The sequence below is a fragment of the Oryctolagus cuniculus genome, chromosome 3, assembly GCF_051225735.1.
Source record: "Oryctolagus cuniculus isolate XC-2025 breed Fujian yellow rabbit chromosome 3, ASM5122573v1, whole genome shotgun sequence".
NCBI classification, from domain to species: domain Eukaryota; kingdom Metazoa; phylum Chordata; class Mammalia; order Lagomorpha; family Leporidae; genus Oryctolagus; species Oryctolagus cuniculus.
Genome location: NC_142869.1, coordinates 126,750,389 through 126,894,567, shown reverse-complemented (window position 1 = coordinate 126,894,567; position 144,179 = coordinate 126,750,389). Strand labels below are relative to the sequence as shown.

The 144,179-nt window shown below is 39.4% G+C and overlaps 1 long non-coding RNA gene across 4 annotated transcripts; it reads left to right on the top strand.

Annotated features, from left to right (window-relative positions):
- Positions 1–43,134: 43,134 nt before the first annotated feature.
- Positions 43,135–93,243, top strand: LOC149127499 (uncharacterized). Of its 4 annotated transcripts, none has more exons than XR_016231260.1 (3): positions 43,135–43,900; positions 65,849–65,944; positions 93,037–93,243. It is a non-coding gene; the product is annotated as an uncharacterized LOC149127499 (long non-coding RNA). The 4 variants fall into 4 exon arrangements; XR_016231259.1 differs by lacking the exon at positions 93,037–93,243 and adding an exon at positions 78,566–78,859; XR_016231261.1 differs by lacking the exon at positions 93,037–93,243 and adding an exon at positions 78,465–78,859.
- Positions 93,244–144,179: the final 50,936 nt, after the last annotated feature.

Here is a 144,179-nt window from a genome sequence, read left to right as displayed (position 1 = left end):
AGAGGGCTGGATCAGAAGAGGGGCATATAGGACATGAATTGGCACCCATATGGGATGCTGCCGCTGCTTCAGGTAAAGGCTTAGCTTACTATGCCACACAGCTGCCTCCCCCCAAAAATTTTGTATAATCCTAATTTTTAAATTATTTTTTAGTATTCAAACGTCTTTTTTTGTTTCATAAAAAGTTTTTGACTCAACATCTATCTTACCTGATGTTAATATGAGCTTGTATATGTAGATGCATGTCTTTCATCAAGTTTGGGAATAAGCCATATTCTGAGTCTTAAATAAAACTGCAACAAACTTTCAAGAATGATGTTCTGGTGCTCACTATCTCTAATTACACTTAGTACATCAAAAGGACTATAAAAAATACCAAGACCAATAGAATGGCAGATATCCTAAACAGCACTCTGGCCTCAAAATCAGCCCTTAAGGCACGCGGATCTGGCTGAAAAGCCCATGAGAGTATTACAGGCATGGAAAGCCAAGACACTCTGGCAAAAAAAAAAAAAAAAAAAAAAAAAAAAAAACCTACATGAAAGATCTCTGCAAGTGAGATCCCAGTGAAAAGAACAGGTCATCAAAGAAGGAGGTACCTTTCTCTGAAGGGAGGAGAGAACTTCCACTTTGACTATGACCTTGTCTAAATATGATCAGAGTCGGTGAACTCAAAAGGCTTCCATACCCTTGGCGACTCATGACAAGAGCCTAGGGGCCATTCTCTAGAAAGGTCCAACATGGGAAGTGAGATACACAGCAGACCCATAGAATGGAAAATGTCCTAACAGCACTCTGGCCTCATAATCAGCCCTTAGGCATGCGGATCCAGCTGAAATGCCCATGAGAGTATTTCAGGCATGGAAAGCCAAGACACTCTGGGGGAAAAAAAAAACCTAAATGAAAGATCTCCACGAGTGAGATCCCAGTGGAAAGAATGGGTCATCAAAGAAGGAGGTACCTTTCTCTGAAGGGAGGAGAGAACTTCCACTTGGACCATGGCCTTGTCTAAAAATGATCAGAGTCAGTGAACCCAGGGGGCTTCCATAGCCTTGACAGCTCATGACAAGAGCCTAGGGTGATTACTGATGCCATAAACAAGAGTGTCAATTTGTTAAGTCAACAACAGGAGTCACTGTGCACTTACTCCTCATGTAGGATCTTTGTCCTTAGTGTGCTGTACATTGTGATTTAATGCTATAACTAGTACTCAAACAGTATTTTTCACTTTATGTTTCTGTGTGGGAGCAAACTGTTGAAATCTTTACTTAATGTATGCTTAACTGATCTTCTAAATATAAAGAGAATCGAAAATGAATCTTGACATGAATGGAAGGGGAGAGGGAGTGGATAAGGGGAGGGTTGCGGGTGGGAGGGAAGTTATGGTGGGGGAAGCCATTGTAATCCATAAGCTGTACTTTGGAAATTTATATTCATTAAATAAAAGTTAAAAAAAAAAAAGAGTCTAGGGGGATTACTGATGCCATAAACAAGAGTGTCAATTTGTTAAGTCAACAACAGCAGTCACTGTACACTTACTCCTCATGTAGGATCTCTGTCCTTAATGTGCTGTACATTGTGATTTAATGCTATAACTAGTACTCAAACAGTATTTTTCACTTTGTGTTTCTATGTGGGTGCAAACTGTTGAAATCTTTACTTAATACATGCTAAACTGATCCTCTGTACATAAAGAGAATTGAAAATGAATCTTGATGTGAATGGAAGGGGGGAGGGAGTGGATAAGGGGAGGGTTGCGGGTGGGAGGGAAGTTATGGTGGGCGAAGCCATTGTAATGCATATGCTGTACTTTGGAAATTTATATTCATTAAATAAAAGTTAAAAAAATACCAACACTAATTCTACCAATGTAAGTTGAACATCTTAGATGAAATGGAGCAAATCTTCCAAAATTATGAGCTACCCCAATGCATCCAATATGAAATGGCTAATTTTAATAGCAGTACAATTATAGAATCAACTGAATTTGTAGTGAAGAAATTTTAAATTCCTACTTGAGAGAGTTCAACATTGAAAACTTGATCACTACTAATCACCACATTAATAAACTACTATAAAACCAAAAATCATATGGCATAATTAATCAGTCTACAAAATATTTGGATACCAGTACAATTTTTTTCAATCTCAGAAATAGGAATTAGGGAGGAAACATTCTCAATTTTTCATAAGGAGCTTCTAAAAATCCTTCAGCTAACATTATACTGTGCAGTGTAAGATTGACTGCCTCTTCGGGAAAGATAGCAAAGATGTTAAATGGTGAGGACTCTTTTACAGCAAAATGTTAAGAAGCCCTTGGTAGAACAGTAAAATTAAGAAAACAGGGCAAAAATAAATACACAAAATTGTCTCTCATGGCACATGATATTACTGTCTATATAGAAAACTCCACTATATTTACAAAACAACCTCTAGAACTAATCTATAAGTTCAGCAAGGTTGCAGAATACAAGATAAATATACAAAAATAAGCACTATTTCTATATATTGACAATGAACATTTGTATGTAGAGCAGTCACTAAAAAGAAGAAAATATATGGGTACAAATCTATCTAGTTAATTACAACGCACTGATGACAGAAATGAAATATTATATTAATAAATGGAGAAACATATTTATAGATGGGACATTCCAGTACAGTCAATATTTTTTCTGAAGTACACACAATTAAATTTCCATTGAAATATCAACAAATATTTGATAGAAATAGGCAATATTTTATAAGGTTTACACTAAGTATTAAAATAATTAGAATATCTAAAACATATTTTTGATAGAAGAGTAAAGAGTTAAGGTATACATTACATGACTTACTGCACAGTTATAGCAACCAAGATGTTGTCTGGGTGCAGGGAGAGACACATAGATCACTGAAAGAAACAGGGAGCTTAAAATACATTCTTACAAATATGACAATTTTTGTTTGGCAATACCTCAAAACCAATTCATTTGCAGAAGGATACACTTTTCAATAAAGGTTGCTGGAACTGTTAGACATTCTGTTAGACTGTTAGACATAGAAAAAATTGTTTGACCTATATTTGTAACCATCAAAAATTAGCTGGGGCCGGCGCTGTGGTGCAGTGGGTTAACACCCTGGCCCGAAGTGCCAGCATCCCATATGGACGCCGGTTCAAGACCCGGCTGCTCCACTTCCTGTCCAGCTCTCTGCCATGACCCGGGATAGCAGAAGAAGATGGCCCAAGTCTTTGGGCCCCTGCACCCACATGGGAGACTTGGAAGAAGTTCCTGGCTCCTGGCTTCAGATCGGCGCAGCTCCAGCTGTTGTGGCCATCTGGGGAGTGAACCATTGGATGGAAGACCTCTCTCTCTCTCTCTCTCTCTCTCTCTGCCTCTCCTCTCTGTGTAACTCTGACTTTCAAATAAATAAATAAATAACAAATAAAAAATTAGCTGAAAATGAATCATGCACTAAAACATAAAGTGAACATATGTACAAATTTTAGGAAAAATAATAAAATATTGGAATTTACAACTAGGAATAACTCTTAAATTTGGTGTCCACTTATTAAAGGAAACTATGATAATATAGACCCCATCAAAATTAAAAATTAAAAAAAATTGTTCTGTGCAAGACCATGTTAAGAAAAGACAAGCTTCAGACTGGGAAAAAATATTGGCAAAGCACATATTCAACAAAGGACTAACAAACTCCTTAAAAATCAGCAGTATACAAATAAAAAACCCAATCAATGTTGGGAAATTCATCAGTAGACATTTTATCAAGAATATATATATATATATATATATATATGGTAAATAAGCACATATGAAGATGTCCAACATCATTCTCCATTATGGGAATACAAACTTAACACTTTGGGATAAGACTAACACCAATAAATATAGGTAAAATAGAAAATACTAGTGGTATCCAATGCTGTTGAAGGTGCAGTTAAGCTGGATCACATATACCTCAATGGATAGAACATAAAGTGCTTATTTACACTGGAGAAGCATTTCCTGATGCCTTGAAAAGCCAAAGATGTCATTATTATACAATTCTGCAGCTGTGTTAGATGAATTAAAACTTACATTCACAGAAAAACTGGAACACTAAATAGAGCTTTATGTATTATAGCTCAAACCTAGCAACAACTCAAATGCCTTTCCATGAATGAGTGGTTAAGCAGAGTGTGGCATACACATCCCATGGGATAAGACTCACAATAAAAGGGAACACAGTCTTGGTATATGAAGCTACCTTGATGAATCTCCAGAGAATTATGTCAAACTGAAAAAAGCCCACCCTGACATTGTGGCACATCAGGTTAAGCTGCATCCCACATCAGAGCAACAGTTCAAGTCATGGCTGCTCTGCTTCTGATACAGCTCTCTGCTACTGTGCCTAGGAAAGCTGCAGAAATGGCCCAAGTGCTTCAGCCCCTGCCACCCAAGTGGGAGACCAGGATGCTCCTGGCTTTAGCTTGCCCCAGACATTGCTGTTGGGGCCATTCGAGGAGTGAACCAGCAGGTGATGATTCAGTCTCTCTCTCCGTCTCTCTCTCTCTCTCTCTCTCCCGCCCCCCATCTGTCTTTCTTTCTCTGGTTTTCCCTCTCCTGTTGTTCTGTCTTCTAAATAAATAAATCTTTAAAAAAGGGCTTATCTCAAAAGCATATTTAAAGAATGATTTAATTTATATAACATTCTTGAAATGACAAAATTATTCAAAAATGACCAAATTACTAATATGGACAACAGATTGATGAGACAAAGGAGGAGGTAGGAGCAACATGGAGAGGGAGTGGTTATAAAAAGGTTACGTGAGTCATGGTTGTGGTGATGAAAATACTCCCTCCCTTTAGCGTGTGAATATTGATAGCCTGATTATGCAATACTGTGTTATAATTTTCTAAGAATTTTCCATAACAGGAACTCACCAATGGAAAAAGTATCAGGGCTCTCTGCACTGTTTCTTACAATTAATATGAATTTATAATTATCTCAACATTTGAAATACTTAATTTAAAAAAAATGACATATATTTGGAAAAGAATTCTTTCTAAGCTTAAAACTCATAAGCAACAATAAGAAATTGCTAGCAATTTATAGTAGAATAAACAGCATACTTTGAAAAACTGCAAAACAGCTTACCCCAATGACCAATAGATATGTGAGGAAAATATTCCACTTCATTTTTTAACCAAAGGAATTTAAAATAAAACAACCATGCTATCCTTGTTCACACTTTTTAGAAAAAGCAAAATAAAATAGACTCATAGTACCAAGTGTTTAAGTAGTGCGAGCAGGCCTCTCATAAATTGCTTGTAGAGTACAATGAATGAAACAACTGTTCACAGTCTCTACTAAAGCAGAATATACACACACAAAATAGCTCAGCAATTCCATTCCTAAGAATTTATCAAATAGAAATGCATACATATTTTCAATCTGCACAATAGTGTGTTTATAATAACATTAGGCAATAGCTCCTAATAACAACTATGCCAATTCATATCAACAGTGCAGTAAATAAATTATTAGACATTGGGCAGAACAGATCCAACTTTGAGAATATAGGATCTACAGTTATAGGGAACAATCTGCATGCATCACACAAATATGGCCACCAGGAAAGGAAGGCAAAACAAAAGGTGGTGTATTATAGACTAAATTGTGTCTATGGTAAAGTCTAAATTCCTGGTACCTCATAGTGTGATTATACCTTGAGAAAGCATCGTTGTAATGTTATAATGAGGTCTTTAGGAGAACATTACTGCAACTTGGTGTCCTTACGAGAGGAGAGCATTGGGACACAAGCAGAAGACCTTGGGAAGATTAGGAAAAAGGAGGTCATGCACAGCCAATCAGAGCAGTCTCAGATACAACCCTACCAACTCCTTGGCTGTGGACTTCTAGCCTTGGACTTATGAAAAAATGAATTTACGTTATTTATTGTTTTAGAACTATGCTCTTATTTGAGAGAGAGCGAGAGAGAGAAACTTCCATCTACTGGCTCACTTCCCACTTCCCAAATTCCTGCAACAGCCAGGGCTGAACCAAGAGCCAGGAACTCTATCCAAGTCCCCTAAAGAGATGGCAGGGACCCAGGTATTTGTACTAACTTCTGGTGCCTCCTCAGGCGCATTAGGAAGCATTATTAGAAGTTCCGTATACAAGACTTGAACTGGCACTCCATTGCAAGTGGTGATTTAAGCTACTGTATGATTGTGCTGGCCCCATTATTTCTTTATTATAAGACCCCTAGAAAACTAATATAATCATGCACATATCTATGCTTATAAAGGCTAATTAAACTACATTAGGTTGCTATTGTTCAAAATAGCAATTGCTCTTGGAGAATAATTAAGGAAGGGATATGCTGGCCGTCTTCTGGGATGTGGCTAGCTTTCTGCTTCTTGACCTGGGTGCTACCTAAGCAAAGCTGATGAAAGTTTCTTAACCTGTGTACTTAGAGTATGCACATTATTCAACACACACACACACACACATATATACATGTCAATACAATCTATGTGTATACATAAATGTGCAATATACATGTATATGTATATATAGATGTAATTTCAGGAATTTTTTAAAAAATTAAATTTATTATAGATACAGGATTATTGGAACGAATTATCCAAGTGACTTTGGAAACAAGCGATGTTATCCACAGTACTTGAATTTGAGAATACTGGTTTTACATCATCAGTTCTTAATAGAGATGTGACTGCGTATTATCTTTCAGAGAACTTGTGTGGTGATGACAGCTGATCTCTTCATACTTGACTGACATCTATAGTTGGATGTATGGAAAAAAGTGTGTGTGACGGTGGAGGGAGATGGAGGATGTGTAAATGTTGCTTGCTGGCTGCAGAGCCTGTCTCATTCTCCCTTCCCTGTGAAGTCCTTGAAGACAGCCCAGCTCTCTGGTTGGCAAAGCTCCAGAGTTGATCATTCTCTCTGCCTTCTGCTTGTAGTCCTGACTCCTGTAACTTAGCCTTTCTTCCACCACTTCTTCTCCTCCTCCTCCTCCTCTCCCTCAGAATTTCCAATGGTGTTATCAAGGGTGTATATATTGTTAGAGTCAAGTAACTTAGCAGCAATGTGTCTCGGGTCATAGCTGGCCTTGGCTTGATCCACAGGGAACTCCCATGCAGTTCACTGCTTTCTTTTAAATGGTAACTTGTAAACAGCTCCATCATTCTGTGCTGGCTCTTCCTCTTTAGCACTGTGTATACCCCACAGTGCCTTCCATGTCATCTAATAAAACAAAACCACAGGGAGTTTTTGAGCAGAGTGGGCATCAGAGGAAGCTTTGAACATGGCAAGATAGGCAAAGTGTCATGTTGAATATGAGCTACCATTGTTCCTAGAGTTTTTAGAGACTGTTTCAGTTTTCTTGAATAGCCATTTCTCCTTTCCTCTTTGTTCACCACCTTCAATCTATCTGCCATCAACATCTGTTATTTTTGAAGCATCATAACTCAGATATTTTCCTCTTCTTTTTTTGCTATGTTCAGTATGTCAAGAATCCAGCTTGGTTTTTAGTTCTCTAAGAAGACAGTTTTTCTTCCATAACAGGGAAGGAAGCTATAAAAATATTCAAACAATGTTTGATATCACCACTACTGGCCTGATTTCTAGATTGTCTTAATTTATTTGCCATTGGAATTGAGTAGCCAAAACTTAACAATGCTAATGTCTTAATAGAAAGATGTTTATTCTACATGGACATTTTTAAAAAAAAAAGATTTATATTTTTATTTATTTGAAAGGAAGAGTTACAGAAAGAGAGAGGGATGGATGATGAGAGAGCTAGATTGGAAGTGGAGCAGTCAGGGCTCGAACTGGCACTTATATGGGATGCCAGTGTTGCAGGTGGCAGCTTTATCTGCTACATAATAATGCTTGCCCCTTTAGTTGGACCTTTAATGAACTGTTGAGTTGTTGTGCCACAACACTTTCTCCAAAATCAGAGGTCTAGAACTAAGGTAGCTTGAAGCATCTTACAAGAAGGAATTAATGGAATAAAAAGGAAAGTGAGGTGTCTAACATCTACTGAGAGCTTACTGAAAATCGCATGATAGGTCCTGTCCTCATTTACATATATGTATAATTTTAAAAATATTTTAATGATATTAAGATTTTAACATTTTGTTTTTTTACACTTAGCTTTAATCACCACTTTTTCTATACTTGAGAATTTTCCAACTTCCCACCTTAAACAGCACCATAGTACCTGCTGACTTTACCTTTTTTGTATAATAGCCTCCAAGGCTCAATGCCCTATCTGGCGTGGTTCCATCAGAAGGATCATCCCTTACATCAGAGAGCCTCCTTGTGAGAAAAAGGGAATCTTTAATGTTTTTCCTTATCCGCTTTCTCTCATTTAGTGAAGTTGCACATCAACACTCCTAGCTGCTTGACCTTCCTTTCTCTTCTGAAATTTTAGCTCCTCTTCACTGTTTCATTGACTATTAAAAGAGTTTAAACCTCAGTTGACACTAATATAAGGGGATGATATACTTTATATCCAGTTTTTCTAGGAGAAAACTTCCCCTTCTGTTAGTTTTATGTGCATCAAGTTGTCTTTAGTAGTATAATAGTGTTCTACTTTAAAATTTGTTTACTATTTTATTTTATCCTCTTATTCTGGAAGGTTTTGGTGTATTTATTTATTTACATAGCTTGTTGAGCTATATAAGCCAATAATCAATTCAGAAAAAGGTATGTAAACAATAATGTTTTTAAGTACTTGCCCTACAAACATGCTGTTTGTTCTACGTTACGAATTATGTTTTGGCTCAGTTTAGAATGCTAAGCTGAATGCAGTTTCTTGCAGAAATTCACAGACAGCATTTCATTAGTTTTCACATTGACTATCTCAGCGAGTTTTGACACTTCATCTACACATGCATCATTTTTGGCTCACAAAATTGGGTCCCTGACACCCATGTGGGATATCTGGATTGAGTTACTGGCTCTGGCTTCTGCCTGGTCCAGATCCAGCTGTTGCAGGCATTTGGGGAATGATTTGGAAAGTCTCTCTCTCTCTCTCTCTCTCTCTCTTTCTCTCTTTTTTCTCTCTTTTTTTCTCCCTCTCTCTCTTTCTCTCTTTTTTTCTCTCTCTCCCTCTTTCTCATTTTTGCCTTTCAGAGAAGTTAAAATGAATATCAATAAAATGTTAAAAATAAAATGTTCAATTTTTACTCAATATGCTCTATACATATTGGGAATTTTCCATAAAAGGACCTTTTACTATTTTTTAAATGGTGGATAGTAGTGTCCTTCTACTTCCTTGCCTTTTTCCTTCTCTTCTGTTACAGAGACCACTAGCTAGTGAGATTCACCCACTGGCCATCCTACCCATGAGGTATGGCTGGAGGTAAAAGTTGTCCCTAAAAGAATGACTACAAAGAAACCTTGCATCCCTGTTAACCAGAGCCACACATGCCACAGAAAATTCACCTAAGAAATAACCTGACTGAGGGCCAGCATTGTGGCACAGCAAGTTAAGCTGTCACCCATGATGCTGGCATCCCATATTGGAGCAACAGTTAGACTTCCACCAGCTGCTCTTCTTCTGATCCTGCCCCCTGCTAATATCCCTGGGAAAGCAGAGGACAATGAGCATGGTGTATGGGCTCTACCACCCATGTGGGAGACTAGGATGGACCAGGGACTTAACCAGTGAATGGAAATCTCTCTCTCTCTCTCTCTCTCTCTCTCTGTTGGTCTGCTTTTCAAATAAATGCATAAAAAAAGAATACTTCCGTTCCACAGGAGTAACTATAAACAAGGACTAAAAACAGCAATCATATCACAAGATGTCCTTTTCATTCTTATACATTTTTGTATCCTATATTAGCTGCACATATCAAAGAAAATACGCTATTTGTCTTTTGGGTATTGGCTGATTTCACCAGTTGCATCAATTTTCAATCTTTTTTGTGGCTGAGTAGCATTCCAGAGCGTGGTCTTTCTGCTTTTATTTATTTATTATCATGGTTAGTGGCGCATTAAGATTGTGATCATAGAGTGTATTGAAATGTTTTTGAAAAATTTAGTGAAAGAAAGGAAGGAAGGAAGAAAGGGATTGAGGAAAGGAGAAATGGAGGGAGGGAAATAGGTTTACCTTAGAATTGTACCTACACAATATATGAAATCTGTTTTCTTTAAATAAAGAAAAAAATTAGGAAAGAAACACCTGTTTCAGTCAACCACTGAAATGCTGAAATATATTTATTTCCACATTCTAGTGTAACCCCAAAATATACCTTCTAGTGTTATATGTGTCAAATAAATTACAGACTTCCTAGCACTGTCCTTTTTGTCTCCTTGTACATTTTTCATGTTTTACTTCTGTAATATCTTATACAGCTCCTCCTGATAGGTACTTGAGTCAATCTATTTGCTTAGTATTTTTTTTTTTGACAGGCAGAGTGGACAGTGAGAGAGAGAGACAGAGAGAGAAAGGTCTTCCTTTGCCGTTGGTTCACCCTCCAATGGCCGCCGCTGCAGCCGGCGCACCGCGCTGATCCGATGGCAGGAGCCAGGAGCCAGGTGCTTTTCCTGGTCTCCCATGGGGTGCAGGGCCCAAGCACCTGGGCCATCCTCCACTGCACTCCCTGGCCATAGCAGAGAGCTGGCCTGGAAGAGGGGCAACCGGGACAGAATCCGGCGCCCCAACCGGGACTAGAACCCGGTGTGCCGGCGCCGCAAGGTGGAGGATTAGCCTATTGAGCCACGGCGCCTGCCTTTGCTTAGTATTTTTCAGTCTGCCCATTCCCCTTCTTGTCTTCAATAGCAATATGTTTTTTTTTTTTTTTATTTCCAAGAGTTTTAAATCATTTTGTCAAACACTGTATTCATTTCTAGAACACAATATCTTTTTACTCGGGAGAAATTAATTGTATATTGTGAAGTCTTCTTCCTTAATATAAGCCATTTACACATTTTTCAAACTGACTTGTTTCATTTTTTTATTGGCTCTTCCTTTAATATGTGGTGATTTTTGGTTATGTTTATCTTTGTGCAGACAATCCTTTTTAGACTGCCTGTGCTCACATCTTCTGTGTACTCAAAGGTAACTTCTATGGACTCTTCTGGAAGAAAATGTCTGGGTTACCCATAAACAGTCATGTTCACAGTGTGTTACATGTTTAGGCATTTTTCCTTGTGTGGGGTGTTTCCAATCCTTCCTTGGAACAGTAAGCTGCTATTGGGTCTCAAGTACCTCTACACAGGTTCTAGCATAATAGTAAACTAACAAAGGCAGTGTAATAAGGACCAGTCTTCAATGAAGGTATGATTCCTACAAAGTAGATGTTACATCATCATTCAGAAGACATTGCCAGGTTTAGGAAAGTAGTTTCCCTATCATTCACACAGATGCACCCAGAGTACCAAGTCCTATGTGAACCTTTATTCTCGTGGATGTATGATAGAGATCCACTTAACAGTGATGGGTAACTAATGCTGGCAGATTTCAGAAGTCTCCTAGGAATACACTGAGCTCTGTGAGTTTATACCAGAGGATTTCAGTGATAGTGATAATCACTAATATAGCTTCAGTTAACTATCAACACATCTCTCTGTGTTAGCTACATACAAGCACAACACACACACACACACACACACATATATGTATGAAGTACTTAGCATAGAATCAAATACGTAAGGGTTAAAATACTAGTGATTATCATTACCACCCAAAGTCTCTGGTATAAACTCACAAAGCTCAGTGTCTGTCTGTCTCTATCTATCAATCTATTATCTATCTATATATATCTATCCATCCATATAAACCTTTTTTAAAGATTTATTTTATTATTTGAAAGACAGAGTTACAGAGAGAGGTAGAGACATCTGCTGGTTCACTCCCCAGATGGCTGCAATGGCCAGAGCTGTGCTGATCCGAAGTCAGGAGCCAGGAGCTTCTTATGGGTCAGCCATGCAGGTGCAGGGGCCCAAGGACTTGGGCCATCTTCTACTGCTTTTCCAGGCCATTGCAGAGAGCTGGATCAGAAGAGGAGCAGCCGGGACTAGAACAGGCACCCATAAGGGATGCCAGCACTTCATGCCAGGGCCTTAACACGCTGTGCCACAGTGCTGGCCCCCATCCATATATATCTTAATTTGATTATCAACATATATCTCTGTGTTAGCTACTTATATTTTTTTACAAATGAGCATCCTTATGTAAGGTCATATAAGCCAGTGAAAAATTTAAACTCACATCTACCTGACTTCAAAGTGAATGATTTTGATCACTATGCTATTTGCCCCATTGCTTTGTTCTCTAAAACATGTCATATTGTCATGTTGTTCCTCAATAATCCTCCCACTGTTTTGAGAACGCTAATACATGTTCTTTCATTTCAATGGCCATAAATTGCATTATGGATTGTTTCAGTCTGAGGCGAAAGAACAGACCAGCATAGTACAAGGGAAAGAATGAGATGACAACCTACATATTTAAAACACTCAGCAGAGGACTTCTCAGAAAATGCAGAATAGTTATTGTGCAATAGCAACTCTTTCATGTTCTTTGCAAAAGGCTCACTTCCCAGCTATTGACACAACAGAAGTTCATGCTCAACACCTAGCTGAGGCACACTTAGAGCAAAAGGACAGCTTTCCAATCCTGAAAAGTACAATCTTTTTATTTTATTTGACAGACAGAGTTAGACAGTGAGAGACAGAGACAGAGAGAAAGGTCTTCCTTTCACTGGTTCACCCTCCAATGGCCGCTGCAGCCGGCGCACCACACTGATCCGAATCCAGGAGCCAGGTGCTTCTCCTGGTCTCCCATGCAGGTGCAGGGCCCAAGCACTTGGGTCATCCTCCACTGCCTTCCCAGGCCTCAGCAGAGAGCTGGACTGGAAGAGGAGCAACCGGGACTAGAACCCGGTGCCCATATGGGACGCTGGCACCGCAGGCGGAGGATTAACCTAGTGAGCCATAGCACTGGCCAGAAAAGTATAATCATTAGGAGCAATTTTTTTTCTGTATTTTTGACTTCACTATTTCCAACACAAAGAAATGACAACTTTGATTTTGACCTTATTAAAATAGGCTCAAAATTTGTCTATATTCTTACATTCTTGATCAGTTTATATTATCATGGTCTGCATAGAACAGAATACAAATATTTTAGCGTGCCTTTAAGTGAATATGCTGTGTGTGTTTATTTTAATTGTTTTACATTCCTTCAGGTACATTTTTCAGAAGCCATGGCTACCCAGGGAAAAGTTGGGAGAGATAATAATCAAATTCATGCAATATGTTTTAGTTATGCAGTCTTTGGAGACCTACTCATGTGCTTCTTTGATGACTCAGCAGCTCTTCTGCTACCCTTCCTTTTGCCTAAATTCCGGGTTGCCTGGAGAATGAAAGAGCACAGGAGACTGACTGCAGGTTTAGATCATAAACTGATTATCACCTGCAGCATCCTCTAATTTCCTTAAATGCAAGGAAAAGATATTTAAGTCATGTATTCCAATCTTATGTGGTATCCTTCGCATTTCTATGTGTGTATATTGCAATCCTCTACTGCTTGCCATTTGTTCCTAAAATTGAAATGTAAATACAATTGTTGGCCAACGTGGGATTATCACTCTTGCTATGCTGGCTATTTGTATGTCTGTATTGCATATATAAACAGCTATTTGGGGCTTAAATCCTGCTGTCAGGACTAATATTGATGGACAGGTAAACTTAGAGATAGGATAGAAACAAGTCAAATGCATGGATTAACCCAGGGTCTTAAAATTCTGCTTGTGATATAAGAAGAACGTATTTCATGCAGTACCTTATTTGATGTCAGAGAGTCTTTAATAGAATGATTTCTAGTGGAGTACAAATTAGAAAACATTCCCCTAATGTCACCATGTTTACGAAACATGCCACCCTAAAGGATGGTGATTTTCCTTGAGTAAACTCCAAGGCCTGGGTTAGGCAACAGTGGGGTGATTATTGTTAGTAATAAGATTATCTATTAATGGTATATTCCAATTTTTTCTCAAAAATCCACTGCAATTATATTAACAAAGAAAATTTAGCTGTTCTAAAAGTTTTTCTTCCACATTTGTCTCTGTGCAAGGTCATCTTCTTAAAATATTTATGTTTATTCATCCATTTATTTATTTGAAAGAGAGAGTGACAGAGAGAGAGATGGGGAAGACAGAGAGATGAAGTTCTCCCACTGCTGTTTCACTCACTAAATGCCTCAACAACCTGGCTGGACCAGGCCAAAGTCAGAAGCCAGGGACGCCATCCGCATCTCCCGTGAGAATGGCAGGGATCCAGGTGCTTGTACTTGAACCATGCTTTGCTTCCTCCCTGGTGCATTAGGTGGAAGTTGGATCAGAACGCCTAGCCTAAGTCACGATTTCTGAAGCTTAAACAATGAGGAAAAAAGAATATTCACGATCTGATGAAATATTAATGGGTCCCTTGCTCTGTGCATCTCAGCTAATTAGTTTGTTTACTGTTTGCTGGCTTATTTGGAGTCCTGGTCTGCTCCTTGATTTATTTTGGGTTTTTGACCTGTTTTTGAAAAAAAAATAAGAAAGCTACAACTTTCTCAAAATGAAATGCAAAACGAAGGGGAAAAGGCAGAAAATCTCAACTTCATTTGTATTATTCTCCTGCCCAAGAAGAGCCCTTTCGTGTAGCAGTGTTCACAGCAGAGCAGCCGCAGCTTGACAAAGTCACTGGCTGCAAATAGTTTTTCCAGAGAATGTTGAATCCTTTGGAACGGGGAGGGAAGAATGACTCCAACAGCCATAGAAGATACTGAACACGGATGCTCTGAGGTTCACAGAGCTAAAATCTCTAGCTAATCCCAAAAGCTTGGTGAAGACCTTAGCTGGGTCCACACCATCGATGACTGTGTCTGGTAGATAGCATAGTGCTCAGGACTTAGGTGCTGTTTCTGTGAGGCTTCATGGGATGCGCAGCCATGGAGCCCCCACGTCAAGGTCGGTCTGATAGCTGTTGCTGTGTCTTTATCACAAGGCGGATGTTGCTAGTTTCGGTTAGGGCAATGCTTCCCACGGTCGGGACTTTCCAGAGGAGTTGAGAATGTTGTAAACAACAAGATGGCGCCGAGGACCGCACGGTGAGCCTACCTGCTGTGTGACACCTCATCTGATTGGCCCGAGGACGCGTGCACACTGCGTGAACAGACAGCGGATTGGAGTGTTCCGTGCATGGACTTGAGCCCGCTTGCAATTGGCCGGATTTTGTATATAAGCTGTGTGCTGAGGAAGGAGGGGGCTTTTCTTTCCACTCTCCTCCCTTCATTCTTTCTCTGTCGCTGTTATTTGCTTATTAAAAGTCTACTGAAGACCGATAAGCTGCGAACAGTGTCGTTCCTTTGCTGGCAAGGGAGCGACAGTTTCTCGAATGAGTGTAAATTGAACAACTGGGTGTCTAGATCCTGAACTTGAGGCAGCATCTTCCCAATTTCCTCCTCTCCACCACAGCCCACAGCTTGCCATCTGCACCAGCCACACAGGTGGGAAGACACCTTCCCCTTTCTTTCCTGAGGCATTCACTTTTGACTTTTACTGTCCTATAATCTTATTGCAGAGCTCCCCGCAGATCTTCATGATGGAGAATATAAAAGAACTTACTAGATAATAGTTTATAATCATGATCTTTTGCTTCTAGATTTAAATGCTGACTCTAATTATAACCAATGTCATTATAATGAATATTTCTTAACATTTATGCTGTGCTTCATAGTTTTAAAGCACTTCAGAGTTATTTAGTGAATGACTTAACATTACCATGAATGATGGTGTTATTAGTATCTGCAGGTTCTGGAAATGAGGCTCCTAATAAAAGGGAAAAAGAAAAAAGAAAAACTTGCCTAAGGCAGTTGGCACATTGGTGGGGGCAAACGACTTGTCCAAACCTGTGGCTAGAGAGCAGCGTCCTGCTGAAATGCAGAGTACTCAGGACCATGTGAAGAAATTCTCCCTTCTTGTCCACTGCGACCAGGCATAGTGCTCATTCCTCACGTCCGCTCTCATTTTCAATCATGCCTTCCTTTTAAATCCATTTTTGCTTGTTTCCCTATGGCCCTCTGCAAAGTACCCACTGACCTGCTCGTGAGGTTGTAGGAAGTTAGGGTTGTGCAATGATGAGTTGTTTCAGGGCTACCTCATGTCAGGTGCTCTCCAAGGGCCAGCTCCTCTGTCCTTTCACTGCAGGTGGCTGCTTGAGGAGTGAGTTGAACAGGTCTTTGTTTCATGTGGCTGAGGGAGCGTCCAATGCCAAGAAGAGCGAGAAGGCTCGCCAAGGTCTGGCTGACTGCAGCCCCTCCCGGTTGCACTGATCCCAGGCTGGAATCACGCAGCCCTGCTTTCAGAGTCATCCTACTACTGGGCATTCTGTGTGACTGCAGGTGCTTCCCTTCCACAACAGGAGACGCTCACCTGGAGAAAATATTTCACTTGCTTTCTCACTGACACTTAACACGATACACGTTTATTAAAAGTCTTTTTGGGGCCGGTGCTGGGGTGCAGCTGGTTAAAGCCCAGGCCTGCAGTGCCGGTATCCCAAATGGGCACTGGTGTGAGTCCCGGCTTCTCCATTTCTGATCCAGCTCCCTGCTAATGTACCTGGGAAAGCAGCAGAGGTTGGCCCAAGTCCTTGAGCCCCTGCACCTACTTGGGAGACCCAGAAGAAACTCCTGGATCCTGGATTCCGATCAGTTCAGCTCCAGCCATTACGGCCACTTAGGGAGTGAACTAGCGGATGGAAGACCTCTCTCTCTGTATCTCTCTCTCTCTCTGTCTCTTCCTCTGCCTCTCTCTGTAACGCTTTCAGATAAATAAAATAAATTATCAAAAAAGTCTTTTTTATGAATTCTGTTTATTTATTTATTTAAAGGGAACAGATTTCATGTATTTCAAATATACAGTTTTAAGAACATAAGGATGCTTCTGACCCTACAGGGCAGCACACTAGGGCAGGCCTGATGAATGAGATACTTATGGCCCCACTGGTGAACCCAACCTACTCATTGACCGAGCATTTTAGAAATTAAAAATATGAAATTTAGGAAAGTGAAAAATAATGTACTCCTAAGATAAATGTAAGTGCTGTCTATCATTTATGAGAAAGAATCTCTGTAGAATTTCAATGCCATGAAAACATGTTCTTGTCAAAAATTCCCAATTATCCATTGAGTCTTGGAGACTCATTATTTTTATTGAAAAATGATGAAACAACTTTTTTTAAACAATTTGAATAAAGGTAGCAGGCCTATTTTTGCCACATTTCTAAGAGACTGGTTTTCCATTTTGCAAGTGATCTAGCTTCAGTCTTCCTGTGGCTATGGATTATTATATAAACACAGTATATACAGTGGTTAGGACCGTTGTGTTGTTCACTGACTGTTGTGCTTTTGATGCTCCCCATACATTTCAGTAATTAAGACAAACATTCACTTATGTTTTATGTTGATCCCACGTTATTTGAAGCATTACTTGGGCAGCGTTGAAAACCTAGTCATAGACAATGAGAGTTACGGAGCAGTGTAGAGAATAAAGTTGAGGACAATGGATTCAAATGGCCGAGGTCCATTTCTAGGTCTCCAGCCTAATAAATGTATGGTGTTGGGCTAGTTTCTTAATGTCCAGTGCCTCAGCTTTCCCTCTTCTACTGTGGATAATGTACCCACCTGATAGATTGCTAAGCATTCAGTTAAGGCTGCGTATAATGTGAGCACTCAATACATGGTATTATTAATAAAGAAATAATTCACACAGGAAGAGATGTGTGGTCAGAGAATGCAGCATGAAATCCTAAGAGTCTTTGATACAAAATAGTGCACTTCAGGAGCCAGCATTGTAGTGCTGCAGATACGGACATCCCATATCAGGGCCCTGGTGTGAGTCACAGCTGCTCTGCTTCTGGTCCAGCTTTATGCTAATTTGCCTAGAAAGAATGAGAAGATGATCCAAGTACTGGGGAACCTACCAGCCACATGGGAGACCTGGATGGGACCCTGAAATATTGGTTTCAGCCTGTCCTAGTCCCAATCATTGAGGCCTTTTCAGGGGTGATCCTGGTGAGAATTCTCTCTGTGTTTCCTTTTCTCTCACTCTGCCTTTCAAATAATTAAATAAAACTTTTAAAAAAAAGCTACACTCTAGACTGTTTTATACAGTTACTAAAATAGTAGAACAGTGTGATGTTTTTAAAAATATTTAAATGTCTGATATAACAGCATATCATGATTTCTTTAATTATTGTCCTTTTTTGGTGTTGTTTACTATTTTCAGTTATTATATATGCTCTTGTTAAAAGCAGTTCCACAGAGTTGCCTTTATAAATGAATTTCTTTGGAATAACTTTCTAGGGGCATAATTAGAGTATCCAAAGTTATTAACATAAAAGATACTGAAAGAAATTTTCAAAATAAACTGAAAGCTGGTTTTTCAAGTTTAATCCAGTATTATCAAACACTTGATTTAGCAAAAGTGTCCTTAAATTCATCACATTAAGGATAAAACTTAAACACATAAGAAAAACAGATAAGGAAGTTTCAAAAATCTGCAGAAACATGAAACTAAAATGTAAATTTATTTCAGTGCAAAAATTCACTTTTGAAATGCATGCCCATGAAGTATCATCAAAAATTAATGAAAGATAAATATTATGAATCTTGAAATTTGTTTGCACCAAAATAAAATACACTTGAATTCAATTTTCCATGAATTTTTGGAATTATCCTCAAAACATGACTGTAATGATTTTAAAAATGCATGGTGCTTCCCATAGGACCCAGCAGTCATGCCCCATGCTATGGCACCACGGAGTTGAAGACATTTCCACACAAAAGTCTGTACACAGATGCTTATGGCAGCCCCAATCTGGAAGGAACAAAGATGTAGGTGAATGGATAAAGACACTATAGAATATTATTTATAACTAAAAATGAGCTTTTAAACCATGAAAAAATATATGAGGACATACAAATGCATTTTTACTAAATGAGAGAAAGCTGCATGCTGTGTGATTCCATCTGTGTGCAATGGCAAGTTAATGAGATGGTAAAGGATCAATGGTTCACAACCATCCAGAGGGAGGAAACAATGAAAGGAAACCAGAGGAACTCTAGGACTATGAAGTGACTCTGAATGATACTGTCATGCTAGACATATGGCCTGACACATATATCAACTCACAGAGTGTGTAACTATGAGTTCAGACATAGGGTGACAGTGCTGTCGACAGTGTAGGTACATCAGTTGTAATAAGTGTACCACTGTGGTACGGATGTTTATATTTAGGAGGAAACTGTACATGTAAGGTCAGGAGGTTTATGAAAAATTCTTTCTCCCACTCAGTTCAGCTATGACTCTAGAACTACTCAGAAAAAATTATGCAAAAATAATACTTGATGGTTCAATGGTTATCAGCCACATAACCTACATGAATGATAAGGATTGATTGTTCAGACCTGGGGGAATGGTGCCATGGAGTGTTGGTTAAGCCTCTGCCTGCAGTGCTGGCTTGCCATATAGTCTATGGTTTGTGTCCTGGCTGCTCCCCTTCCCATCCAGCACCTTGCTAATGTGCCTGGGAAATAAGATGGCCCAAGTTCTTGGGCCCCTGCACCCATGTGGGAGACCTGGAAGAAACTCCTGGCACCTGGCTTAGGGTAGGCCCATCACCAGCCATTGTGGCCATTTGGGAAATGAGTCAGCAGATGGAGGACCTCTCTCTCTGCCTCATTCTCTCTGTCTGTCTGTCTCTCTCTCTCTGTAACTCACTTCTCAAATAAATGAATTTTAAAAAATAAATAAAATATTTTTGAATGTTCTTTCAAGTTTGTTAATATTAAGCAAAAGAGGGGCCAGCACTGTGGCAAGGTAGGTTAATCCTGTGGTGCCAGCATCCCATATGGGCACCCATTCTAGTCTCAGCTGCCCCTCTTCCAGCCCAGCTCTCTGCTATGGACTGGGAAAGCAGGAGAAGGTGGCCCAAGTCCTTGGGCCCCTGCACCCACCTGGGAGACCAGGAAGAAGCACCTGGCTCCTGGCTTCAGATTGGCACAGCTCCAGCCGTTGCGGCCATCTGGGGAGTGAACCAACTGAAGGAAGACCTTTCTCTCTGTCTCTCTCTCACTGTCTGTAACTCTAACTCTCAAATAAAATAAATAAAATCTTTAAAAAATAATAATCAAAAGCGAGTAGGCTTATTAAATATTTCACTTGTAAATCATTACCATTAGACACTCACTGTGAAATTACTCATACACGTGCACATACATAGACATACATGGAAGCATCCTTCAAAATGTTCATGGAAGAGTATGAAGAAGTAACTGTTTTGGGGAGAAAATTTTGAAATAGTTGATTACTTTTTCATAAAACTCATTTTTCATGAGTATTTGAAGACTCCACGTGTATTATGCATATATATGTATATGTGTATATATATGTGTGTATATATATATATATATATAATACACATATGGTTTCTAAAAGTTTTTTAGAGGCTGGTGCTGTGGCATAGTAGGTTAAGCTTCCACCTGTGGCACTGGCATCCCACAGAGTGCTGATTCAACTCTTGGCTGCTCCTCTTCCGATCCAGCTCTCTGCTATGGCCTGGGAAAGCAGCAGAAGATGGACCAAGTGCTTGGGCCCTCACACCTGTGTAGGAGGCCCAGAGGAAGTTCCTGGCTTTGGATCGGCCCTTGGATCAGCCCAGTTCTGGCTGTTGCAGCTATTTGGGGAGTGAACCTGAAGATAAAAGACATTTCTCTCTGTCTCTCTCTCTGTCTGTAACTCTACCTCTCAAATAAACAAATAAATAAACAAACACATAAATCTTTCAAAAAGTTTTTTTTATTGTTCTAAAGAAAGAACAGGTAGTAGGGATATAAACAGATGTATTGATTATGTGCGAAATGTATAAGACTCTACGCTAGGAATTGGGATAGAAAAAATAATGGGTTCATTCTCAGGAAGCTCGAAATTTGATGGTGGAAACCTTATAATGTAGAAGATTTATAATCTACTGTCGAATGGATTTCAACAGTATTAGACAAGGTGAAGTATCCCAGAGACAGCAGTTCAAAGATTTTGGCAAAGATGCTGTTCATATGATTAAAATGATGCATTTTAGCAATTCTTTCCTCTGTCTAGGAATGCATCTCTCCTACAGAGTGATACAATCTTATTTAGATCATGTTTTCTATAGCACTTGCCATTTCATTATCATATTACTTAGAGTGTATCAGCCGTTTTGTTCCTGCTACACTTGTGCCTCATTTGTAAATGACATTGTCGAGGCTATTATTGCGGCTGTTTGCAGAATGTCAGAAAGCTGTCAAACCCAGCAGAGTCAAACTGTTTTCAGCAAACAGCAAATGAAACGTACTCATAAATGATTAAAGGTGCTTCATAAGTGATCCACACCAAGAAATGCAAATGATGTCAGGCGGAGTCCTCGTCTGTCTTCTGCAGCTGGGATCAAGGCAAAGACAGTTGCTGCTAATAAAAAAACAGAGGAATGCTTGCCTCTCAAAAGGAAATGGGGAGGCTCTGTGGAAGACTTTTTTTTTTTTTTTTTGCTTTGATATTCACCTTATATTTCAAGTGACTTTTGGAACTCAATATCTATGGAAACTGCTTTGGAACTAAGAATATTTTAAACTACAGGCATCTCAATCTATGACCAAGAATTGAAGCTTAGCCTATTGGTTGACATAAATTGATTAAGAAAAAAAAAAAAAGACTTTTCTTGTTTCAAACTTAATAAAATTCCCACAAGATAAAGTCTAGGAAGGAGAAAGTCATTGGGTAAAGTAAACTTGACACTGCTGAGGTTCTCTTTTTTTCTTTTTTGATCATGTGTACAGTATACATTTTTAAATTTTGAATTAGCTTGTAACATTTGCACATCTTTAAGGGCACAATGCAATGTTTTAACATATATACAAAGCGTAAACTGACCATACCAGGATATTAATCTTTCCATTTCTATATCTTTTCTTTGTGTCTGGAGTCTACCAGCTCATCTATTCCCATTATTTATATAAACAAAATATGTCATCATGAGTCCAAGTCACCCTCATGGCACTGCAAAACAATAGAACCCACTATTCTGTTTTGATACAAGTTATCTTGTCTTCCCTATTCCTCATTATTCTCCCTCCCTAGTCCGTCTGTCTGTCTCTTACTCCTTTTTAATTTCATTTAAGGTATACAAATTTCTTGCATTGGAAGACTTCCAATTGAAACACAGTACTGTTCTACCAGGTGGGGTTACTGCTTTGCATTTCATACATTATTTTTGTGAGTCTTCATTTTATTTGAGAGGCACACACACACACACACACATCTTGAGATCATCCATCTGCTGGTTCACTCCTAGATGCCAGCCAAAGGTGGGGCTACCAGGAGCCAGAACTCAGTCGAGGTCTCCCACATGTGTGGCAGAGACCCAAATACTTGAACCATCATCTGCTTCCTACTAGGCTAAACACCAGCAGAAAGATGGGTCAGAAGTGGATTAACTGGGACTCGAACGAGGCACTCCTGCATGGGATGTAGGTATTCCAAATGGCGATTTGATTGCTGTGCTAAATCCAGAAATTTTATTTTATTCATTTTGATGACATCCATTAGAGGATATTAATGATCTGAACATTAACATGAAATAAGGAAACAACCAAAAACAATCCCCAAAAACACAGCTCTCCCAACTCAGCAACATTTACTGGGGAGGAACTCTTTTTCTTGGTCATATCTTCTTTTTTTATGATTTATTTATTTTTTACTTGAGAGTCAGAGTTACACAGAGAGAGGAGAGCCATAGAGGAGAGAGAGAAAGAGGTCTTCCATCTGATGGTTCACTCCCCAGTTGGCCGCAACGGCCAGAGCTGTGCCGATCCGAAGCCAGGAGCTTCTTCCCGGTCTCCCAGGTGGGTGCAGGGGCCCAAGGACTTGGACCATCTTCTACTGCTTTCCCAGGCCATAGCAGAAAGCTGGATTGGAAGTGGAGCAGCCGGGACTAGAACCGGCGCCCATATGGGATGCCAGTGCTTCAGGCCAGGGCGTTAACCTACTGCACCATAGCATTGGCCCCTGGCCATATCTTCTTTTATTGACATTGTAGCCAACTCCAAGGAGGAGAACCTTGGGTGTGCTTAGTATGCATTCCCCTCCATACAAGCGTGAACAGCAAAAAGTCAAAATCCCAAACAATACTCAGATCTGCTTTTTAGTGTTACAGTTAGGAGAAATCAAGGGCCTCAGGACAAGTGAGCTTCTCAGTAGCACATCTAATTTAATACATTTGATAGGGCAATTGGCAGCATACTGGCTACCCCTAAAGTAAGATTATGATGTAAACTTCACTATGTAAGATCAAAATGAGAAAAGAAATTCTTAGAAGATGTACCGACTGCTGGCTCAAGGAGGTGGATCCAGACCCTACATGCTTTTCTTGTTCAGGTCTGACATGTGATGCAACTCATCAATTTGAAAAGCACAGTTCAGATGTTTCAACAAATACATGTCACCAGAATTACAATATAAAATGCTTTCCTAAGTCGGAAACTGTCCATTTCCATTTGCCTAAATCCCTTCCCCTACACCCTGGCCAATGATAACCACACACTTATTTCTCTCACTGTAAATTTGCCCTCTCCTAAAATTCCTTCTAAATGGCTTTCGTCCTGACTTTTTTTACTCAATGTCATTCTTATATTTTGTTAGATGTATCCTCAACATTAATGTTCAAACTCGTTTACTGAGGGGCTCACAGTATAATTGAGACTATCTTTTGGAGGGGACATACGAGGCCATGGGCACGGGTTACTCCTGACATTATCTCATAAAATCCTTGTAACAACTCTACAAAGTGGAGTTTGTTGATGAAATAGTAAGCTCATCAGATGTTAAGGAAGGAAAACTTTGTGTCTCATTTACTGCAGCTTACTTACTCACTGCAAGTAGTTACTCCTAACCAAGGCAAACATCTGCATAGATGTTAGAAGGAAATTTAACCTCAGATGGAAAGTGGGCAAACTGAGATCCAGATCTAATAAGGACATAGGGAGTGGGGAGAAAGTAGTGTGTTTCAGTGGAAAACTGAGCAGTGTCTAGAGCGCAGATTGCAATGTATCTGATAGAAGGGTTTCTTTTTAATTTTCTTTAGTTATATTTGTTTTCCCAGCACTGACAGTTGTAGATAAAGGAGAGGAATGCTAATCTCACTTGTCCGTAGACAGGCAGATTCCATCTGGTGGACACTTAGCTGACTTCCTCACTCAGTAGGAGACTGAAAATTTGCCTGAAATTTGCACATTCAATGCATCATTACTTATCTATAAACCTGTCTATTCTGGGGATTCTCATCTGAACTGGATGTCATATCTTACTAATTCTCTCATTTGTGAGTGAAATAAAGTAGATAGCACATGTTCATTTTTATACTTGTATGAGGATCGTCATTTTACCTGCTTCTAAAAAAGTATCTTTTTGCAAAAAAATTAAATTCAGGATTTCTGCTCATAATTTATGTTTGTTTTCCATTGTACAATGATTAGTTCATGTATTTCCTTGAAACTTCTGTCATCAATTTCCTTAATCCATCAAAAAAGTGTTTACATTTTGAAATCTCCTTTATAAATAGTGTAACAATCTCCCAGCATAGACATCTTTTCTACAACAAGCCAGTGCTCTGAATGACATACTTTTTTTTTTTTTTGGATAGGCAGAGTGGACAGTGAGAGAGAGAGACAGAGAGACAGAGAGAAAGGCAGAGTGGACAGTGAGAGAGAGAGACAGAGAGACAGAGAGAAAGGTCTTCCTTTTGCCGTTGGTTCAACTTCCAATGGCCGCCGCAGCCAGCGCACCGCGCTGATCCGAAGCCAGGAGCCAGGTGCTTCTCCTGGTCTCCCATGGGGTACAGGGCCCAAGCACTTGGGCCATCCTCCACTGCACTCCCTGGCCACAGCAGAGAGCTGGTCTGGAAGAGGGGCAACAGGGAAGGAATCCGGCGCCCCGACTGGGACTAGAACCCAGTGTGCTGGCGCCACAAGGCAGAGGATTAGCCTACTGCGCCGCGGCGCCAGCCATGACATATTGTTTTTAAGACTTTATTTTATTTTATTTGAGAGACAGAGGCAGAGAGAAGGAGAGATCTTCCATCTGCTGGTTAACTCCCCAGATTGCCACAATGGCTGGAGCTGCCCTGATATGAAACCAGGAGCCAGGAGCTTCTTCCAGGTCTCCTGTATGGGTGCAGGGGCCCAAGGACTTGCGCCATCCTCTACTGCTATTCCAGGCCAGAGCAGAGAGCTAGATCAGAAACTGAGCAACCAGAATTTAACTGGCGCCCATATGGGATGCCAGCACTTCAGGCCATGGCTTTATCTGCGAAACCACAGTGCCAGTCCCAGTATATGGGTTTTAAGAGGACTATGCAGCTCTGTTTTGAAAGGCCAGGCTCCTCAAGTTGTAGCTTTAGCAGGAAGCCTGTGATCTGGCAGATAAGGTCCTGTCACACCATCTCCTGAATGCATGAATCTGAGACATTTCTAGGCTGTGACTTCTCAAGCTGCCAACATTTTAGAGAGCATATTAATGGGGATAGTTACTGCAGAAGCAATCAGAGAAAAAGGATATGCCACTTTGTTTTTCCTGCTCTATTGTCCATATGGATGAAATCTTTCTTTATTGCTCACAGATAACACCTGCCTAGACTAGAGAAAATGTTTAAGTTTTATTATATCTTAACATCATGCACAAAATCCAGGTGTCCTAGGGGAACTTGTTGTATCTGGACCACTCTTCACCAGGTGCTGCAGCTCCTCTACAATACCTTGCAAGTGACTGCTCCAGCTTTGGCAAGGACATCCAGTGAAAGGAGGTCTCTATCATCCTAGAAACTCAATGAGTGTTCAGGAGCTCTGATTGCCAGGGTGTCCCGGAGCCTAAAGTGCAATTTTAGCCATAAATTGAGGATGTGTAGCATTTACTAAGGATTTACTTTGAGCAAGGTGCTATACTAAATACCCAAGCACTCTCCTTAAAAGTATGTATGTATGTATGTATTTAAAAGGCAGTTTATGAGAGACAGAGAGAAAGAGGAGATGGGGGTGAGGGCTGAGAGAGAGAGAGAGAGAGAGAGAGAGAGAGATCTTGCATTGGCTGCTTCACTCCACAGATAGCCATAACAGCCAGTTCTGGGCCAAGCCAAGCCAGGAGCCAGGAATTGCATCTGAGTCTCAGGTGGGTGGCAGCAGCCCACGTACTTGGTCCATCTCCCACTGCCTTTCATGGACCGTTAGCAGGAAGATGGATAGGAGTGGGGCAGCCAGGACTCTAGTGGGTACTCTGATACAGGCTGCCAGCATCCTAACAGGAACACAGTGTGCTGTGCCACAAATGGTGACCCTGAAGCTTTTCCATTCTTGTTGTTTGAAAGATTGATTTACTTATTTGGAAGGCAGAGCTACAGAGAGAAAGACAGTGAAAGAGATCTTTTGTAAGCTGGTTCACTCTCCAAATGGCTGCAACTGTCTGAAGCTGGGCCAGTCTGATGCCTGGAGTCAGGGGCTTCTTCCCGGTCTCCCACATCTTCTATGGCTCTTTTCTTTGTGAATATCAGCATTTCATGGTTACAACAATGTTTTTAACTGATAACAATTTAATCCCAATCAAATACATAAAGTATTTTTACATCCCCCATATATCACATACTATTGCATGTTATCATTTTCAAATGTATATCATTATATATCATTCTATGTTATATTTTTATCTATTGATATCATTCTATTGTTATAATTAATTTATGCTTTTTTATTTTTGTTGTACAACAGAATGAAAAATGGTTTGCATAACACCTTTACAGGATTATAAGATTATGTGTGTATCTACATGAGGAAGCTTCAAAAAGTTAATGGAATATGAAATTCTAAGTTTAGTTTATATTGGTCAAAAATTTTGGGAAACTACGCATGTTTTTTCATAGTATGTGTTTTCTATGAATATTTGAAGACTCTGTACATTTAACTGAAAGAATTTTTTTTTTATTAGAGAGAAAGAGAGGGAAAGAGAGAAAGAGAGACTGACTGTTACTCTCCAAATTCCTACAGTGGTCAGAACAGGGTTAGGTTGAAGCTGGGAGCTGGGATCTCTGTATAAGATTCCCATGTGGGTGGTAGGAATACAATTACTTGAATTGTGACTACTCCCTCTCAGGGTCTACAACAGCAGGAAGCTGAAGTCAGGAGCCAGAGTCTGATGTTGCTATGTAACTTGGGTGCATGGCTGCTTTAACGGACATCTTAACTGACATAACGTTACCAGAGAGTTTTATATTTTGGCATGTTTTCTTACTGTTGTTGAGTCCCCTGTAATTTTTACCAGGATTTCCTTTAGTATTTCTTGTAAGGCAAGTCTAGCGGTGGTGAATTCTCATAGTGTTTATTTATCTGGGACAATCTTTATTTCTCCCATATTTTGGAACAATAATACCACTGAAGTTCTTTTGCACATGAGAAGTCACTTCTCTCAATCTGCCTCCAAGATTATCTTTTTTTTCTTTGACTTTTGTCAGTGATTATAGTGTTCCACAGTGTAGGTCTCTTTATTTCATTCTAGCTGGAATCTTAAGAGTTTCTTGACTTTGGCTATCTATTTTCTCTTCAGATTTGGGAACTGGGGACCATTATTTCTTTAGATGAACTGACCGACCCTTTCTTTCTTTTTCCTTCTGGGGCTTCCATAAAGTGTAAATGTAGCTTGATGGTTTCTTGTATGGCTTTTTTTTTTTTAATTTTATTTATTTATTTGACAGGTAGAGTTACAGACAGTGAGAGACAGAGAGACAGAGGGAAAGGTCTTCCTTCCATTGGTTCACCCCCAAGATGGCCGCAACGGCTGGAGCTATGCCGATCCGAAGCCAGGAACCAGGTGCTTCTTCCTGGTCTCCCAGGTGGGTGCAGTGGCCAAAGGACTTGGGCCATCTTCTACTGCTTTCCCAGCCCACAGCCAAGAGCTGGACTGGAAGAGGATCAACTGGGACTAGAACCGACGCCCATATGGGATGCAGACACCGCAGGTGGAGGATTAACCTAGTGTGCCTCAGCACCAGCCCATCTGGTATGGCTTTGATGTGGGCTGTCACCAAATCCCCATGTGTTCAAAGTTTGATCTTCAAGGAAGCAGTGCTGGGAGACAGTGGAAGCTTCAGGAGATGCAGCCTAGTGGGATGGTCCTTAAACTGAGGGCAGAGTTTTCTTTAGAAAGTACTTTTCATGAGCAGATTGTTTCAAAAGCCTGTGTTTCTCCCATCCTCTCTGTGTTTTTCCCAGCTCACCATGTGATTGTTCCTCTTTATGGGCTCTGCCATCCTCCGGGAGGCCTCTGCCAGAGCCTGCAAATAACCCTTTCCTCTTCTAAAGTTAGTGCAACAGGTATTGCATTATAGTTAGTGGCTCATCAATTCCTTAGAGTTTCTTCATTTTTCTTCATTCTTCTTTTGCTCCTCTGACTCAGTGATTTAAAATGATTGGTCTTCCTTTCTGCTGATCCTTTCATTGGCTTGAACGAATCTTTCATTCATTCCCCCATAATGAAGTTTAAATTAAGTCATTTTAGTCTTTACTCAAGAACTTGATTTGAATCTCGTTTATCATTTTATCTCACAGTTCCATTTCTCATTTATTTCATGCCTCAATTTCCAATTTTGTTCAGTTGTCTGTGCTCCTTTGGAGCTCCCTCAGTTCATTTAAGGTGATTATCTTGAATTCCTTGTCAGATAAGTTATAGATATTCGTTTCTTTAGGGTCAGTTTCTGAAAATGCATTTTGGTCCTGTGATTAGGCCATTAATCCCTATTTCTTCATAGATTTTCTTCATGTTTTAAAGACTTATTTATTTTTAAGACAGAGTGACAGAAATAGAGGGAAGATGCAGAGACGTAAGTGAGAGGGAGGGGAAGATCTTCCACCTGATGGCTCAACTCCTAAATGCCACCACCAGCCAGAGCTGTGCCAGACTGAAGTCAGGAGCCAAGGACTCTACCCAGGTCTCCCACATTGGGCCACCATGTGTGCCTTCCAGGTGCCTTAGCAGGAAGCTGGATTAGAAGTGTGGAGTGGCTAGGACACAAACCAACACTTTTAAAATTGGATGTGGGAGTGCCAGGGGCTTAACCTGCTGTCACACAATGCCCACCCCTGTTTTCTTAATAGTTATTGAGATTTGGGGCACTTGAAGAAACAGCCACTTCTCCAAGTCTAGCTTTGTCTAAGGAAACACGTACATTAATCTTCTCAGTTAGTGATTCTGGGGATCTTCCATGCCTTCCTGGGGATGCATGTGCTGTGTGTGTGTGTGGCAACTCAGGTTCACCAGTTTCTTTTTAGGAGCTCATATCTCTGGCTGCTTGTTTTGTGTGTCTGTGACACTGATTATTTTCCATGTGCTCTGAGGCCTCCAGCCAGCCAAAATATGTCAGTTCCCCATTAGTGCTCAAGTAAGATGAGACACAAACTAGCCCCTTAGGTATTCCTTCAAAGGCCCAGAAAATTGAATGTGCCTTTCACTTTTTGCTCTTTTTCACAAAGAACTGCAAGATGGGAGAGCTATTGAGGGTGAATTGCATTAGATTTTATTGCTGATGCTAATGTAACTTTTCTTGGCTTTGCACTTATCTGGGATACTGTTACTTCTTATCTGGTTCCTGGAGCTTTTACAAAGTGATTTTGACCAGATCTTGTTAATTTGTATCTTTGTGGGGTGCCTGTTAGCATGGCTTCGTTCATCACCATCATCACCATTACTGTGTTATCTTGGTCCATTTGGATTGTTGTAACAAAGTACCATAAATTGAGTGGCTTATTCTAGTCAATATAAATTTATTTCTTACAGTTCAAGAAGCTGGGGAGTCAGACATCCAGGTAGTGGCAAATATAAAGTCTGCTGAGGGCCTATTTCCTGACAGAAGAGAACGTCTGGTTATGTCCTCATACAGGGGAAAGGCAGAGCAGGAACCCTGAGTCTCTGTTACAAGAAAATGAATCCCATTCATGAGGGCATCACACCCATTATCTAATTATCCCACAAAAGTCCCATCTGTTGATATTATCTTGGGTGTTAGTGTTTTCACACATGGATTTTGGGGAGACAAAAAGATTCAGGCCATTGTGATTGTTATTATCATAGTCCATCTTTATCATGTGTTGAACATAAATTATGCCCAGTCCATTGCAGTGGTTACATGACACACAATTCAAATCTTCTCAATCAAATCTTGAATATAAATTCAAATTTAGTACCATAAAGTAAATTTGATTTTCAGATAGATTTAATGGGTCTGGAAGGAGACAATAATTAGGAGACTTTGGAATTTTTCAATGACAAGATGATTACATTAGGATGTAATTTTGGCTGTTTAGGGAAACTGGAAACTGTTGCTATAGTTAAAATATTATTTCTGCTTAAATATTTTGCTTTAGTCATCTGATTTTCTAAGTAGAAATATTTTGAAAATATTTTAAATTTTTCCTACTACTAAATTTGGTTTAATATCACCTTTCTCATTATTATCATTTTCCAAAACTCCCAAGTGGTCCCAGGTGTTCAAAACTTACCAATTAAGGCCCAACACTGAATTCTTAGTGCATCTTTTGTAATTTGTTTTCTATGATACCTGAATGTATTTTTCTTTTGTCTTCAGTTTTTCTCCCAGGTGCTTATTTTTTCCCCACAAATAAAAGAAGCCAGAAATAGATTTCAGCCTTCTCAACTGGGAGCAGTTTGGGGAAAAGGCTCAAAACACAGCGTCCATGTAAGAATTGTATTTTCAACATTGAGCCACAGCTGTTCACAGACACCTGGGAGATACCTGGAGAAGAATCTTGCCTGGACCAAGGTCCCAGAGGTTCTGGGTATTTAAAAGATAATCATCACTCTTTACTGAGATATAAAGCAGATGCTGAAAACCCACAAAATCCATAAGTCTTATGGAAAAGAACTTGCCAATATAGGATGCCAGTTTTGCATGTTGTGATTTAACTTGCTATGTCACAACACTGGCTCCCAATCTCACAAATTTTTAAAAGATGTATAATACTATGCAATATTTTATTGCTACATAAATATATGTTCATGGAAAATACACATTTATTTTGGTGCAAAAAAGTCAATGTCCATGCAAATGAATAGTTTTCCCACAATATGCACAATAAACTTGACTCTTTATTTTTGTGTGAATTTGTTGAAATACTCGTGTGTATGAAAAGAATTCAGAAATAATGGTTTATGTTGAAGTTATTTACATGCTCATTTGTCTAATTCTGAACTTCCCTTTTAGCAATAAGCTTAGTAAGGCAGGTATCACTGATGTTTGGTCATCTGTATGTAATTACAAGGATATTTCAACAGTAATTGAAGTTTCTACTAGAACAAAAACAAATGGAATACATATATGCAAGAGCAATTCAACATTCAAACATTTAATGTGACCCATCACATCAAAAGATTTAAAAAATTACAATAAATCAACTGATGTAGAAAAAAGCATATGACAAAATCTCACACACATCTGTGATAAAATTTCCCAGTAAACTAGGAATACTTGGGAATACCATCAGATTCATAATGGATATCTGCAAGAAGCCTACAATGATGAGAAAAAGGCGCTTCCCCAATCAGGAATATTTCAAGGATGTACATTTTCATGATTTTTTTTAGTGTCATACTGGAAATACTAGCAAATGCAATATTACGAGAAAATGAAACCAATGTATGCAGAGCTGGAAGGAAGAAACAAAACTGTCTTTGTCCACAAATGACATATCATCTACAAAGAAAGCCTGATAGAATTGATCGAAAAAGCTGGAACTAATAAGTGAATATATAGACATTGTAAAATACAAAGTTAATATATTTTGTATGTCATTTCTTTATATCAGGAACACTCATTCACTCCTGATGAGAACGGAAGACATGATTTCTTACAAAACAAAACACATGTAGAAATTGAATTTGAAAACACAATATCATTTACAGTAGCACTTTCTAATAAAATAAATATAAATGTAAAAACATGTGTAAGATATATATGTGAAAAACTGAAAAATTCTTTTATATGAAATTCAAAAAGAACTAAATAAATGAAGAGATATATTCATGGCCTGGACAGATCAGTATTGTCAGGAGGTTGGTTCTTTCATACTTGAACTACAGATTCAATGCAATCCAGGTGATAACACTATTAAGTCATTTTGAGAATCTCAACAAACTAATTAATTCTAAAGTTTATATTGAAAGGCAAAAGTTCCAAAACAGCAAACATAATATTGAAGGAAAAGAAAATTGGAGAACTGACACTACCTAACTCATCACATTCTATAAACTGCAGGGATCATGGTAATGTGATACTGGTGAAAGATATGGTAATAGGACAGAATTGAGAGTGCAGGAATAGATCCACATAAATATCAAATGATCATTGAAAAAAGAATAAAGACAATAAAATGGAGAAGAGCAGTTTTTTAAATACCAAGTGGACATTCACATGCAAAAACAACAAATACACGCACAGACTTTACAAAAATCAACTAAAAATCTTTTTAGACTGAAATGTAAAACTACAAAACACCCAGAGACAGCATAAGTAAAACTTAAATGATTTTGGATATGGTAATGCTTTAGATGTATCACCAGTGGCAGGATTCATGAACAAATTAATTGATAGGTTGTATTTCATTAACATTAAGCATTTCTGCTCTGCAGAAAGCAATGTTAATAAAGTTAGGAAAGCCATAGACTGTAAGAAAATATTTGTGAAAAACACATCTGGTAAGGAACTGTTATCCAAAATATTCACAGAATTCTTAAAACTCAATCACAAGAAATCAAACAATCTAGCTGGAAAATGGACCAAAGACCTTAAGAGGCACTTCACCAAATAAAATGTGCAAATATCAAATAAGCAAATGAAAGACATTCCACATCACCTGTCACCAGGAAAGTGTGAATTAAAACAACTATGAGTAACTACCATAAATTATTGGAATGCCAAGAATCCAGAACATCCTCAAAATCAAGTGATGAAGTGTGTGGAGCAACAGGAACTCTCATCACTCCTCATGAGAACGGAAGACATGATTTCTTACAAAACAAAACACAGTCTTTTCTCATAGGATCCGCAATCACACAGAACGAGTTGAAAACGCATGTCTTTATAAAATCCTGCACAAAGATCCTTATAGTAATCTTAATGATATAAAAATTTGAAATAAAGATGTTATTTATCAGATTGATCAGTAAACATAAAAAGACAATTATTTATTGCTGAAAATCAATGAGCTATCAGGCCATCAAGAGATGGAGGAACTTTAAATGCATTTTATTATGTGGAGGAAGCCAATCTGCACAGGCCATCTGTTATATGATTTCAACTTTATGACATTTTGAAATTTAAAAACTATGGAGACTAAAAAGATCAGTTGTTTTCAGAGGTTGGGAAGAGAGAAAGTGAATAGGTTGAAAGCAGAGGATTTTAGGACAGTGAAACTACTAATATATAATACTACATTGGTGGATACATGCAATTATATATTTACCCAAAGCCATAGAGTGAGAAACCTTAAGAGTGAACTTTGAGTGATTATGATGTGTCAATGTAAGTCCATCAGTTGTTAACAGGTGGACTACCCTGGTGGAGAATGCTAATGATGACAACAGCTATGCATATATGCAATTATATATTTACCCAAAGCCATAGAGTGAGAAACCTTAAGAGGAACTTTGAGTGATTATGATGTGTCAATGTAAGTCCATCAGTTGTTAACAAATGGACTACCCTGGTGGAGAATGCTAATGATGACAACAGCTATGTATAAATGGGGTTGGGAAATATATGGGAATCTTTTTGCTTTTCTCTGTGAATCTAATTTTTTTCTAAAAGTTGACTTCAAGAAAAAATAATAAACCTAGTTTCCAAATAATATACAACTATTTTGCAAAAGAAATGCTCTAGGCAATGTAGCGCCTTTCCCCTATTACTTATAAAGGTCTTTTTTATGTTTATGAGATACAATTACTTCATACCACATACAATATACATTCATTAAAACACTAAGTAGCACACAATAACATTATCATTTATTTTATTTTTGAATTTTTGATTTTACAATAGGTCAATATGTTTGGACTTCTTCAGATTAAGTATGTTCTTCTGTTTTAGACAAGTACATATGTATGTATATTTATTTAATGCTGATTTATTTAATAAATGAACCTATACTGCATAAATATTCAACTCTAATATATTTTATTCTTTCAATAAGTGTAAGATTTAGTAGAAAAATGCCCAAATATTACATCATGTACCTTTCTCTGTTCCTTAGGTTCTAAACTGTATCCTCCCTCTGCATTCTTTCCTTTAATTTTTAAAATTAACATTAAGAAAACAGATTGCAAGTAGTTCATAGATAGAACTCTATGAATGTAGTGGTACTTCCCTCACCCCTCTTTCCTTTTTTTTAACTTTTGTAATAACATTTTTAATTATCTTTATAATCAGGATTATTGTTCCACTAAATAAAGAAATCAAAAAATTAAAAGCAGAAGAATCACTGTTTTTGCATTGATTCTCTGTTCTCCACGTACTCAGGACACACCTTCTCTCAAACAACTTTTCTTTCTTCAAAACATTCTTCTTGCTTACTGTATTACCTAAACAATCTATCCTTTCTGGTCTCCATTTGTTGCCTCCTTGAGACTCATCAAAGTCCTCAAGGCAAGCTGTCTGTTTCCAGTGTTGAAGTGTTTACAGGCACAACGGAAAAACACCCAACAGTTCTAAGATGGTTACCTCAATTTTGTTCCTTGGGAAGCGTTTCAACAACTGACAGTTAGCTCCAGGACTTTCACAGAAGAAACGACGGCCCTGAGGCAGCAGGGGCTCTGTCTGGCTGAGGAAAAGGTCTCGGCATCCCTGGCTTCCCTAATGCAGCAGCTGGGTGTGTGCTGCCTGCCAAGGAGCTGTGCACCTGCATGCAGTGTGGGACGGCTGCCTTAGCTCTGGGTGTCCCACGACGCCCCACAGCCATCTGGAGAGCTAAGTGTGTGCCAGAGAAACAGCACATTTGGACACAAACCAAGTCAAGCAACTTACTTAAAAGAAAGAACTTTCTCAATGTTTCTTCTTTAGAACGTGATGGAAAAATTACAAATTTGGAGTCAAACAAAGCTAGCTCACAATTATCTTTTTGCTTCTTAGACCCTTGTGACTACCTTTAATTAACTTTTTAAAGAATTAATTACTGTCTTTACCCATGAAATATGAGGGAACAGACAGTCCTCAATTTACTATGATTTGATTTATGATTTTTGCATTATGATGATGCAAAATGAATCTTCCTGGATTAGCACTGTGGTCTCATGATGCCAGGCACTGGCAGGGAGTAGCAGCTACCAGTCAGCCATGCATCCATACAAGGAAGCCATTGATATTATTATGCGTATTGTGTTCAATACATTGCATAAGTATTCAACATTGTATGACCCAATAGGTCTCTGGTAAGATAATTTTGCCCAACAGGAAGCTAATATAAATGTTCTGACCACATTGAAGGTAGGTAAGATAAATTCTAATGTTTAGTAGGTTAGGTGAGTTAAGTGTTCTAGGATGCTTTCCTTGTACTATGGGTTTATCAGGATATAATCCATTTATAATTCAATGTGTATGTAAAGCTCTCTGGTTTATATACAGTGTGTCTAATGTTTTATTTCTTTCATATTTACAAACTGGAGATACACATCAAGGTAGTCCTTGGAAAAATAGCTACTTCTCTTTATAGAAAATACATATATTAGGGGCCATCCTTGTAGTGTGGCAGGTAAGCTGCCACCTGCAATGCCAGCTTCCCTTATGAGTGCCAGTTCAAGATCCTGCTGCTCCATTTCAGATCCAGCTCCCTATTAATAGCCAAGGAAAAGCAAAGGAAGAGGGTCCAAATAGTTGGGCCCCTGCCACCCATGTGGGAGACCCTGAAGAAGCTCCTGGTTCCTGGCTTTGGTTGTCCAGCCCTGGTCATTGTGGCCTTTGGGGAGTGAACCAGCAGATGGAAGATGTCTCTCGCTCTGTGTCATTTTCTCTCTCTCTCTCTCTCTCGCTCTCTCTCCCTCCATGTCCATTTCAAATAAATAAAATAAGTTTTTAAAATGTATTTTAAAGATTTAAATTTTATTATAATTATTTGAGGTAAGAGAGAGGGAGAGAGGGGGAGAGAGAGAGAGAGAGAGAGAGGAACTCCATTTGCTAGTTCACTCCCCAAATCATCTGCTTATTCCCTCCCCCAAATGCCTACAACAGTTCCTTGCAGAGGCTGAGGTCACGACTGAGGAACACAATCTTGTTCTCCCACTTGGGTGGCAGGAACCCTGCCTCCCAATATCCACATTAGCTGGAAGCTGGATCTGTAGTGAAGCCAAGTACTGAATGCAGGTGCTCCAACATGGGATGTAGGTGTCTTAACCACTAAGCCCAACACCTGCTTCTGTGCATATAACTTATGTAAATCCTCTCTCATCAATAAGTGGGCCACCACATGTCCTCTATTATATTAGGGCAGTATTTAGTGACTCCCTTCTGTGGACAATACAAAAAGTCTATGTAGGGGGACCGTGAGGTTTCCACAAAGAATCCTGGAGAACACTCTCTCAAATTACCGTCAAGTCATCCTCAAAGAGAGTTCCTCTAACATAATGTTTTAAAAAATGGCACTTCCCTCTGTGGTTTTACTTTGCCATCCATCACTTCTAATAACCATGAGAGAAGCATCCAGCAGACCCAAACTGAGCAACATTTTAATATATAAGTGTTAAGTTTTAATATATGTTTTATATATATATATATATATATATATATATGGCATGAACTAGAGGATGGGAGCTTTCTCTTTCTCTCTCCCTCTCTCTATCCTTCCTGTTACATTAAGTTTTCACTTTCACATTCATAGTAAATATTAGTGCATTGGAGACAATTAGAAAAATATTCTTCACATCTTGCTCTAAATTCCTGTGGCTAGAATTTAGTTGGCTTGATGAACTTTTTTACTTACATTATTCAGTTAACACACACATTTGTATAAGTGTCAAATATAAGTGTCAAAGTCAGTCAAAAACATGGCAAGTAACTGCTTTCATCCAGAGTAACCTATGCTTGATATACTAGATGCACTCATGGCACAGAACAAGGAAGTGCAAATACAGGATGAGGAAGAACTTTGGTCAATCATAACATGTCCATGTGAGTCACTAGTTGTTAGGGGAACTTGGTGTGATACAGACTGAAACATTCTGTATGCCGTTTATAACTTCCTAAATTTCTATAAATTTATTATTTTGGTTTTAAAATTTAGCAGTTTTTAACATTCCACCACATGCACTTCATATGTAGATATTTTATAAGCATAGCTGCATTTTTTCTTGAAACCTGGGATATCAATATCATGAAATGAGTTCATGACATGTGGAAAGAAGGGTATATTGTCATGTACATGTTATAGATCTGAAACTGCTGTGAAATCACAAGGTTATTTCAAAAGTCAAATGCATAAGAGTTCACAGTGAGAGAAATTTGGACACAGTTTGCCTACTTTCCTTTATTACCATGACTATCCCTTGTCAAACATTAGATCAGAAATTATATTCTTTGAAATTCATTATACACAAGCATCAATTTTGTCTAATACCCCAATACAAGTTTTTAATAAAAATATTGAACCATTTTAAAAACATGTTAATTACTAAAAGTTATTTTTAGTTGAAATTGATTTTGTATAGATATCATCTACATCTCGGTTCAGGGAAATAAAATCTAGGAATAATTTGTGTGTATTCTGAATTGAATCTCAGTTTTATATCATGCAAAATTCAGTGAGCATCTTAGATGAAGGGATAATGGGAGTTATAAAATTATGACAGGTAATTTATACTTGATGGATTTATCCTTTTGAAATATTTTAATACCAAAAAATTAAAACAAGGCAAAGTCTGCAAAAAACAAATGTGTGTGTTAACTGAATAATGTAAGTAAAAAAGTTCATCAAGCCAACTAAATTCTAGCCACAGGAATTTAGAGCAAGATGTGAAGATTTTTCTAATTGTTTCCCGTGCACTAATATTTACTATGAATGTGAAAGAGAAAACTTAATGTAACGGGAAAGATAGAGAGAGGGAGAGAGAAAGAGAAAGCTCCCATCCTCTAGTTCATGCCATAAATGCCCAATATGGTCAGGACTGGTACAGTTCCAAAGCTAGGAGCTGGGAACACCATCCATGTCTCCATGGTGGGTGACAGGGATCTAACCACTTGACCCATAACTCACTGTCTCCCCGGGTGTACATTAGCAGGAAACTGTAATCTGGTGTGAAGCTTGGACATGAGCCTAAACACTCACATATGAGAAGCAAGTGTTTCAATCAGTGGCTTAATCACTATAGCAAATGCCCCCCAAGTTTACTTGTCTTGCATTTTTGCTTTCCATACAATTTCCTCCTCATTTCCCAAGAGAGAGACAGACAGACAGAAAATAAGAGAGAGAGAGAGAGGGAGAGAGAGAGAGAGAGATTCATTGCTTGTCCAGTTACCTCACACACAGTTTTCTACTTTTTAATTATTTTGCCCAGAGTTCCCATGACGAGAATATTTTCCACAACATGAGGATTATTTGAATTATTGTGGGTATGGTAGTTTCTCTCTTCCTCAACCCCAGGAAAGTTAAGTCTTCATTATACGGAAAAACCAATGCCATCTGGGGGTATGGGTCACCAACCCAGGTGGAATGCCCACCAGGATATAAGATGAAGAGGGCCTGGAAGAAGGTGGCTGCCAGGATCAGGTAGAGCTGAAGACACAGTCAGGAGGTTGGGATTACTCAAGGTCTTGGGCCATCTGCAAAGAGCACACAATGACGTCTGTAAGCATGGATGAGATCCAATCCAGTGCCAATTAGCAGCCATCACTGTGGAATGCCAGCCCTGTCCGTACACTAAGTATCTCCCCATGTATTTGTGCCCATGTAAGCCTGCAGGTGGAAGGTGCTCAGGTCACTGTACACAGGGGCCAGGCAGAGTACCAGGAGCAGGGCTTGTACCCTCGATCATCACCACCACACCAGTGCTCTGCTCATACACAGGCTCAGCACCACAGAAGAGAAGCTGTTCTGCATGGCCAGGGGCATCCCAGCCGCAGCACATAGTGAGGAAGGCCATCCTGTAGATACACAGAGGTCAGGGGCATTGAGGCCTTTCTGTGGAAACAAAGACCTCAAGTACTACACTGCAATTCGCATTTCTGCTGTCTGTAGGGGAAGACTGGCAGACCTAGCTTCTTGGCTACATGAGCTGTGTCCACAGCAAAATATAAATACATATTTGAGCTTCTTCACAGATACAATGCCAGGCAGCTCCTTGTTCTTCCCATGGCTGTTTTGCCCCCAAGCAAGTGGTTGACATTGAAGGTCACATGGACTCCTGAGGCTGGGCATATCATGGGCTGGATGGAATAACCACTACTTGTGCATTTGTGATATTCAAGAGGGGAGTGGGATCCCAAGAGTCCAGGCTTCCTAGTCCAAGTGATGAGCCATGGCCATGATGCTGGGTCTCCTCTAGCATCTGCTATGTGGCCTCCTATGTATTCATATGAGTAAGGCACCTGCTTCATTCCCTGGGCACCAACTGGGGTTACCTGGCAACCTTACAGGCCCCAGCACTGGCCCGTTGCAGCCATAATGTCTTTAGAAACTGTCTCTCTTAAACCTAGTCCAAAATATTATTTTGTATTCAGACTTACAGGGCCAGTTGTCACACGGAACAATTGCCACACGGAACAGCATGAAAGTACATGCTAATATGGGGATACATGAGAGAGGATTGTATAAATATTTGCAGTTTTTAATGAATCTGGCAAACTTGACTTGCATTATCATTCTGTCTCACTCAATTTCAATGTTTTGAATGCAGAGAAGTGACAGACCTAAAAAAGTATCTAATGTGATCTCATTAAACACTATCCCTTTATGCTATCCTCTTCTAATGCACACAATAACTGATTTATTTAGAGAAAAATGAACTCCTTTTAATTTAGTATGACAGCCAAAATGCTGTGTAGGTATCTTCATCGCCTTTACATCACTGAGTTTACTCTCTTATCTCCTGCTTCTCAAAATTTCCTGTACAGTCTTCCAGGGGCCCAAACAAGATACATTTCAGCATTTCAACATGACTTCCAAGGCCTGCCATCATCTGCTTTTCCCTTCACTGTCACCTGCCACTTACCCATTTGCAGTTTCTGCTCTACCATGAAGAATTCTAAGGCTGTCTCCAGATGTTTTTGTGCTGGTTCATGGTTCTATCCATTGCCTTATCTTGTTCTGTCTATAGTGAATCCTGTCTCTTGTTTAATGAACACTTACAACTTTTGTTCAGTTTATAGGTCCTTTTCTTCGTAAAACCTTAAGCCTCAATGTCTGGATCAATATACATTCTTTATCTTTTGCTACAGAATATTCTTTCTTTATGCTAGGATAGCCCATAAATTATCTGCTAGATTATCATTTCACTGTCTGTCTCAACTAATTATTAATTGAGGACACAGATTGTGTCCTTTTCATCCTTTTATTTGCCATACTAGTAATACACTTTCCCATTTAGTACATGATCAATATTTTTCCCCATTGGACAATTTGCCACCCTTCTCAATACTGGAGTTAATTATCCATAATAGATGTTACCTCATTTAATTAATTACCACAATGATCCTGAAATGATCGTTATTCTCACGTTATAGAAAAGGGAAGACGAGGCTCCGGGAAGTTAATTACGTTGCACAGTTATTCAACTTCAAAACCTGTGCACTTGCCAAGACCTGTCTTAACAGGTAGTCTGTCTGTCCATTATTGAAGTGGCAATGCAATTTGTCTGTTTCTCAGGAATTTCTCTGCTTAGTGTAATAATGCAATTTTCAGCTGCTTGTAAACAGAGGAAAGAATTCTTCATAGGGCCAGAGATCGACAAAGGCAATTTCATAAAGGAAAAGAGAACTTGAAGAAGGTCCTGCTGGAGGACTTTGGGGGAAGACGGAGATGCCAGGGGGTTTCTTGCCTCAGGTAAGGACAGATGAGGTTCGTGTTTCCTGATTTGGGGAATTAGTTTTTTTATCAGGAGAGGATAAAGTAAGAAGGCTCTAAGGATGAAGTAATCATGCACATCTTAAAAGAAAATCATCTGGATTCATAAGAAAGTGGTCAAATAGGAAATTTTTAAATGTTTTTAGAATAGTTATGATTGAGAATACAGAGAGCATCCACATATATCATTCTGAATGTCCGATGTTATTAACATCTTGCTTTACTGGCACATTTGTTACAATTAACAAACTGACACTGAATAATATTTTTAACTGAGTTTCATGTTTTTGGTGTTGTCGTTTGTGTTTTATTTGTTTTTTGGGGGGTGGGGAATTTAGTTTTTAACCAAAGTCCTTAAATTCATTCAGGATCTCATCTAGCATAGTATGTGTCACTTGTTGGCATCTGTCACACTCCTTATTTTTGGTGACCTTGAGGGTTTTCTGGAATAATGTTGGGAAATTTCATAGGATGCAAGCCATTACATTTGAACATATAAAAATGACTGCTGTCAAACTACTATCTGGTAAAAATATTACAATTTATCAAAATGTGCTTGGGGGGCCAGTGTTGTGGCACAGTGAGCTAAGCTTCTACCTGCAACACTGGCATCCCAGACCGGAGAACCATTATGAATCAGAGCTACTCTGCTTTTCACCCTGCTCCATGCTAACACACCTGGAAGATCAGTGCATGATGGTCCAAGGACCTGGACTCCTACCACCCACAAGGGAAACCCAGATGGCTGTCCTGGCCCCCAGATTCAACCTGGACCAGCCTTAGCCATTGTGGCCATTTGGGGAATAAACTACTGGATGGGAGATCTCTCTTTGTATCTCTCTCCTCCTTCAGATAAAAAATATTTTAAAAACATTTTTAGAATAATGGTGGGTTATAATCATAGATTGAGAGATTAGTTTACATTATATTATAAACCTTATACTAAGGAAAGTAAGAAGCACTGTCAGTTGTAGGTTATGGAGTAGCCAAAAGCTGACTCCTTACATGTTATCATGACAACCTGTTGATAACAACAAACTCAGTTTGTTGTTTACCTAAGTAAAGGAGAACAGAGTCTTGCTAAGCTTTAGTAATGGCACGACAGCAAGAAAGGTGAGTTATTTAATGTAATGAGAGTCTTAGTTAAGATCAAGTTAAGGGGGGATACAACAGCCAGGACTAGTGGATCCCTCTAGGGAAGGACTTCGAGATTAGGGCCTCAGAGAATCTCAGGCCACAAACTGTTGACAATTTCTGCTGAAAAATTGGTGGGCCCTCTCAAAACATTCCCGTAGTGAACAATTCAATCATTGACCTGGGCAGGAGACTGAACATCATGATACTAAAAACTGCAGACTAAGAAACTTCGTGATGAAAACAGGGAAATAGCAAAACGTCACGCCACTTTAGATATCTGCTGGTTTCCACTCTCCATGTGCTGGCTGAAGGCAGGCGGCAGATGGTTTCAGACGTTAGGGCAAGGTTCTGTGTGGTGCGTGAGAAGAGGAAAGCGAGATCACGGCCTCATGGTATCCTCCACTAGCTATACGAGGAGACATGTGTGGTAAAGCACTCCTCTTCATCTGTTTCAATCTTGATTTCAGTGTTTCAGGTGAAGGGGTGAAGGTTTTAATTCCACTTTTCTCAAATCAGGAATGAGAAACAGAAACCTAGGTCCATGTTTAATGCATCTAGGAGATGTCTGTAAACCTTAAGAAGAAGTCAGATGTTGTGGAAATTAAACAAGGAGACACATGCAGAAAACAGTTGTTCTGTAGATGAGAACAATTACTGAAGCCACACTCAAAACACTTTGTTGGAGCGAGAGGGAATAAAAACAGTATCCTAATAGGAGTTCACTTGGTTTTTATTTGAGTAATTAGGAAATCAATCAACTAATTAAGAAAACATGTATGTTTCTTTATAAGAAAACTATCCATCAGTGAAGCAGAGCGGTAGGGAGGAAGGAGATTCTAACTTGTGAGCAGTTTTGGGCAGCTGGTTTCTTCGAACCCATTTATTCATACAATGCTCTTCTTAGGAGTTTCACTGTGAACTGTGGAAAATTGTTACAGAAAATGTTCTGCACAGGAAATTTTCTGTCTCCTTCCCCAAGAGGAATCATTTCCAAAAAGTGATTTAAGAAGCTGCGTAACACGAAGAAGGTGAGTAGTACTGAAAAACAAGTCAATTCAAGATGACACAATGACGCCAGCTTAGTAAACACAAGAAACAAATAAAAACAAATATTTTACATTCACCATAAAATGACTGTGTTGTGCCCAGTTCAATTGTCCCCAAAGACTACCAAGGAGCCGACACTGCTGTAAAGTGCACAAGAGTTTTATTGCAGGTCCGGGCCTGGACTCTCAATCAACACTGACACAGCGGGTCTGAGTTGAGAGCCCCGACCCTTCAGTTAACAGGGTTTTTATAGGGTTTTCAGAGACATTCTATACATCGTGGTACCATTTAGCAAATCATCTCATCCCGCGGGAAATTCAAAGGACATCTCAGAACTGATTAGTGCATCCAGTGGCAGGAATGGACCTAGTAAAGGTGGTTGGATGGCTTTGGGGTTGATGCCTTTTAAATTGATTGGCCAACACATAGGATCCGAGCTGCTGGGATGTACGAGCCGAACTACAGGGTCTGGAATAGCTATCAGTCGCCTTATCTGCCCTGAGAAGACACCAGGAACTCCAGGTATTTCTCTGTTATCTGCTAATCGGCTGTTGCTAGGAGAGTTTATCGCAAGGGGAGTTCATTTATTTACTTTTAGGAGCTTCTGGCTCAGGGTTAAGGGCCTGGTCAGGCCCAGGTTACAAGATGGAGGCCTAATTTAAAATAGTTACACCTGATCCAGGCTCAGGTCTCACAGCTGCTAACAAAATGATAAGAACTGGGATGACTATTTTTACGTAAAAGGAGGAAGTTTAACAAGACAAGACTTTTCCAAAGATCCTGAAGTCAGGAAACAAGAGCTCAGGCAGAGCATATGAAGCAAGTAAAAGCAGCAAAATTTCAAAGCAGATACTCAGAACCGCATCCAGGTCTGCCATGTGGTGGCAAGGACTCAAGTGCTTGCGCTGCCTTCCCAGGTGTGAATGATTCAGGAAACTATTGGAAGGAGGCAGATTAGCTGGGGCAAGAACTTGCACTTCCGTAAGAGATGTGGAAGTCCATCACTTAACTCTAACTTATTGACTGTATGCGCTTGAACAAATTAGCAAACCTTTCTAAGTATAGTTCCTTGTCTTAACATGAAAACAATGAGTAGCTGCCTTAGAGAGATGCTAATGTCAATGGGATGCTGACAATGATGTTGTCCAGGGCCACTTTTCAGGGTGGGATAGATGGGGGTGTGTGGGTGTGTGGGCAGGCTTAAAGCACTGGAGCGGGTAAGACCAAGAAGCTCAAGACAAATTCATTTATTAATGTTTAGTATAATTCTTACATATTACTTTTTCCAAATTCTAATAACCAGACATATTTAAAAATAGAGTAAATTAAAAAAAGTTATAAACAAAAGAGTCTATCTTATAATTTGTCAGATACCTCATTAGGATTAAGTTTTTTTTTTTCCTTTTCACTGATAAAGTACCTTGTAACAGTGCTGTTCTTAAGTTTGTTAAGTCATATTATTTCCTTAAAAGAATGAATCAAGAAACACCAGAGGGCCTAATTAATACAATTTAGATGAATAAATTTTGACTTATTTGTATTTCCTTTGCATTTAATACTGAAGCCCCAACATAGGAAGCTTTGTACTTCCTCATTTGCATGGGCTCTTCATAGGACCCACTTGTGCACTGGAGGACCAGAGTGCTGCCCCAACCTGGCCATACGGCCTCTGCCTTCAGTGACCATGGTCCCTGATGGAATAGGGCAAGTAAATGAAAATTGTTTGTCCCAAGGTGAAGACTGAACTAAATGCTGGCACAGGATATTCCTCCCAACCAGCAGTGTGGGTCACCTGTGATGGGGGGAGAAAAGGACTTACCTCACTCTGCTGTGGCAGAGGCCTTCTGCTGTCCCTCAAGGGAGATCAGGGTCCTACAGGCCACTGTGCTCCTAGCTTTAGCTCAGAAGCTTCTGAAGACCAGGCACTGCCCATGCGAGATAGCGTGGCCCTATCAGATATGAGAGGCAAAGCTGCAGGGAACTAATAAATCCTCAAGTAATAGTAAGAGTTAAATCAACCACACTAGAGGGAGGACTAAGTCTGCTTTACACAGTTTTATAGAAAACATTGCCAAATTATTGTCATATGAAGAGACATTTAAATAATAAGTAACCAGAAATTTCTTCTCCCTGGAACATGGACAGGGAGAATTTCTCTGGTATAAACTAAAACAACCAAACAATATGTTCATTAAACAAGAAAAATACAGCACAAGAAAACCCTGGAAGGTGGAGAGGAGATGGTAGACTGCCCTTAAATCCAAGATATGAGACAGTGGTGAGACCCCTGGGGTTTCTCCTTGTCCCATACTCCCCTGTGTTGGAGGTAAAGAATCTAACAACCCAATAATGTCATTGGGTGAAGAGAATATTCCAAAAACAATTCTTCTGTCTTTAAACAAACAAATAAACAAAAAAAAATCATCTCTAGATGAGAGATGCAGCCTTGGAAGACAGGAATGGTTTATAGTAAGCACTATACCTCCACTAAACACTATAGAAGGAAATAGAAAGGCTCATCTTTACCTACGTCAGCAATGCTGAGGGAAGAGCCTGAGTTTCCTTCCTTGTCAGGCTGTAAGGCAGGGGCCACACTCCCAGAAGAAGGGGTGTCAGAGAAGGAACCCAGAATTCTGACTCTCAACATCAGTGACAATTAGCCCTCTTTCCCCTCAACCGTTTCCCTGGAGACAATGGAGACCAGGCAGGTAACAATGGTGAGGGGCACTCTATCCTGTCACCCAGGGAAGTCTCAATGGAAGGCTGGAGAAGAACTGGGTCTTTTATCCCTGACCAGCAGTAAGAGTGTCCAACTCCAGTTCTCCAGTGTGGACTTGTACTCCCACCTGCCAATATCAAGGTGTTTCCAGAACCCTGTATCCAGTGAAAATGGAATATAAGAGGTGACATAAGACTTTAGGAACTTATTACAAGCAGAACTATTCTCAATTCATGACTAAAGAAATTTCTCTACTCAGAAAGAAATTGACAGAAAACATGGGACATCAGGAAAGAAAAAGAATACAGTAAGAACAAACAAAAGTATGGGTCAAACAATATATATTCCTATACATTCCTATTGTTCTGGGGGATTTTTAAGAAACATCATAAAAATCTCTAATTTTCTAAGTTAATATGGAGGAAATATTTAAGACAATATTAAAAAATGGGGGATGAGGAAATAAAATTATATAAAAGAAATATTTTAATAGTTCATTTAAAATTTTAAGTCAAAACAAAATAGTGATAGGTTATATATATAATATATATAACATACAGCAAATACTAAAATATAGAAAGAAATAGGCTCAAATAGTCTATTGATAAATAAAAGTAAAATTCTAAAAATGCTTCTGTAGCCCATAGGAAAAATAAAATAATAATTTTTTTAAAAAAGCAGAGAATAGACAAGGTGATAAATAAAATGACATGATAATGCCCTAAAATGCTGATAATTATATTTATAAATCACCTAAATATACCAGTTCTGCTGCAGATGTTCGGGGAATAGATTACAACACATAAGTCACAACATAGATTGCCTAAAAGAAGTTCACTTTGAATATAACAACATAGATAGTTTGAAAGAAGAGCATAGAAAAAAGTTACATTACAAGGATGTTAACCAAAAGAAAGCAAGAGTGACTACATAATATCAGATAAAGTGAACTTCAGGACAGAGAAATTTGTCAGAGAAATAGAAATTACATAGTGATTAAGGGTCATTCTATCAAAAAGCTATAGCTGCCTTAAATATGTACATAGCAAACAACAAAACTACAAAATATGTGTAAGAAAAAGTAGCAGAAATAAAATGGGAATCTTCAAATGCATGTTAAGAATAGAGTCTTAAACACTCTTCTGTTAATGAATATTAAAACAAGGCAGAAAATCTGTGGGTGATCCCCTGCCTGTCTGGGAGACTGTGAGCCTAGCCCATGCAGGAGGTTAAGAGTCCATGGCACACCATGCCTCCCAGGAAAGACCCTGGCCAGGGGCTCAGCACTCTGGGACCCACACATGGCCTGAGTGCTGGCAGGTGGCAGAGGCCTCAGGCATATTTCTCCCACCCCCCTCTTCCTATTGAAGGGTCTTGTAATTTCTGCTTAGTCCTGCTAAGCCATAATGTGGAGGAGAGCAAGGAGGCCGTGGCTTTTCCTCCACAAAGACACCCAGGACAGGCTTCTGTGAACATGTCCACATTTATTCACAAGCACGTATACTATAAAGGGCAGGTAAAAGGGGCGCAGCCAATTCTGGGAAACGCTAACCATAGGGCAGAACAGACACTGGGAACAATATGCCTATCCAATCAGCCTGAAGGTCACATAGCTTCCCAGGTGAGCTTAATGAGCCTGGGCGGAATCCAGGAGTTGTTTAATTGATTGGTAGAAGGCAGGGGTGGAGAGAATTGTGCTTGGGCTCAGGTAACTGCTGAGATCACCCACAACTGTCAAAGAGGTAAACAGCTTCCGGGTGTGGTCCAGACCCATAAAGACCACTTGAAAGGCTACATAGGCTACGTGACTTTCAAGCTGATTGGAGAAATGTAGAGGTGCCAGTATCTGCTTTATCCTATAGAATTAGTGTTGCTATCCTGAACCAGCTGCTCCTCTTTGCCTGTCCTTTAAAAGCTTGTGCCTGATTGTTAATAAATGGACATGTTCACCAGAACTATTCTCTGGTACTTCTTGTCGAAGAACAGGATGGCTGTCACCCCACCATCCTGACTGTGTGGGCCTTGAAGGAAGAGCCCAGCAAAATCAGCAGGAGTGTAGATTGATGGGGTATAATGTATTCATACAGAAAAGTCTGCCAAACAACAAGAGAAAGCATATTTTCAAGTTCCCATGACACATAAACAAAGATAAATTGTAAACTGGGTAGTAAGACCACACTCCAAAAAAAGTAAAAGAACTGAAATCCTAGAGAGTGTGTTGTCCAGCCACAATGGAATAACAGTGGAAATCAATAATAAAGATAATAGAAAAAAATTATAAACACTTAGAGAAAAATCATGCTTGTAAATACTCCATTAGTTTAAAGCATCAAACAAAATAATACATTGAATTTTAAAAGATATAAAAATTCATCAACATTTATTATATGACATAGCTAAAGCAATACTGACTTGGCAATTCACAGAAATATCCACTTTAAGAATCTGGAAAATAGATTGCAAAGAAATCAATAAATAGAAAGTAAGAGAGAGAGAGGAATGGAGGAAGGAAAAAAGGAAGGAAGGAGGTGCTGGCACCCATAGGCACCCTGCTTCAAGTCCCTGCTCTTCACTTCTGATCCAGCTCCCTGCTAATTTGCCTGGTAAAGTAGCTAAAGATGGCCCAAGTCCTTGGGCCTCTGAACCCATGAGGGAGACCTGGAGGAAACTCCTGGCTCCTGGCTTCAGATCAGCTAAGCTGTTGCAGCCATTTGGGAGTGAACAGGTAGATGGAATACCTTTCTCTCCTTCTCTCTCTTTCTCTCTCTCTCTCTCTCTCTCTCTCTATATATATATATATATATATATATATTATTTATTTGAAAGAGTTACAGAGTTATATATATATATTATATATATATTATTTATTTGAAAGATAGAGAGTTATATATATATATATAAATCTTTGAAAAAAAGGAAGGAAAGAAGGAAGGAAAGAAAGAGGGAAGGATTTGAACCAGTTTTGTGGTGTACTGGGTTAAGCCACCACTATGCCACTGGCATTCTTCTTGTGGCTGCTCCACTTAATATCCAGATCCCTGCTAATTTGCCTGGGAAAGCAGCAGAGAATGCTCAAATGCTTGGGCCCCTGCAACTTTGTGGGAGTCTTGGAAGAAGTTGCTGGTTCCTGGCTTTGGCCTTGGCCATCCTGGCAGCTGTGACCATTTGGTGAGTGAACCAGTGGATGGAAGATCCTTTTTTCTCAGTCTAAATTTTGCCTTTCAAGTAAACAAATAATTATTTTTAACTTTTATTTAGTAAATATAAATTTCCAAAGTACAGTTTATAGATTACAATGGTTCCCCCCCATAACTTCCCTCCCACTTGCACCCCTCCCATCTGCCGCTCCCTCTCCCATTCCATTCACATCGATTCATTTTCAATTATCTTTATATACAGAAGATTGATTTAGTATATATTAAGTAAAGATTTCATCAGTTTGCACCCACACAGAAACACGAAGTGTAAAATACTGTTTCAGTACTAGTTATAGCATTACTTCACAGTGGACAACACATTAAGTACAGATCCCACATGAGGAGTAAGTACACAGTGACTCCTGTTGTTGACTTAACAATTTGACATTCTTGTTTATGTTCTTTTTCTTTTTTTCCAGAGTGTCTTGGCATTCCATGCCTAAAATACTCTCATGGGCTCTTCAGCCATATCCGAATGCCTTAAGGGCTGATTCTGAGGCCAGAGTGCTATTTAGGACATTTGCCATTCTATGAGTCTGCTGTGTATCCCGCTTCCCATGCTGGATCATTCTCTCCCTTTTTGATTCTATCAGTTAGTATTAGCAGACACTTGTCTTGTTTGTGTGATCCCTTTGACTCTTAGACCTATCAGTGTGATCAATTGTGAACTGAAATTGATCACTTGGACTAGTGAGATGGCATTGGTACATGCAACTTTGATGGGATTGTATTGGAATCCCCTGGCACGTTTCTAACTCCACCATTTGGGGCAAGTCAGCTTGAGCATGTCCCAATTTGTACATCTCCCTCTGTTATTCCCACTCTTATATTTAACAGGGATCACTTTTCAGTTAAATTTAAACACCTAAGAATAATTGTGTGTTAATTACAGAGTTCAACCAATAGTACTATAACAAAAAAAAAAATACTAAAAGGGATAAAGTATTACATTGTACATCAACCATCAGGAAAAAGGCTGATCAAGTCACTGTTTCTCATAGTGTCCATTTCACTTCAACAGGTTTTCCCTTTGGTGCTCAGTTAGTTGTCATTGATCAGGGAGAACATATGATATTTGTCCCTTTGGGACTGGCTTAATTCACTCAGCATAATGTTTTCCAGATTCCTCCATTTTGTTGCAAATGACCAGATTTCATTCTTTTTGACTGCTGTATAGTATTCTATAGAGTACATGTCCCATAATTTCTTTATCCAGTCTACTGTTGATGGGCATTTGGGTTGGTTCCAGGTCTTAGCTATTGTGAATTGAGCTGCAATAAACATTAATGTGCAGACAGCTTGTTTGTTTGCCAATTTCATTTCCTTTGGGTAAATTCCAAGGAGTGGTATGGCTAGGTTGTATGGTAGAGTTATATTCAGGTTTCTTAAAAAATAAAATGAATGCTAAAGTAGAGAATGTATATAATAAAGATAAGAGTATTTCTGAGTCAAAGTGAAAACAGGAAAACAACAGGGAAAATTAATGATAGGGTTTTGTGTGAAAAATTAATAATACTGACAAATTAACAATCAGGAAACAGAAGATACAATTTCCAATATGAGTAATGAAACTCCAAGCCTATCAACTTTCACAGAATAATACATTAATAGTATGAACAACTTCACACATGTTTTTTGACAATTTAGATAAAATGGTTTCTATGTTTAAAAATATTTATTTATTTGAAAGAGAGAGAAACAGGGAGGGGTTGGGAGAAGAGAGAGAGATTCCATTTGATGGCTCACACCTCAAATGGCTAGATGGTTGCAACAACCAAGTTTGGGTTGTGCCAAAGCTAGGACCCAGGAACTGCATCTTGTTCTCCCAAATAGGTGGCAAGGTATGAAATACTTGGACCATCTTCTGTTAAATTCCCAGGCATAGTAGCAAGAAGCTAGATCAAAAGAAGAGCAGCCAGGACTTGAACCAGTACATTGATATGGGATGCTGGTGTTGCAATCAGTGACTTAACCAACTGTGCCACAATGTCAATCCCAAAGTGGACGAATTGTTGAAAAACATAAATTACCACAATTCATTAAAAACAGAATGGATCCTTTTAAAAGTTGTCTACCTATTAAGGGAATTGAGTGAGTACATGGATTAAATTTTTTAAAAAAGAAAGAGCCAAGAAATCTCCATGTACACATATTTTAATTAAATAAATCTACCAAATGCTTAAGAAAGAATTTATATCAATTCTCCACAATCTGTTCCAAAAAATATAAGAATGGAACACTTTAAACTTCATTAAATGAACTTAGTATTGTCATAATTGCAAAGTCAATAAATACAAAATGAAAACTGTGAGCTAATATCTCTCATGAATACTAAATGCTAAAATCCTTGCCAAAAGGATTGAACGATACTTTAAAAGTTACCAGTAATGAACACATAGACTCATTTCAGAGATAGAAGCAGAACTGGTTAAGTGTTTGAAAATCAGTCAAACTAATCCGCAATACTAGCATATTAAAGAGGAAAACACTTATATGATTCTTTCAGTAACTTCAGAAAAGTCTTTGGCAGTAGATAGCCCCATTTGTGATAAAGATTCTCAGAAAAATATGAATAATGATAATTTCCTCAAATTGATATGAACATGTTTTAAAAATCCTTGAACTAACATTAATTTTATTTGTGAAGGAATGGATATTTTTCCTTAAGATGATATGATGGTTATTGTAGGCTTTTAAAATATTCTTTTATTTATAATAAATCCAGGGTTATGTGGGTAGGGCTATGGGGGAGAGAGAGAGAGAGAGGGAGAGATCTTACAACTGCTGGTTTATTCATCAGAAAGCCTCAAAAGCCAAGGCTGGGCCAGGCCAAAGCCGGGAGCCATGAGCTTCATCTGGGTCTTCAACATGGGTGGCAGGAGCCCAAGCAAGTAGGCCACCTTCTACTGGTTTCTCAGGCCATTAACAGGCAGCTGGATTGGAAGTGGAGCAGCAGGGACCATATAGGCATGGACCAATGCCTATATGAAATGGCAGTGTCACAGGAGGTGGCCTTTCCTACTATGCCACAATACTGGCCCCTTGATGGTTAACTTTCTACTTCAGCTTGTGTGGGCTAAGGGACACTCAGATAACTAGTAAGACATTACATGTGAGTTTGTCAATGAGGTGTCTCTGAAAGAGATAGCCATTTGAATTCATAGGCTGCTTAAAGAATTTCACCCCAACAGTGAGGGAGTCACCAGTTGTTTGAGTATAACATCCCATGTGGTGCTGGATAGTGATGAGCCACATGCTCCAATGAAGTAACCTAACCTTGAGGATAAGCATTCAATATTCTACAGTTGCTAAGCTGTGATATTTGGTAGCTTGGATGTCTTAATGCATGCTCAACTCCTGATACTTTCAAGTTACAAGGGATTTATCAATGTAATTCTATCATCAGTAGAGGAACAGTTTACATAAAAATGTTTCAAAAAGTTTGCAGAAAAATTCAATTTAAAGTATACATTTATTTGGAACCAAAATTTTTTGGCGTTCAAAATTATTCCTAATACATAGATATAAGCATTACATATTCTATATATTATGAAAAAAGAAAACTATGCACTAATTTTAAAAAGTATTTTAGCACAACAAAATAATTTGAATTGTTTTCATTTTTTTACCCAGAGACTTTTATTTAAGATATACAAACATCATGCATTTCATAAATACAAATCTAGGGACATAGAGATTCTTCCCACTCACACTCCCACACTTCTTCCTGCACCCTCTCCTATTCCTATTCTTATTTTTAAAATTCTGTTTTCAATTCATTTTATACACATAAAATTAACTCTACACTCAGTAAACAGCTCAACAAACAGCATGAAAAAAAGAAGTTCCTCAGATATTGAGATAAGGACTCTTCAAAATCATTACATCTCAAAGTATCAATTTCATCCTATTAATTACCACAGATCAGGGAGAACATATGGAATTTGTCCTTTTGGAACTGGCTTATTTCACTAAGTATAATGTTTTCCAATTACATCCATTTTGTTTCAAACAACAGGGTTGTATTTTTTCTTTACCTCTGTGTAGTATTCCGTGGTGTACATATCCCTTAATTCATTTATACAGTCTTCAGATAAAGGACATTTGGGTTGACTCCATATCTTAGCTATTGTGATTTGAGTTGCAATAAACATGCGGGTACAGATAACTTTCATAGACTGATTTAATATCCATTGGGTAAATTCCCAGAAGTGGGATGGCTGGGTCATATGGTAAGTCTACATATTCAAATTTCTGAGGTATCTCCATACCGTCTTTTACAGTGGCTGCACCAGTTTACATTCCCACCAAGAGTGGATTAGGACATCCTCATCAGCATTTGTTGTTAGTTGATTTCTGTATGAAAGACATTCTAATGGGGGTTGAGGTGAAAACTCAGTGTGGTTTTGATTTGTATTTCCCTGATGGCTAGTGATCCTGAACCTTTTTCAATGTCTGTTGACCATTTGGATTTCCTCTTTTGAAAAATGCCATTGTAAGTCCTTTGCCTGTTTTTTGGCTGGAGTGTTTGTTTTGTTGTTGTCGACTTTCTTGAGCACTTTATGTATTCTAGGTTTTAATCATTTATTAGTTAAATAGTGTGCAAATACTTTCTCCCATTCTGTCAGTTGCCTCTTTACCTTGGTGTGTGTTTCTCTGCAATGCACAGGCTTCTCTTTTTGATGTAATCACAATTGTCAATTTTGGCTTGATGGCCTATGCCTCTGGGGTCTTTTCCAGGAGCTCTTTGCCTATGCCAATGTCTTTCAGGGTTTGCCCAATATTCGGTAATGAGTTGATGGTATCAGTTCATAGATTTAGGTCTGTGATCCATTTTGGGTGGATTTTTGTGTAAGGTGTAAGGTAGGAGTCTTGCTTCATAATTCTGCATACAGAGATCTAGTTTTCCCAGCATCATTTGTTGATGAGACTGTCCTTGCTCCAGGGATTGATTTCAGCTCCTTTGTCAAAGATAAGTTGGTTGTAGATGCCTGGATTGATTTCTTGAGTTTCTATTCTATTCCTTTGGTCTATCCATCTGTTTTGTGCCAGTACTAGGCTGTTTTCATTATAACTACTCTGCAGTATGTGTTGAAATCTGGTATTGTGATGCCTCCAGTTTTATTTTTGTTGTTTAAGACTGCTTTAGCTATTTGGGTTTTCTCTGTCTCCATATGAATTTCAGCATCATTTTTCAATATCTGAGAAGAATGTCTTTTATATTTTGGTTGGTATCACATTGAATCTGTAAATTGCTTTTGGTAGTATGGACATTTGATGATATTGATTCTTCCAGTTCATGAACATATAAGATTTTCCATTCTTTATGTCTTCTTCAATTTCTTTCTTTAATGTTTTGTAATTTCCATCATAGAGGTCTTTGAAAACCTTAATTAAATTTATTCCAAGGTATTTAATTTTTTGTAGCTGTTGTGAATGGGATTGATCTTAAAATTTCTTTCTCAGCTCTAGCATTATCTGTCTATATAAAGGATATTGATTTTTGTGTGTTAATTTTATATCCTGCCACTTTACCAAATGCTTTTATGAGTTCCAATAGTCTCTTAGTGAATTCTTTTGTATCCCATATATAGAATCATGTTATATGCAAATAAGTATAGTTTGACTTCTTCCTTCCCAATTTGTATCCCTTTATTTTCTTTTCTTACCTAATGGCTCTGGCTAAAGCTTTCAGAGCTATATTGGATAGAAATGGTGCTAGTGGGCATCCTTATATCATTCCAGATCTTAGTGGGAATCCTTCCAACATTTCCCCATTCAGTAGGATGCTGTCCATGTGTTTGTCATAAATTTCCTTGATTGTGTTGAGGAATGTTCCTTCTATACCCAATTTGTTTAGACTTTTCATCATGAAAGGGCATTGTATTTTATCAAATGCTTTTTTTGCATCTATTGAGATAATCATATAGTTTTTGTTCTTCAGGTTGTTAATGTGATGTGTCACATTTATTGATTTGTGAAATTTTTTAACTTATACTTAATAAATATAAATTTCAAAGTACAGCTTATGGATTACAATGGCTTTTCCCCCAATAACTTCCCTCCTACCCACAACCCTCCCATCTCCCGATCCCTCTCCCATTCCATTCGCATCAAGATTCATTTTCAATTATCTTTATATACAGAAGATCAATTTAGTGTATATTAAGTAAAGATTATAGTTCTCTTTCTCTGTTGTATCTTTTTCAGTCGTAGGAATTTAGATGATACTGACTTCATAGAAGTAGTTTGGGTGTATTCTGTCCTTTTTAACTGTTTTGAATAACTTGAGAAAAATTGGAATTAGTTCTTTAAAATTTCTGGTAGAAATTATCAGTGAAGCCATCTGGTCCTGGATTTTTCTTTGTTGGGAGGGTCTTTATTAATGATTCAGTTTCCATCATGGTTATTGGTCTGTTTAGGTTCTATATGTCTTCATGGCTTGATTTAGGTAGGTTGTATGTGACCAGGAATTCAGTCTGAGAGGCTGAGAGGTAACGAGACAGACAAGCAGGACAGAAGTTTGAAAGGAGAGCTCCCACCCACTGTTTCACTCTTTAAACGATAGCAACTGCCAGGTCCGAGCTGGGACTGAAGCTCAGAGTTTAAAATGAACTCCAGGTTTCCTACATGGGTGGCAGGTACACATTACTTGAGCCATCTCCAAGACCTCTCAGGGTCCACAGTGGTAGGAAGATGGCCTTAAGAGCTCCAGCTAAGAATTTAACTCAGGAACTCAGTTGTTGTACACAGGCATCCAAATAGAATCCCAACAGGTGCATATATATATATATATATATATATATATAAAATCAGTCCTCTTCTTCTGGAGATCCTCCATCAATAATATAAGGAACAAGACAGCCATGAAGACTTCACCAGTCTTATTCAACATGGATCTAGATAGTCTAGCCATGAAATGAGGCATGAGTGTGGTTCATCTCATGTGGTTGTAGGGTTGTAGCTAATTTTTTGTGAGTTTTAAGCATTTTATTTAGTGAGAGAAATGCATAGGAGAGTGAGGGTCCTGTCTAAGAAAGAAAGGGAAATCTGGATTCATATTGAGTACCAGGAGCCAGCCATGTACAGGAGCATGCAGTCTGAGAAGCATGGAGTGGGTGGCCTGAAGGCCATGCACCCAAATGCACGGGGCAGCAAGGATCTGAAATGGCACAGAGGCAAAAGGGAAAAAGGGCTGGGCCACCATGTTCCAGGCCTATAAATCACTTCCAAAGGGGAGTGGTTAATTAGCCTGATTGGCAGGTGGATACACAGGTGTTGTCAGGTAGGAGTACGAGGTCACAGAGGGGCGTGGTAAAAGCATGGTCTTCCAGCTCATAAACCTAGTCAATTTTATCCTATATGCTTGCCTACAACATTACCCACTCAGAGACTCCATTCCTCTAATCCTAAGGGATGTTGAAGGGCGTACAATCATCATATCTTCTATAACTGTTTCATGTTTATGAGGAGTGTAGTGCAGGACCTGCATGTCCAGATCTGGATGTCTCTGTCTATCTCATTTAATGAATTTGCTTTGTGAGCTGGAGCAGTCTCGGTCACCACTGATGTCTGTGTTCCCTGTATGGTCAGTTACTGCCAGAGGTTGAGTTCTAAACATATAAGTTTATTGATTAGCATAAACAAACCTGGAACAAGACCAGTTGTGAATAGAGTGCCCCATAGGATGGAAAGAACATATCTTACACACTCCCAGATAGAGGGTGATGATTGATTATAAACCCATTTAGCTTGAGCATAGAGAATTATAATAGAAGAACACATTAGTTTTATTGTCAATAACAGTTTCTAAAAAGAATCAAGAGAGGCAGGTACAACATGTCTGTCTTAGGGGCAGCAGTCTTGAAGTGACAAATCTGAAAGCTTATCCTTTTTGCTTTGAAGAGATAATTGAGGTCTTTGATTGGCTTACAGGAATAATCAGGCATATCTTTTGAGTTCACCTGTGAAGACTTAAGGGGTAGAATGTTAATCCTAATTTCACTGAGGTTGTTTTGATCAGCAGCACCTGGTAAGATCCCTTTCATTTAAGCTTTAACTGATCTGAAGAGGATCGTTCTATGAATGGCTTACTCTGGAATTCCTAATGTTGGAGTTTTTGTCAAAAGCTTCTTAATTCTTAGGAACACTTTCTGTAGCTCCCCTGTTCAGCACAGTGTGTCTGTATCAGGGGCTTTTAACCCAAATGCAAAGGCTTAGAATCCAAATCCTGGAATCCATATTCCACAGAATCCTGTCATCAGCAATTCCCAATGTTGGAATTTCTATCATAAGCTCCTTAATTTCTGGAACAACTCTTGTAGCTACCCTATCCAGCAAAGTGGCTGCATCAGAGCATTCTTAAAGCATACACAAAAGCTTGGAATCCAAATTCCACAGAATCTTACACTTCTAGGAATCTCCTTAGCTTCTTTTCACATAGAATAGCTTTCTCCTCCCTTCTTTTGACTGGAAGAGCACACTTTCCTGGAGTTAAAATATATCCCAGGTAATGGATCTCTAGTTTAGAAACCTGACCTTTGTTTGGGATGTTCTGTGTCCTCACTATCCCAGATTTGGGGTTTATAGTGGGATGCAGAAGAAATCATCCCTTAGGCAAAGGTGTAGCACACAATAAGATGCATCGCAACAACTGCCTCAGTAGTTCTGAGGCTTTTAACCGTTCTGTATTCTGTATTCTGTATTTGAGCTTAAAACATAAGAGATAGGAATTTCACAGAGAGACATGGATCTAAGAGTTCACCTTTGAGACACTTATACTTTAAAGAAATGCCTAAGAAAACAGATATTGGAGTCTGATATTTAGACATAACTAGAACTTATGATACATAAGAATATAACACACTAGAACAAGGTAAATCTTTGTGATCAAGTTTTGCAATTAATGCTAATATTGTAGCTCTTTGACGACAGAGGCCTTGCATGCGTAGTACACAATGACTCCTGTTGTTAATTTAACAATTAACACACTTATGCATGATGTCAGTGATCACCCGAGGATCTTGACATGAGCTGCCTAGGCTATAGAAGCCTTTTGAATCCACGAACACTGTCAGTGTTTAGACAAGGCCATAAGCAAAGTGGAAGTTTTCTCCACTCTTCAGAGATAAGTGCATCTTTCTTTAATGACTTCTTTCCACAGAGGTTCACCCAGGGAGGTCTTCCATGTAGGGACATTTTTTACATGAGTGTCCTGGCTTTCCATGCCTGAAATGCTCTCATGGGCTTTTCAGCCAGACCAGAATGCCTTTAGGGCTGACTCTGAGGTCACTTGAGTGTTACATATAAAAATTCCCATTCTACGAGTCTTCTGTATGGACTCCTTCCCATGCTGGAGTTTTACTCCTCTTTAATTCTATTTATTATTAGCAGTAAACACTTAATCCTATTGATATGATCACTTTAACAATCAATCCCACCTATATAATCACTTTAAAGCAAGCCTATCTATATATGATCATTTTAAACCTTAAGATGTTACTTTCACCATCCAGCCCAAGGGGGTTTGGGATCCTATGGCAAGCTTTTAATCGTATGCTTAGAAGTAAGTCCATAGGAATGCATGTAAACTCTACAGCCTTATAGTTTTTCTGTAGAATCTGAGAAGATAAAAACAGACACAGCTTTCCACGAGCTTAATTATCTTTAAGTATTTGACAGGGATACATTGCATTAGTTATAATTCCTTAAGCATGTGACTAAGCAATTTCTGTTGTGTAAAACAACTCAAGATTGAGAGAGTAATTATCCATTCCTTAGTCATCCCTAATATTAAATATACCTCGTAAGGGAGTCTCCAAGGCAGTAAATGTAGAGCTACCCATAGTTAAATCACCTTGTAACCTGGGAGACAAAAGGTAATAGGGTTAATCTTGGGCCCAGTTATCTCTGTACATGTGCCTTAACAAGCAATTGACATCCCAGAATTACTATACCATATATATATATATATATATATACACTATACCTAATATATATATAAGTTTAATATATATCATACACATATTTTTGTATACTATATTAGTTACATGTAGTATACATATTATATACATGTACCACATATATTACATGTAACACATATGTGTCATATACACATACACTGTATATATATATGTATGGTGCACACACACATATATATACATATATATTTAAGAAGAATGTGTAGCAAGCATATGGCTATTTAAATGACCTGAGCTGAATTGTAAAAATAAAAACGAAAAATTTAAAAGGGGGTGGAACAAGCATGAGGCTATTTAAAATAACAAAGGAGAGAAACATCCGGGTGGAGCTGCAAAAATAATAAAAATAAAAAAATATATATCTGCCTGGGCACAGCTGAAAAATAAAAAACTTCCAGTTGTGAAGGGGTTACTTAAAATAATAAACTAGGGCAGAATCATCTTAAAAAAAAAAAAAAAAAAAAAAAAAACAGAATAAAGTCGTTCAGCTAACCAGGAATGCATCATGCATCTGGCCATGGGGGCCGCCATCTTGGGGTGGAGCGTGTTGCCCATCTTCCAGTGAGGGCGCAAGTCCCCAAAGGGTATCACCATCTTGGAAGGGAAGTCCCACCCTCTGTGGTGAGAAGTGAAACATCCACCATGTTTATGGCTCCTCCTCCCTGATGCTAACAGGGAGTTCAGTTCTCCAACTGAAAATTAGCAATTGAAAGCCTGCTTGGTAAATCCAAGAACAAAGTGAAATTCTCAGAAACCTTTTTATCCATCTGTAAGAGATAAAAAAGTTTTATCCTTAGAAAACACATAAATTGTCTTTTAAACACATTACAACCAATTTAGAACACTTAGAAGCTAGCCCACTGTGAAAATCTTTTCATCTCTCTGTTCAAACTCTAACACCCATGTCCTTAGAGCTGGAGACCAGAGACTGTGAAAGGGAACAAATCCATGCTTTTTCTGAAAGCTATCATTGGAAAAAAAAAAAAAATCCTGCCTTTTGTCTGTTTTAAATGAAGCCTACACACCACCGCAGAAGCAGTTGCATGCAGCTATTTCTCCAGCAGGGCGGGGCTGGTTCCAGGTCAAGCCATGAATTTCCACCAGGGCGGGGCTCTCCCTCTCTCAGGACTGGGAGCCACTGGAGCACACTCTGTGGCCACTGCCACCATCGCCATTGTTGGATTCTGGGGATGGTGCATGGGGGTGAGTGCATTTTAGCCCCACATTCTCCTTCCCACGTGCAACTGGGCGCGTAGGGAAAGAGCTAACCCAGATAGAGGAGGGATGGGGTGCAGTCAGAAAAATAGAGTTAGAAGCCACAGGAATCCAGTTTTTGTTATGCTGCCGACCTTTTTCCTTTTAATAAATTTTGGGGAATTCCCCTGTTATTGAAAGTTCCTTAAAGGTCTCTCAAAGGTCCCATGAGAATTGCCAAATAATATTATTAACAAGTCTCTTAAAGGTCCCATCTGTGTTGCCATTTATGTTGCCATTTTGCTTGTCAATAATTTTGGAATATTAATAAGCTGTGTGGGCTCTTGCATCATATTCAGAGAAGAATTCTAAGTACTAGCATAAATGAACGAAGCCACATGATAAGTTTTAAACTTTTTATTTAGTGAGAGAAATGCATAGGAGAGTGAGGGTCCTATCTAAGAAAGAAAGGGAAATCTGGATGCATACCGAGTGCCAGGAGCCAGCCATGTGGAGGAGCATGCAGGCCAGAAAGCATGGGGCTGGTGGCCCGAAGGTCACGTGCCTGAAGGCCGGCGTAGCAAGGGTCTGCAATGTTGAAAGAGGGAAAAGAGAAAAAAATGTGGTTGTAACTATTTTTGAGTTTCAACTCTGATACTGATTCCAGCTTCCTGCTAATAATCACTCCAGGGGGTGATGACCTGAGTAGGTGGCTCCCTGGTATCCATGTGGGACATCTGTACTGAGTTTCCATCTTGGCTTTGGCCTGGCCATACCTCAGCTGTTGTGGGTTGTTCCTTTGCCTTCCAAATAAATATAACTAAGCAAATAATATTTTTAAATGCAGCATGGAATGGAAATAAAAGGCTTCCAGATAAGAACAAATATAATTATCCATATTTGTAGAATGCAAAAATGTTTTTGTGGGAAAACAGATGGAATTTGCAAGAAGTGAAAAATTCTGGAAGATACAGGTTGCTTTATTAAAGCTTGATAGATAAAAAATGAACACACAAAGTCATTTATATTTTTATATACCAGTAGTGAATTTGTAGACACCAAAATTAAACCCTTTTATGTATATTTTTAAGTATAACCCTTTTATGATAAAATGTCTTACAAATTGAAAATATCTGTTAGAGACAATATTACTTAAAGTCCAGTAATAATTATTTTATGAAAAAGTATTTATTATTTTATATTTACAGTATAAAAATTATACCAATCTGTTATACTTATTATTTTATAATTTTTCATCACTCAGTGAATTTACAGAAAATTCTTGGAGTTAGAGGAGTTTTGGTGAACGTATGAATAATAATTGGGGTTTTTGTCATCTGGTATTAATTCTTCCATTTCCAAAGCATGTGACCTCAGGTGAATGCTTTCTTTTCTCTGGTCCTTCACTGAAAATAGCCAACAGGTCTATAGATTTAAATCTATCTCGTGACCTTGGAAAAGTTACGTAGCCTGTCTGGGCCTCAGTTTCCTCCTCTGTAATAAGGTGTTAATCATTGTATCTCAATAATCCTGTAGCTGTCATGACTAAAGTGCTCTTTATATGTAAGGTACTTGGAATTGAGCCCTATGTAATCATTCATTTATGGCATTTTTCTTTTACTATTATCATTATAGGGCTGAAGTCTATGATCTAAATATTACTTGTTACATTTAGGACAAAACAAGGATAAATATGAGAGCTTTTACTTCTCTGATGCTTGAAATTTCTGTTAAAGGTTAAACTGTATGTTGTACAAATATGTCAGTGTCACCACAGAGGTTGATAACGAATAAAGGCACTGTAACAATTGTATGCTTTCATTCTACAATACCTCCTGTATACCTTCTATTCTCCATAAATTTTGCTAGGCTTTGTAACTAATAAATAAATAAATAAATACATAACATAGAAGGTAATTAATGATAGTATTGTGAAGGAAATTGTCTTGGAACAAGTGTATTATCAGGAAAATTATTTCAGTAGGCATGAAGCAGCAAAGGTTGCAGATCAAATTAAAATCCTCAAATTATGCAGCTTATCAACTGAATGTAAAACACTGAGTGAGAAGCAAGGGAAAAGAGATGGTGAACTTCAAGATACGTGGAGCAAGTTGCAGTGAAGTCAGAGGACTTCAAATCCTGAACTTGGGCTATTCAAGGCTCAGACATCTTTTTTTTTTTTTTTTTTTTTTTTTTTTTTTGACAGGCAGAGTGGACAGTGAGAGAGAGAGACAGAGGGAAAGGTCTTCCTTTGCCGTTGGTTCACCCTCCAATGGCCGCCGTGGCCCGCGCACCGCGCTGATCCGATGGCAGGAGCCAGGTACTTATCCTGGTCTCCCATGGGGGCAGGGCCCAAGCACTTGGGCCATCCTCCACTGCACTCCCTGGCCACAGCAGAGAGCTGGCCTGGGAGAGGGGCAACCGGGACAGAATCCGGCACCCCGACCGGGACTAGAACCCGGTGTGCCGGCGCCGCAAGGTGGAGGATTAGCCTAGTGAGCCGCAGCGCCGGCTTGGACATCTTAACACTCAGTCTGATGCATTGGCCTTCCTGCTGATGCTGTACACTCAAGGACAGAGTTAAGGTTCAAACAAAGGAGCCCATACATGGGCCAATAACATACTCTCTTTATTGGAGGAACACAGAACAAGTAGGTTGGCATAGTTGTAATTTGACAAATTGCTAAATGAACAGCTATAAGGTTAATTCTTTTTTTTTTTTTTTTTAAGATTTACTTATTTATTTGAAAGTCAGAGTTACAGATAAATACAGAGGGAAAGAGTGAGATCTTCTGTCAGCTGCTTCACTCCCCAAATGGCCACAGCAGCTGGAGCTGGGCTGATCTGAAGCCAGGACCCAGGAACTTCCTCCAGGTCTCCCATGTAGGTTCAGGGGCCCTAGGACTTGGGACATCTTTCTCTGCTTTCCAAGGAGCATTAGCAAGGAGTTGGATCAGAATTGGAGCAGCTAGGTCTCGAACTGGTGCCCATATGTGAGGTTGGTGTTGCAGACGGTGGCTTTATCATCTAGGTCACAGTGCCAACCTCTATAAGATTAATTATGTTTCCTGAAAAGAGGCCTATGGAGGCATAAAGGGTGTCACTAGCGGGTTAAACCTTATGAAAATTAAATACCCATGCCTGCTGTGTGTAAACTGAACTTTTGAAGATTCCCTGGCTTGATGTCAAATCCTGTAACTAGAAACAGAATTCAATTATCTTACATGGGTGGCAAAGACCTAGCTACGTGGGCCATCACCTCTGGCCTTCCAGGGTACTCATTATCAGGAAGCTAGAATCAGAACTCCAGTGGAGCCTGGACATAGGATCTGGGCATCTTAACAGGTGCCTTAAGTGCTAGGCCAAATACCTGCCCTCCATACTTTTTAAGCCAACACCCAATCCTACAGGTCTTAGAGAACACTGAATAACATTGCTTATCTCAAACCATTATTAACTTACTAATTCAATCAAAAATGTTCTTCAAGGACACACTAAGTAATGTAACTAAGTGGTGTACATTTTTCTATGTGATGAAAATAGATGTAAAATAGACATAAAACAGAAAAAGTCTTGGGTAGTTTTTTTCTGGTGGGAATAGATAATATAAATAAGTGAGTAGCAGATATGGCATGTGCAGGGGTGATAGTTACTATGGGACAAAGTAAAAGAGAATGGCATATGTTGTGAAGAAAAGCAGGGGCTGTTTTAGTGCGGTAAAGGGCAGACTTTAGGGTTCAGTGGCCGTTGAATAGATGCTTGGTAGAAGTCAGGAAGCGGCCACGATGCAGGAACTTTTGCAGAGGGTATAGGTGAGTGATAGTAAGAATACAAGGAAACCAGGGCTGAGGGCTGAAAGCTGTCCAGAGCAAGTGTTGACAAAAGAAGATGACAAGTGAACTCTTGCAAAAGACTTTGGGATTTGTGCTGCTGGTAATTATTCTCTGCTTTATCACTACACACTTTCCTGTATGACCTTCTCCACTTGCCATTTTACTTTCCACTTCTTGTAGCTGCTGACACTCTAACTAAGGCGTTACAACTGCAATAAAGGCAGCTTATTTCCAGGAGTCTTTGTGACGAAACTGCCCACACAGCTACAGAAGCATGGCCACCCTGGCCTTGAAGACACATTCCCGACCCAGGAGAGCACGTGACCCACTCACTCACTGGCACCTGTTTCTTCTAGCACTTTGCTCACTTTCAGCTGTTTCTCTGAGTCTACTTCTGTGAGGCCAGAGCCACGCCGTGACAGGCTTCTCACAAGACAAAAAACTGGCTAGGCCCAGGATGCTGGGCCTGGTGTGAGAAGATGAAACCTGACACCGGGCAGTCCTTGGTCTGGTCCACAGGACCAGGTGCAGGCAATCAATAAGGTGGGCCGTCCTTGGTCTTGCAGGGCCAGGAGAAGGAAGGAATGCTTGTTTGCCTGGGAACTATAAAAACCCCAAGAAGTCTTTCTCTTGAAGGGGGTCTTGGTCTCCCAGCACTGCTTTGCGAGGGAGGCTGGGGCCCCAGCATGCCTTTGTTCTTCGCATTTCAGTGAATCTCGCTGGGCAATGACCTATCTGGGCAATCCGGAACACAATGCTTCTGTGTTTCAGTGAGCCAAATAAACAGCAAATTATGACAGCATACACAATAGTTTGTCAGAAATTATATCACCTATCTATTTTGGTTATATTCTTTAAGCATTGGTGTGGGCGTCTTCAGGGAAAATACGGATAATTTTGTATTTTAGGTTGTTTTGTGATTTCCTGGACTAAGTGTCACAAATGGTGGAAATATCTATTTTCTGAGAAAAGAGTCAATAGGTAATTTTGCCATATTGGAAACATATTGTGTACTTAGATAGACTAAGATGGCTACAACATCACCAGATGATACAATCTTGTTTAAAGTCCTTTATTTATCAAAAGGTTTTTGTGTGGTGCATGTATGCATTGTTTTATTTTGAATGCATATGTAGCATTGTCTAAATATTCCAATCCTTGATTCTTAAAACCTTAATTGAAACTTATTCTGATGTGGTCAGAATATTGTTTTCTTCATTTCTCCTCATTAAAAGGAAAAATATTCTATCCTATTCTAAACAATTACAGTCACTCTTGTGTCCAAAGAAAAAGAATTTAACTGATTTGTTGAGCTTGATATTTATTCTCAAATGTTCTAACATAGTTTGAATAATTTGTCCCTAAACTCAGCAGTTTAGTGGTACCAACTAAACTTAAGCCAGTTATAGTGTTTGGGAGTAGGTCTTTGGGCAGTGATGAGAGTGGGTTATACCATTAGAGTGAAGTCTCCATGATTGATTCTGGTGGCTTTATGAGAGAAACAGACATAGACATGTGAGTGTGCTCCCCGTTTCTTGTCATTTGAGATTCTGCAGCAGCCTGGGACTCTGCCAGCAAGAACGCCATCACGAGAGGCTGGACCAATGGGGCCGCCTGACCTTGAATTGTGCACCTCCAGAATGGTGAGTCAAAATCATTCCTTCCCTTTACAGAGTTGGCCTGCAACAGGCATATAGTCAGAATAATGAACAATTGTCTAATGCAGTCTCCTGAGCACAGTGCGTCCTGTATCCTGAGGGAGACTCCACCCCCCTGAATACTGGTGGATAGTACTACTCAGTTGATTATCAAACTGAAGGGATTTTTATACCTTTCATCCTACTACTACAAAGCACAATGTTATGGATAACAAGCCATGAGCACCATCTTTTCGTAAGTATTCTTTTCTGCAGGTTATACACAGGGAGCGTATGATTCACTAAGTAATTGGCAGGAAGTGGTCAGTGGAAGGATGAAGCTTAAAATCCAGGCTCCCCAAAACAGAGTCCTCCATACCAAACTACATCCCAAATCTCAAGCCATTGCATCATCTGTCTCAAATTACGTGCAAATTGAAAGCCACCATACCCAAGAACACGTGGCTCTCATACTATTCTAGAATATATAGTATTCCAGAATATTCTGAGACAGCAGAATATGATCTGATACATCCAACAGGGACTACAGGGTGTCATTCTCAGGCCGACTGCTATATTCTAACAATGGATTTTGATGCTCAGAATACACCTCTTGGAGCCTATATCCTAGTGGAAAATGAAAATGAATCTTGATGAAGAATGGCATGGGAGAGGCAGTGGGAGATGTGATGGTTGTGGGTGGGAAGGAGGTTATGGGGGGAAAAGCCACAACAATGCAAAAGTTGTACTGTGTAAATTTATATTTATTAAATAAAAAAAAAAGAATCCTAAGGCATATAGCTAAAAAAAAAAAAAAAAAAATGAACATACCAGAAGAGAATGCATTCATGCCCTTGGGCTAGGCTTTTCCAGGCTCTTCCTCCGACCCTCGGGCATTAAAACCTCCCACACATAAGAGGGGTCCTGGTGACTGGTGTAGATTTTACCAGCATCTCCTGCCTTTCTTGAGTGACCAAAGCTGGTTTTCACTGCTCCACCCACACCTCAGCTGCTCCAGATGAGCCTCTAATTGGCCTTTATCCACTTGCGGTTCAGCTGCAATGCTGCTGCTATTACTAACAATGGGCACCGCACTCTGGCTTCTTTCTGTGCTGGCTGCTTTTCTATTATTTATTCAATTTGGTTCTATCAATGATCTCACACGAAGGCATTATAATTTCCATTTAATGAGCAGAGACACAGAAACGGGGAAGCATATGCAAAGAATCAGGAGCAGGCTTGGCTCTTGCATTCTGGTCTGTTAGACCCAAAAGTATACTTTTATCATACTAGACTTACTATGAAACATTACCATTCTGAGACAAAGAAAAAAAAATCCTTAATGCCATTAAAGAGTACATGACTCTTTAAAAAAAGATTTATTTATTTATTTATTTGAAAATCAGAGTTACAGAGAGACAGAGAGAGGGCTACGGTCAGGAGTAAGCCAGGCTAAAGCCAGGAGGAGTGAGGAGCTTCATCCAGGTCTCCCATGTGAGTGGTAGGGGCCCAAGCACTTGGGCCATCTTCCATTGCTTTTCCTAGGCCATAATAAGGGAGCTGGATTGGAAGTGTAGCAGCCAGGACACAAATTGGTGTCCATATGCGATGCTGGTGTTGCAGGCGGGGGCTTTACCTGCTACTCTACAACACAAGCCCCAGAGAGTATATTATTCTTAAATAGATTTGTATTTTTTAAAATTTCTTTTTAAGTTTATTTAGTTACTTAAAAGGTAGAGTGACAGAGAGAGAAAGAGAAGGGATGGGAGAGAGAGAAAGAGAGAGAAAGTGAGACAGAGTCTCTTCCATCATCAGGTTCAAATCCCAAATGTCTGCAACAGTCAAGGCTGGTAAGACTGAAACAAAGAGTCATGAACTTCATCCAGGTTTCCCACATGGGTGGGAGGAACAGCAGCTTGAGACACCTGTAGCTTCCCCTGGTGTGTATTAGCAGGAACTGGATGGGAAGCTGAGGTGGGACTCAACTGATATGGGATGCGAATGTTGGCTTAACCCACTCTGTCACAACTTAAATCCTTAAGAGAATATTTTCTTATTTTTTTAAAATATGCTATTTATTTATTTGTAAGTCGGAGTCACAGAGAGAGAGAGAAGGAGAGGCAGAGAGGCAGAGAGAGAGAGAGAGAAAGAGAGAGAGAGAGAGAGGTCTTCCATCTGTTGGTTCACTCCCCAGGTGGCCACATTGGCCAGAACTGTGCCAATCCAAAGCCAGGAGCCAGGAGCTTTCTCCGGTCTCCCATGTGGGTGTAGGGGCCCAAGGACCTGGGCCATCTTCCATTGCTTTCCCAGGCTGTAGCAGAGAGCTGGATCAGAAGAGGAGCAGCTGGGTCTCAAACCGGCACCCATATGAGATGCGAGCACTGCAGGCTACAGCTTTACCCACTATGCCACAGCCCTGGCCCCGAAAATATTTTTCAAAACATATTTTTATTGTTGTACTCTATATATGAAAATGAATGTAGATGACAAACTTCTACCAAATGAATACCACCCACCACTATAACTAACATGCAGATGACACAAAATGATTTTTAGAACCTTAGAATCCCCTAGCATGGTTCTGTCTTATCCCCTTCCTTGGGTAACCACTGTCCCCAGAAAGAGTGCTAAAGTAAAATTACTATTATAAACTGAGGCAAACCAGTATCAAGCAGGGTTTTAATTCAACAGGCTTTCCACAGATTGCATATTAACAGACATGGTAGGAATCTCCCTCGAGAGCAGTCCTGAGCTAAGCAGCTGGCATGAGAACCATTGCACACCCCACAGAGCACAGAGGTGCAGGGTTGTTCCAGGATAAACTTTGAAGATTGTACAAGCTGCACAGTGACCCAGTCAAAAAGAGCCTTGCTGTAGGGCCACAAGTCAAATTGTAATGTGTTCCCTGTCCTCTCTCACAACAGCCAAATATCCCAAGGTGCCATCCAGGACTGGCCTCCCACAAGAATGTGGATAACTGATTTTACACCACAGAATAGCATGTATTATTCTAAGAAGCATTTAGCTTGTGCAGAGCCAGAAGTCATGTGGGGATAGATAAATGTTTCTAGGACAAAAGCAAAATGATGAGCACTAAAGAGGTCAGAGACACTGGAGAGAAACTTTCAGGAAACCACAGAGTATTCTCATCAGGGAATTGGTTGATGCAGCTTTCTTAGTTTTAGCTTTCTTTCCTTTTTTCTGTTTGTCAGTCTGCACTCCATTTATAAGTGTTGATTCAATTAGGTCTGACAAGATTGATGTCTTACAGAGAATGCTGGTTGTGACCATATGCTGCTATAGGGGCATCTGAATAAAGATTGCTGATAAAAAGTATAGGACTTGGAGGCAAGTGTCCTTCACATCACTGCTTCTGGGTTAGGTTGATTTTGTTTATATGATTTGGTGGTGGTTTTCACAGTGCTAGCACGAGAAAACGGATGGGAGGGAGGAAAGGGAGGGAAAGAAAGAGATAGAGAGGGAGAGAGAATGAACTTACACAAAGACAGAGGGCTGGTATGGAACCAAGTTTAATAAATCTTTATAGTATGCATACTGTAGTCTAGGCCACATACCATAACCTGTAATAAAAAAGATCCTTTCTAATTAATGGTACAGGAAACAGAAGGATACATATATTTTCTATGTAATATATTTTCTATTATGAGAAGTTATGGTAGATGGTATGTACCAAAACATTCTGTGGGCCCAGGCTTATGCTAAAAGAGAAAACACCCAAATAAAATATTTTAGGTGAGGAAGAAGTGAATGTCATTCTAGACTTGTGGCCTAGAGCTTTCAAAAAATCATGATCTGAGAACTGAAAAATAATAAAAAACAAGTCAATACACACATACAATGTGTACAAAAAATGCAAGTCAAGTAGTGAGTGTAGCAGATGGCCGGCAAGCTTACCCTCACAAAAACCCTGAGAGTTCCCCATTCCAGGCCAAGAGACTCAAGTTTTATCCAGAGCAGTGTGGACCCCTTGTGGGCCACATAGTGAGGCTGGGGACTTGTGTTTTACTAAAGTATCTCCAGCTAGAATAGATGGGGTCAAGACGAGAGGCAGAGGGGCCAGTGTTATGGCGTAGCAGGTTAAAAAAAGCTGCCGGCTGCAGCACCAACATCCCAGATTAGCATACGTTGATGTCCCAGCTGCTCTACTTCTGCTCTAGCTCCCTGCTAATGCACTTAGGAAAGCAGTGGAAGATGGCCCAAGTCCTTGGGCCTCTGCACCCATGTGGGAGACCTGGAAAAGCTCTTAGCTCCTGGCTTTGGCTTAGTCCAGCACTGGACACTGTGGCCATTTAGGGAGTGAGCCAGCAGATGGAAGATCTCTCTCTCTCTAGCTCTGTGTCTTTCCCTCTTTTTTTTCTGTAAATCTGCCTCTCCAATAAATAAAATAAATATTTAAAAAAAGATGTGAGACAGAGGTCGAAGAATGACAGCGTGGTGTAGGCTGAGGAAGTCAATTGGCTTGAGGAAGTTTAACAGTTGTAAACATTTAAAAGCAGAAATTTTAATTTTTATCAGGACACTGCATCTCACCCAGTATCTCATTCAAACATATTTGACCAAAGAAACTTATGTGTATGACTGCACATATTTGCGTGTTTTTCAAGTAGCACATATTAGTACAATGCTTCAGGAAAAACTTAGGACATATTAAGGACCTGGGGCTAAGCTCACGGAATGGCATGGTTTCTGTGCAGAGGGGAGCTCACTTGGCATCAGAAACATGGTTCATCTGCCCATGCTAGAGGATGGCAGTGTAGCAAGCACTAGGAAGCTGAGTGTCCGCCTAGATGACAGTGATACAGGGCTGAATATGTCTGGTGTGCCCGAACTGGAACTCTGGAAAATACGGAAGTTATTCAATGTTCACAGGATGGTTTAAGGAGAAATGGAGGTTGATTTTCATCACTTTCAGCTTTTAGCATCCACTCATCTTCCAGCCTGTCCAGCATGTAACAAGGTCTGTGCTGTGGTCACTGGTGACTGCCTCTGACCACAGAGGTGCAAGCAGCCAGGCAGTTGTCACTGTCGCACCTCATCCCTTGTTGCAGCACTTTTTCTTTTGATGGAAGTGAGTGATCTCTCACCTTCCTTTTCCCCCTTTGAGGAGCCAGGCATCAAAGACTAGAATATTCCAAAGGAACTACATAAACAATGGCATTCGAAAGTGGCTGAGCATGTACAGGAAAAAGCCAGGCTCAGAAAGGGTCTAAGACCCTTAGTTTACACATCAGCATGACCCTTGGCACAGGAGCAAGGCACAACAATCAAAACCCAAGACCCATGAAAGGGGGAGAATCTGATTTTCAGAGCAGCCATGTTATTAGATGGAATTGTCTGCTTTTTAACAAAAAACATGAAAAGCATGGCCCATATAAAGGTAAAAAAGTCCCTGAATGAAAACTGATGGTAGGTCTACTATATAAAAACTGTACTCTTTCTCTCTAATACCAGATTTATCTACAATTAGTCGTGTGTTATAAATTCATACATGCAGCTTGATAGTAATGAGAGTTAAAATACATTTAACAAAAAATATGAATACTCAAAGAAACACTTATGTAGGTTTACAAATCCAAATTCTCTGCAAAATATAAACATCCAAGAATGCTCATTAGAAACACAAAACTAAACACTGACATCCATTTGTAGTTGGACAACCTTCAGTTTGTTCCATCTTAGGAACTCTTTCAGGGTTTCCTGGGAGATATTATATGAGTAGTCATTTTTCTCAACTTAGATAAACAACTGGTGATACAGGCAGATAAATGACTATCTTAAAAATGCTCAAACATCTGAAGGAAAATGTGGAGAAAATAATATATTAAAAAATTGAAAATAAATAAATAGAAACAAAAAATGAGTTTCTAGAAGAAAAGTACAGAAGCCAGAAATTGAATATTTACCAGAAGGAGTCAAGGACGGATCTGAGCAGGCAGATGAAAGAATTAGTGAACTTGGGACTGGTGTTGTGGTGGAGTGAATTAAGCTGCCACCTGAAATACTATCATCCCATATCAGGGCACCAGTTCAAGTCCTGGCTGCTACACTTCCAATCCAACTCTGTGTTAATGCTACTGGGAAACAGCAGAAGTTGTCTGAAGTGCTAGGGCACTTGCTATCCATGTAGGAGACCTGGATGGAGCTCCAGGCTCCAAGCTTTGGCCTGGACCAGCTCTGGCTGTGGTGGCCAATAAAAGAACTGGCAAACTTGAAGATCAGACCACAGAAATAATAAAGTTGGAGAGATAGAATGCAAAATGAATTAAATATGTAAGAAAATGTTAAAGAAAAGTTAACTGAGCCTAATGTGCATGTGGGACCCCCTAAAGCAGACCAGAATATGCATGGTGAAGTCCCAGAAGGAGAAGAGTGTGATGAAGTGGCAAAAAGAATATTTGAATGGCTGAAAACGTCCCCAATTTAATGAAAAACATGAAGATAAACATGCAAGAAACTCAACTAAAAGACCCACATCATTAAAATCAGAATTTTCATGGCCCCAAACAGAAAATAAATCTTGAAAGCAGCAAAAGAGAAGCAACTATCATGGAAAGGAGTCCATCAATAAGATCATCACAAATTACTCATCATAAATTTGCAGATCAGAAGACAGTGGACCAACATATTCAAAATACCAAAGTATTAAAAAAACTAAAACTGTCACCTAAGACTTTAACAAATAGGAAAATTGCTACAAAAATGAACAAGAAATTAAGGTATTCCGAAATAAAGAGAAGCTGGGGCTGCTCATTATGACTAACCCTGCCTGCAAGAAATGCTATAGGGAGTTCTGCAGGCAGAAATGAGAGGATATGAGAAGAAATGAGAAGGCATCTGGAAACCCAGAAACTTACTTATGGAAATGCATAGGAAGTGATAAAAACTATTATTATTCTAACACTTCTTTGTACCCACACTTTTTGTTTTTACATGATTTAAGAGACTAGCAAATTAAATGTCAATTATTTTTAGTCTAAAATATAGCATCAATGTTACTTCAGTGGGTAAAGTCATATTTTGTTTCCTTCAAAATTTCCAGCCAGGCTTCTGCTAATGTGAACCTTGGGATGCAGTTGATGTCTCGCCACTGCAGTGGGAGACCCGGATTGAGTTCCAGACTCCTGATTTCAACCTGACCCAGCCCTGCTATTTGAGGGCATTTGGGGAGTGAACCAGCAGATGGAAAATTAATCTCTCTCTCTTTTAAATAAACAAAATAAATAACATTTGGGCAAACACCATCATTTTTTTGACATTGAACAACCAGAAAGGCTATGGATAGAATAGTTAAAAGCAGAATTCTTGTATAATTTAAATTTAAACTATATAAATTGAAATTAGAACATTATAACTTCAGAATGCTACATGTAATTCTTTGCCAAAGAAAACTGCTGTAGAATATATATGAAAGAAAGTCAGAATGGAGCTTAAATATTTATATATGAAACAAAACAACAGACACAAATATCTACTAAACATAAGCAAAGAACATTTTTAAGAAAAGAGGAATATATATATAAAGAATATGGAAAACACACAGCAAAATGACAGAAGTCAGTCACTTCTTATTATTATAAATTTAAACATGAACAGCTTGAACAGTCTAAAGAAAAGGCAAAGATTAGCAGAAAGGCACAGCATGATAAAACCATAAGTGATCCAAATACTATCCATAAGAGACTCACTTCAGATTTAAACACAATAATAAACTAATGTTAAAGGATGGAAGACATACAAACAGTAACCCAAACAGAGCAGCAGTGGCTATGCTAATCTCAGACAAAATAGACTTTAAGTGAAAAAAAGCTTGCAAGAGACGAACAACATTATAGTAACAAACCTGTCAGTACAGCAAGAAGTTATAACACTTGTAAAGGTCCATGCATGTAATGACAGGCCGTGAAAACATCAGTAGTGAAAACTGACAGAATTGAAGGTGGAAATAATTCTATAATAATAGTTGGAGGCTTCGATATCCCAATCTCAATATTGGATAGGACAACAGACAAACTAAAACAAATAGAAGAAATAACACAAAAAGCAAATTGGATATATCAGACATATCTGGGACACTCGATTTAACAGGCATTTGCCTTTTTCTCAAGTACCAATGGAACATTTTCCAAGGTCGATAAGTTAGTATCCAGGTTAGGTCATAATAAGTTTTAAATTATAGAGATCACATAAAATATAGTCAACAAAATAATAAATAAAAGAGAAAATTCATAAGAATACTCTTAAATATTCAATGCATAAAAGAACAAATAACAAGGAAATTTAAAGAATGAAAATGAAAGTTCAACATACCCAACTTCATGGCATCTGTATAGTGGAAGCAGTGTTAAGGGAAAATGTTATAACTATAAATGAATATATTTAAAGCAAGAAGGTATTCAAATTATCATCCTGACTACAATGTAATAAACTAGAAAAAAATTATCAGATGACAGGAATATGAAGATTAGATCAGACAAATAGAATAGACAGTAGAAAAACAGTGAAGAAAACAAATTAACTAAAATGTCTTTCTGTAAAAAAGTCTACAAGTTTATACACTTTTAGCTAAGAAAAAATGAGATAAGACCTAAATTACTAAAATTGGAAATGCAAGAGAGGACATTATTATTTTGCAAATATGAAAGCCTATAATGAACAATAATATCCAATTACAACAATTGGGCAACCTACATGAAATGGAAAAATTCCAAAAAACACAAAACCTACAATGACTAAGAACCAACAGAACATCTAAACATACCTATAACCAGTAAGGACATTGAATCAATTATCAAAAATCATTTGACCAAGAAATCTCCTGGACCCAGTGGTTTCATTGGTGAATTCTACCAAGCTCCGAAGAAATAGCACCAATAATGGAAATAAGTCAACTGTTCTCAGACAGATGATTTAATACATAAAAATCGGTATATAACTACAATGAGATATTCTTCAATCTTAAACAGGAAGGCAATTCTGACACATGCTGTAACATGGGTGTGCCTTCCGGAATTTATGCTAAGTAAAATAAAGAACTCACAAAAGAGCAAGTATTATGTGGTTTCAATTATGCCAGGCAGTTGATGTAATCAAAATTACAGAGATTGAAAGTATAATGGTGGTTGCTAGGAGCCTACTGGGTGGAAATAAGGTGTTATTTTTTTAATGGGTGTAGAATTTCAGTTGTGCAAGATGAAGTTAATGGAGATGGAAGTGGCAATATTAGCACAACATTACAAATGCTTGTAATATCACTGAATTGTATAGTTAAAAACAGTTCAGATGGTAAATTTTGTGTTGGATATATTTTACCCTGATTTTAAAAGTGGACAGAGAAACGCATGGCCTCATAGGAAGAACAATGAGTTGCAGCCAAACAGACAGACTCATCAGCTCCAACTCCGTCATCACCAGCTGATGACCCGCAGTAAACCTCTCCAGATCCCTGTGCCTTTGTTCCTTCCTATGAAAAATACAGAAAATCACATGTGGATCACTGAGTTGTATGAAGAATGAAATGATACACCCTGTGCCAAAGTTCAAAGTGGACCTTGCACTTACCTAGAGTGCACACATTATTACAGATGACTGAAGCATGTGGAGCCAAAGCCGAAGGATTCGATCTCTTCAAAGAAGGACTGAATTAAGCAGCCACTAGAAGTGATGACGTCTCCTGCACACAGTATGGGAAAGGATATCTGAACGTTGTGAATGAGAAAAAGATAGGGCATTTTAAATTAGGATGAGCCCCACATTCCAGGGCCCATCCTTGCCGCCTTTGTAAGGTAAATAATTCATTTCTTCTCATGGCGTCTTCTGAATGACGTACCCAAGAGTCTGATTATGTGGTGCTTTCTTTAAAAGGAAACAGAAATGTCCCATAAACAGAGACAAGAGTAACAGTGACAATTGAAAGGGTGTTTACTGTATGCCCTACTTTTACTGTGTACTCTGTACTACATAGACCTTGGTATGTCATTTCAACCTGAAAACAATTTTATGAGCTCTCTATTACTACCAATATTGATAAATAAATCTGGGATAGGCTAAATAATTGGTATTGGTTAAACCAGGTAATAAGCAGTTTGCTCCAAATTTAAAAGGGGTTAAATTTGGATCCAAATATAAGAAAAAGAAGTAATTACAGTAAGACTTATAATAATGTTATAATTATAATAAGTAATTACAGTGCAGTAATTATAATGAGTTTTAAGATAAAATAAAACCGGAATCCCAGATCTCTCTCATGGAGGATGATTCTCTACATCTGCACTAAGTGTAGGAATCTGCATTCCTATTAAGCACAGTTCTTTATCATCTTACCAGTTTGGGACACACTTTTACATATTTCAAAAAAGTTTTAACTTTATTGTCTCACGGTGTAGGGAGTAATGTGAAGGAGCTAAAATTTAAGTAGAATACTGTTCTTACGTTAGTGACATTGAGATTCCAGATGAACTCTCATTAAGTGATCGTATTCAGAGTTCAAGTAATCAAGTTCATCAATTTTTTTCTCACTAGGTATTGTGACAAACAGTTCACCCATTGCTTTGGAAAGGTCAGGATCGAGTTTTCCACAGAGCCTGTGAAGTTCTCTGATCCCGCTCTGTCATTCCGCTTCTATTTATTTCTTCATTTATTTAACCTAATACTATTGCATGTGAGTGTGCCTGCGTGTTAAAAGCTGCTTAATTTTGTTGCCACAAGTAAGAAAGTAAAACCATGCAAATAGACATCAGAAAACTCATGGAGACGTTAAAATAAAGGCAGAGCGGTGTGAGACCCACTCATTCGCGAGCAGCTCTTACTCATTTCGTAGATCAAAGAAGCAGCAAGAAAAAGGAAAGGTCAGGAAATTCGGGAAGGCCCTTAGCTAGACTAAATGTAGACATAACACAGATATTGTGGCTTAATTCAGCAGCAAGAAAATAAACAGTCTTATTTAAAAATGGGCAAAGATGAATAGGTATTTATAATGAAAAGATGTATGAGTAGGTATATATAAGATACTCAATATCTTTGATCTTTAGGGAAATACAAATTAAAACCTCACCCATTTTACAATGGCCACTATAAAAGTGATAGAGGTTTGCAGGTGTTCACAGGATGTGGAAAAAGTGGGCCCTAATTCCACCTCTTGGTAGACTGATACCAACCTACGGAAAATAGTACGGAATTTCCTTAAACAACTAAAAAGTAGAGGTATCATTTGGTTAAGCAGTTCCATTCTGCCTATATCTGTATCCAAAGAAAATGAAACCAGTGCATCAAAGAGATATCTGCACTCCAACATTCGTTGCAGCACTATCCTCAATAGCCAAGAAATGCAGGGGCAGGTGCTGTGGCATCGTGGATTAAGCCTCTGTCTGTGCCACCAGCATTCTATATGGGTGCTGGTTGGTGTCCTGCTGCTCCTCTTTCAATCCAGCTCTTGCTTATGGCCTGGGAAAGCAGTGGAAGATGGCAGAAGTTCTTGGGCCCCTGAGCTTGTGTGAGAGACACAGAGGAAGCTCCTGGCTTTGGATCAGACCAGCTCTGGCCATTGCATGCATTTGGGGAGGGAACCAACAGATGGGGTAACTTTCTCTCTGTCTGTCTCTCTCTCTATATATCTCTGTAACTCTACCTCTCAAATAAATAAATAAAATACATACATACATAAAATTTTTAAAAAATGTTATGAAAGCAGTTTTAGTATCCATCAACATTTGAATGAAGATGCATGTATATACACTAACAATATAGACACACGGTGGAATAGTTTTCAACTTTTTTAAAAAAAAGATTTATTTATTTATTTGAAAGTCAGAGTTACACACACACAGAGGGGGAGAGAGAGAGAGAGAGAGAGAGAGAGAGAGGTCTTCCATCCGCTGGTTCACTCCCCAACTGGCTGCAACGGCTGGAGCTGTGCTGATCCGAAGCAAGGAGCCAAGAACTTCTTCTGGGTCTCCCACATCGGTACAGGGGCCTAAGATTTTGGGCCATCTTCTACTGCTTTCCCAGGCTATAGCAGAGAGCTGGAACAGAAGTAGAGCAGCGGGGACTTAAGGCTGGGGCTTTAACCCATTATGCCACAACGCCAACCCAGTTTTCAACTTTTAAAAAATGACATTATACTAAAAGAAATAAGTTAGACACAGAAAGATAAATGCCACGGGTCCTGTCACTCACATGTGAAATATAAAAGAGTCAAACTCATAGAACAAGAAAATAGAATGATGGTTACCAAAAATGGGGTTTAGGATATGAGTGGTAGGTGGAGAGATGTTGGTCAAAGGCTACAAAATTCCTATTAAACAAGAAGGGGTTATTTTGAAACCTACTGCACCCTTTTAAGTTAAAATTTAAACACTTAAGGATAATTGTGTGTTAATTACAGAATTCAACCAATAGTACTAGAACAAAAAAAATATTAAAAGGGATAAAGTATTACATTGTACATCAACAGTCAGGTCAAAGGCTGATCAAGTCACTGTTTCTCATAGTGTCCATTTCACTTCAACAGGTTTTCCCTTTGGTGCTCAGTTACTTGTCACCGATCAGGGAGAACATATGATATTTGTCCCTTTGGGACTGGCTTAATTCACGCAGCATAATGTTTTCCAGATCTTCCACTTTGACTATGACCCTGTCTGAATAAGATCGAAGTCAGCGAACTCAAAAGGCTTCCATAGCCATGGCAACTCATGACTAGAGCCTGGGGTGATTACTGATGCCATAAACAAGAGTGTCAAATTGTTAAGTCAACAACAGGAGTCACTATGTACTTACTTCTCATGTGGGATCTCTGTCCTTAATGTGTTGTCCAATGTGAAATAATGCTATGACTAGTACTGAGACAATATTTTATGCTTTGTGTTTCTGTGTGGGTGCAAACTGATGAAATCTTTATATATACTAAATCATTCTTCTGTATATAAAGATAATTGAAAATGAATCTTGATGTGAATGGAATGGGAGAGGGAGCGGGAGATGGGAGGGGTGCGAGTGGGAGGAAAGTCATGGGGGGGAAGCCATTGTAATCCATAAACTGTACTTTGGAAATTTATATTTACTAAATAAAAGTTAAAAAAAAAGAAAGAAACCTACTGCACCAAGATAAGAAATAGTTGTGATGGATTGATTCACTGACTAATCTTCCACAATGTTTGAAAATGTAAAACATTACATTGTACCTCATAAATATATATATATAGAATTTAATTTGTCAATTAAAATGTCTAACCTTAAACAGATGTATTCTGTTTAAAAGGTATAATTTTTCAGAAACTCAAATTCGAATACACAACTGAAACCGTTGCTGACTCCACAGCTTCCCAGCTACAGGCGACTCCCTGCTGTGTTCCTCTGGTTGTTTTTAGAGCTGGCAGTGAGACAGGAGCTACCAGCACACGACTGCATCTGCCTCTGCAGATTTTTTTTTGAAGATTTATTTATTTATTTGAAAGAATTACAGAGAGGGAGGGAGACAGAGAGAGGGGCGGGAGGAGAGAGATGTCACTTCCATCTGTTGGTTCACTCCTCAAATGGCTCAGTGGACAGGGTTTGGTCAATGTGGAAGCCAGAAACCTGAAACTCCATCTGGGTCTACCACGTGAGTGCAGGGGCCCAAGCACTTGGGCCATCTTCCAGTGCTTTCCCAGGACATTGGCAGGGAGCTGGGTAGGAAGTGGAGCAGCCAAGACAGGAATCAACTCCACTGGGGATGCTGGCGTCCCAGGTTTTGAATTTAGCAGCTATGCAACAATGCAGATGTTTTCATACCACAAGAGAGGTCAGATGCAACTTAAACATTTATCTTTTATTTTCCAGTATGTTTCTAGATTGCTGACTAAAGTCCTGGCCACTTGGCTTGTAGCTTAGGACATCATGATACATATAGTTATTTATATATAAACTTCATATGTGTGTGTTTGTGTGTGTATAATTAGAACACTTACTGTGGAACGTGATGGCAAGAGTTGAAGAAGTATTCCTTACTTTATGGCACAAAATGAACATTGTGAAGGGATTATTTGTAAAAGGCCAGAGCATATCCATCAATTACACATTTTCACTGTAAAAAGTAACATTTGTAAAGGAAAAAGAAATTCTTTTGTTGGATTGGATTAGATGTGTACCAAATTCAATGTCAGGAGATTGACTCAGTACATATATTCAGGATATTTACCAAGGAAAAGGACTTGGTGTAATTATATCAAAGGAGAGAAATTAATATTTAACGAGAGTGTACAATAGTCCATGTATTGTTCTAGAAAGTTCCACGTATCTCATCCTACTTATATTGCTCCCGTGTAATGAATGTTATTTAGTTCAACTTTCCAGTAGATTAAATAAATTATCAGATAGATTTCAAAATAAGTCAAAGTCCTAGATCTTATAGGTGGTAGTTGTTCAATTTAACTTCACCCACACCTTGCTATTCCCAAAGCCAGTTTGCCACCCAGTATCAGGTCATCATTAAAATAAAATTGCATCTTTGAAGTTCTTAGAAAGTTATTTACATGATTGGGACAATTGTAACTTCATACTATTTAATGTCGACTGTTCTTCATTGGTTTCAAATTCTTTCCTGAATTTTACAAGTGCTAGCTACAAAATTTATCAAACATCCGACTGATTTTACACTTTACTTATTATTTATGTGTTGAATAGTTTTCTAGTGGTGGAAACTTTAGTAAACTCATTATGTTTTCTTATAAATGGTCCAGAAATAGTACAATATGGACTAGCTTTTTCATCCCACCCCTCACCCCCACAGGTTTTGTGTCCACTTTCATCAAATACCATGTTTAGGTTGCTGTTCCATCTGCAGTCAAACACAAGAGTTGTCTTATTCTCCTAATGGTTTCAAGAGTATGAGCAAAGGACATCAGTCCATTGTTACATAGGATAAGGTGAAAAAGCTACTAAGCCTCTTCTTCAAATAGACCTCTGATAAACACTGAAGAACACATCAGTTTCAAGAGCTCTCTGTGTATAGATGGTGAACATAATTCTACACTGGAGAGCTATAGGATTTGGACTGTAGAGTGGGAAGTAAAGGTACATAATGAATAATTATTTCCTGGGACTTGGGGGGCTTTACCTTATTAAAATTCACAATTGTCCAAGTTCAGCTACAGGGTGCTTTGTCCATTTCTTCTAATTGTCCAGCTCTGAGTTTTACTTTGATCTCATTTGTTAATTTGCCCATTGCTCCAACATTTGCAGAAAAGGTGTTTTGTATTTGGCTGTATCATGATAGTATCACTACCAATTTTATTGCTTTGATAATAAATAAAAATTAAGTATTTGATCTTTAAAAATAATTTGCCATTTTTATCTAGAGGATCACTTAATTTTAAAGATTTATAAAAACTGGTAATTCTGCATAAATTTACTCTTATGTGGGGAGGCCACACCATATAATATAACAAATATGATCTTTGGTGTCAACAACTAGAGTATTAATATTGGATCTTCTGGTATCTTTAGGGAATTGAGCAAATTAATTTACCCTTCCAAGGCTCAATTGCCTCTAATATAAAATGAAAGGAGTAAATTAACAGACTGGGCCTGAAGGTTATACATGATTTAAAAAGCCCCAGTGCATTTTAATATTCAGTTAGTATTATGTAATGGTAATGCATACATTTACCTTTACTATTTTACTTTTATTTTTTGGGAAAGGCAGAGTAGCAGAGAGTGGGAGTGACAGAGAGAGAGAGTGGGAGATGGAGAGGAAGAAAGAGAGAGAAAGAGTGACAGAATCTTCTATCTGCTGGTTCACTCCCCAAATGGATGTGGTCAGGCTGAAACCAGGAGCCAGGAACTCCATCTTAATTTCTGACATGGGTGGCAGGGACCCAAGTACTTGAGCCAAGATCTGCTGCTTCCCCAGGCACCTTAGCAGGAAGCTGGATTGGCAACAGAGTAGCCAGGACTTCAACCTCCAGACTGATATGGGAATCTGGCATTGCAAGTGTTGGCTTAACCTGCTGTGCTGCAACTCTGGCCCCTTCATTTATCTTTTTATTGTACTTTCTAATACCCCAAACATTTTCTTGCCCATAAATACAGCAAAATCAAGAAATAGGCCAATTCTCTTTACATATTTGCTAAGTAGAATTTACACAGTTTTTAAAAAAGTGTAAAAACAAAAGGATTTATTTCACACAATTCAGCCTCACATACATCTTCTATCAGGTTGATCACATGGATACAAATACTACCTCTTTTCTTTTGTTGAAACTGAAAACATACCTAGAAAGGCTTTTCTTGTACTGCTAATGCAAAAAGTATGAGAAATAGAAGGTGTATGGCTCCCTAAATCCTCAAGCAAACTCTAGATGGGATGCCTAAACTCCTCTCAAATGACAGACTAGGAGCTGATGCTAACTGGAAATATGGTATCGGGTTTTCAGTGTTCACATTTTAGTATCTGTTATAAAGCAGTTGCTGACACAAACTGAGTGCATTCATTGTTTGGTCGTAGGTCATCAGGAAAAATTCAGCTCAGAAGTTTTGTTGGCTGATAAGGGTTCTGTAGGTCCTGCTACCAATCAGGAAAATCACTACAGATAATCACACATGGTTCAGGGGAGATGAATTTTGAAACTGGCCCTATTGACTTGCAGAAGTGGCCAAGACAGAGCTGGACAGAATCAACCTTAGACCTGTGTGAAATAGAAAATCCCAGGATGGCAATCACACTGCCTTTCTCACGATTTTTAGCAGACAGATTGACCTGTGCTTACATAGCATCTGCTCTATCTAGTATTCCATGTACCTTTGGTGTCTTTTGTTTTTATATAATTGTTATAGTGTTTGCCATTTTTTTAATAAGCAGCAAGATGCAGGTTCTATTTCAAGACTAGGCAGAGTGCAAACTTAGAGGTTCTTCAAGGTGTGATTGGCTATTTTGGTTACATTTGCTTTTGTCCTTGTGTTGAGCTACCTTCAGTCAAGCGTTTACTTGTCAAAGTGTGTGTGCTGATTTGGGATGCTACAATAACTCCATCAACTCATGGCTACAGGGGCTAGCACTGTGGCACAGAGGTTAATTTGCCACCTGCAGCACCAGTATTTCACTCCAACTCCAGGGATGGTTCAAGTTCAGACAGCTCTGCTTCTGATTCAGATCTGCTTCTGTTCCTTGCACTGTGCTTGGAAAACAGCACATACAGTCCAAGTACTTAGGCCCCTGCCACTTGTGAGGGAGACCAGCATGGGGTTCTGGGTTCCAGGCTTCAGTCGGGCCCTGCTCTGGCTGTTGGTGGCCATTTGGGGAGAGAACCAGAAGATACGAGCTCTTTCTGTGTGTTGGTTTCTCTCCCTGTATACTTCTCAAGTAAAGAATAAACACACACACACAGCGCAGACATTTGGGGCAGTGGTGAACACAGCACTGGGGGTGCCTGCTTCACACACTGGAGTGCCTGAGTTTGAGTTCTGGCTCTGGCCCTGATTATTGCTGTTTCCTATACCCTGGGAAGCAGCAGATGGTGATTCAAGTAGCGGGTCCCTGCCAAGACCGACCTGGTTCTCTCAGGCACTGAGGAATGAGAGATCTCTCTCTCTCTGCCTCTCAAATAGAAAAACAAACAACAAATAAATAAATAAAAACACATTCTATGCTATTTTTATGTAAGTACCCATTTTCAAAAGGACATTTATAAGACAAATAAACTAGGAAGAATTTTTTTACCCCATTAAGCAGATTTGAAAGAAGTATATCTGAAATGATCCACTTTTTATAATGAACTGTGTAAAATTGTGTTAGCCTAGGAAAGTAGTTTAACATTGCAATGACATTATTGTGCTGCCATAGAAACATTGAGTATTTCCAGGTAGCCATCAATAGAAAATCAAATAGATATTTTAAAAATCGTAACAAGTTGTACTACACACTTGAAATTTATGTTGAAATGAGAATGAAATGACTTGGCTCCTTTGCAATAAAGTGGAGCAGAACACTGAAGTAGTAAATTTCCTGATAAAACAAATCTCTATAATATAATTTTGCAAGTGATGTTAGAACCAGGAACAATTATGTAGAAACATATAGAAACAAAGAGTTTTTTTCCTTTATTGCATCAGTATTCTTAATTGTTGTCATTGCTGGGATTTTTTTTTCATCAGGCCTGAGTCACCAACATAGCCTTTAACAGCAAATAAATGAATAATCTTTAAACTCAGTTGTATTTGTGCCAAAACCTATCCTTGCTGGTATGCCAGATGGTGACTTGCAATTCAAAGCAAGGGGTACCTAATCCAAAGATCATGTGCCTTGGAGAAAACTGACCTTGGTACAGTCCTGGTTTCGCCACTTATTCACTGTGTAACCCTGAGAAAATTCTGGTTAGCTGTTTGAATTAGGACTTTCATCTCCAAAATGGCAGGAAAAATGCACTCAGGGTATTGTTGCTAAGGCCGTAAAGGCAGAAAGCGTATATTGTCCACAACAGGGCAGAGGCAAGCCCATAGCTGGGGCTCAGACCTGCCTTTCCTGTGGCGAGCCAGAGGCAGGGGTGCAAAGGGAACACGAGCATGGTGAGGCAAACAGCCTGAGTTTTGAGAACCCACACACTGGATCTAGTGACCACATAAAATGTGAACGTCCTGTTGTGATTTGTGCAGTTTCTCAGCTTTCATGCTCAAGTTCTGGGAACAATGACATGGTCTCTGAGCACCAGCCCTTGGCAATATACACGTTCTCATCTCTCCCCTGAGGCAAGGAACCAGTCTGTATTTTGTATTCCTGTTTCTCAGTGAATATGATATTATTATTTTTATTTCTTTTGCCTTATTCTATAAGTGCATTATTGATGCACTTTTTGCAATCACATATCCCTTGAAGATAAAGGCTTGTCTACATCTCTACTATATCTCTAAAGAGTACACTGAATCTATTCTAATCCACCCTCAGCAGGCTGATAAAATATAACATTGTTTATCATCCATACTATCAACTATATGTTGTTTAAAAACCATTATTTCTCTGTCACATGGTAAGACTTCAATATAATTTTCATGAAATTAAAGATACAACCCTTAGAAGTAGCTACTGATTAGGAATAATTCACTGAGTAATTTTCTCAATATCTCAGGACTTCCTCCATATCTTACTGGCCAATATTATGTCAAAACATTCTGCAGTCCTCAAGAATACATAAGTTTTAGGGTTGATATTGGTGCAAAGCATTTAAGCCACCAGCTGCAACAGCAGCATCTCTAGGTGTGTCCGCTTGAGTCCTGACAGTTCCTTCTAATCCAACTCCATGCCAATGTGCTTCAGGAAGTAGCAGAAGATGGCCCAATTGGTTTGTCCCCTGCCACCCATGTGGAAGACCCAGATGGAATTCCTGGCTCCAGGTTTTGGCCTGGGCCATCCCTGGCCATTGCAGCCATTTGTGGAGAGTGAAGGTAGTAAAGCAGCTAATGGAAGCTCTCTCTCTCTCTCTCTGTGCGTGTGTGTTTGTGTTTCTCCCTCTAACTCTTTCAAGTGGATATCTGAAATTTTAAAACAAAGTGTTGATAAGTTTTGAAATTTTAAAACCAAGTGTAGAAAATTTTGACAAATTTCACCCAAACATAAAATCAGTTAAGATGTGGATTTCTTATTTGAAGTCTTCACCACCAGTATGTTTCTCTGCTCCTTTCTTTGTAAAGAAAGATTATTCTCATGTGAAAATTAAGAATAGAAATTACCATCAATAAGTTTTTCCTCTTATTATGCCACCTTTGTGTTGTTTTTGAAGCATCAAATCAATTAACACCCACAGGTTAAGATAGCTTGTTGCAGTCATTTCACAGTGGATAGTCTTTGGTAAAGAATTAGGAAGTTGTTTGTCCTATGCTTCTCCTGCTAATTGAATTTTTTTTTCTTTATATGTATTGATACAGATTGCATCAAATACTGAATCTCTGAAGGTGACCATAGCCTTTCTAGATAACTTTGCAAATATGCATCCTAATCCTATTTATGTTGAATTTGGAGTTACTTTAGAAGCCTATGTATTTTCCCAAATTAAAAATTACTGATTTTTGTGTGACTTTTTTTTGTAACAGTGGCTGGGTACTGTGGCTGATGTACACCCAAAGGAACACACACATACCTACATACACACCATTCCTGTGACACACTGGGAAAAAGGACTCCACACATGTGCCACCCTCAAGCCTTCTCCAGGCCGTGTTCACTTCACTCTCACACTCTTTTAAGTCCCTCAGGATAAGGATGCTGTGTTCTTCCTAGGTTGAGTCTTTGTTTCTGTTAAATTGGCCCACGCTTTTCCCATTTATTTTGCTTTTTAATGATGGGTGCAGTTGATCATTCTGAACTCTGGCTATTGTGTGTTTTTGAATAATCACTTGTAAACATTGTAGCTGCATGAAGCTATTTATTATACTTAGGGTACAGGGACTTTGATGGTTTGGAGGCCTTGGTAGTCATATCAAGAGCCAGCAATATATACTTGAGTACCGTAGTGGTTGTGGCCTGGCGTTGTAGTCTCACTCACTCTTACGCATCTCTTCATATTAGGGACTCGTACTCACACACAGAGAGAGACAGATGACACCATGTAACAGGGGATGATTATTGTTAGATATGCATAAGCAGTAAGTTTGGGATAATAAAAATGATCAAATATGAAGCACACATTGTAGCAAGGTCTAGCTAGAGATTTTCATTTCAAGCATAAAGATAATCACATCGATCATTCACTTTCACTCCCAGGATGTCTTCACCACTCTTGGTGAAATTTTCATGTCACAGATTTTGTTTTCATGAATTATGTAAGTAACAGCATGGGTACAAATGAGAAGAGAAACTAATTAATAGTGAACACAGTAAAAGTTTAGATGCAGTTACCATTCTACTAAGTGCGGAGAGGTTTACCAAGTCCTATTCAGCACAGCTCAGAAGTGAGTCTTTAGGTCCTCAGCAGGGACTCAGACTTGGCCTCCTCTGAAATGTCCTAACTGCAGAACGAGGGTGCTCCATCCTGATTGATTGCCTTGGGCTTCTTCGTTAGCACTGAAACACTGAGTCAGAAGGAGGCAGTGCCTGGGAGGTTTGATGAGCTCTTTTCACATGGCCTTCTCTGCAAAGACAGTGAGGATCAAACATCCGTAAAGGTCTGCATCCTGCTGCCCATGTTCCCTCCTGTTGCTGTTCCCCCCATGTTTGTTCTCCCACCTTGATGTGTTGGGAAAACAACTGAACAGGGATCACTGTGAGTAATTCCTAACCCCAAGTCTTGGAGGTGGCTGAGGGCGACTCTTACCTGTTCCATTTCTGCATGAAGAAGTCACAAAGCTCCATTCTAGAGTGCACATAGCTGGCCTCCCTCTTCTGACCCTGCCTGATTCATGCAGCGGCCTCTTTATTTCAGGAAACTTTCCCAACCTGTAAACCCCTCCGCCCTTGTATACTCAGAGATTTCTCACAGGCTGGACTGCGACGTCTTGGTCTGGTTATTTTTTTGTGTTTTCACCCCCTCTGTCTAACACGTTCTAATTGATTGCTCACTCTTGAGCTCCCTGGCTTTCCACTTGGTTGCGAGTCAGACAGCACAAGAGAAATTGATGCAAGTGGGAAAACATGTGAGGGAAATGCTATGTCTCCAGGGCTTGTGAGAATCAGTGAAAAATGGCCCTTGGCAAATTGAGCCATAGAAACTCCACGTTTCTTTCTTACCTCCCCCCTCCCTACACATACACACACCGAAGACTCCAGAGATAAACTTCAGTTTCAGTAAATTTATTGTTGTGGTAGTTTCTCAAGCATCCAAAATGTCCTGATATTTTCCCAGGTCAGTGTTCCTGTGGGAAAATTCTGAACATGCTGGTAAAATTATTAGAAAAACCCTAGTAAATAGATCTCAGGAAACCCAGTCTAAAAGAGGTGGAAAGGCTCCTTCATTCCTTTGTGCTTAGTGAAATAAGCCAGTCCCCAAAAGATAAAAGTCTTATGTCACCTCAGATATGTGACAGTTAATATAGAATACAAAAACTGCATAGGAATGAAACGGATGTCTTGAGAGTTGATTGTTTTTAGTTCTTGTTTATACTCCTGTGGAATATGGGCTTCCTACTTTTTGCTTGCTGAATAGTATGATCAGTAGTGCATTAAGCCTGCAATTGTGGAGTGGACTGAAATTATGTTTTTGCAAATTTAAAAAAATATGAAAGGAAGAAAGGAGATTGAGGGAGGGAGCATGGGAGCAAGTGAAATATGCTTATCTTTTTAAAATTGTTTCTGTGAAATACCTGAAGTCTGTTCTGTTTATATTATTAATATTTTTAAAAAAAGATTTATCCAAAGTTTCTGCAAAACTGACAGTGAGCTTCACTTGGAACCAACTAGGTCCACATTCAATTAACACTCAGATTTTTCTGAGACCTGCTTTCTAGCATTTGAAGCCCTCAGATTCTTTTTTTTTTTTTTTTTTTTTTTTTTTTTTTTTTTTTTTGACAGGCAGAGTGGACAGTGAGAGAGAGAGACAGAGAGAAAGGTCTTCCTTTTGCCGTTGGTTCACCCTCCAATGGCCGCCGCTGCAGCCGGCGCACCGCGCTGATCCTGGCAGGAGCCAGGAGCCAGGTGCTTTTCCTGGTCTCCCATGGGGTGCAGGGCCCAAGCACCTGGGCCATCCTCCACTGCACTCCCTGGCCATAGCAGAGAGCTGGCCTGGAAGAGGGGCGACCGGGACAGAATCCGGCGCCCCAACCGGGACTAGAACCCGGTGTGCCGGCGCCGCAAGGTGGAGGATTAGCCTATTGAGCCACGGCGCCGGCCCAAAGCCCTCAGATTCTATGAAACTTCGTTCCATGGAGGAGGCAGAGGAAGCCAGTGGGAATAGAAATGGAGAGAAAAAGGTTCCTTTCTTTGCTATTTCTGGAATCATTCACATTCTAAGCACTTTCTAGCACACTGGCTTTCAGAAATCTTTACATTTTCCTGAGGGGCAGGTAAGTGTTTTTATCCCAATTTTACAGATGAAAAACTTGAAGCCCAAGGTTAAGTGACTTGCATGCAGCAGCACTGGGAGCCAATGTCAAGATCAGACTTCCACCATCAATGTTTGATTGCTCAGACCACTCAGCCACGACTCTGTCTAAGTATAACACAAATATTTGGAAAATGGGTTTAACTGTTCTTAGGAGCACAAACAGTCTATACTGTGTTCCAGGTCAGAATAGGCTTTCTAAACACCTGAACAACAGGAAAATAGAGAGTACAGCATGATTGTTCAAATGTTTAACTGAGGTTGCTAGCGTTGTACATAATTTTGGGAGTTGATGTACTCACCATTTATATCTGCATACATTCATTCAACAAACACCCATTTAGCAACCAATATCAAGATTGCAAGTTTAATTGCAAACATATACACAAATGTAAGACAAAATACCACATGCTTTCACAGCTAGTCTTTGTAGTAATAATCTATGGTCAGGTTGTGTGGTAGATGATTTATGTATGTAATAACATATATTCAAACATAGTCATCTCACTTAAGCATTAAATAGCCATGCATGATAGCTTTCTTTGTTTCATTTTATAAAAAGAAATTCCCAGTCATACAAAAAGTCACCTGATAAGCCAATAGTAAGAATTGGGATATGAACAGGAATTTTTCAAAGAATGAACTACAAATGAACAACAGATATGTGAAAAGATGCTCAAGATCACTAGCCATCAGAGAAATGCAAATGGAAACAATAGCGAAGTTTCACCTCACCCCCATTAGAATGGCTTCATCCACAAATCAAAATATAACAAATACTAACAAGGATGTGGAGGGAGAGTACCTTAAGACAATGCTGGTGGGAATGTAAATAAATGCAACAGCTTTAGAGATTCCTCAGAAGTCTGAAAATAGACCTATAATGTGACCCAGACATCCCACTCCTAAGAATTTACCCAAGTAAAATGAAATCAGTAAGTGAAAGAGTTATCTGTACTACCATGTGCATTGCAGCTCAACTCACAATAGCTAAGATAGGGAATCAACCCAGACATCCATCAACTGATGTCTGAAAAGAAATTGTGGTATATTTACACATTATGGAATACTACTCAACCATAAAAGAGAATGGAATTCTTTCTTTCTTAAAAAAAAAATGGATGCAAATGAGATCATTATATTTAGTGAAATAAGCCATTCCTCCAAAGATAAATATATCTTTCCCTGACTTTTGGTAACTAATATACAGAGTAGTAAAAAATATGTAATGTACACGAGAAAAACTGACATTTTTAGATTTGGTTATTGTAACAGTTTTTCTACTTACTACGTGTGGATTTCTTTATTGAAGAGTATAAGCTTTTGATTATGAAGTAAATTGAAAGTTAGTCACTGCACACATTAGAAGAAAAATATGAAAGGAAGGAGAAGGGAGGGTGGGATGGACAGAGAGTAGAACAAAAAGTATCACTATGCTCTTTTTTTCTTTTTTCTTCTTTTTTTTTTTTTTTTTTTTTTTTTTTGACAGTCAGAGTGGACAGTGAGAGAGAGAGACAGAGAGAAAGGTCTTCCTTTGCCGTTGGTTCACCCTCCAATGGCCGCCGCGGCTGGCGCGCTACAGCCAGCGCACCACACTGATCCGAATCCAGGAGCCAGGTGCTTCCTCCTGGTCTCCCATGGGGTGCAGGGCCCAAGCACTTGGGCCATCCTCCACTGCATTTCCAGGCCACAGCAGAGAGCTGGCCTGGAAGAGGGGCAACCGGGACAGAATCCGGTGCCCCGACCGGGACTAGAACGTGATGTGTCAGTGCCGCAGGCAGAGGATTAGCCTGTTGAGCAGGGTGCCAGCCAAAAGATAGGCTTTCAAGGGCTATGTTGTGGAACAATGACCTAAGCAAATGATTACAATGCCAGCATCCCCCTTCAGAGTCCCAAGTTATGGCTGCTCTTTTTCCAATTCAACTCCCTGATAGCGCATCTGGGAAGACAGCAGAAGATGCTGCAAGTACTCGAGATCCTTTCCACAATATGGGACACCAAGATGGATTTTCTGGCTTTGGCCTGGCCCAGCCCTGGCTGTTGAGGACATTCAGGAAATTAACAGCCAACGGAAGGTGTTTCTCACCCTCTCCCTTTCTTTCTTTGTCTCTTCTCCCTCCCACTCCCACCCTGCCTGCCCCACCATCACTCTTGCTTTCAGATAAAAGCATAAATAAATAAGTCTCTAAAAATGAATGGGCTTCTTAGGTGGGAAAGATCTGCATTCCAATAATAGTTTTGTCATTCAATTAGTTAGTAAAAATATCATCTTAAGTGTTAAAGTGACTGTACTAAGTGTTAAAGTGATCACTTAGATACGATTAAGTGTTAAAGGGATTATATAAATAAGATCAAATATCTGGTACTAATAATAAATAGAATTAAAAAGGGGAGAATGTTCCAACATCAGAAGCAGTCCACACAGCAGACGTACATAATGACAATCATTTTAAAAGCACTCTGACCTCAGAATCAGCCCTGGTCTGGCTGAAAAGCTCATGAGAGTGTTTCATGCATGGAAAGCCAAGACACTATGGCAAAAAAAAAAAAAAAAATGTCTTACATGAAGGATCCCTGTGAGAGAGATCCCAGTGGAAAGAAGTGGCCATCAAAGAAGGATGTAATTTTCTCTGAAAGGAGAAGAGAACTTCCACTTTGATTATGGCCATGTCTAAATACTGACAGAGATTGTGGATTCAAAAGACTTCCATAGCCTTGGCAGCTCCTGTCAGGAGCCTTGGGTGGTCACTGACATCACACATAAGAGTATTATTGTTAAATTAACAACAGGAGTCACTGTGCACTAACTTCCCATGCATTTTGTCCTCAATGAGTTGTATTATGAGAATTAACTGTAAAACTTGTTCTCAAACAGTTTTTTTTGTAAATGTGTGTGCAAATTGTTGAACACTTATAGAATTTGATTTCTGTGTGTAAAATTAATTGAAAATGAAGCCTAATGGAGAGTGGGACTTGGAATGGAGTGGGTGGAGGAGGTGGCATAGGAGTGGGGGTGGGAGGGCAGGTATGACGGGAAAAATCACTATATTCCTAAAGTTATACTTATAAAATTTGTACCCATTAAATAAAAGGCTTCTTTGAGGAAAAAAACAATGCAGCCATGCTTCCAGATGAACCTTTCTCTAGAGGAATCTTCCAAAGCTCTTTCATCCCTCTTGCTCTATTGCCAGGGGCTTCCCTTATGCTGTTGCCTTGAGGTGAGTCATAGCCTTGGGCTTCTTACCTCTTCCTGAATCTTTGAGGCCTGGGGAACTGGACCTGACCCAACCATGACCGTGGATGCAGGGAAGTTCTCCAGCTGGACTTGGACTTAGTTCGCCCTTGTTCCTGACTTGTTATTCTCAAAAATGACTGTAGAATATTCTGGAAGTGCAGTTCCCTAACAGAAGCAGTGACTGGCCAGGAGAGTCTGGGCTCTGTCCCTGCCAGTCTTAGAAACAGGAAGCTGTCAAAATTTTTGTCCTGTGGTTGTGTTCCCCTGAGTCTAAAACCCAGGGGCTGCATCACGTAGGGTGCAAGAGGGGCACACACAGTCAGCACCCCATCCACCCTGGGCAGCTCTCCTGAGTCTTAGATGACTGGCTAACCAGGAATCCCAGAGTTCTGCTATCCCCACACTGTTGTTTGAATGTTCTGTCTCACTGGACTCGTCCAGGTGGTGGTAGCCAGCTCACTACAGGGCGAGCTAAAGTGGCAAGCACACACAGTGACCCCACACCACAGGATCCATTCCCCAAGGCTTGTTCATCATCAGCTGTGGGTGATGAAGGGACACGAGGGACTGAAGTCAGACCCTGGATTTTTCTAAAGGCGACCTTGTGGAGCTCACCAGAGGGTATCCAGGAAGACATCACCTGGTGCACTCAATGAAAACCAAATTCGAGCTGCACATATAACTTCAAATGCTCTCAAGGCCACATTTTTAACAGAATAGAAAGAGGCAGGTGGTATTCATTTTAATAATATATTCTATTGAACCAAATATATCAAAAATATTATTTCAATTTGGCTATAAAAAGATATTAATGAGATATTTCTTATCTCTATTTTTTTTTGCACCAGGTCATCTACACCTGGTGTGCATCTTTGGCTCAGAGATCCTCTGAGTTCTCAGCAGCTACCTCTGCGGCTCCTCAGTGCAGGTGCACTGGGCCAGCTCAGACATCTAGGCATGAGCAGGAAACATCAAGCTGCAAGCCTCCTTGCCTACTTGAGGGTGATGGAAGGGAACCAAGAGAATGGGTACCTCCCTCTCTCTGTTTTTAACTATATTCTCAAATAAATAAATAAAATATTTTTAAAAATATATGAAAGCAATTTTAGTATCCATCAACATTTGAATAGAGTTACACATATACACACTCGCAATATAGACAAACAGTGGAATAGTTTTCAACTTTTAAAAAACGACATTATATTGAGGAATAAGTCAGACACAGGAAGAAATTTGTCACGTGTCCTGTCACTCACATCTGAAATCTAAAAGAGTCAATCTCATAGAACAAGAAAATAGAATGATGGTTACCAAAAATGCAGTTTAGGATATGAGTGGCAGATGGAGAGATGTTGGTCAAAGGCTACAAAATTCCTGTTAAACAAAAGGAGATTTTTTGAAATCTACTGCGCCAAGATAAGAAATAGCTGTGGTGATGGATTGATTCACTGACTAATCTTCCACAATGTTTGAAGGGAGGAGGTGGTGGGGTGGGAGGGTGGGTATGGTGGGAAGAATCACTATATACTTAAAATTGTAGTTATGGAATCTGTACTCATTAAATAAAAAGTTTCTTTGAAAAAAAAAGAGAAATGACGATCTTCAAACAACAGTGATATTTGTTAGTCATTGTATGCTGTACCTCACCCATAAAGGTTATCAGTATCATACTAAAAATAAGTTAGTGATACGTGATGTTATTTTAACTCTATGAGTTCAATTTTCCTTGCTTTTAGAATGGAAATATTAATGAGTGATATCATTGTCCAATAATATAAGACTCTTGAGAGTGTTAAGGAAAATGTATTTTTACTTTATAATCCTTTTCTTTCTCGTCCTTTAAGACCCATTAAAAATACCTTGATAGTATTTTGAATGAAGTTATTTAAATAATCTTAAAGGAACAGGTAATATTTGCCAAATAAGAGAGGATTTTGCAGAATGAGGACCAAATAAAATTGGAAATCCAGAATGATAAGATGAATCCAGCCCTTGACTTTCACTTCAAGGCATTTAATCCCCAACAGGACTTGAGACTTGGTAGTCACAAACTCCCAGGAAAGAGGGAAAAGATGACTAACTCTAGGTCTTTTTCAAAGTCATGGATCTAATGGGAATTCCTCTCTCACTGAATGGTAGTATCAAGCAGTTTTACCTCATTGAGATGATAAGCTAAACATATGTTCAGATACAAAGAATAGGAGGTGGAATGTGACTGAGAATTTGAAACTTCCAACATGAGGGTGGGCATTTGGCCCAGTGGTTAAGATGTTGGCAAGGATGTCTGGCCACAGATTAAGATGCCCATATTCTGCAAAGCATGCCTAAGTTTGATATCTGACTCTGCTACTGACTTCAGCTTCCTGCTAATTGCATATCTTGAGAGGTAAAGGTGACGGCTCAAGTAATCAAGCCCCTACCACTCATGTAGGAGACCTTGATTGAGTTTACTGCTCCTGGGTTCATTTCTAGCCAGGGGCCATTAAAGGCATTTGGGGAGCAAACAAGGAAACAGACACACGTACATACACACACACACACACCCCTTCTCTCTCTCCCTCTGTGTCTCTCTGTCTGTCTCTCTCTCTGTGTATGTGTCTCCCACTCAAAGAAAAAGATTAAAAATTTAAAAAGCAATCTTTCAGACTGAGAATTTAATTCAATATAACCTAAATTAGAACTATGCCTAGATGTTGCAAAGAAACAGATATATTCTAGATCAAGCTAATATTAATCCACCTTATGAAATAAGTATAGTAGACCAAAAAAAGCATATACTTCCAGGAAGAAGTAAGTCACCATAAAAGAGAACCAGCAGAAAAAAACGAAAACCAACATAGAACAAGAAGGACTTCAGATACTCTGTTAAATTTGTATAAAGAGAAAGATGAGCTTGTAATTACATGCACCAAGAAACTAAAGACTTGAGAAGTGGATTGGAGAAATAAGCAACATAATGGGTTTGGCGCCTTGGCACACCAGGTTAATCCTCCACCCCAGGCACCGGCATCCCATATGGGTGCCGGTTCTAGTACCAGTTGCTCCTCTTCCAGTCTAGCTCTCTGCTGTGGTCCGGGAAGGCAGTGGAGGATGGCCCAAGTGCTTGGGCCTCTGCGCCCCCACGGGAGACCAGGAGAAGGCACCTGGCTCCTGGCTTCAGATCGGCATAGCTCTGGCTGTTGCAGCCATTTGGGGAGTGAACCAATGGAAGGAAGACCTTTCTCTCTATCTCTCTCTCTCTCTCACTGTCTGTAACTCTACCTGTCAAATAAATAAATAAAAATCTTAAAAAAATAAGTAGGAGTAAAGTAGAAGCATAATTAAAATCAATAATCAGGGTTGGGGCTGTGGCATAGCAGGTAAAGCCACTGACAGCAGTGCTGGAATCCCATATGGGCGCTGGTTTGAAACCCTGCTGCTGTACTTCAGATCCAGTTCTTTGCTATGGCCTGGGAAAGCAGTAGAAGATGGCCCAAGTCCTTGGGTCCCTGCACCCACGTGGGGGACCCAAAAAAGCTCCTGGCTCCTGGCTTCAGATTGGCTCAGCTCTGGACATTGCAGACATTTGGAGAGTGAACCAGTGGATGGAAAATTCTCTCTCTAACTCTGCCTTTCAAATAAATAAATAAATCTTTAAAATAAAATCAATAATCAATTGGTAAATGTTGAGTAGTTAGGTTAGTCTTCACACACATAGTAATCATAAAATATGAACAAACATTTTAATGTATTATTAAGTGAACTAGGGAGTAATAGCAAACAGAATAGAAGTATATTTTGAAAAATTTTATAAATATAAAAAACAGATTTCAGACATTGCATGAATGAAATTCTTAGAAGATAATCTCTGTAACGTAAAAATGAGGCAGGCAAGATTTATAACTTTGTGACAGTTGTCTCAGGACATGAGCTGTAGGGAAATAAGAAAACTTTGCCTTACTGATTTATGGTTGTCAAAACAGCCTGAAAAACAGGGACTGGTCTCCGAGAATGCAATGAGTGATGCAAGAGTTGACCTAAAATGTTCTTATGAAATCCACCTATAAAATATTTTGCAGATTGATGAATTATGCAGGCATAGGAGTGATAGGCCAACACACACACACAAGAGATTGAAAAGTGAAAATACTGAAGGGTATTTTAGCTGACAGTCACTGAAGATAGGAAAGAATTTGGGATTTGGATCAAGCCAATTTAATCACCTTTTAGAATAATGACCAGGGCCAAGTGCTATGGTATAACAGATAAGGCTGCCACCTGCAGTGCCAGCATCCCATATGGGTGCCAGTTCAGATCCCAGCTGCTCCACTTCCTATCCAGTTCTCTGATGTGGCCTGGGAAAACAGTAGAAGTTAGTCCAAGTCCTTGGGCCACTGCACCTGTTTAGAAGACCCGGAATAGGCTCCTGGCTCTTGGCTTTGGATTGGCACAGTTCCAGCCCTTGTGGCAAGTTGGGGAGTGGACCAGAAGATGGAAAACTTCTCTCTCTTTCTCTCTCTCTCTCTCTCTGCATCCCCTTCTCTCTGTGTATATCTTTCAAATAAATGAAAAAACCCTTTTTTAAAAAAAGAACAATGACCATAGACTTTAGAACTACAGACTTATTTGTCAGAAAAACAGGAAAAATCATATTTGCTAAAACATATCTTGGATACCACTAAAATTTTAGAAAACAAGAAATATGGCCTTTACTCAAGGAAGTAGCTTCATGAAGTCAATACACACCAATCTTGTGAAAACAGAAAGTAGCTTCAATAAATATGTTCCAAAACTTAAAGATTCAACATGTTTATTAACGAATATGTAGGGAATCTCAATAGAGACTTGAAAATTTATATTGTGAAAAGCAAACTGTAAATTTCAGAGCTGAAAAGCTAAATAAAAGAGATTAAAATTATTGAATACATTTAATAGACGATAGGAGATGATGAAAAGAATTTATGAAGAATCCAAAGATAGTAGCCAATATGAAAATTAGAACAATCTATGATATTAAAACAAGACAATAGACAGTTGCTCAGGTGACCAGCCATCAGGGAAGTGCAAATCAAAACCACGGTGAGGTTTCATCTCATTCCAATTTGAATGGCTCACGTAACAGAAATAAGCAGATGACAAATACTGGCAATGATGTAGGTAAAAAGATACCCAGGTCTACAGATGGTAGGAATGGAAATTGGCGCAGCCACTATGGAAGACAGTTTGGAGATACCTCAGAAATCTGAATATAGACCTACCATATGATCCAGCCATCCTCCTCTGGGAATTTACCCAAACCAAAAGAAATCAGCATATGGAAGTTATTTGGGGGCAGGCACTGTTGCAAAGCAGGTAAGGCTGCTGCCTGCAGTGCTGCTATCTCATATGGGCACCGGTTGAGTCCCAGCTCTTCTACTTCCAATCCAGCTCTCGGCTACAGTGTGATAAAGCAGTGGAAGTTGGCCAGAGTCCTTGAGCCACTGCACCTATGTAGGAGACCCCGAAGAACTTCCTGACTCCTGGCTTCGGATTGGCTCAGCTCCAGCCTTCTAGTCATCTGAGAGTGAACCAGCAGATGGACGACCTCTCTCTCTCTGACTCTGCTCTGTGTAACTTTGCTTTTCAAATAAATAAATAAATAAATCTTTTTTTAGAAAAGTTAAGCTGTATGTTGTGCAAATATGTCAGTGTCGCCACAGAGGTTGATAATGAATAAAGGCACTTCAACAGGTTTATGCTTTCATTCTACAATACTCTTAGTTTTGACCTGATCCAGCCTAAGCCATTGTGGCCATCTAAGGAGTGAACCAGCTGATGGAAGACCTCTCTCTCTCTCTCTGCCTCTGCGCTTTGTTTACCAACTGTTGACTGGATAAAGAAATTATGGTATATATACACTGTGGAGTACTACTCAGCTATAAAAAAATGAAATCCTGTCTTTTGCAACAAGATGTACACAACTAGAAACCATTATATTTAGTGAAATAAGCAAGTCCCCAAAAGACAGATAGCATGTGTTTTTCCTGATCCAAAGTAACTAATAGAGTACCTGAAATGTAATGTATTGGAGTGAAATAGACATTTTGAGATTCAATGATTGTTTACAGCCCTGTCTCTTTTGTTGATACAACAGTGTTTTTTGTTTTGTTTTGTTTTCTTTTTTTCTTCATACTATTTGTTGATCTCTTTTACTAAGTGTAAGGTTAACGATATGATCATTAAGTAAACTGAAAATTGAACCCTCTTAAAATTGAGAGTGGGAATGAGAAGAAGCAGGAGGAACAGATAGAGCATGGGGAGGAAGGAGGGCAGACAGGGAAGTGTCACTATGTTCCTAAATCTGTATTTATGAAATGCATGAAATTTGTATTGTGATGGAACGAGATGAAGCTGATGAGCGAGTGTCAGTTATTCAAGAAATGGTGGCGGGAACCCACCTGGTAAAGGAGCCTGTCTAGCAACACGCAGTGATTCGTTATGGCATAAACTGCCCCTTGACCGGATTGACTGCCTGACTATATAAGCTGCTGCACCAACTGAAATAAACAAGTCTGTGTGCTGCTCACCTCTAGCTGGCTTTCACCCGACTCCCAGTGTCTGTGTCATGACTATGCATTTGCCCCCACTGTGCTTCTCCTCTCAGAATGAATCCATAGCAACATTGTATAGCTTAAATAAAATTAAAACAAGAAATAGGCCTTAAGTGATTATAAAAACAGGACAACTTCAAATATTACACTGCATTAGTTATTGGAGTCTCAGGAGAATGACAGAATGAATTAGTAAAAGACTGAAAAATCACTACTCCAAAATAGCAATACTAAAAAAAAGATAGCAGCTTTAAGAGTCAAAAAAGTAATATGTATTCAAGGGTAAAGTATGATTAAAAACATCCCAAATGAACCTAGGTCTAGGCATACTTATCTTAAAGTGCTGAAATCCAGGGATAAAGGGAATATCTAGTGTCCCAAAAAATCCAACTCTTGCACTATGGGGAATCATAACACAATTGATTGATAAAGCTGATCAGAAATTATAAAGACCAGCAAACGTGGAAATTACATTATCAAACTGATGAAAGAAAAAAATAAGTCCATCCAAATTTCTATACAGAGCAAACCTGAATTAAATTTGAGGGTAAAAAATGACAATTCAATTGAACATAATGATAGGACTAAGAGCCAAAGGGAGCACACAAACAAGACTAGTGTCTGCAAATACTAGCTGATAGAATAAAAAAGGGAGAGAACGATCCAACATGGGAAGCAAGATACACAGCAGACCCATAGAATGGCAGATATCCTAAAGAGCAATCTGGCCTCAGAATCAGCCCTTAAGACACGCAGATCTGGCTGAAAAGCCCATGAGAGTATTACAGGCATGGAAAGCCAAAACACTCTGGCAAAAAAAGAAAAAACCTAAATGAAAGATCTCTGCGAGTGAGATCCCAGTGAAAACAACAGGTCATCAAAGAAGGAGGTACCTTTCTCTGAAGGGAGGAGAGAACTTACACTTGGACTACGACCTTGTCTAAATATGATCAGAGTCGGTGAACTCAAAAGGCTTCCATAGCCTTGGCAACTCATGACAAGAGCCTAGGGTGATTACTGATGCCATAAACAAGAGTGTCAATTTGTAAGTCAACAACAGGAGTCACTGGGCACTTACTCCTCATGTAGGATCTCTGTCCTTAATGTGCTGTACATTGTGATTTAATGCTATAACTAGTACTCAAACAGTATTTTTCACTTTGTGTTTCTAAGTGGGTGCAAACTGTTGAAATCTTTACTTAATATATGTTAAACTGATCTTCTGTATATAAAGAGAATCGAAAATGAATCTTGATGTGACTGGAAGGGGGGAGGGAGAGGGAAAGGAGAGGGTTGCGGGTGGAAGGGAAGTTATGGGGGGGGAAGCCATTGTAATCCATAAGCTGTACTTTGGAAATTTATATTCATTAAATAAAAGTTAAAAAAATGACAATTCAAAAAGAATAACAAAATTTATCCCTTTAAAAGAAGAATTACAAGACATATTTTAAAAATTCCCTGAGGATAAATAATTTACAAGATAAAGAATTGCCAGGTTCATTGGAAAGGATGAGGAATAATGTAAATGATAAGTATATGATAGTAGTAGAAACCTCTATCTTCTGTCTGTTCATGTACACCCCTACATATATTTAACCTCTCAATTTCCTTAAGGTTATAATTGTATTACTGCCTCAAGCAAGCAATTCTAGGGTTGCATTTTGGAATTCACAAGGGATTTGTATGTCATTTCCATACATTTTGGGAGAATAACCTTCAGTCTTTTGCAATGAGTAAGAAATTTTTATCTCGGCTGGCGCCCCTGCTCACTAGGCTAATCCTCCACCTTGCGGGCTGGCACACCAGGTTCCAGTCCTGGTCGGGGCGCCGGATTCTGTTCCAGTTGCCCCTCTTCCAGGCCAGCTCTCTGCTGTGGCCCGGTAGTACAGTGGAGGATGGCCCAGGTCCTTGGGCCCTGCACCCCATGGAAGACAAGGAGAAGCACCTGGCTCCTGCCATTGGATCAGCACGGTGTGCCAGCCGCAGTGTGCCAGCTGCGACAGCCATTGGAGGGTGAACCAACGGCAAAGGAAGACCTTTCTCTCTGTCTCTCTCTCTCTCACTGTCCACTCTGCCTGTCAAAAAATAAAAAAAGAAAAAAGAAATTATTTTCTGGTCTATTCATATATGACTTTTATTATGTTGATGCAACATTCTTGTATCCTATTTTATTGAGCATTTTTGTCATGAAATTTAACTGATTTTTGCTTTGTATGGATTAAGATTATAATAAACACATTATATATGATATATATTCACATACATAAGCTTTTAATCAGAAATGTATTTAAGCATAATTTATCAAAGAAAATTTCATTGAAAATTCACAGGGTGGTACTAGGTTAAATAAAATCATACTAGAGATTAGTTAATAACTAAATTTGTGTTAATTTAATTCTAAATGGATTTTATTAAATTATAAATTCCTATTGGTTTTCCCAGAATAATTATTAAAAATAAATGCACAATTCATGCTATGAGCCATCATGACCCTGACATGAGAGTCAAACATACACTGCAGATCAGTGGACCTCACGAGTATTACAGCAAAATTATCATATAAATCTAGCAACCTGCTTCATTAACATACTAAAGGATTATGTACCACGACCAAGTAGAATCCATTCATAAAATGCAAAGCTCAGTGGACATCTGAAAATCAGAAAAGAGAATACACCACATTATCAAAGAAAGGGAAAAAGAAACTTCATGATCATTTCAAATTATTTTCAACAAGACCTAAACTACCAGATATAAATGCTTCTTTATCAATAATCACATTAATTATAAATGGAATAATTAATGATTTCAAAAGTATAGCAAGAAAGAATAGATAAAATAATGATTCATTTATATGCTCCCTAACAGAGACTTATTTAAATACAAAGGCACACATAGATTAAGAACAATAGATTGAACAAGATATTCTGTGCAAATAATAAGCAAATAGTAAGATAGATGATCATACTAATATTGGTATATGCTAATTATTAGTCTAATTAAACTAATTATCAAGGTTTATAAAAATATTAATTCAAAATTCACTAGGGGAGGCCAAAAGGGCTTTGTATATTGATAAAGGAACCAGTTCATCAAGATCATATAAAAACTATGTGCATAGATTCACCAGATAGCAAAGTCATAAAATATATAGATCAAACACCAACAGAATAAAAGAAGAACTGGGTCTAAAATAGTATATAGAGAGCACTTTCATTAATGGATGCAATAATCAGACATAATATGATTGAGGAAAGAGGACTGTAATAACACTATGACCAAAGCACACCCAATGGTTATATACAGACCAGACTGCCCAACCACAGAACATACTTTCTTTGAAAGGACATGGTTGAGTATTCTCCAAAATAGATATATGTTATGCCATAAAACAAGTTTCAATAACGTCTGCAAGCAAAACAGAATAAATATGGAAATTCATTACAGAATAAATAATAAAAAGTTCATAAACTTGGGAATTTTAAAAGTTTTAAACATCAAATAAGTCAAAAAATAAATTTCAACTTATATTAGAAAATAGTCTTGTAAAGGCAGATGGAAATATTGCTTGCCCAAACTTCTGAAACAGTAAAGCTTTTTTTACTACAGTAAGTAGTAAAGCTTTTCCTTGTCCAAATGCTGATGGAGACTGTGGACTCAAAAGGCTCCCATAGCCTAGGCAGCTCATATCAAGAGCCTTGGGTGGTCATTGACATCATACATAAGAATGTTAATTGTTAAATTAACAGCAGGAGTTACTGTGCAGGGCCTCTGCCTTCAATGAGTGGTATTAGGAGAGTTAACTGTAAAACTAGTTCTCAAACAGTTTATGTGTGTGTGTACAAATTGTTGAAATCTTTACTTAGTATAGAGTTGGTCTTCTGTATACAAAGTTAATTGAAAATTAATCTTAATGGAGAATGGACTTGGAAGGGGAGAGAGAGGAGGAAGAGAGGTGGGAGAGTGGGTATGGTGGGAAGAATAAATAAATTCCTAAAGCTGAACTTATAAAATTTATATTCCTCAAAATAAATTTAAAAAGTAAAGCTTAAATAGAGCTATGATTTAAAAGCAATATTCTTAGCTTTTAATGTACAGCTGTAAATGTTTGCCCTAAAAAGAATATTTCGATTTTATAATGCTACTCTATAACCAAACTATAAAATGAAAGTTAACTAAAACCAAACCTATCAAAGAAAATAATAAAGATCATAGTAATGATATATAAAATAGAGAACAGAAAAACAATAGATAGAGAGAATTGGCAAAATGAAAAGCTGCTTCTTTATTAAGCTCAACAAAGTTGATTAAGCTTTAGCTAGACTTACTAGTAAAAATGGAGAAAAAACTCAAATTACTAAAATCAGACATGAACTAGGGACATTATTATCAACCTCTCAGAAATTAGAAAAATGGTTATAAGATTATTATGAGCAATTATCCACAATTGAGATATTCAGAATAAATTGGAAAAATTCCTTGGATCATGTAAATAACAAAAAACAATGGAAGACAAAATAGAAAATCTGAATAAATCTACACAAGTACAGAGATTGAATCATCTATAAAAATCCTCACAACAACAGAACACAGAGAATCAGATGACTTCACTGGTAAATTCTAACAAACTCTAAAATTATTTGTACGAATTCATCTCTAAGTCTTACAGAAAATACTAGACAAGGTGGTAATTCATCACTCATTTCATGGGTCCTGCATTACTACAACAACAAAGCCAAATGAAACCACTGCAAGGAAAACAAAAATACAGACTCACATCCTTCATTGTTTTGCATGCAAAAACCCCAAACAAAATAGTAACATAACAAATCCAGCTGCATAGTAACAGGATTGGAAGCCAAAATATGTGGAATTTAACTCAGAAATACAAAGGATTCGCAATCTAGGAAATTCAATGCAATTAACTGAATTACAAAGATGAAGAAAACACACACATGTGTCAACTCATACCCAAGAAACATTTGCAAAATTCAAGTCTTTCAAAATGAAAACACTCATAAAATTAAGATAGAAAGATTTACTAAAAATGATAAGGGGAATTTGTGAAAACACCCTACAGGTAACAGCATATTCAACTTAAAAAAATTATTTTCCCCTACAATCTGGAATAAGACCACTAGTGTTATAGATTGTTATTCAACATTCGACTAGAAGTTCCACTCAGAGTAACTAGATTAAAAAATCAAGTATCCAGGCCGGCGCCGCGGCTCACTAGGCTAATCTTCCGCCTTGCGGCACTGGCACACCGGGTTCTAGTCCCGGTCGGGGCGCCGGATTCTGTCCTGGTTGCCCCTCTTCCAGGCCAGCTCTCTGCTGTGGCCAGGGAGTGCAGTGGAGGATGGCCCAAGCACTTGGGCCCTGCACACCATGGGATACCAGGATAAGTACCTGGCTCCTGCCATCAGATCAGTGTGGTGTGCCGACCGCAGTGCGCCGGCCACGGCAGCCATTGGAGGGTGAACCAACAGCAAAGGAAGACCTTTCTCTCTGTCTCTCTCTCTCTCACTATCCACTCTGCCTGTCAAAAAAATAAATAAATAAATATCAAGTATCCAAACTGGAAAATAGTAAACCTATCTCTATTTAGATGGCATGACCCTATAAATTGAAAAATTTTAACAATTCTACTAATACTACAGCAAATATACAAATTCAATAATGCTACAAGGCATGAAATCAGGGCATACAAATCAGTTGTTGTTTTCATACACAAGTAAAGGAGAATTTAAAAAGGAAACAAATTGGTGATGACATACCTATGAATAAAATACCTAGGAGATGAAAGGTGTTTGCTCAGGAAATTATAAAAGAAATTATAACTGATTACTGGATAAAGAAATTGTGGCATGTAATACACAATAGAATGCTAGATAGCTGTAAAAAATAATGAATTCCTGTCTCTAGCAAAAAAAAAAAAAAAATGGATGCATCTGGAGATCATTATGCTAGGTAAATAATAAGCCATTCCCAAAAAGACAAATATCATGTTTTCCCCAATTTTCAGTAACTAACATACAGAGTACAGAAAAGGAATATGAATATATATGAATGAAATTGACATTTTGAGATTTGATTATTGTTAATAATACTTGTCTATACTCTGTGGAACAGTGTTTATTCAACTTACTACGTGTTGAATTCTCTATATAGTGGAGGGTTCAACTTGTGAATATGACATAAATTAAAACTATATATGCAAAAATTAAAAGAAAATTAAGAAAGGGTAGGGGTGAGAAAGAGGGAGAGTAGGTGGAAAGTATTATTTTGTTCTTAAATCTGTATATATGAAATACATAAAACTTGTTCCCTTTATATAAATAATGAAATTTTAAAATAAAATAAACTACAATAAACCAAAATAATAGCAAATTTTTCATGTTTATAGGTTGAAATATCCATTATTAAAATGACCTCTTTTAGATTCAACACAACCCCATCAAGATTCTAGTTATGTCCTTTGCATAAATAGAAAAGTAGCTCTTCAAATTTTCATGAAATTGCAATATATTCTCAACAGGTAAAACTATATTGAAGAAGAAATAAAGCCATGCATCTATGACCAACTGATTTTTGACAAAAATGCTAAGCCAATTCATTGGAGAAAGAATAGTTTCTTAAGCTAATAGTGCTGAGAAAATTGGATAAACACATGAAATATCACATTTTCTCTTATTTGTGGAAATCAATATAGACAGAAAGAATAAAAATTGTGTGGATGTCACAACATTAGGTATTTAGCTGTAAATTTTGCTTCACCGACTCATACCATATAAATAAAAATACACTCTTCTTTCTCATGTTATGATCATTGTTGTGAATCCCTCACTCTGTGATATTAATATCATTATTTTGAAAAAAAATAGAATATATATGTATGTATAAAATGTCTACATTTGCAGTGGATATGGCAAAATATTTAAAAATTTTAGAATAAAACTAAATACCATAAATTAGAAAAGAATACAACAGTTAGGATCCTATCAACACTACATTAAAAAAATAACTCAAAATCATTCAAGTGGCAAAATGTAAAAGCCATATTATAAAAACCTTTAGAACAGGAAAAAATTCTTGAATTCTGGGAATCATTGTTAAGTACAAGAAAAAAAAATTAGGAAGTTTTCAATTTTGACCTTCCAAGAAATTATAAATTCATCCTGCAGAATTAGGAAGATATTTTAAGTCATATATCTGATGAGTGTCTGCGTCCAAAATATTTAAAGTATAACAACTCACCAAGAAGAGATAATCCATGTAGAAATGTATAAATAAATAGACACTTTACAAAAAAAAAAAAAAAAAGGTAACCACATGGAAAGAAATTCTCTATCTTCAGGCACTAGGGAAGTGCAAGTCAAAACAAGAGTTGCCACTTCTCAGATATTTTGATGATTGTAAACAAATAAACAGAAAGTAATAAATGTATGGTGAAGATGTGGAAAATTCAGGGTCTTCATACATTGGTGGAAGTGCTAAATTATTGAACCACTGTAGGAAGTAGTATGGCTGGAGGGAGAAACTAACATGCAGAACACCAAGGATTGTTGAGGTAGTGACACTGCTTTGTATTACTATGACTGTGAGTATATACCATCATATTGTGTCAAAACTCACAAGGAACAACACCAAAAGCAAACTGGTGCAAACTGAGGAGTTGGAGACGATGAAGTGTTGATGAGGGTTCAACAGCTTTGACAAATGTACCCCACTAGTGAAAAATGTTTGTTGTGTATGTATGGGTAGAGGGGAAATACAGGAGTCTTTTGTACTCCCTGCTCAATTTCTCTATGAACATCTGCTATAGATGATAAATTTATTTTTACAAAAATATAGAATTACATATGACTATTACATACATTTGACCCAGCTATTCCATTCCCAGGTATATACCCAAAATAAACAAAAACAAGTCCTCAAACAAATACCTGGATGTAAATGTACAGAGTAGTATTATTCATAGTATCTGAAAAGTGGAAACTATCTAAATGTGCATCAAAGGATAATTGGACAAATTAATGTACAATGTACATACCATAAAAAGGTATGGAGTATTGAAACCTTCTACAACATGAATGACCTTCAAAACCTTACTATAAATGAAAGCAGACACACACACAAAATCACATAGTGCACGATTCCACCACATTGAATACCCAGAACAGTGAATTCATAGGATCAGAAAGCAAGCTGGAAGTTTCTGGGTGCAGGGGAGAGCAATGCAGTCAGTGTAACTGCTTTGTGCATGCTTTTTTTTTTTTGTCAAAAAAGTAAATAAGAACTACATGTCAGGGTCAGTTGCAGACTATTATACATATATCTGTGACACTAAATTGTACATTTTAAATGGTTAATTTTGTGTTATATGAATTTTACTTTAAAAAACTCAAGATAGATTAATAAGGAACAAAGCTCACATGGAAAGTGACATGTGTTTATTACTGATCAAATCTTCAGGCAACTTTCGAGGTAAGAAACCTTAAAGGATTTAATAAAAGTATGTCCTTGATTATTTTTCATGAAAAATAAAGCCTTTAAACATGAGAAACCGTGCTTTAATTACAAGAGACTTATACATGATTGTTGCAAAACTTACTGTACTTTCTTTGAAGATAGTATAATTTCTGAGTTATGTGAAGAATTTTTCCTGGAATTTGATGAAACTATACATTGAATCAGTGAATATTTTAAGACAAACCCCATATAAACTCTTTTTTTTAAAATCTAAGCTATTTTCATATGATTAGAAGAACGATAGAGACTGCAATGCCATTAGACATGTGAAATTCAGAAAGATGAAGCTAATTTCTCTTGTCTTTCAAAGCCCAACCATATAACTGAGAGAATTCTGGAGATGATACAGGATTTCACTTACTACAAAATTCGTTTTCTTTTCCACCTACAATATACTCTGATGATGCATTTCTATGATAGTCCAATATTAGTTTGTGTAACTCTAAGAAGAATCAGATGGTCAAATCAGTTAACTAAACCTATGCTTTGGCTTGAGGAAGAAATGGATTCATATTTTCTTTCTGATTTATTTTTAAATTTACAAAGAAATACAAAAATTAATTTAATTTCCATGACAGAGTTTGAGTCTAGGTTTTATTAAATTGGGCATGGTTTGAAAATACATTTAGCTTTTATTTGCTCTGTATTTCTCATATGCTAGATCTTCTGAGTATTACAGATTATTTATGCGGTAGTTGATGTTCTCCCATTTCATTGAGAAGAAAATAGAAGTTAAGTGTGTCCATGATAAAGAAGGCTTTTTTTCAGGAAATGAAGGCTTATGCTTTTAGACATCATACCATAGAGTTTAATTTATAGCTGATACATAGTTTTGAAGATAAAGTGTTTTTTTTTAAATCCTTTAAATTCTAGTTGGGGAGATAATATTAAAATCCATGTAATAGATCATAGGTAACTTATGGGTGGTTTTATCATCTATGAGAATTTTTTACCTATTAATAAAAATAGTTTTAAATATCTTCCCTGCTTCATGCATAGGCTTGTAAAATATTTTAAAATGTATGACACACTACGAAATTAAGGTTATTAATTATTAACTCAGGAAGATCAAGGGGGTCATTAAATCCAATGAGAAAAGAAATGAGCACATAATGAACATATTCAGTAAGTACCTCCCAATGCCAGGTGAAATACTAAAAATGGTATTAATACTCAAAACAAACTTGGAAGATGAGAATTATATTACAGATAATACAACTTTTAAAAGAGGCTAACTTGTTCAAAAGGGAAAAATAATGCAGGTGGTGATATAAAAAGCATGCACTTATTGCTGAAAAATTTTCTAGGGGCTCTTCTGAAGTTGTACCAAAAGTGCTTAACTCCATGGTGGCCTTTAGGTTCCCACGGGTACCCAGTGATTGATTGAACATCTCAAAGTCGCAGCTCCCACACCTCTAGGCCTTATGTGAGTCCATTGTTATTCTCCTGTAAATTATCTGTCAAATACAATGTCCAGATTGCTTTTCTTCCACTGGAAATTGGAAGCATGGATGGGAACAGCAAGATTTTGAGGATAAAAGGTTAATTAAAAGACTGTTGAAGCTATGTAAATGTGACTCTATCAGGATATATAGCAGGAATAGGATAAAAGAAATGAATAACCAATATGCTTTGAAGAAGATATCAGTCTCAACAATGTAGGGATTTATGAAACTGATAAAAGAAAAGCTTCCCAGTTAACCTCAAATCATTTTACTTAAGGAATTAGCTTAATGATGGCAGGTTTGAAAGGATGTGTGAAAATGAGAAGGAAGCCCAGTTTTCCAACATGAAATTCATAATTGCTAACTTAAATGAACTCAAGTTTTGGAGAAAGATATATAAACAGGCAATTCAGCACTTTGATAACTCTGATGTTTCAGAAGTGCTGGGGAAGACAGGCACTACTATGCACCTGGAAGCTTCCTCCTCTGGGGCCTCCTCTACTTGCGGGGGGTGGGGGACCCATTCCTGCTGTACCTGCTCTGTGCCTCACAGGGATGAGCCCACAAAGGACAGTGACTTCCACTCCTCTGTTCACAGAAGACTCTATTCTCCAGACTGGACCAATCAGATTCTCTTGTCCTGGGAATTTGGTGCAGGCATGCAGAAAGCATAGCCCAGGGAATGAAACTCAACTCTATGGTTACATAACTCTGTGGATGGAATCACCATGTAGGACTAGAGTATAGGGAAATCTGATCTTCCCTGAAGCAGAAAATGGAGAGAAGATGGAACAGACAGGTTCACAGAGAAATTGAGGAGGAGACAGAAAGAGAGAGAGAGAGAGAGAAAGATAGAGAGAGAGAGAATATGAATACCTGATTCCCTGAAGGGTTTCTTTTCTTCTGATCTTCTGTAGACTCCACGAATCTCTTGATTTCCTTATTTCTTTCTGATAACTCTGTAGCCTTAAAATCACTTTCTGTATTTTGCTTAAACTGCAATGAATGGCTTCCTAATTGAAGACCTTTAGACCAAGAGCGTTGTAGGAGGAAAAAGGCACTATGAAGGACACTAAAAGGAGAAATCAACTGATAAATAAATAGTCAAGAAAAACTTCTCTGTATAACCTGAAATAAGTTTTACATGATGAGCAACCACTTGACAAAATGTCTTCTGTCCAGCTGTGATGCCCAGAATATTGGAACGACTGAAAAGCTGACTAGTCTTCAGGGACTTATGGAAGAAGACGTTACAATTTTCTCCAGTACCTACACCCATAATAATGCTATTCTACTGATGCTGAATTCAAATGGATACCAAAAAGAATCCTATGTAAAGTAGAAATATATTAATCACTACTGTTAATTTTCCTGTATAGGTGATAGAAGTGGATATTAAATGAGGAGAGTGCCACATAAAATCATGTGGTTCATCATACTGGGCCTGTCTACATCAAGAGGAAGTCCTTTGGAATATAGTGTGAATTCTCTGGTGTTGGGTGGCTACTTCACTTCCTACAAGGACTTTTGTCCTTAGGTAATAAAATATCTATGATGTGTGGATATGTGTCCTTCCTGCTAATGCATAGGTCAAGCACAGCACCTTCGTATAGTTCATAACTCTCACATCTGCTCCATGAACCATGTCTATTAGAATTTTACAGATGGGCAGGAATGTGCAGTCAATGCCACCAGAATAAACTTGTAGGGAAAATTGATACTCATGCAGTGTGAACAAAACTATGAGTCAAAATAAGCAATGTAGAGATGTTCAGAGAATGAACATTGACATTACATCTTTATTTTCTCTTTTTCACCAGTATATTTATTTGCAGGATGAAACTTCTTAAAGGACCTCTCTTGAACCAAATAATTCTTAACTATAGTTTGTTTCACTAATTGGAAGCAAGAGTCTATTTTTTTAAAAGTCTGCATCTAAATTGGCTACCAGTTTTTCAAATAATTATCCAAATCATATGTCATAGACGTACTATGCTTTTTCTACTTAACAACAACTGGTTGGGATTCCTTGGTTATCATAATTCAACTCTCTACAATACTAATTAGCATAAAATTTTGCACAATGTATACTTATTTCAAGCATCACTATCCAAAAGAGGGGTATAGAGTTCAATGGCATATACAGAGTGTATTTTTGCCTTAAAATTTGAGTTTCACATTAAATATATTAGCAATGCATATTTTTCCCATTATTTTCCTAACCCACATAATTTCCATTGCATGGCATTTTCTTAGTTTCCATAAAAACAAATCAAGGAAATTATTTCTATAACTCGTAATCCTGGGAGTATTTAAACCTTTTAGATCATTTTGAAAAACTACATTTTCTGTCCTATTATTGAGTCCACTGTCAGGAAATGGACAATAAAACTACGTTTCTGAAATAAGCGAATCTTCCCTGGGAAAATGGGGGAAGAGGTGATAGCAATTTTTGTGTGATTTCCCTCAGCTTAAAGAGAAGGCTGAAGATCCGAGTCTCAGCACCCTATGAACAATAAGTCAGGATATTTATCTGATCACCTGAGAAGATGCCTACTGTGGTGGAATGAGAAGGTGAAAAAGTCATGCCAAGATGGCCACTGAGGTGAAAAGGTCATGCCAAGATGGCCATTGACAACAGAAACTGCCTGGCAACAGGCTGTGATTGGATGGTTTCAGAAACTGCCTGGCAACAGAGCCTGACTAGCAACAGGCTGTGATTGGTTGGGGCATAGACCTCCCCTTGACTGGATTGGCTGGCCTTGGCTATATAAGCAGCTGTAGCAACTGAAATAAGTGAGTCTGGGGGCTGGTTGCCTCAGGCCCGCTTTCATCTGACTCCTGGGGTCTGTGTGGTGACTCTGCGCCGCTTGCCCCCACCATGCTCCTCCTCTCAGAACGCATCCTCTCAGGAAGAAATCAACCGCAACAGTCTACCATACAATCACTGGGAAGAGATATCCCATTTCCAAGGTGGTTTACTGAATAACTTGCAATGATATTTAATGGGGAAGCGGCGATCAATGAGGTGTGACTTCTCCAGAGAATGAGCATGGTGTGACCAGCAGGATACCAGCTCCACAGGGGCATCTTTGCTCTGGGGTGCTATAACTTGCAAACATTCAGCCTCTGCCTCCTAAGTGAGGAATGCTCCTCCTGCTATCTACTCCTCTCCCGTCAGTGGAGGAGAGGATCCAGCTGTGTTCCTGGATTTGCTTGTAGGTTGAGCAAGCCCAATACTGTTGGTAGAACAGAAGAGACACCACAGTTTGTGGTCAGAGAATAACTGAAAAAGAGTCATTGAGGACAGATTTATTCTGTAAAATTAAAAACTGAAATAAGCTTACTGTACTTAATTATACACCATGGATTGTCATCAACCCATTCATCTGAATCATTTTGGAATCTTTATATATTCAGCGTCTATGTTTTGGAAACAAAATTAATTTTATATGTTGACTGCATGTTGTCTGGTATAGCTTAGGAGGATTTTGTAAACACAAACCATCAGTATCTAGCTCAAGGGAAGCCACTGCTCATCCCCTGTTTCTTCCACCTGCAGAATAAAAATGAGAATAATTTCCCTTAAAATTGTGCAGGTTAAATAAAGTGACATCAACCAAGTATCTAGCATAAGCCTAGAATATATAGACTTCTGAAAAATCTGTTTTTAAGCCTACCCGCTTTCCTCAATTCTCCTTGTTAAGTTACAATCTATTTTCTTCTGCTTTAAAACATCCATTCCATCTTCTGGTAATTTTATTTTGTAGCTCCAGCATTTCTTATTTGAGGTGCATTAAATAATGACAAAAAGGTTGAAGAAGGCTGCAAGTAGTGATCTGAGTTGGAGACCCAGCAAGGGTACTTACTGGATCTACCATTGTGTAAACTCATATGTAGGTCTATAAATAAGGGCCAGTAATACATTTTTCACATATGTTACTTTATCTGGTAAAGAATATGGAGACCCCCATGCTATGCAAGCTTTAGCAAATGTATAAGGGAAGCACATGTTTTGTTTTTTTTTTTCTTCTCTGATTCCCCCCAAATTCTATCTCCATGGAAATTCATGGCATTGCGTTCAGTCAAGAGAGATCATAGAAATTATAGTAAGGATGTCCTTAATAATTATGTTGACTTTGCCCTCCTTTGTTTTGCACATAAGAGAAGTCATGGGAGATAAGGAAGTTCAAGTGACACAGGGATTTTGTCTGATTCTGTCTACTCCACGCCTCACATTTCCTGGTTTCCAATGTAATTTCCTTTCCACTGCATCCTGTCCACTCTTATTCTAGAGAGAAGGAATAGCTTTCAAATATTTTCAGCTCAGAAATAAAAAATCTTATTATTGAAGTTTTGAGGCACACATGGGTTTCATATTTCTTTGCCTTAAATTGCTATATTTCATATTTTCACATATTTCATTTGTGAATACAGACTCAGAAAGATAATAAGAGAAATCCATGCTCCCTCCCATGGAACTGTGATTTTTCTACTTTTCACTTGTTGAATATTATGGTTAGTGTTGCATTGTTTGTGCATATAGAGTGGGTTGATTATCTTTTTACAAAAATTAAGGGAAAAAACACAAAGGAAGAATGTAGGGGATTGGAAGGAGGTAAGTATGACTATCCATTTAGAATTGTAGCTATGTAATACATTAAATTTATTCTCTTTATAATATCAAAATTTTAAATAGGAGAAAGAAAAGACTAATAAAGTTAAGGAATAGTATGTTACCAATATATTTAATTGTACAGTTCCTTAGGTGTCTATATTCACAGCATGGTACTATAAACCTGAATTTTATGATGTGCATTTCCTTGCTTTTAATAAATTTGGTTTTGTACATATTGCTAAATGACATATTTCTTAGTTATACACCTTATTTCAGATTATATTCTCTGCTCATAATTATAATTTAAAAATTTGTTCCTATTAATGTGAGTAGTTAAAATCACTGCTTTTCATTGCAGCATTGTACTAAGTTATCTGAAAATGTCATTATTTATTTAGCACTATTGTATAAGTGTAGATTTAAGTAGGTTCCAAATTATGCTGCAATGAGCACTGTTGCTGTAAACATTCCTTTGGGTATCTGTTTTGAGGTATAAGAGACTTTAGCTTATATGAGGGGCTTCAAAAAGTTCTTGGAAAACAGAGCTAAAAACTCTATTTTGAAACATTTTGAAACCCATGTATAGTTTTTCATGCATTTTCCATAAATTGTCTAAAATCCCTTGTGTTCTTGGGAATACAGTTGTGACAGAAGTCGTTTCTTCAAGCTGATAGCAGCAATTTACATTATAACCATTCTCATTGCTCTGTATTCTTGAAAACCTCTGTTAAAATCCCAAGTTTAAAATGTTTTTCACCAATTTGTGTGAATTACTGTAGATTTGATACACATTATGTAAAAGAATAGGCGTATTTCCATTTGTTTATAGGTGATTTATATTTTTTCTTTTGTGAAATTTCATTTTTACCTTTGTCCCTTTATTTTTCTTATGCTATCTGTATTTTTCTTATCGATTTGTGTGTGTGTGTGTGTGCATGTCAGAGAGAGCTTTTCTTCCAGAATGAAGGGAAGTGTTCCAGCTCAGAAGTTAAGTCTGTATTATTGGAAAGTACCATATACAGTTTTGTAAATGGAAATCAATGTTACCTTTTTGTTCCATGCTATTCTACATTAACATATCTATCTATATTGAATTAATATTATTTCACTGTATTTTGAGTTTCAGGGCTGCTGTTAATGTCATTTTTCAATTTAACCACAAATGCTACTTTTTTCTGTATGTTCTCAATATATTTGCTTGCCTTTGGTATGTTCTGCTGAAGTTTTTGGGATTCACTGGACTTCTAGTGTTTGAAGATTAGCAGATATTATCAGTTCCAGAAATTTTCTAGGTCTCTTTCTCTTAGTTTTTATTAGCTTTATGTTTTTCCATTCAGAATATCAATTTTCCTATTTCTTATCCATGATGCCTTTTAATCACATTATTTTTTTTTTTTATCTTTTATTTAATGAATATAAATTTCCAAAGTACGTCTCATGGGTTACAATGGCTTTCCCCCCCATACCGTCCCTCCCACCCACCACCCTCCCCTTTCCCACTCCCTCACCCCTTCCATTCACATCAAGATTCATTTTCGATTATCTTAGTATACAGAAGATCAGCTTATTATACCTTAAGTAAGGATTTCAACAGTTTGTTCCCACACAGAAACATAAAGTGAAAAATAATAGATGATTTTTTTTTAAATGATGATGAAATCAGATCAGACCTATTGTCATGTTTAATCCCAGTGAGAGTCAAGTTGGGAATTGATAGTTTCTTTTTTTTTTTTTTTTTTTTAACAGAAGATCAGTTTAGTGTACATTAAGTAAAGATTTCAACAGTTTGCACCCCCATAGAAACACAAAGTGAAATATACTGTTTGAGTACTCGTTATAGCATTAAGCCTCAGTGTACAGCACATTAAGCACAGAGATCCTACATGAGGAGTAAGTGCACAGTGACTCCTGTTGTTGACTTTACAAATTGACACTCCTGTTTATGGCATCAGTAATCTCCCTATGCACCAGTCATGAGTTTCCAAGGCTATGGAAGCCCCTTGAGTTCTCCGACTCTTATCTTGTTTAGACAAGGTCATAGTCAAAGTGGAGGTTCTCTCCTCCCTTCAGAGAAAGGCACCTCCCTCTTTGAAGACCTGTTCTTTCCACTGGGATCTCACTCACAGAGATCTTTTTGCCAGAGTGTCTTGGCTTTCCATGCCTGAAATACTCTCATGGGCTTTTCAGCCAGATCCGAGTGCCTTTAGGGCTGATTCTGAGGCCAGAGTGCTATTTAGGACATCCGCCATTCTATGAGTCTGCTGAGTATCTCACTTCCCATGTTGGATCACTCTCCCCTTTATTTATTCTATCGGTTAGTGTTAGCAGATACTAGACTTGTTTATGTGCTCCCTTTGACTCTTAGTCCTTTCATTATGATCAATTGTGAACTGAAATTGATCACTTGGAATAGTGAGATGGCATTGGCACATGCCACCTTGATGGGATTGAATTGGAATCCCCTAGGGAAATGCAAATCAAAACCACAATGAGGTTTCACCTCACCCCGGTTAGAATGGCTCACATACAGAAATCTACCAACAACAGATGCTGGCGAGGATGTGGGGAAAAAGGGACACTAACCCACTGTTGGTGGGAATGCAAACTGGTCAAGCCACTATGGAAATCAGTCTGGAGATTCCTCAGAAACCTGAATATAACCCTACCGTTCGACCCAGCCATCCCACTCCTTGGAATTTACCCAAAGGAGTTTAAATTGATAAAGAAAAAAGCGGTCTGCACCCTAATGTTTATTGCAGCACAATTCACAATAGCCAAGACCTGGAACCAACCTAAATGCCCATCAATGGTAGACTGGATAAAGAAATTATGGGATATGTATTCTTTAGAATACTATACCGCAGTAAGAAACAACGAAATCCAGTCATTTGCAACAAAATGGAGGAATCTGGAACACATCATGCTGAGTGAAGTAAGCCAGTCCCAAAGGGACAAATACCATATGTTCTCCCTGATCGGTGACAACTGACTGAACACCAAAAAGGAAACCTCCTGAAGTGAAATGGACACTATGAGAAATGGTGACTTGATCAGCATAGCCCTGACTGCTAATGGACAACTTAATACATTATCCCTCATAGTATTTTTTTTTTGTCTGTTCTACTTAATATGACTGGTTTAATTCTGTAATTATCACACAGTTATTCTTAAGTGTTGAAAATTAACTGAAATGTGATCCCTGTTAAACATAAAAGTGGGTATAAGAGAGGGAAGAGATGTATAATTTGGGGCATGCTCGGGCTGACTTGCCCCAATTGGTAGAGTTGGAATCACATTATTTTATGTTGGGTATCCTTTAATTCCTACCTGTAATCTTTGTGGATCCGAATCTAAAAGTGATCATTTTTGTAAAGTCTCACTTATACTGGTTTTTGTCTTCTAGTTTTAAATGACTTTTTGTTGTTTGCTCTTTGCCTTGGAATCAGGCCTGTGTTTAGAGAGAATTCCTCAGGTCCTGGGGCTTAACCAAAACAGGTCCAAAACATATTTTGAATAGCATACTGGGTGCATTCTGGCTGTGCACATCTGTAAATGCTAGCTCACAATTAAAAAAAAAATCTCAGGAGAATATTTTATGTTTTAAATTTCCTTAAAGACCAAAACCCTGAAAAGATAGTATTCTTCTGTAGGTTTGTGGATGTGTATTTTCACTCCTGGAGGGTAATACCTGATGGAGTCATAGGTTTATTTGGGTTAAGTTTTTATTTTGTGTCGTAATTAGTTAATAGCTGTGTCTCATAAATTCTATATTCTAGGGCTCCAAGGCTAATAGTCTTGCTCAGAAAAAAAGCAGATCCTTACTTTTTCACACTGGGAAAATAGTGTTTTGTCTTATAGTCCCTGTTCATGTATGATTTCCCTTGTTTTGGCATGATCTCAGGCATATTTTTAAAATGTTTTCTTTCCATTTCATTCAATAGACTCAGGTGTTTCTGCCAGAATTTATCTCTACTTTAAATATAGTTCCAGGTACAAAAGCCATAGGTAAACACATTTGACTGCTAGGACTACTATAATAAAATAACAGAATAGGCAGTGTACAAGAGAAATCTATTTTCGCACCATTCTGGAGACAAGAAGTTCAAGTTCGAAGTGTTGGCAAATTGGCTTCTACTAAGGTCTAATTCCTTGGCTTACAGATTGGAGGCAACCTCCTCCCTGTGTCCTCATACAGCCATTGTCTGTGTGTGTGTGTGTGTGTGTGTGTGTGTCTGTGATGTTTATTTTGAACACTCCTGGCTTCAATTCTTTTCTTCCTCCCACCCTCCCTCCCTCCTGCCTTCATCTCTCTCTCTTCCCTTCTTTAGATTTATTTATTTGAATGGCAGAGTAGTAACAGAGGGAGAGAAGGAGTGAGGGGTGGAGAGAGAGAGAGAGAGAGAAAGAGAGAGAGAGAGAGAGAGAGAGAATCTTTCATTCACTTTTTCACTCCCTGAATGGGCACAAAGGCCAGAGCAGGGCCAATCCGAACCCAGGAGCCAGGAGCTTCTACCTGGTCTCCCAAGTAGGTTCAGGTGCCCAAGGTTTTCCAGGCTTTCCCAGGCTCATTAGCAGGGAGCTGAATTGGAAGTGGAGCAATCAGGATTTGAATCAGCACCCACATGGGATGCCAGTACCACAGGTGGTGAATTACCCTGTAGGCCACAACGCTGGCCTTCTTTCTCTTCTTCTGAGGCTGTTAGTCACCTTAGACCAGAGCCCCTCTCACATGACCTCTTTAATGTTAGTTACTTCTTTTAAGACCTGTTCTGGAAAGAGTCAATTTTGGGGTAAGGCTTTACCATGAATTTCAAGGGAATGTAATTTATAATGTAATTACTGGGGCCGGTGCTGTGGCATAGCGGGTAAAGCTGCCACCTGCAGTGCCAGCATCCCCTTTGGGAGCCACTATGAGACCTGGCTGCTCTCTGCTATGGCCTGGGAAAGCAGTAGAATATGGCCCAAGGCTTTGGGTCCCTGCACCCTTGAGGGAGACCTGGAAGAAGCTCCTGGTTCCTGGCTTTGGATCAGCTCTGGCCATTGCGGTCATCTGGGGAGTGAACCAGCGGATGGAAGACCTCTCTTTCTCTCTCTCTCTGCCTCTCCTACTCTCTGTAACTGTGACTTTCCATTAAAATAAATAATTTTTAAAAAAAAATGTAGTTAGTTTCTTTATCACAATTGCATAAGTTCTGTCTTACTTATGCTTATTAATATGAACTCTGACCATTTGTAAGTTATGCACATAAGTGACTTTAAAGCTGAATTCATTTCAACAAAGATATTTAACCTTTGTATTGAAAGTTGAAGAGGGGGCCTGTGCTATGGCTCACTTGGTTAATCTGCTACCTGTGGTGCTGGCATCCCATATGGGAGCTAGGTTCTAGTCCCGGTTGCTCCTCTTCTAGTCCAGCTCTCTGCTGTGGTCCGGGAGGGCAGTGGAGGATGGCCCAAGTAATTGGGCACCTGCACTTGCATGGGAGACTGGGAAGAAGCACCTGGTTCCTAGCTTCGGATCGGCGCAGCTCTGACCATAGCAGCCATTTGGGAAGTGAACCAATGGAAGGAAGACCTTTTTTCTCTCTATCTCTCTTATTGTCTATAACTCTACCTGTCAAATAAAAAAATTGCAGAGCTTCTTCCAAAGTTTGTAGGAAAATTGATTTAAAAGATAGATTTATTTTGTTTCGAAAATTTTTGAAATCCATGAAGTCTTTTATATAACACACCGTTTCTTTTTTATTTTTTTCTTTTTTTAATTTTTTAACTTTTATTTAGTAAATATAAATTTCCAAAGTACAGTTTATGGATTACAATGGCTCCCCCCCCCATAACTTCCCTCCCACTAGCACCCCTCCCATCTCCCGCTCCTTCTCCCATTCCATTCACATCAAGATTCATTTTCAATTCTCTTTATATACAGAAGATCAGTTTAGCATCCATTAAGTAAATATTTCATCAGTTTGCACCCACACAGAAACACAAAGTGTAAAATACTGTTTGAGTACTAGTTATAGCATTACTTCACATTGGGCAACACATTAAGGACAGACCCCACATGAGGAGTAAGTACACAGTATAACATACCTTTTCTATGAACATTTTGGGGACCCCTCACATAAGTGGATTTTAATTATTTTAACACAATGATAAATTTATTCCTTGGCCCTAAGATTGGTATAGCAGTTGGGACATCTCTAGGGACACATCATAGTGCTGATTCCCACCCTGCAACTAGGTTTTGGATCCAGCTTCCTGCTGACAGTTATACACAGCAGTAGGGCTCAAGTAATTGAGTCACTGCCATCCACATGCGTCACCTGGATTGAGTTCTGGGCTCCTCACTTTAGCTCCAGTCTGGCTATTGCAGGATTTGGGAAGTGAGCTCCTGGATGGAAGATATCTCTCTCTCCCTCTCTCTTTCAAATGAAATGCAAATAACTAAAAATTAAAAATAAGCTTATCCCTTAATTTCATGTCCCTTGAATTTCTTGAAATATCCATATAATAATGAATGAAGGAATGTGAATATGTTATAAAATATTTACTGTATGGCATGGAGAAAGGATATTATTATTTAGTCTAAGACTTTGGCTTCTTTGTTTAAATAACCTTTAGGAGTTGACTTTCTTTCAGTGACTTCTCTCCCACTAACTCATAGCAGTAGTGTGCTCTTTAATCCCAAATGCAATATTAATTTTCAGCATGAGACTCAAAGTTGTAATTTTCCGAAGGAGCTCAACCTCATACTTATCACTGGTGAGCTTGAAGTTATTTCTAAATGAAACATTTATTATTTCCTAGAATTTACCCCATACCTGTTACCCAAATTTGAGTCATCAGATAACTTTCCTAAATCCTGAATACATGAACCACTTTAATTTGGAAGCCCTTTGGAAAATGAGTCTGCTCTGAATCTTATGTGGGGACAGACCCCTTTGGATTGCCTCTCTTCTGTGCAGCTGATTTTATTTATACATTACTTGTGCATTGTTTAAATAAAATATATCTTAAGTCTCACTTCACTCCCTCTCTTTCTTGCTGATACAGTCTCAGTAGCCATGGGACAGAATCTGCCGATGAAGAAAGAGAGGAAACAAATGGCTCTTGCCAGAGCTGATTCAGTGTTTTTTTTTTGCTTGTTTTGTTTTGTTTTCTGTGTTTTTTTTTTCTTTTTGGAGGAAGTAGTTCTCCTCTACATCAGGTTTGCCAAAATATTTGTCTCACCACTAGCTCTCTCTTTGAAAAACATTATGTAACATATTCCCTCCCGTCAGACCTCTGATTTCCAAGGATTTAATCAACTAATACATCACTAATTGTTTCCCATAGGTGATTTCTGTTAGCTCTTGGTTACAGGTGTGCATTGGATTAGCAAGAAAAATTTGAAGAAACCTGGTCAGATACCACAAATAAGTCACTTATTTACTACTTAGTAGATGGGCAAATTAATTTACCATGTGTAATTTTTCTCACTTATTTATTCAGTGTTTTACCAGCAATGTTATTGTAAGAATTAATGGCTGCCGGGGCCGGAGCTGTGGCGCAGCGGGTTAATGCCTTGGCCTGAAGTGTAGGCATCCCATAAGGGCGCCAGTTTGAGACCCAGCTGCTCCTCTTCTGATCCAGCTCTCTGCTATGGCCTGGAAAAGCAGCAGAAGATGGCCCAAGTCCTTGGGCCTCTGGACCCACGTGGGAGACCTGAAAGAAGCTCCTGGATCCTCACTAAGGATCGGTGCAGCTCCAGCAGATGCGGCCAGTTGGGGAGTGAACCATCGGATGGAAGACCTCTCTCTCTTCCTCTCCTTCTCGCTGTGTAACTCTGGCTTTCAAATGAATAAGTACATCTTTAAAAAAAGAATTAATGGCTGAAATACAAGCTTCTCAATAATTTTGCATTCATTAGTTACTCATGGTATTGTAGCTGTTATTTTATTTTGCCCCAGAGTTATTGGCATGGAGTGTGCATGGAGAATATTTTTAATAAAATAATGAATTATAATTATTTTAAATAGAATAATACTCTTCAATGTTTATTTTTAAGGCCAACATCTAAGTTCATCTCTTTCATAAAGACTTTCTCATCAATATCATTCCACGTACAATTGAGCAGAGTGTTGTAGGCTCTGACCCAGTATTCCTTGGTTGTTTTGTATTGGCCATTTCATAGAAGACATTGCTACTCCCCTATAATAATTTGCTTTTTTGTGTACTTATATATCTCCTGTGTTGTCTACAAATCTTAACCAAGGACTCAGAGTGTGATATATCCCCAAGAAAATATTGCCAAAATTCATGATTGGAATGAGATTTATGGATCACTATGCTAAATACTCACCCCATGCAAACAATATCACATGAATATTAATATCTTTGTACTCCTAGGTTGTAGCTGTCTAGCTGTACGAGAAATAATATCTATGCTCTTAATCAGGACCAAGTTTTATATGCCTGTGTCCAGTGATGCTCTGACAGAATGAAGCTCTAATGGCATTGATAGATAATTTGCAGGATTTTGGACAGTCTGTGTGATAACCCCATTTCTTACAGAACTTGTTTCCTCCCATGTGTATCCCCAGTAAATGGAATTGTAAAGAGTAAGATAATCACAGGTTCTAATCACAGGTTCATCAAAGCCAGAAGAGTATATAGCATATGAGTATCTATTTCAACTCTATGAGACTCTTACATGAACTGGTATTGTTTTTTCTGCTTTGCCAAATATGAAAAAAGATACAGTGATAGAAATAACACACCCTTATGGTTTTTATGTATTTCCTCTTCCATGGAACATCTTCCTATACTTGTAGATATTAAATATTCAGTGCTTGGCTTGACTAAATAACTTTTTTTTATTATTTTTTTGACAGGCAGAGTTAGACAGTGAGAGACAGAGAGAAAGGTCTTCCTTTTTCCGTTGGTTCACCCCAAAGTGGCCGCTACGGCTGGCAGGTTGCGGCCGGCGCATTGCGCCAATATGAAGCCAGGAACCAGGTGCTTCTCCTGATCTCCCATGCAGGTGTAGTGACCAAAGCATCTGGGCCACAGCAGAGAGTTGGACTGGAAGAGGAGCAACCGGGACAGAATCCGGCGCCCCAACTGGGACTAGAACCTGGGGTGCCGGCGCCGCAGGTAGAGAACTAGCCTAGTAAGCTGTGGCACTGGCCGACTAAATAACTTTTAAGTTAGCAGTTGTGCCTCTGAGATCCCCACCTCATTTATACTACACATTGGCAACAAATGAATATGATAGCTCCTCATTATTCACAATTCATATTATGATCTTTGCTCCTCACTAAAATGTATTTTTTAAAACAATTATTTGAAAGAAGGGCAACAGAGAAACAGAGAAAAACAAAGATATTCCATCAGCTGCTTAATTCCTGGATGTGCACAACGGCCAGGGCAGGCCACAGCCTGAAGTCAAAAGCCTTGAACTCTACCTGGTTCCCCCACATGGTGGCAGGGGCCCAAGCACTTGGGCATCTTTCCCAGTACATTAGCAGGAAGCTGGATCAGAAATGGAGAGGCTTGGACTCAAACTGGCACTTTGAAAAGGATGCTACCATCACAAGCAGTGGTTTAACCTGCTGCACAATGGTTGCCCCAGTAAAACATATTTCTAACCCCCAAATCAAGACACATGATTCATTGGTGATTGACTATCAGATATGCTCAGAGCAGCAAAACTTCTGTTATCTGAGGCACCTGTTCCCAGGTGAGGTCCGGAAAAGTGGCACTGCCTTTTATTTCAGCTCTCACACTGTAAACAAATGGCCTTTTATGCAGTACACTTATGCCACATTTTCCACGTTTTTGTCCATCATGTTGATGATTCCACTGTTTTAAGTGGCCTCTGAACCTGGTGCCAAAGTGCTGTCTGGTGTTTTTAAGCAAGTTTTAAGCTGTGATGTGCCTTACTGAGAAGACACATGGGTCAAGTAGGCTTCATTCCGGCAGGAATGTTGGCAGTGAGGAGTATGCCAATTAATCCCAATATTTGTTAAAGAGAGGTCTTTAAAAAGAAATAGACCAAGGCCGGCGCCACAGCTCACTAGGCTAATCCTCCGCCTAGCGGCGCCGGCACACTGGGTTCTAATCCCAGTCGGGGCGCCGGATTCTGTCCCGGTTGCCCCTCTTCCAGGCCAGCTCTCTGCTGTGGCCAGGGAGTGCAGTGGAGGATGGCCCAGGTGCTTGGGCCCTGCACCCCATGGGAGACCAGGAAAAGCACTTGGCTCCTGGCTCCTGCCATCAGATCAGCACGGTGAGCAGGCCGCAGCGCGCAGGCCGCGGCGGCCATTGGAGAGTGAACCAACGGCAAAGGAAGTCCTTTCTCTCTGTCTCTCTCTCTCACTGTCCACTCTGCCTGTCAAAAAAAAAAAAAAAAAAAAAAAAAAAAAAAGAAATAGACCGGAGAACTAGCAAGCAATTCCAAGATGGCAGAATCAGGATTGATGTACAATGCTAGGCTAGGGATAAATAGAAAATAAAGTAAAATAAAATAAAATAAAATATGTAGATAGTGCAGACTTGGGGGACAATTAGGGAGAAAACCACAGGGGAAATTCTATGGAAGGAAGAGGAGAACAATGAACCTGTGTGGAAGATGCAGAGGCATACCAAGAACAAAGACATAACACAGGATACCAACAGCAGAGAGCTAGAGAGGGTGCCAGCTTGGAGATGGAGGCTGGATGAGACTGCAGCAACCCGTACCATGTAGTCAGAGGAAGAGCGTGACTTGAGTACAGCCCTAGCCGGTAGAGGGTACCCATAGATCCAGTGGAAGAAAAGGGGCATGTTTTTCTAAAACCATTCCACCTAAAATGGTACCCAGCAACCTGCTGAGAGAGAGAGCAGGTGACATTTTCCAGGCATAAGCAGCAACTACAGAAGCCCTTGTGCAAATGCACAGAGACTGGCTGAGACAGGATGTCGCTCCCCCTCTTCGCGGAGGAACGACACAGGACCCTGCGCTGTTCTTTTGTCTGCTCGGCCCTCCCCGGGTTTGCTGCTGGTTCTTCCCGGGTTGGCTGCCGTCCCTCCACCTCCGTGGAGGGGCGGGCCCCCCTGCCACTTTCCCCACTTCCGCAGGGGAGCGACACACCGCCGGCTGGCTCTCTTGGGGGCTGCTCAGGTGTTCTTTCAGATAGATGTTCCCTGTGCATGTTGTCTCTCTCCTCCTTTAGAGTCCTCTTCCACCAATCCCAACTCTGCTACCCACACGCCGAGTACGCTGCTCTCCTCCAATCAGGAGCAGGATCAGCTCCTGCAGGTTACTGGTCAAACTGGAGGCAGCTGTGTAAAAGTTGTTTACTCCTCTCCCAGCGCCATATTGTGGGAGAGCAGATGCATAGAATAAGTCTTAATTCCAGTAACTTAGTCTAGTCCGAGTTGCTCCCCACAACAGGACACCATTTTTTCAGCAGTCCTGGCAGCAGCAGTGCTGGAGTAACTGGTGGGGAGAAGGTAACGTTTGGCCAGTGGTTCTTGTGTATGGGTGTGATCCAGAGATTCAAGCTGAGGTAAAAGTCTGTGTTCCCCACTAACTTTGGGTCTGGCTGGGAGGATTGACAGGAGGCTGGGTATCCATGTAAGACTGTGAGGTGCTCCTAGCCAACCATCATTCCACAGGTTACAGAGCTCAAGCTGCCAAGACCGAGCACCCACAGGCAGCTGGATCTGGGAGTGTCTGCCTCTCTGTGGACCAGAAAGGCTGGTGGGGTGGAGTGGACCTGTTCACGGAGATTGTGGAGACTCTGTGCCTTCATGAGAGGGAGCAGAGTGTAGCTGGGTCTATGGGCAGTTACTGTATGTGGATCCAAATGATCAAAGCCCCCTGGTTGTCTGGCGTGGGTCACTGCATTGAGAACCATGCTTACCCGGAAGACTGTCCAGATCATTTGTGTGGTTCATACAGTGATGCAGATAAGTGTTACACCCACTGGGGCCAACACCCAGGCATTGATCACCTTAGAGGAGAGTTGTTGAAGGATGATCACACTAACAGAGGCGACCATTCCTCCCCTTTCTGTTAACAAAATGAGATCTTCCATGCCCAACTTGGGTATTAGCCTATATATATTAATATATATATGTGAATTATATATAATATATAATATATGGACTATATATGAACTATATTATATATTATATATAAATATATAATATAAATGTATTATATAATATATATTATAAATATATATTGAATTTATATATAATTCACATAGTATATATGTTCTACCATTAATTCGTCATAGCAGTATTTCAGTCAGAGGGTTTGGAACCAAGCTGTGCATCAGGATTCTTGCCCTTGTCTTTGTGGTAACTTTTTAGAGCACAACTATGGCCAATAATAGGACTTGACTATAGGTACTCTTGCTCCACATTATTGTGTCATGGACTCAGCTGTTTGCTTAACCCAACAGCCACTTCAGATCTTCCTCACTGGCAAAACCCTGATTTGTGCACAGTAACACTGAGCTCAAGAAGCCACTTTCTAAATAACCTATGCATCCTTGGTGTCCACATAATAGAGGGGTACTTCAAAAAGTTCATGAATTTGGGCAGGCACTGTAGTGTCGTCATCCTCTACGAGGTGGTGGTTTGAGTCTCATCTACTGTGCTGCTGATCCACCTTTCTGGTAATGATCCTGGGAATACAGAAAACAATGGATCAAGTACTTAGGTCCCTTCCATCCACATGGGTGACCCGGATGGAGTTCATGGCTCTTGGCTTTGGCCTGGCCCAACCCTAGATGTTGCAGAAATTTGAGGAATGAAACAGTAGATGGAAGATCTGTCTCTCCCACTCTCTCTTTGTCTCCACCTATCTCTCCCTCTAATTCTGTCAATTTGCTTTTTATAAATATTTAAAAATAAATTCATGGACACTGGACTTAAAAGGTACATTTAGGACCCTGAGGTATGGCACAGCAAGAAAAGTCATCACCTACAGTGCCAGCATCCCATATGGGCACTGTTTCAAATTCCAGCTGCTCCACTTTCTTTTTTTTTTTTTTTTTTTTTTTTTGACAGGCAGAGTGGACAGTGAGAGAGAGAGACAGAGAGAAAGGTCTTCCTTTTGCCGTTGGTTCACCCTCCAATGGCCGCCGCGGCTGGCGCGCTGCGGCCAGCGCACCGCGCTGATCCGATGGCAGGAGCCAGGTGCTTCTCCTGGTCTCCCACAGGGTGCAGGGCCCAAGCACCTGGGCCATCCTCCACTGCACTCCCTGGCCACAGCAGAGGGCTGGCCTGGAAGAGGGGCAACCGGGACAGAATCCGGCGCCCCGACCGGGACTAGAACCCGGTGTGCCGGCGCCGCTAGGCGGAGGATTAGCCTAGTGAGCCGCGGCGCCGGCCTCAAATTCCAGCTGCTCCACTTTCAATCTAGCTCCACACAAATGCACCTGGGAAGGCAGCAGAGGATGGCCCAAGTACTTGGATCCTTGTACCCATGTAGCATACCTGGAAGAAGCTCTTGGCTCTTAGCTTTGGCCTGGCCCAGACCTGGCCATTGCAACCATTTTGAGAGTGAACCAGCAGATAAAAGATTTCTCCTCTCCACCTCCTCCTCCTCCTCCCCCTCCTCTTCCCTCTTCTTCTCCTTCTCTTCCTCATCCTCCTCTTCCTCCTCCTCCTTCTCTTCTTCTCTTTCTTCTTCTATGTAATTCTACCTTTCAAATAAATTAATAAAATCTTTTTTCAAAAAAAAGATATATTTATTTGGTATAGTATTTTAAAAATCCGTGCACAGAATTTTCTCAGGCACATTAGCATGAAGCTAGAGAGGAAGTGGAGCACCCAGGATTGGAACCAGCACCCATATAATAGCTGGCATTACAGGTGGTGGCTTAACTCACTGCACCACAAAAGGCCCCAGTATTTTCATAATACTCATTTTGCATGAATTTCTAAAATACTTCTTATGTGCACAGATTTAAAAAATTTTAATTCCATTGTTCAAGAACTGTTTGAAAGAGCATAATGTAATCATGAGAGTACAGGAATTTCAATGTAAGAGCTATTCCTGAAGAGGCTTCTGTGTTCATGACTCTCTTGCATGTGTTTGTGGATAGTGTAGAACATGGCAGTGAGTGGTGGGGCAGTCGCCTTGCAAGTGAAAGCAAGAGGTGGGTTAGCACAGGCTCAGAGGATCATAGGAACAAAGCCGATCTCAGAGGCTCAGTCAATGTCTTCACCCCAACTTCTGCCTTCAGGTGTCTCTGTGGGACAAGTACTCTGCATTTTATGCTGAGCACATTATTAGTGTGCATGTCCACCTTTCATTCTCCTTGCTCAATGCTGCTGGTTTTTCTGGAATCTTTTATTTTTCTTTTTAATCTCGTTCCATCTGTGTTTTCATACATAGCAAGAGAATACACAGGTTGACACTGATTCCCTCCAAGATGACAGCTAGATCTTGATTTTTGGACACATCATTCTTTGTAAACATGGGGACTTTTTTGACATTTCAGGCTCTCCTGGAATCCAACCATGCTATAATGTCATGAAAGGTTTATACTGCACCTACACTTATGCTAGTATCTCTCCTTACAAGCACAAAGTATTTCAGGTGAAGCACTCCATTGCCCAGAGATGAGTTAAAAAAGAACGTCTCATATTTGTCGAGTACTTGCTGGCACGTATGAGGTCCCACAGATGAACTGAGGACTTCAATATTCAGGTGCATGGGTATACACAGAGCAAACAAAGAAACCTGCAAGTTAGATATAGTCTTACTCATTTTCAAGCAAGGATGCTGAGCTTAAAAGATGAAAAAAGAAAGAAGAAAAAGGAAAGGAAGTCATTTGTCAAGAGTTCCATGAGTTTTATCCTAATATCAAGTAATAAATCACTTTGAAATGTAGTAGCTTAAAATACCAGTAAATATTTGGTATCTATCACACTTTCTTTGGTTTAAGAACTCAGAAGTGACTCAGCTATAAGATTCTGGAGTAGAGTATCCAGAAAGTTACAGCCAGCCGTCTCCTGGGGTTTCAATCATCCGATGTCCAGCCAGAGCGGGCCGATGCCTCTTCTAGGACAGCTCATTCACAGGACTGCCACACTTTGGGTAATTCCACAAAATTGCTTGAAGGTGTTCATGGCATCACAGCTGTGTTTCCCCATAATCAAGAATGCAAGGTCCAGTGTGGAAGCTGCAATGCCTGTAGAAACCTCACCCTGAAAATTACAGATTATCACATCCACTGAGCAGAATGTAATGATGAGACACCCCTAGATATTATGATGTGGCTGTTTCCACAGAACTTTTTAAAATGAAGAATCTTAGTTTAGAAAATTTAAAAAAACGGCCTGAAGTTAAATTCCAGAGCACATCCCTAAACACAATGTCATTTCAGAAAGTTTAGGCACATAGGCATGTTATCATAGTTTAGAACATACTGGATGTCAGGACAGCTCATATGGATATCATGAAATTACAGAGGCTAGCTAGTTATTTTAGTACAATATGTACTATTTCTGAAAATATCATGGAACAAAACACATTGAGGGGTTGGCCTTGTGGTGGAGCAAATTCAGCTGCTGCTTGCATTGCTGGTGTTTCCTTTGAAGTTCGACTGCTTTGCTTTCAGTCCAGCTCCCTGATAACAAACCCAGGTCTCTGCCACCCATTTGAAAGACCAGAGTGGAATTCCTGGCTCCTACCTTCAGGTTGACCCAACCCCAGCCCTGGCTGTTGCAGACATTTTGGGAGTAAGCCAATAGCTGGAAGATATTTCTCTCTCTCTCTCTCTCTCTCTCTCTCTTACACTTGATCTTAGCCAAAAGGCCAAGAAGCTATCATTAAAAAAAAAAAAGATTTATTTTATCTATTTGAAAGAGTTACAGAGAGAGGTAGAAACAGAGAGAGAGAGAGAGAGAGAGAGAGAGAGAGAGAGATATGTCTTCTATCCACTGATTTACTCCCCAGATGGCTGCAACAGCCAGAGCTGAGCTGATCTAAAGCCAGGAGCTAGGAGCTTACTCCAGATCTTCCACGTGGGTGCAGGGCCCCAAGCACTGCTTTCCCAGGTGCATTAGTAGGGAGCTGGATCAGAAGTGGAGAAGCCAGGACTTGAACGAGCACCCATATGAGATGCCAGCACTGCAGGCTGGGGCTTTAACCCACTGCACCACAGCACCAGCCCCTCTTTTTCTTTCACTTAAATACATCTTTAAAAATAATTCTTTAGAAATGGAAATTTCTTTAGAACCTTGACGATCTGAGCCTAAATTAGGAAAAAAAAAATCACTTGCTGAGTTTGGTAGATTGAGAAGTTTACTTCTTCAGGAACAAAGTAACACCCTTGTGCTTGCACTAGAACATCATCTCCTATTCAATTGCCCTAGATTTACTAAGAGATGGCACAATAGAATAGCATCGAGACTAGGGAAATATAGAACAGAGGTAGTTGATCTCTTTAGATTATTACTGATTAGTAAAGAATGTCTATAGACTTTTGGAAGTTGTATTATGGAAAGAATGATAGGGATGAAGATAATAGTGGTAATAACCACCACATTCACCATGCAATGACAGTTTAGAGTCTGCAGGCTCCTGTGATAAGAGTACTCCATGATTCGCCACTTTATCCTCATATAGAATGCGCCTGTGTATCCCTCCCATCACACAGAGGAAGCTGAGAAGCATTAAAGGATTGAGTGAGTGCTAGATGAAGTTCAATCCCAATATTTCAAAAGCCACAGCCAATCTGTTACATTCAAACATTTCTCTAATCTATTGTTTCATGCCCATATGGTCAGAGTAATTTCCAAAAGCAGTTAGCTCATTTTTCTTCATCAGATAACCAAAATAGCACCTTGTTCATGTGGCCTTATCAAAGACTGAGATATTCCACATAAAAGAATTTTCCAGATGACTGAAGCCTGAAATCCCCAAGATTCACTTTAACAATTTTGCATGGAATATTTCCCAGCCATATTTTCCCTACCACAGGAGTGTAGGAATCACCAGGTGACTTTGTTTCATCAGGTGCAGGTCAGGATTTCTGCCCTTTTTCTTCACTTGAAGCAGGAATAACTTCAGGAGCTAGTTAAGATGTGGGGCTATTTAGCCCTGCAAGTAACTGAGCTTGGGTGGATCGCTGATCCCAGTCCCAAGAGGCTTTAGGAACTAATAGAAAAGCAAATTTTGGCTTCTACCGCTCTTCTGAGTGATAGCCATCACTTTTTACCAAGCTCAGCTACTTCCTCTCCTTAAAGTACCTAAATTCTCACTACATAGTGTAGCAGAAGTATGTGATACAAAGGCGATACTTTTGCTAGTTTCCAACCTTAAATAGGAGTATTAGAAACTATTCTAGGCTAATCCTCCGCCTTGAGGCGCCGGCACACCGGGTTCTGGTCCCAGTAGGGGCGCCGGATTCTGTCCCGGTTGCCCCTCTTCCAGGCCAGCTCTCTGCTGTGGCCAGGGAGTGCAGTGGAGGATGGCCCAAGTGCTTGGGCCCTGCACCCCATGGGAGACCAGGAGAAGTACCTGGCTCCTGCCATCGGATCAGCATGGTGTTCCGGCAACAGTAGCCATTGGAGGGTGAACCAATGGCAAAGGAAGACCTTTCTCTCTGTCTCTCTCTCTTTCACTGTCCACTCTACCTGTCAAAAATAAAAAAAAAATAAAAATAAAAATAAAAAGAAGCTATTCTACCCGTGAAGTGAGTGAGTGTTAGCCTTGGGAATTGATTACTTCTTGTTTAGCTTCTTGGGAACCACTCACATTTTCCCACTGTGCTCTGCCGTATTTTCAGATGGGATTGAAGATTAAGCAACGAGTAAGTGTATTGCCTTACACTGTAGTTAATAACACTGAATACAAGACAAGTATAAAACATATTCCCTATTCTTTTTTGTTGTTAAAGTTTATTTTCATTTACTTGAAAGGCAGAGCAAAATAGAGAGCTAGAAAGAAGTATCTTCTCTACAGCGGTTTATTCCATAAATGCATGCGACACCCTAGGCTAGATTCACTCCGGGAATATCTGCAACAGTATGAGCTAGACCAGACTTAAGACAGCGGTCAAGCACTCCATCTGTGTCTTCCACACAGGTAGCAGGGGTCTGGGTTCTTGGGTCATTGTCTGCTGCCTCACAGGGTGTGAATTACCAGGAACCTGGATCAGAAGCAGAGGTGGGCTTGAAGCAAACACTCTGATAAACGATCCAGGTGTCACAAGCAGGAGCTTAGCCCACTGTGCCATGTCTCCCCTATATTGACTCTTTCTGAAGCATAGAGTTCCTTTCATCTGAGGGCAAGGAAGAAGGGCCGCATTAGTGAGTAACTGCCATATATCCACATGCTCAAAACAATGCTCTTAGTTAGTAAATTAGTATTCATAATTCACATATGGATTTGAAAAAAATGTCCAAGGACATAAAAAGTGGATTTTGCCAGACCATCTCTGATTGCTAAACCTATCACCTGGAGCAGGTACTGGACACAGCAGTGAAGACGCTGCTTGGGAGTCCATCACCCAACATTGGAGGACCTGGGTTCTTGCTCCAGATGTACTTCCCATTGAGCTTGCTAATGTGCACCCAGAAGTTGGTGATGGTAGCTCAAGTACCTGGGTCCCTGCCACCCTGTGGGAAACCTGGATTCAGTTCTAGATTCCTGACTTCCTGTTGGCCCAACGTTGGCTGTTGTGAGCATTTGGGGAGTGAACCAGCAGATGGAAGAACTCTGTCTAAATACAATTTGAAAACAAATAAACAAAAGCCAGAAATTTAAAATTTCTGAAGATTCCTGGCACCAAGATGATGGTGCACAAACCAATAAAGTACTGAAGTCTTGATCCCAAGGCCTTATCAGTTATGAAGCTTATCACTAATTTAGTAGCTTATTTATCATCTTCAGCGGGAGATAAGCGATTCATTAAATGTGCCCACTGAGAGAAAGAAATCCCACATATGAATGAATACATGCATGTGGGAATTAAATTTTCAATTAGGAAATTTTATAGTATATTAATATTGTGTGACCATTGGTAAAAAAATATGCAATAGAGTAAAGCATATGTTTTCTGTGATTCTGGAGAAGAGAAATAAAAAAATGGCTGCTTAGAGATGAGATTAATGTGGGAATGATGAAGGGGTGGCAATAGAAGTTGACAAAGATTAAACAATCAATATTATTATCAGCCATCAAAACGAACAAACTTTCACTATGTAATATGTATGGTTTGTCTTCTGATGTTTGTCTTAAAGGAAAGGATAAGACTGAAGCTGAAAATGTTTTCAGATTGCCATGTGTCTGTTTGCAAAGAGCAGTGACTTCCACGGCAGCGTGGACCCTCTCCTGATCCTGGTAAGTTCATCACTTTGTGGGAAGGATGTACAGTGCTGCAAGTTCTTGCCAGAAGGCTGTAGAACTTGGGTACAAATAAGCCTACGGACTGTGTGCTCCTGAGACACTCACCTCTCTGGGGACACAGCTTGCTGCAGAGATACCAGGAGCTCCAACATCAGTTAGGGTACACGTGCTGCATGTTCCCCAGGCAAATCCTCTCCACAGAGACTTTGACTTGCGGGTGTAGAAAAGAGCTTTACACACAAAACCAAGTCCACAGAGGCAACTGGAACTCACAGCAGCTGAATCAGTTGAGCAATTGATAACTGCTGATCACTTGCTGGGTTCCAATGCTTCAAAACCAGCCGTTTGCCATTCTCAGACAGGACTTTCTAGAAGCAGATATGCGGGGCAGGGCAGGGACAGTTGTCTCTCTTTATAGTAGAGATGTAGCAGCCAAGGTTTTGCTTAGGACCTGCATTTTTGAGCATGTGTGAAATCCATACTTTAGGATCTGAACACAGATTTTTATATACTAGAGAGAGGAGATTTAACTTTCCATCCGCAACAGACCAGATGTTGTTTGCTGCAACCGGCAGAGCAGAAGCAACTGATAAAAAAAAAAAAAAAAAAAAGATAAAACCTCAGATGGTGAGTTCCTTTACGGTTAAGTCATGCAGCAAAAAACAGTAGCAAATACATGAATAAAGAGGGTGAGGCAGAATAGTCAATACTAAACACTTTCTTCTGAGTGAGGGGAAGTCTGCCAAAGTCAGCGCACCCACTTGGAAAGGCCAGAACAATCTGATTCGTTTTATGGAAGTTTTAAGCCTTTTATTGTGTGTAGGGGGGGAAAGTTAATATTTTAATTTAGAGTCACTTTTAGAGCTACTGCTAGCACAGATAAAAATTTATAGTTTCACAGCTGTAGAGTTTTTAGATTTAATTAGAGGAACTGTTCTCTTTATGCAACAACTTTCTTACAGAGGTAGGCAGAACTGATTTGAATTAATGTGCTTTAAATAATTTTTACTGGTTTCCTGCCGTGAATAGCTAAATAGAAGTTTTTGTGGCACATGATTTTAAGAGGAGAATTTTGCCCCTATAACTGAGTGTGGGATTCTTCCCCACTACCATTAGCAATAACAGTTTAGAAACAGGAGAGGTCAAGATTACACTTTGTGGGAATTCTAGGTTTATTGGGAAACCTGTGCTTGGTAATTTGGAAACTAAAAGAAAAGATGCCTTGTAAGGCCTTGGATAAACATAACCGAACAATTGTAAAAAACGAAGTCAGGAATAGTAGTAGATGATGCATAATTGCACACTAAATTTTGTGAAGGAATCTGAAATTGCTGACTTTAAAGGCAGGGGAATGTCATATGAGGTTAGAGAGCCAAGAAGTCAAACCCATTTGGAAAAACCAGCATATTACAGGAGATCTGCACTTGGCTGTAGCAGGTGGGAGATGTAGACATGTTTGTCTATGTTTGGAAAATGTTAGGTTTCTTGGGTTTTGCCAAACTGATATGATATCACATTTACATCCTGAATGTGAGATGCAGTCAGACAATCTTTGCTGTACCGTTTCTTTTTTTTTTTTTTTTTTTTTTTTTTTTTTTTGACAGGCAGAGTGGACAGTGAGAGAGACAGAGAGAAAGGTCTTCCTTTGCCATTGGTTCACCCTCCAATGGCCGCCGTGGCTGGCACACCACACTGATCAGATGGCAGGAGCCAGGTACTTATCCTGGTCTCCCATGGGGTGCAGGGCCCAAGCACTTGGGCCATCCTCCACTGCACTCCCTGGCCACAGCAGAGAGCTGGCCTGGAAGAGGGGCAACCGGGACAGAATCCGGTGCCCCAACCAGGACTAGAACCCGGTGTGCCGGCGCCGCAAGGCGGAGGATTAGCATAGTGAGCCGCGGTGCCGGCCTGCTGTACTGTTTCTTTGGGCTAAACACATAAATGTGAATTTCATCCAAACTTCATGAGCAACAAGATGAAATATTGAGTATTTGATTTTTTGATTAAGAGATGATTAAGCACCCATCACTTTACTTATTCCAGCTCACAGACACACTTGGATAACTGTAACAGGGTTTTTGAAATCACAATAAGCAAAGCAGTGTTTTAATCTTGTTGCCACGTGTCCATACCTCTCCTGGTTTTTCAACTGATTATTTCTCACTCCTTCCTCTGTCCTTATCATCAAGGCCTTGATTCCTCATCCTCTGTGTCAGCAGAATTATCACCTACTCTCTCACTAAGGAAACAAAAGTGACAGGAGACTGTCCACAGACTCCCGACAGCTAGCTGCTACAGGCACTGGGTAGACTCTCTCTTCCAGTTGTTTTTGTATTCAAATCTGTGTTTCCAAATAGCACATGGATCCTGTTTGTGTTCCTGCTTTGTTGGATTTATTAAAAAATATTTATTTGAAAATGAGAGAAAGAGTGAAAGGAAGAGAGAGAGATATCTTCTATCCATTGGGTCACGCTGCAAATGGTCACAATAACCAGGTCTGGGCCAGGCAGAATTCGGACCCAGGAACTCCATCTGGGCCTCCCACATGGATGGCATGGGCATGAGCATTGGGCCATCTTCCATTGCTTTCCCAGGCTCATAAGTACGTAACTGGATCAAAAGCAGAGAAGCCAGAATCAAACTGCTACACTGATATGGGACTTGAACATCACAGGCAGTGGCTTAACCTGCTCCACAACACCAGCCAGAATTTCTGGATATTTTGTTGCATTTCTTCCTGATATGAAAAGTTATTTTTTCTGCATGTGTGTGTTTGTGTGTGTTTATGTGTGTGTTTGTGTGTATATAATCACTTATTCCTGTACACTCTGTGACCATAACAAAACAATTGACACAGACCTTGCAGTTACAGAGATTCCAAAGTGTGACACCTACCTCATCTCAACTCTGGTGGGGGGCATGTTACTGTGTTGCATCACAGTACACAGCAATGGTGCGAGTGCATGATTGAGCAAGAGAATTGGATACAGGGAGGGTGCAGCCAGGCTCAGGCTTTATAGCACCTGCCTCATGAAAATTAGTTTACTCCCCTCTTTGGGAAGGGACCTCCTACTCGACCTTATTTGTAAAGTCGCACCATATCAATATTGCCACCATGGCAAACAAGCCACATGGACTCTTGGGAACAAGCCATATCTAAGCCATAGCATCCCATAAATGTTACACTGCTATGTTGGGTGTCAATCAATAATTCTGATATTTCATGTCAATTACTTTTCTTTGACCACTGAGCTCACTGATAATGCTGATAGCATTTTCTTTAATTCACTTAGACGATAGTGGGGTGCATCCATGTGTTTCATGTTGTTTCTACATTACAAATTACAGTGTTATTTTGCTATCAGAATCTCCTCAAAAAGAACTGTGTGTGTTTCAGAAATCCACTTCATGTGATTCTCCTAAAGATGCCTTTTACTCCTTGTCCACATGTGCCAATGTGAGAAACAACTTTGTTGACTTCCTACAAATTTCTTTACTCTGATGCCTCTGTTAGACACACAACTCCACATTTCCTATCTTATGTGTTCTTAGTTTGCTCCTTTTATTTTTTCTAAGATTTATTTATTTACTTACTTAAAAGGCAGACCCTAAATATCCTGAATGGTGAGGGCTGGGCCAGGTCGAAGCCAGGAGCCAAAGCTCCATCTGAGGGTTCAGAGGCCCAAGCACTTAGGCCATCTTCTGCTGCTCTCCCAGGTGCGTTAGTAGGAAGCAGGATCCAAAATGAAGCAGCTGGGACTTGAACCGGCACCCATATGGGATGCCGGCATCTCAGGCAGTGGTTTATTCTGCTATGACACAATGCTGGTCCCAGTTTACTAGTTTACTCCTTTTTAAAAATAGTCACGGTCCAATAGCTTTCTAGAAAATAATATTTAGGAGGTTTCTGTGTTTTTAGTAGTAGTAGTAGTAGTAGTAGTGGAAGTAATAGAATAGTAGTAGTAGCTTTAGATGCTGCATATTCAAGTCTGCGTTTATTAGAACCTAATATTTGATGGTCTCTGTACCCACTATACAGTAACATCCCATTCCATGCTTTCCTCGGCCTAACAACAATTCTTTCTGTTTCTGAATTTAACTATTTTAGGTAGGTTTTTATTTTATTTGACAGAGATATAGACAGTAAGAAAGAGAGAGAGAGAGAGAGAGAGGCCTTCCTTCTGTTGGTTCACCCCCCAGATGGCCGCCAAAGCTGGTGCTGCACCGATCCAAAACCAGGAGCCAGGTGCTTCTCCCTGGTCTCCATGTGGGTGCAGAGGCCCATGCACTTGGGCCATCCTCCACTGCCCTGAAGGGCCACAGCTGAGAGCTGGACTGGAAGAGGAGCAACCAGGACTAGAACCCGGAGCCCATATGGGATGCCGGCGCCACAGATAGAGGATTAACCAAGTGAGCCATGGTGCCGGCCCCTTTTAGGTAGGTTTTTAAAACATTTGTCCATAGTCAAAGTGGAAATTCTCTCCTCTCTTCAGAAAAAGTTACCTCCTTCTTTGATGGCCCATTCTTTCCGCTGGGATCCCACTCACAGAGATCTTTCATTTAGGTCATTTTTTTTTTTTTTTTTTGCCACAGTATCTTGGCTTTCCATGCCTGAGAAACTCTCATGAGCTTTTTACCAAGATCCAAATGCTTTAAGGTCTGATTCTAAGGCCAGAGTACTGTTTAGGACAACTGCCATTCTATGAGTCTGCTGTGTATCTTGCTTCCCATGGATTGTTTTCTCCTTTTTTTTTTTTTTTTTTTTTTTTTTTTTTTGACAGGCAGAGTAGACAGTGAGAGGGAGAGAGACAGAGAGAAAGAACTTCCTTTACCATTGGTTCGCCCTCCAATGGCTGCTGTGGCTGGCGGTGCTGCGGCCAGCGTACCATGCTGATCCGAAGCCAGGAGCCATGTGCTTCTCCTGATCTCCCATGCGGGTGCAGGGCCCAAGAACTTGGGCCATTCTCCACTGCACTCCCTGGCCACAGCAGAGAGCTGGACTGGAAGAGGAGCAACTGGGACAGAATATGGCGCCCCGACCGGGACTAGAACCTGGTGTACCAGCACCACAGGTGGAGAATTAACTTATTGAGCCACAGCACTGGCCTGTTTTCTCCTTTTTAATTCTATCAGTTATTATTAACAGACACTAATCTTGCTTATGTGATCCCTTTAACACTTAATCCTATCATTATGATCAATTACGAACTTAACCTGATCACTTTGACTAGTAGGATGGCATTGATACATGCCACCTTGAAGGGACTGGGACTGAATTGCAATCCCCTGGCACGTTTCTAGCTCTACCATTAGGGGTAAGTCCAAGTGAGCATGTGCCAAACTGTACATCTCCTCCCTCTCTTATTCCCACTCTTATATTTAGCAGGGATCACTTTTCAGTTAAATTTAAACACCTAAGAATAATTGTGTGTTAATTAAAGAGTTCATTCAATGGTATTAAGTAGAATAAAAAATACTAAAAGTAATGAAATAGTAAATTGTTCCTCGACGGTCAGGACAAGGGCTGATCAAGTCGTTGCTTCTCATAGTGTCCATTTCACTTCAACAGGTTTCCTTTTAGGTGCTCAGTTAGTTGTCACCGATCATGGAGACCATATATTTGTCCCTTTGGGACTGGCTTATTTCACTCAGCATGATGTTTTCCAGATTCCTCCATTTTTTTTGCAAATGACCAGATTTCATTTTTTTTTTTTTACTGCTGCATAGTATTCTATAGAGCACATATCCCATAATTTCTTTTTCCAGTCTTCTGTTGATGGGCATTTAGGTTGATTCCAGGTCTTTGCTATTGTGAATTGAGCTGCAATAAACAATGAGGTGCAGACAGCTCTTTTATTTGCCAATTTAATTTCCTTTGGGTAAATTCCAAGGAGTGGGATGGCTGGGTTGTATGGTAGGGTTATATTCATGTTTCTGAGCAATCTCCAAATTGACTTCCATAGTGGCTTTACCAGTTTGCATTCCCACCAACAGTGGGTTAGTGCCCCTTTTTCCCCACATCCTCGCCAGCAGCCAGCATCTGTTGTTGGTAGATTTCTGTATGTGAGCCATTCTAACTGGGGTGAGGTGAAACCTCATTGTGGTTTTGATTTGCATTTCCCTGGTTGCTAGTGATCCTGAACATTTTTCATGTGTCTGTTGGCCATTTGGATTTCCTCTTTTGAAAAATGTCTATTGAGGTCCTTGGCCTATCTCTTAAGTGAATTGTTTGTTTTGTTATTGTGGAGTTTTTTGATCTCTTTGTAGATTCTAGTTATTCACCCTTTATCTTTTCATAGTTTGCAAATATTTTTTCCAATTCTGTCGGTTGGCTCTTCACTTTCCTGACTGTTTCTTTTGCAGTACAGAAACTTCTCAATTTGATGCAATCCCAATAGTTAATTTTGGCTTTGACTGCCTGTGCCTCTGGCAGGCACAAAGACTTTTCCAAGAAGTCTTTGCCTGTGCCTATATCTTGCAGGGTTTCGCCGATGTTCTCTAATAATTTGATGGTGTCGGGTTGTAGATTTAGATATTTATTTAATCTATGGCCTTGTCTAATTAAGATCGGAGTTGGTGAACTCAAAAGGCTTCCATAGCCTTGGAAGCTCATGACAAGAGCCTCGGGTGATTACTGACATCATAAATAAGAGTGTCAATTGTTAAATCAACAACAGGAGTCACTGTGCATTTACTCCCCCTGTAGGATCTCTGTCCTTAATGTGTTATACCATGCAAATTAACGGTAAAACTTCTACTCAAACAGTACTCTATACTTTGTGTGTCTGTGTGGGTACAAACTGTTGAAATCTTTACTTTGTAAATACTAAGTAGATCTTCTGTATATAAAGATAATTGAAAATGAATCGTGATGGAGAATGGGATGGGAGAGGGAGTGAGAGATGGGATGGTTGCAGGTGGGAGGGAGGTTAAAGGGGAAAAATCCACTATAATCCAAAAGTTGTACTTTGGAAATTATTAAATAAAGTTAAAAAAAATTTGTCCTTTGTTACTGGCTTATTTCAGTTAGCACAATATATTTAAGGTTCATACATGCTATAGCATGTGTCATAATTTCCTTTCTCTTTAAGGATGAATAGCAGTCCATTTGGCTATTAATACCAAATTTTGTGTATACATTCATCCATCCATAGATACCTGTATTTCTCTCAATTTTCAAAATTGTAGATAATGCCATTATGAACCTGAGTCCTGAAATGTCTATCTTAACTGTTTATTTTTTAAAGATTCATTTATTTATTTTAGAGGCAAAATTACAAAGAGAGGGAGAGAAAGAGAAAGGCCTTCTATTTTCTAGTTCACTTCCCATATGGCTACAATGGCTGGAGCTAGTCCAATCCCAAGCCAGGAACCCTGATCTTTTCCAGGTAACCCATGCAATTGCAGGAGTCCAGGCACTTGGGCCATCTTACACTGTTTTCCCAGGCCATCAGCAGGGAGCTGGAAAGCAAGTGGAGCAGCCAGGAATTGAACTGGTGCCATATGGAATGCTGGCCCTGCAGGCAGAGGCTTAGCCTGCTGTGCCACAATGTTGGCCCCAAGTTCCTTCTTTCAGTTCTTTTGGATTCATCCTCAAGTGGAAATGCTGGATCATATGGTGCTCTTCTATTTTGCTTTTGGAGCGATTTTCATGCCACTTCCTACATGGCTGCATTAGTCTGCAATCCTGCCAATGATGCACATTACTTCCAACTTCACCACATCCTTGGTAACACTTTTCTTTCCCTCCTTTCTTTCTTCTTCTACTCCTTCCCTCTATCCCTGTCTCCATCCTTCTTCCAACTTCCTTTGTTTCTGCTTTCTTTCATTCCTTTTTCCTTTGTAATAATCATGATAATGCATGTGAAGAGCTAACCCATTGTGAATAATTCTCATTTTCCTACTGATTAGTGATGTTTAATGACTTTTCATATTAACTATTTGTACTTTTTTGGAGAAACAGACATTCGTGTCCTTTGTCCATTTTAAAATTTCGTTGTTTATTTTCTTTGTTGTTGTGTTACAGGTGTTTCTTATAATATTCCTTGTTTAATATCTTATCACACATATGACTTGCAAGACACTTATTATACTATCATTTCACTGTTGACCATGTCCTTTATGTAATTTATGTCTAAATTCTTTCATCTGTTTCCTATGCTTGTTGTATCATATCCTAGAGATAAATGCCAAATCCAATACAATGAAAATTGTATACTGTGCTCTTACATTATTAATCCATTTTGCATTAATTGTTTATTACTTAGAGCCCAGCTTTATTTGTTTTAACATGTGCATAGCAAGTTGTCTAGCTCCATTTGCTGAAGAGGCTGCCCTAACCCCACTGAATCACCCTGGCAGTCCTATCAAAAAGCATTTGCCCTTGTATGTGTTTTATTAATTTTTTTCTGAGTTTTCTCTTTTATTTCATGGTCAATCTTTCTCTTTTTGCTATACCACACTGCTTTAATTACCATAGCATTTTAGTAAAACTTGATATGAGTGTGAATGTCATGACTTCTTTGATTCTCTAACAAGATTGTTTTGGTGGTTCAAGGTCCCTGGAGTGTGGGGAGCAACTCAGACTAGACTAAGTTACTGGAATTAAGACTTATTCTATGCATCTGCTCTCCCAGAATATGGCGCTGGGAGAGGAGGAAACAGCTTCTACACAGCTGCCTCTCGCCAACTTGAGTGATGACCTGCAGGAGCTGATCCTGCTCTTGATTGGAGGAGAGCAGCATACTCGGCGTGTGGGTAGCAGAGTTGGGATTGGTGGAAGAGGACTATAAAGGAGGAGAGAGACAACATGCACCAGGAACATCTATCTGAAGGAACGTCTGAGCAGCCCCCGAGAGAGCCGGCCAGCGGTGTGCCGCTCCCCCGCGGAAGTGGGGAAAGTGGCAGGGGGAACCACCCCTCCACGGAGGTGGAGGGACGGCAGCCAACCCGGGAAGAACCAGCAGCAAACCCGGGAAGGGCCGAGCAGACAAAAGAACAGCGCAGGGTCCTGTGTTGTTCCTCCGTGAAGAGGGGGAGCGACACTGGAGATCCCACGTGCAGTTGGCATTTTGTGGAGCAGTTAAGACGCTGCTTGGATGCTCATCTCTGTCAGTGTGCTAAGGTTCTAATGTGGGCTTCACTTCTGTTAGAGACTGATACATTCTTAATACAGGCAGGCAGAGAAGGACAATGACCCCCCACCATGGAAGAATACTGCAATGACATGAATCATCAGATTAGATCGCTTCAGCCAAAAGCCCAATCACTGACCACCATGGACCTATTTGCGCTGTCAACTTGCCTATGCGAGACAAGTAACCTTGGCCCTGACCCCTGAGGGGCTCTGATTTCAGAGCAGCCTCCATGAATCACCAGCACTTCAGTTTCACCTTGTTAGCATATCTGTGCTAAAAAAAAGGGGGCTCTGGCAGCTTCTCCCTGAGTGGCTCATGGTTTTTAGTTTAATAGTGTGTGAAGCCACCAATTAGGGAAAGCTCCCCAGTTAAGCCATATGAAAATCCTAGACACAACCTCTTCTTTGGCAACCCCCTTTGGGATTCCTCCTGCCATTGCCTGGGGCTTTCTCTTTTGCTTAGTAAAACTTCCTTTGTGTTACTCATTCTTCATTGGTCACAAGACAAAGCACCTGGTGGAGAGAAAATCTTGTGACATAAAAGAGCTGTGACATTTCTAAATACTCCATAGTGTCCAAGCGCCACTTGTCACGCACCTCAACAAGGCTAATGCGACGTGTCGGAGCACGGGGAAGAACCACACAGAATCGCGATAGTCTTTTCAGTATAATTTATTATTCAATAATCAATACCATTCAATATATATCTCAAGATCAATATATATCTCAAGATCAATACTACTCAATATATGTCATTAGTCCACAGGTCATAACAAACATTTAGAAGTAAGGCAATTTCCAGAAATATCCAGCAATGGTAATAAGTATAACACATACAAAGCATAAAAGCATAACCAATCTAGACACTCATGGATAGGGATATAATATGAGTGCTGCGTTCTCAAGGTTCATATCATGGTCATGAAAAGTCAAAGTGCAGAGTCCAGAGGCCAAAGTCTCCATTACCACTCAGAGAGATGGATCTCAGAACAGTCACAGGCAGGCGTCGTGGGGTGACTGGCACTCTGGGCAATAGGCTTGAAGTTCCAAGACAGCCAGCCAGCTGAAGGGTTGGAGAGGTCACCTGATGAGAAGTCTGGTCCAGCTCTGATGTCAGCTCTGGCAGCAGCTGGGATGTCCAGGCGAGGCTGGCTCCAGTAGAGTGGCGAGCAGAGCTTCAGTCAGAGGAGCCCGGGGCAGAGTTTCACTTGCGCTGAGCCATGGTCCCGGAGGGGATGGAGACCAGTTGTGAACTTGCCTTTTTATCCCCGCTCTGGGGTGGGTGGGTGCCCTGGTGTGTCACCAATCACAAGCTCATCTTTTTAGGTGTCACCAACTGGATGTTGGTGTCTGGGTGTAACCAATGGTATTTTAGGGGTCTTCTGGGTGTGACCCATCGTGGTAGTGTGGATGAAGTAACACAGTAGCCAGCTGGTTGGCTTCTTCTATGATGTAATGTCCCCTAGTCCTTATCAGGCCTCATCACCTGCGTCTATTCTGACAGATGGTCTAGGCAGTTCCTGGTGCTTAGTAGCCTTAGCTTAAGTAACTCCATTTTGGTTTTGCTTTTTCTCTTTCTTTTTGGGTTAGCAGTGCTCTGTAACTCTTCTGGGATTCCTGTGGGATTCCCCACACATAGAAAGAAAATCTGCAATAACTCTGCTTCCAGCTTCCTGACGGTGGGCATCCTGAAAGACCAAAGGCAATGGCTCATGCGCCTGGATCCCTGCTAAACTCTGAGAAGATCCAAATTGAGTTTAGGGCTATTGGTGTGAGTCTGGCCTAGTGCCAGCTTTGAAGGCATTTGGGGAGTGAATCAGTGGATGAGACACCTCTCGCTCCCTCTTTCTCTCTCCCTCTCTCTCTTTCGTTTTTTTCTCTCTGTCTCCTTGCCTCTGTAATAAATGAAAAGAAATGTAAAAAGCAAATTAGAATGGATTTTTCTATTTCTGCAAAAACCGTAGTTAGATTTTTATAGACATTGAATTCTAATCATACATTGCTTTGGGCAATATTGACAACAATATTATTTTAAGTTAAATTTAAACTACAATCTATGAACAAGGGGAGGCTTTACATTTATGTGTGTCTTCTTTAATTTCTTTAAGGAAAATTTTGTAGTTTTCAGTATACGTGTTTTGTTTTTTTGGTTAAATTTATCCCTATGTACTTGTATACATTAATAAATGGAACTTGATTCTTAATTTCTTTTTTCGACTTTTCATTGCCGATGTACAGACCTGCCCATGATTTCTGCATGTTGATGCTGTATCTTGAAATTTACTAAATTCATTTCAGGTAGGATTTTACATGTACTGTGTGGAATCTTTATGATTTTCAACATGTAAGATCATGTTC